This window comes from Dicentrarchus labrax, unplaced genomic scaffold, assembly GCF_905237075.1.
Source record: "Dicentrarchus labrax unplaced genomic scaffold, dlabrax2021, whole genome shotgun sequence".
Taxonomy (NCBI): domain Eukaryota; kingdom Metazoa; phylum Chordata; class Actinopteri; family Moronidae; genus Dicentrarchus; species Dicentrarchus labrax.
The window spans coordinates 13,301,379-13,423,274 of NW_026136723.1; the positions used below are offsets into that span (position 1 = coordinate 13,301,379).

General features: G+C 40.7%; 7 protein-coding genes and 2 long non-coding RNA genes across 28 annotated transcripts in view; 5 read left to right on the forward strand and 4 right to left on the reverse strand.

Annotated features, from left to right (window-relative positions):
- Window positions 1-1,886, forward strand: part of LOC127358505 (uncharacterized) — a 2,915-nt gene extending 1,029 nt beyond the window's left edge. The window contains exon 3 of the long non-coding RNA XR_007882439.1: window positions 216-1,886. This is a non-coding gene — a long non-coding RNA (uncharacterized LOC127358505). The remainder of the gene's footprint in view (window positions 1-215) is intronic.
- kcnh8 (potassium voltage-gated channel, subfamily H (eag-related), member 8) overlaps window positions 1-45,691 on the forward strand; it is a 63,930-nt gene extending 18,239 nt beyond the window's left edge. For both annotated transcript variants that reach the window (XM_051391642.1, XM_051391641.1), the window contains exons 2-16: window positions 6,925-7,158; window positions 10,914-11,045; window positions 14,272-14,399; window positions 18,105-18,342; window positions 18,470-18,627; window positions 22,588-22,792; window positions 25,721-25,930; window positions 28,154-28,353; window positions 30,237-30,486; window positions 35,008-35,222; window positions 36,457-36,495; window positions 37,692-37,969; window positions 39,047-39,162; window positions 39,439-39,518; window positions 43,481-45,691. In XM_051391642.1, the coding sequence (XP_051247602.1) occupies window positions 6,925-7,158; window positions 10,914-11,045; window positions 14,272-14,399; window positions 18,105-18,342; window positions 18,470-18,627; window positions 22,588-22,792; window positions 25,721-25,930; window positions 28,154-28,353; window positions 30,237-30,486; window positions 35,008-35,222; window positions 36,457-36,495; window positions 37,692-37,969; window positions 39,047-39,162; window positions 39,439-39,518; window positions 43,481-44,053 (3,056 nt within the window). In that variant the 3' untranslated portion in view covers window positions 44,054-45,691. The remainder of the gene's footprint in view (window positions 1-6,924; window positions 7,159-10,913; window positions 11,046-14,271; window positions 14,400-18,104; window positions 18,343-18,469; window positions 18,628-22,587; window positions 22,793-25,720; window positions 25,931-28,153; window positions 28,354-30,236; window positions 30,487-35,007; window positions 35,223-36,456; window positions 36,496-37,691; window positions 37,970-39,046; window positions 39,163-39,438; window positions 39,519-43,480) is intronic.
- An 11,921-nt stretch (window positions 45,692-57,612) lies between these two features.
- LOC127357914 (polypeptide N-acetylgalactosaminyltransferase 15) lies at window positions 57,613-67,112 on the reverse strand. 3 transcript variants are annotated; one of them, XM_051390490.1, is made up of 13 exons: window positions 67,009-67,112; window positions 65,650-65,744; window positions 64,123-64,209; window positions 62,068-63,529; window positions 61,811-61,977; window positions 61,517-61,721; window positions 60,470-60,625; window positions 59,803-59,920; window positions 59,078-59,272; window positions 58,833-58,964; window positions 58,507-58,608; window positions 58,283-58,426; window positions 57,613-58,201 (listed from the first exon to the last, which is right to left on the reverse strand). In XM_051390490.1, exons 4-13 carry the CDS (start codon window positions 62,595-62,597, stop codon window positions 58,016-58,018), a joined length of 1,935 nt encoding a protein of 644 aa, XP_051246450.1. In that variant the 5' UTR covers window positions 62,598-63,529; window positions 64,123-64,209; window positions 65,650-65,744; window positions 67,009-67,112; the 3' UTR covers window positions 57,613-58,015. The 3 variants fall into 3 exon arrangements, with proteins under 3 accessions (XP_051246450.1, XP_051246449.1, XP_051246448.1); XM_051390489.1 differs by having other exon boundaries at window positions 64,123-64,249; XM_051390488.1 differs by having other exon boundaries at window positions 64,123-64,284.
- A 29-nt stretch (window positions 67,113-67,141) lies between these two features.
- gpnmb (glycoprotein (transmembrane) nmb) lies at window positions 67,142-74,886 on the forward strand. Of its 5 annotated transcripts, none has more exons than XM_051390496.1 (12): window positions 67,142-67,437; window positions 68,924-69,076; window positions 69,157-69,318; window positions 69,805-69,981; window positions 70,074-70,235; window positions 70,365-70,688; window positions 72,047-72,106; window positions 72,214-72,432; window positions 72,863-72,968; window positions 73,451-73,671; window positions 73,836-73,926; window positions 74,145-74,886. In XM_051390496.1, the coding sequence occupies exons 1-12, from the start codon at window positions 67,368-67,370 to the stop codon at window positions 74,266-74,268; spliced, it is 1,869 nt and encodes a 622-aa protein (XP_051246456.1). In that variant the 5' UTR covers window positions 67,142-67,367; the 3' UTR covers window positions 74,269-74,886. The 5 variants fall into 5 exon arrangements, with proteins under 5 accessions (XP_051246456.1, XP_051246452.1, XP_051246453.1 ...); XM_051390492.1 differs by having other exon boundaries at window positions 67,144-67,437; window positions 74,115-74,886; XM_051390493.1 differs by having other exon boundaries at window positions 67,144-67,437; window positions 69,808-69,981; window positions 74,115-74,886.
- A 746-nt stretch (window positions 74,887-75,632) lies between these two features.
- Window positions 75,633-98,090, reverse strand: igf2bp3 (insulin-like growth factor 2 mRNA binding protein 3). Of its 9 annotated transcripts, none has more exons than XM_051390231.1 (16): window positions 97,278-98,090; window positions 96,234-96,294; window positions 90,425-90,473; window positions 86,972-87,023; window positions 86,632-86,695; window positions 85,562-85,840; window positions 83,351-83,485; window positions 82,740-82,862; window positions 82,452-82,587; window positions 81,220-81,351; window positions 80,965-81,033; window positions 79,962-80,099; window positions 79,742-79,816; window positions 79,342-79,473; window positions 79,059-79,172; window positions 75,633-78,647 (listed from the first exon to the last, which is right to left on the reverse strand). In XM_051390231.1, the coding sequence occupies exons 1-16, from the start codon at window positions 97,450-97,452 to the stop codon at window positions 78,546-78,548; spliced, it is 1,836 nt and encodes a 611-aa protein (XP_051246191.1). In that variant the 5' UTR covers window positions 97,453-98,090; the 3' UTR covers window positions 75,633-78,545. The 9 variants fall into 9 exon arrangements, with proteins under 9 accessions (XP_051246191.1, XP_051246190.1, XP_051246193.1 ...); XM_051390230.1 differs by having other exon boundaries at window positions 79,962-80,102; XM_051390233.1 differs by having other exon boundaries at window positions 79,980-80,099; window positions 97,278-98,088.
- Window positions 98,091-101,178: 3,088 nt separating this feature from the next.
- On the forward strand, window positions 101,179-102,048 carry LOC127357534 (uncharacterized). The gene is made up of 2 exons (XR_007882275.1): window positions 101,179-101,526; window positions 101,789-102,048. It is a non-coding gene; the product is annotated as an uncharacterized LOC127357534 (long non-coding RNA).
- Window positions 102,049-105,447: 3,399 nt separating this feature from the next.
- tra2a (transformer 2 alpha homolog) lies at window positions 105,448-112,214 on the reverse strand. 4 transcript variants are annotated; one of them, XM_051389781.1, is made up of 10 exons: window positions 112,049-112,212; window positions 110,868-111,184; window positions 110,374-110,507; window positions 109,942-110,179; window positions 109,661-109,726; window positions 108,286-108,474; window positions 107,670-107,785; window positions 107,195-107,359; window positions 107,041-107,111; window positions 105,448-106,825 (listed from the first exon to the last, which is right to left on the reverse strand). In XM_051389781.1, the coding sequence occupies exons 2-10, from the start codon at window positions 110,877-110,879 to the stop codon at window positions 106,815-106,817; spliced, it is 1,002 nt and encodes a 333-aa protein (XP_051245741.1). In that variant the 5' UTR covers window positions 110,880-111,184; window positions 112,049-112,212; the 3' UTR covers window positions 105,448-106,814. The 4 variants fall into 4 exon arrangements, with proteins under 4 accessions (XP_051245741.1, XP_051245740.1, XP_051245742.1 ...); XM_051389780.1 differs by lacking the exon at window positions 110,868-111,184 and having other exon boundaries at window positions 107,201-107,359; window positions 112,049-112,214; XM_051389782.1 differs by lacking the exon at window positions 110,868-111,184 and having other exon boundaries at window positions 110,014-110,179; window positions 112,049-112,213.
- Window positions 112,215-113,102: 888 nt separating this feature from the next.
- Window positions 113,103-117,880, reverse strand: ccdc126 (coiled-coil domain containing 126). 2 transcript variants are annotated; one of them, XM_051389785.1, is made up of 3 exons: window positions 117,555-117,880; window positions 114,976-115,582; window positions 113,103-114,810 (listed from the first exon to the last, which is right to left on the reverse strand). In XM_051389785.1, the coding sequence occupies exons 2-3, from the start codon at window positions 115,211-115,213 to the stop codon at window positions 114,560-114,562; spliced, it is 489 nt and encodes a 162-aa protein (XP_051245745.1). In that variant the 5' UTR covers window positions 115,214-115,582; window positions 117,555-117,880; the 3' UTR covers window positions 113,103-114,559. The 2 variants fall into 2 exon arrangements, with proteins under 2 accessions (XP_051245745.1, XP_051245746.1); XM_051389786.1 differs by having other exon boundaries at window positions 117,634-117,870.
- Window positions 117,881-118,120: 240 nt separating this feature from the next.
- fam221a (family with sequence similarity 221 member A) lies at window positions 118,121-121,427 on the forward strand. The gene is made up of 6 exons (XM_051389783.1): window positions 118,121-118,389; window positions 118,615-118,788; window positions 118,885-119,075; window positions 119,332-119,405; window positions 119,556-119,688; window positions 120,874-121,427. Exons 1-6 carry the CDS (start codon window positions 118,325-118,327, stop codon window positions 120,981-120,983), a joined length of 747 nt encoding a protein of 248 aa, XP_051245743.1. The 5' UTR covers window positions 118,121-118,324; the 3' UTR covers window positions 120,984-121,427.
- Window positions 121,428-121,896: the final 469 nt, after the last annotated feature.

Consider the following 121,896-nt stretch of genomic DNA (forward strand, 5'->3'; position numbering starts at 1 on the left):
CTCATTTACCTCTCAGTAACCTCTCATCTTTTGATTGTCCATTTTATTTAAACATTCCTTAAATAAACGTACTGTACAATCTATAATTCTCTTCAGTCAGAAAGATAATGAGTGGATGTGAATGCTCATCTGTTATAATGTTTATAATTCTCTCTTGAATAACCTTTGTTTGTTATAGAAACATGCCAAATGTCATAATCTTTGCTGTGTTCTAGAATGACTACCAAGGAAGACATCAGATTTCCAAAGAGGAGCTTGAACATGTTCTTTCACTGAAAACCACCTTTACAGAAGCGGCATCTATTCTCTCAATCTCAAGGCCAAGTTACTGCAAGACTATAATATCCCAACGTCAAAATTGAAGAGCATCAGTGATCAACAATTGGATCTTGAAGTGTCACAAATAAAAACTGAACACCCAAATGCTGGAGAAGTGATGCTTATGGGGCATCTCGGCTCCAAAAACATTGTGGTTCAAAGACAGTGTGTAAGAGATTCACTTCGAAGGATGGACCCAATTGGTGTCCTAGCCAGGAGAAGAACAGCAATAGCTCAGCGAGTATACTCTGTCCCAACTCCAAATTTCCTATGGCATGTAGACGGAAATCATAAGTTGATTAGGTGGAAATTGGTTGTTCATGGTGCCATAGACGGCTACAGTAGGATGTTGATGTTTCTTCACTGCTCCAACAATAATCGTGCTGAAACTGTGAGAGACCTCTTTACTGCAGCTGTTGGACAGTTTGGCAGACCACTGCACATCAGGACTGATCACAGAGGAGAGAACGTTCAGATTTGGGAGGACATGCATGCGAGCAGGGGGGAAGGCTCTGTCTTAACAGGAAGTTCTGTACACAACCAGAGGATCGAGCGTTTTAACCGAGACTTGAACACAAACTGCAGTCATATTTATACACCCATTTTCTATGAACTGGAATCCCTGGGTATCCTAGACATGGACAATGCAACAGACCTATTTTTTTTCCATTATGTCTTTCTACCCAGAATCAACCGCACTTTGGAGGAATTCAAAGCTGGATTTAACAATCACTCTGTCATCTGAAGGAAATGGAACACCAGTTCAGGTTTTTACTCTGGACAGGGATTTGCCTCATCTTCACAACCAAGAACTCTCAACAGCAGGGGTAGTTTTTTGTTCCTCCCCAAACTCTCAAAGAGGATTTTCCCAATTGAATGACAGGGATTTGCAAGAACTGAATGATGCCATTAACCCTCTTCAAAATGACCACAACAATGGCAAAACATTGTTTCAGAGAACACAACAGTATATTTTTGATAAACTTGTAAATGTGTGATCTTAGCATAACATGGACAACTGGGTAACATTAGCCTTATTGTACTTTCAAAAGTACACTGTGAAACAAATATTGATGTTTTGTTGTGCTTCTTGAACTGCAAGATTTAAAGCCTCTTGCCAGCATATAGATGTTTGAAAATTACATGATGGCACATAGTTGATGTCAGTGTTGAAAAAGGCTACAGATGCACTTTGGCAACTGTTACAGAGTTTTATGTCAAGTCAAAAGCAATGGTACTGTGGATAAATACAAGATGACTCCTGTTATTTGAAAGAACAGTGAAATACTTTTCGGGGCTCTACAGATGTATTGATACATAACTGTCTTCCACTACATTGCAGTATGTTGTTCCTGATTTTTAAAGTACCTAAATATGCAAAGTAAAACTTCTTAGTGAAGTAAAACGATACCTGTCAGTGTTTTATTATATCTTATAAATTACATACATAACTATGGTATCTTTATTATGTATCTCTGAGAAGATGGCTGTTCATAAGGTCAGAAAAAAAAGTTTTTAGCTTTGTGACGATGCATTTTGCAGCTAAACCAAAAGGTTTTGTAAAGAGCTTGAGGAGTAGGAATAGGAGAAGGAATTTTTTCAACACATGAACAAATACATTTAGATTTAGATTTAACATTCAGATTTAGATTTAGATTTAGATTTAGATTTAAATTTAACATTTAGATTTAGATTTAAATTTAACATTTAGATTTAGATTTAGCATTTAGATTTAACATTTAACATTTAGGTGTAACATTTAATATTTGGATTTAACTATTTAAAATATCTCTAAATTGACAAATATTGTTGTAAATGTGCAAAAAAGTGACCCTCAAAAATTTATACCAGTTTTTTAAACATTGTTTGAAGCTAAATGTGACAAAATGTTGCTGTTATTTTCAGTGTGAGCCGCTTTACAAATGGCACCCCGTAAGTCTCACCCACTTTATATCAATCAAAAAGAACAAATGCTCAAATCTCTCATGTGAAATAATAAAATATATACAATTAAATAATAAATAATTAATAATAAACTTTGTCAGAATAGTTTGTGATCATGACATTTTTAGGGCCTTTAAAATTGGCAATGGTCGTGCTGATCATCCTTAAAATTCTTGTTATTCTTTTCTTGATTGATTGATTCCTTTTGATTACTTGGGCACACAGTGAACACAGGCCCAACATGCTGTGATAATAAAATGAATTATTGTTATTGTTAACATAAAAATATTTTTCTTGCTTGTCCGTTTATGCAGTCAGCATGAATTTAAAGTGGTCCAATCTGCATCACAAAACAATATATAAGCTACCATCACCTTGCCTCTCCTCCATACACACATATATACTGTCCACACAATATACAGCATCTCTGTCAATCCTATCCTACCAAAGTAATCCACAGTCGAACACAGCATAGTGTGTATTTTTGTCACTACCATCCTCTGGTGCTCTGGGAGCTGCCACCAGACAGGCTGCAGGCCTTTGCTCCGGCTCCCTGAGAGGCCAGCAGTCCTGTCGGTCTCTCTCTTGCTTACCCCGAGCCTGAGGGGCCTCGCGTCTGACAGCCGGTCCCAACGCTGAGACCCGCTCTGACCATCTGTCTGGGCCACGCAGTCAGAGTATTACAGCTGACATGACATTCTCGTTGTGTTTTTCTCTTTGGTGAGCGGGTATCACTGTCACTGTCTATGTTCACTATGATTCCAAAAACATTGTTAAAGTGTCATTCCAATTTATACCAACTTGGGTTTGAATTTCATAGTTTGGTCCTAATCAGTACTGTTGGTAATTGTAAGATCGTACTAACCAAGTTAATTGCTAAGATGTGGGCACCAAGAGATATCACTAAAAAGGAGTCAGATAGGACAAGAAACATGAGTGGTGAGGCCAGTTTTGCCAGGTTAGCCAAGCTATTTGGAGAAGAAAGAAAATGGAGGTGAAATATAAAACAAGTAACATCCATTGGAAACATCCATCACAGTTGAACACAATTTCCCCTTGCAGTGAGTTTGTAAGAGATTATAAACATTTAATGTACGCTCACTTTCAATTTTATTTCCAAATAAAATGGTGGATAATCTGGATAAACTGGTTAAAAGGCGTTTTGTGATGTCACTATAATTACTTTGCTCTGTACAGTATATCATAACCAATGGATCTGATAATAAGACCCAAGTTGTTCTAAATTTTAATTCTCATTTAAGGGATACGTTTGGTGATATTCTATATTTTTCTTAATATGAACAAATCTAAAAACAACAAAAACAACCATAAATCTATCTTATAACAAATATTTGTTATGTAGCCAAAACTTCATAGCCATCTAGACTAGATAAAAACACATAAATAACCCACACCTTTGCAGTAGGGAACATGTTTCTTCATAACGATGAACATGGCCACTGTAGTTTATTTTGAGTCAAACACAAATACACCGTCCTGGTGCTGCAAATACTCACTAGAGAACCAAATCTGTCTCTTGAAATATGCCCAATCCCCCCAAAAAATTTGCTTTTTGATCAGTGTGTCTAACTGTTTTAGGAAATTATTCAGCATTGTATGAAGTAATAAAGGTATACATTTATGACCCAGTTTGAAAGGGTTTGGGGCTGAGAGCCACAGACAAGCTGGGGAAGACTAAGACTAATGAATTATTGGTTTCTTTCATATGGCCAGACTTGAACCCCAAGTCATTCAAACTTTCAATGCTGCTATGTTCCCAGATCTGAGCAAATACTGTGCTGGGTATAAACAACATAAATTATGAAAACAATACCCAAGCTTTAATGAACCACAGCCAACCTTTATTCACTATTACATAATCTCAGGGTGTACTCTCCCAATCAATGTTCCACAGTCCTGAAAGTGACATGAATCACAATTTTTAGCGAGTGCCAGCAAGCGTGCAGAAGCAATTGTCGCTGAATGGGATTATAAAAAGGAACATGTTGCTCATTCAGCTAGAGGGACACGTACAAGGGTTTTGTTTTCTGCCGTTGTATTCCCAGTTCAGATCTAAGGTGGTTTCCTTCAACAAAGCCTGATGTACAACATTAAACAATTAAACATTGAGGTTGGTGGAAAAAGGAATTGTTGATGCAGAAAATTGATTTTTGTAATGCAATGTAATTGAAACAAGTCGCTTTGAAGGATGTCTCAAGCAATGATTATAAACAAGCTCACGTCACTGAGTGTGTTTGTGCATATGAGTGTGTGACATAATGTGTGTGTAACTCATTTATTTACTGTAATCATACTGAAGACAGGTATTCCTGAATGTATTGGGAATAATTTGCCAATGCTACATGTTCTTTTATAATAAGTGTGTATGCATGTGCATGTTATTATGAAACTTAAGGGGCTAGTTTGAGTAGGCTTAACTGCTTCTCAAATTACAGCAAAAATACGCACCTACACCTTCTGAATTTCCTCACACACACATTATAGAATCTGCAGAACCACAGAAGTATAATGTATAATGGGCATTGTACTGTAAACTTTAGCTGTCTATCAGAACAGCTCAGCATCATTCTACGCTACACTGGCACTGTGGGTGTTTGTTTGTGTGGATGGGTGTGTGTGTTTGTGTGCCATAATAGATGGATTCAGGTATAAACAGCTGGTCCTCTTCAACCACGTATTTTGAGCTAGACACAAATAAGCTAATTAATTGTGATAGACTTCAGCCCTAATGTGATTGTGTTTTCATTCTCATCACTCCAGCACGTTCCCCACTGATTCTCCACTCTTTTCTTTATCAACATTTCTCCTTAAAACATAACCTCTCTTCGCTGCAACTCTCACTAAAAGTATTATGAATTCAGGGTCAGTTTCTTGACTCGAGGGAATGAGTTTCAAGAGTAGAATTCCATTGCTCTTCAGCTTACAGATAAATCAGTAATTTATCGAGGTAAATGACCTTCATGTTGCAGAGCCCACACAGGCCTTCATCAACATGAGCTGAGGATCCCATCAGCCTTTGTGTCTGTGTGTTAAAAGTCAAATTTTAGCTCAGGTGGCTAGTGAGAGTGATTCAGTGAAACAGTCATAGGGGCACTCCTTGACCAGTGGAATTTGGTTCCATTTTTATTATCTGAAGTTTCAAAAGTGGGTGGTGGGAGCTGAAAGGTTAAAGCAGTGGTCTCAAAACCAGAGTGTTGGCGGTACAATGTCCTAGATGAGCTGGCCACATTTCATTTGGGAACTGTAATCATAATGTCCAATTTTCATGTTGCTGAAGACATCATTAAAGCTGTTCCTATCAATATGTATAATAACAATGGATCAAATGAGTGTATTGTGCAATGTGAAAGGTGTTTCTCAACCTGACCAACCAACAGAGAATGTTATGGAGCGTTTTGGCATCTTTCAGCTCAGTGTTTTTTTTTTTTATGCCAAATGTTTGGTTCATTCTTAATGCTCTTATGCAGCTGCTTTTAGCAAAAATCGCTGATAAACCCACACTACCTGCTCAGCAATGACAAAGACAGACACAGCAAGCATTTAGCCGTTAAAAAGCCAGATATTTTTCCCAGGAGTTGGTGGAGACCAAAATAAAGCTAAAAGAAATTGAATATTGGACTTACATTTGTCGGCTGACCAGAAACACAACTCCAAATAAATGTCAATGTTGCTCATTGTCTGCTGGATGTGAACATAAGCAACTATTAGCTAAAGTGTTAGTCTTTTTCATGCAGTTCTCATGTGCTTAGTCTATTAAAATTTAAAAACACTATCTTGGTAATGTTAATTATTACTACCTGTGTTAATTAACACACATGGATGTCACAATAGAGCACCAGCATCTCAGACCAAAACAATGGGACAAAACAATTGCCACTGACAGGCTCATATTGTTTCTAATTTCTAATAATCACTGTAACTTCAAAGTGGACAGAAACAGAATAAAACTCACCAAAACAGTCTTTGTTCATCTTTCCACTGTTCTAACAATCAAACACTCTGTTTTGGTCGAAATAAATCTTTTATTCTCTGAAGTGTATAAAAAAAAAACAGCCATTTCAGCTGCTCTACTCAACTGAAGCTATGTAAACAAACCACAGAGAGGCTGCGATAGCATGACAGACAAAGAGAGTGTCAGTCTCCTCAGGACATTACGCAAATTTATATTTACACAACAAATAGTTGTTTGCTGTTGCATTAATGTTTTAAATCTCATATACATAACCATGATGATTTATTGATTTATACTTTGCTTTGCCAGACATTTGCAGTGCTATGGATCTGTTGTTGTCAAGGGATTGGTATGGGACCTCTAGGGATTCTAATAAAAAATAAATTGTTTCAAACTTTAGTTTGGTCTGTGGGAAGTTTTTGTATTTTTCCTTCTTGCCTATATAACATTTAAAAAACACATTTAATGTTTAGCATTTAGTGTGAAAATATGTTAAACAGCCTTTGGGAAAGTTTAACAGTCCTTTCTTTTAAGAGGAGCTGGTAAATGAGCTAAGCTAGGCTACTCATTATTACCTTAAGCTATGTGCAGGGACATTAAAAAGAAATGCATGAGTTTGTCTAAGTCTTGGTAAGCAGGAAAAATATTTTCTACTTGTCCTCTTACCTTGCCTCCCTTTTCTCCTGCAGACAGCAACTTCATCCTGGCCAATGCGCAGGTGTCAAAGGGCTTTCCCATCGTCTACTGCTCTGATGGCTTCTGTGAGCTTACAGGCTTCTCCCGGGCTGAGGTCATGCAGAAGAGTTGTGCCTGTAAGTTCCTGTACGGGCCAGAGACCAGCGAAACCATCATCCTCAGCATTGAGGACGCCCTGGAGGAGCGCAAAGAGTTTAAGGATGAGATCATGTTCTACAAAAAGACAGGTAAGCAGTAGAAAAGACAGTTTATGTTTTTAGTTGTGTCTGAGTTGTGTATTGTCATCTTTATTCCCATCATTTATTATTTAATTTTTCGGCTCTTTTGTGCTCATTGCTCGTCACTTTACTGTAAAACACTCTGTGCCTTCCTCTGCCATTTACCAATTAAGTGTTTTAACCAAGGCAAGTAGACAAGCACAGAAAGCCATTAGAGAGTGCACAGACAGAGCGATTACCATGTGAGACTTTGCCCTTATATTTCCATAAAAGGATGGCAATTCTCTGTGGCTATTTCTGAAGAAGTCACATTTAAATTGACATAGATGGACCCATGGGTGGATGAAGTAATGGCTGGATAAATGGATCCATAACTTTTTTTTATTTGCCCATTCCCATTAAAAGGTGATTAAACAAACCAATCAGTCACAAAAGTCCCCCAGTTATTATTTAACGCTGAGACACATTAAACTTTCATAGCTGTCAGCTAGTGACTCCTCAACCCTGTCTCCTTCGATTACACTGAGCCCAATAGCTAGCCATGGTGTGGTATGGTTTGGTGTGTGCCTTGCTGATTAGCCAGTTGGCCAGTGAACAAAATGGAGTCAAAAATAATGAGCACATCTAGGCATCAGCAGTGACATGCTTTCTGTGATGTGGAATGGTGCCATGTGCCCTTGCATGATTGTTGTAGAGTTTTCTGTACTTTTCTGCCTCACATTGTGCAGTAGATTCAGTTTTGTGTTTGGTGGTGAATTTTTCTGCAAATCAAGAGACATCAGTTATGTCAGTACTGCAAGCTTTGTCATTTTCCACACACTTGAATGGATTTTGATTGAAAGTTCATTCCTGGAAACATGTTGTTGAAAGAGTCTCACCACTACAAGGTCCATTTAGTAGCTGTTTCTGAGCTTTTGATCATTTTATCAAGTTCAGTCTTGACTTTTTGACCTTACAAGACTTGCCAGCGTGGACAAGAAATATTTCAAGTGCTCAGAAAAATGTAAATTTGAGCATTTGCAATTCCACAACATCTGGGCAAACCCCTCACCTGATACTCAAACAGAATTTCAATTCATTTTGCTTTATTCATTTAAATGTGTTTGCCCTAAACATTCATTGGTGAGTGATGTATATTCGTTTCATTGAGTTGCTAGGAGCAGTTTACTTAATGTTTTTTTCACATTGATCAAAGCTGTGTTGATTTAAGAGTTGTTGTTTTTTTCTGAAAGACAACTTAGAACAACTTGTATTGGTGCCATTTTTCTCTTTCTATTTTCATGTAATAGGTAGCTAGGTAACTCTTAATGTCTTACCTATTGAGCTCTGATGGGTCTATTGTTTCTCTAACTGTGGAAACAGCAGTCAGAATACTTTTTGAATTGCACAGTCTAAGATTTCTTTAAATCAACTTAGCAAACTTCATATGCAAAGGAAGGTTGTGTGGGTACAATCAAAAGCTCCAAAACCAAATGGAGATTGTTTTGTTAACAGCTTGTAAGGGTTGTTTATAATACTGTTTTCTCTTATAAAAAAATGACTCATGCAGGTATCATGGTATGTTCTTGTGTCAGATGTTGTTCCACTTTTCTATCATTTTTCTATGAATTATAAAGCAGATTTAGTAGATGACTCAGTACAGTTTGCTTAGACACAGCTTTGCTAATACCATCACAGATGTGACTGCCTACGCCACTCTGTCTCTTGCTTTGTTGTCTTTTCTGTCACACCCCTCTATCTCCTTTTCCCCTTCTGTTCCCTTTCACTTTCCTTTTGTTACCTTTCATCTCCTTCTGCCTCTCCTATGACAATACTATTTTCTTTTCTCCCACCTCTTTTACCATTTCCACATAGTACCGTTTTGTGCCAGTTTGTCTGACTGTTTCCCATGCTTATCTTTCTTTTTCTTTCCCTGCCTCAGCCTTTTTGTGTTGTCTCATCCCTCTCTTGCCGTCTGTCACAGCAGTGTTCTGAAAGCAAACGTAGCTGATTGACTCGGTTTGTCCTCCGTCTGTCAGCCTGAGAAAAGAGAAAGCTGCATGTTCGCAATCAGGAACGCTGTTTCTCTCACTGTGTGCTTGATAGTTCTGCCTTGTCTTGCAGGCATGCAGATATTCACACACACACACACGCAATACACATACACATACACATACACATACAGAGACAAAAACACTGTGATTGAGTCATCACCAGGCAAGGAAGACTTAGTGAGTGGGAGTGATGGGAGGGAACTCCGTGGGAAATCCCTCTTAATCATCAATTTATTTACAGACACTGAACAGAGAAAGATAAAAGGTAGCCCATGTCCTCTGCTTTGAAGACATTCATCTTGACAAAATGTGCAACAAAACTCCAAATTCTGTTTGTTTTTTGGGGGGAGTGGTGAAAAAACATCCCTTTCCATCCCTTTGATGGAAAACATGAAAACTATTAGTTGATCTTCAAATAAGGTATTAATTAAATAATCAATCTATCACAGAGGAAAACATGAAAAATACTGCTATGTCTAATAAAACTACCAGCAAAACAATATACCAGTGATACCGCCAAGCATAAGCCACAGCATGATGTGGATGAGACTAAATTTGATGTGATTAAATAATTAACATTAACAAAACTAAACCCCTGAGACGCTCAAATGCCCAACATAATTTTTGCTCTTCTCATGAAGATTCCCAAACTGAAAAGACATATCCTCTGTACGGTGGCTCATTTAGAACATCTCAGAACTTGTCAGGCAAAGCCTACGCTTAATTGTATTTTATTGTGTCCATATTCATAGTGCCTTTAGCAGAATAATATAGTGTGATAGTGTAATATGAGACTGATTAGCTTATTGGTACCCCAGCAAGTTAACTTTCATGTTAGTATTAATATATAACAAATAGTTCAGAGTCAAACCATCAACAGATTATTACCTTATTATATTGATATGGAGAACTTGAAAAAGTTGCCTATTAACTGTACACATCTAGCAGATACGGAGCAACATTAGCATTCTCTGGAGTCATGTTTCTGGCCACAAGGTGAAAGTAAGTTTAATGTTTAATCTCCTTTAAGCTCTGTTTTAGTCTCCTCTACTCCTGAGAAGAATAATTGTCTCTTTAGCCGCTAAATGCTCCACTAAGTTCACCAGCTAGTGCAAGCGACTATCTGGTGGAAACAAGGTTGATGAGAATGGTGAGACTGAACCAAAACAATGAGGTTAAAGACGCAAAAACGTTCAGTAGAGCAGGGGTTGAACTGCAATAATTATCTGTGGGTTCGTCACTATAAGCAACCACGTTCACATACAAGAGTTATTTAAAACACTGTTAACATACAGATATTTATAACAGCAGCTTTAATTATTAGACAAAAAAATAATCAGTGTCTAAAAACAGCTTTTTGATAAATCAAACCTATAATAGTGATACAGTAATCAGCGCAAGCACACTAACGCCGGTGCAGAAACACACATGCTGACCTGCAATTCCTCTGAAAAGCAATCTATTTAGCAGGAGATGGGACCTCAGAGATGGGTTCATCTCTTGCTGTGCCTGGGGAACAGCGACTTGGTCTATTTAAAGGCTCTGCTTCTCCCGAGGGACTTCCAACTGTAGATAGGCTTACTAATAAGTCTGGGAATCTGTGAAACTGTTGTTCTACACACAACCCACACACACTGGTTATACACACACATTGTAAATCCATGTATTTAGAGATTGTGTATAAAAGTGTTAATAGATAATAATCTTATTAAGAGTGTTTTTCCCTTTCAGCGGTGCTGTTTTGGTGCCTGCTGGACATTGTGCCAATTAAGAACGAGAAGGGCGACGTTGTGCTCTTTCTGGCTTCATTTAAGGACATCACTGACACTAAAGCCAAAACCATTCAAGAGGACAAGAAGGAAGGTCAGTATGCGTATGTGTGTGGGAGGTGTGTTGCTGTTGTTGAATATATTCTAATGGTTCCCAGCCAAGAGAGGGAAATATCCACTCATTATATTAAACTCTCAATGTTTACTATTTGTTCAGCATGTGGATTTAATGTTAAGGCCATTGCTAACTGCCACAAGGCAGGATATATCAATTTTACATTAGGCCAATTTGTACAAAACTTTAGACAAAACCAAACCTCAGCCTCCATTTTAACATTAAATCTGTATGGTGTGCAGTGTGTTGAGTTTTAGTTGTTTTCTCCAATAAAAAGGCGATAAAATCAGTGTATCATCACCTCATTCTACAACATTTTCTTGCTATTTATAGTGACACCTCAGTTCTGTAGGAACCAGATATTTCAGTGCAATAGGTTTGTGGCTACTTTCAAACCAACCCTGTCTCCTTGAAATTACATTTGTATAGTACTTAATTGTTTAATCAGACATACTGGGAAACGTATTTGCTGCCCGGATTATGTTGAGTGTCAACTGAGTAGAGGAAGTGCTACTTTTTAATAAGGCACACAAGTCGTAGGTACAGGGTCGGGGGGGGGGGTTTAATCAACAACTTTCCATAACCTCGACCAAGAGTTCGAAGTGTTTTGAGCGTCAGTGAGTTATGTTTAAGTGGACAACAAGTGGATGTTGGATTGATATTGTAGGAAAACATACAAACAAGCCTATACAAACATTTTCCAGATACGTTCTGTATGAACATTTTTTGACGTCCATTAAAATGATTTCCTCATTATGTTGATAAAAAAAAAAAAGTGGATGGTATTATGTCTTTGGAATAGTAGTATATATATAGTAGCATATTATATTATATTGTAATTATGGTCATGTATTCTGATCTCTTTAGGAAACCTTATGAAATCTTATATTTTAAATAGATAAACGGGGCAGCATTTTCAGAACATTTGTAAAGCTAAGCTGAGGGCTCCAATATCTTTCTTAAAACCTCACCACACAATATATCAATTATGCTCATCATTGTATATACAAAGAGCAACAGGAAACAAAGTTGCAAATTCTACCCTTAAAATCAATTCCCTCAAATTATTTTAACTTAAGGGTGACACATAAGCTAAAGCCAAAATCAATTTCCTCAAATTATTTTACCTTAAGGGTGACACATAAGCTAAAGCCAAAAGCAGCCTATAAAGCGCGAGAGAAGGTCATTGTGTGCGTGTATGTGTGCATCTGTGAAGTCGGCAAACTGACTTTTCTCATCTCAGGCCTGCCTCCCCTGGATTTGCCTAATTACTCTCATTACTGTAAATAAGGGGAGAACACGAAGCAGAAAGCAAAGTTATTTTTGCCCACATAATGAAATGCTTTTCATAGAAAAGGAAAGAGGCTGATGCAGCATGCCTTTATACAGAGACACCTCACTTTAACGGGTTTGGGTCTGACAAGTTAGTTTAAGTGAGTATATGTCAGTGAATTCTCACAAAACATTTGCATTTTGATGCCGTACTCAGTTTGGATGTAGGAAAGGATGTTTATGGACAAATATAAAATCATTAAAGATCCCCTCCAGGCGTGTATTAAGACATATACAAATAGTCTGCATGGAACATTAATGTGTGTTTGATTTCTTTTTTTCCACAAAAAAAATCCAAAAAACAATTTCCACTTTAAAATCATTAAAAAGCCCTGGTGGCTTCAAGTTTCTAAATCACACTTGTATAAGTTTCATACTGGATAAGGCTTGACTTCCAAAATATTTGTGATGTGAAAAATCATGCCTGTAGGCCCCGCCCCTTAAAATCTGATTTTTCATGAGCACAGCAAAACTTTCCAAAGATGAATGTGAAAACGTCCTTCTAGTCTCAAACATATTTTTAAGGGAGGGCTTTTGGAGGGCTTTAGCGCGCTTAAATATCCATTCTTGCTGGGGAAGCCTTTCAAGGACGTACGGACTCCTCGGATGTGACCCAGTTAGCTTTCTGTCGGAACAATGTGGACAGTGTGTACAAAAAAGGGAAACCCAGTCTCCGGCGTCAATAGTCTCCTCTCTTTTCACCCCCTGTCTCCTCTCCTCACCTTCTCTATTTTCTCCTTTTTTTCTGTCATGGGTAATATCTCTCTACTAGCTTTTTTTCTTGCTTTCCGCTGTCTTTTCCTCCTTTCCTCACCTCTCTCTCCATCACCTCTATTTCTCATATTCCAGCTGCTTTTACAGTATCTATCCATTCCCACCTCCCCTATCTGCCCTACATGCCTTTGCCCTTCCCCTTATACACAACACCCCTCCCCACCTATACCCCCCGAACCCCCCACAAGAAAGGCTATAAAAGTGGAGGGAAATTCATTAGATCTAAAAATAAGCATGTCTCTGTCTGTGTGCTCCTGCCGTGTCGCGTCCCCGAAGGCTGTGCCGCGTTATGGATGGCCCTGTCTGTTCGCCTCGTCTGGGGTCCATACACACACCCACAACACACACCACAGAACGCACACATTTTCCAAAGGACACTCAAAAGCAGTTATCACTTCTATTCTCCAGCTTTGTTATTGCCGTTATCCCCCCCTCCAGTCAATCTGGCCTTAGTCCTTTCCTGTGGTTCACAACAGTGAGAATGGAGCTCAGAAAGCCAGCAGCAATAAAGTGCCGTCTCCTATTACCCAACTCCTTCCTCTGAACACATCATTCCTGCACTATCTACTTTATCTACTTCTATACACTTGGAAGAAACACACAAGCACGCTATCGAGTGCACACACACAAACGCTCTCCAGTAGCAATCGACCACAGAAAATCTACCATACTATACGTAACTGCCTCTGCCCCAGCAGCAATTTATCAAAGCTGAAAATTGGTCTGTTTTGCTGGAGATAGTGTTAACACAATAAGACATCATCAACCAATATTTATGGCTGGATAATGTGCATCAAAACAGGTAACACATGTTCTTTGACATTTACAAAAGCAAAATGACAGTAAATAGCTTTTTTCCTCGCTTCACTCAGAAATTGTGCAATTTGCTCAGAAATGACACATTTTTCCTGTTGCATATTCATGTTTTCCTATTCAGGACAGAATATTATGTATTTCATCAAGCATAATGACTGATTCAGTCATCAGGAGTTAACCTTGGGGGGTAAAGTATTGTAGGGAGGGATGTGTACTAACTTTTGTGTGTGTTTGTGTGTGTGTGTGTTTGTGTGTGTGTGTGTGTGTGTGTGTGTGTTTACAGAGCGACGGCGCGGCAGGGTGAAAACAGGCTCTCCATTCAGCTCGGCTCGTCTGCGGAGCAGTACGGTGCTCTACCACATCTCTGGTCACCTCCACAGCAGAGAGAAGAGCAAGATTAAACTCAACAAGGTATCATCATACACTTCAAACAACGGGGCAGGATGTGACATGATGAAGGATCATTCAAAAGTGGGTGGGGGTGGACTGTTATATGGGAAGTGAGACGATTGCTGCTGTTGTTAACACAGTGGACTAAATCAAAGGGCAGGGAGCTGGGGAGAAGTATTGTGTCTAGGTGGAGAAGGGCTCTCCAGTTAACAAAACTAAACAGCATGTTGCATTGGCTGATGCTCTTTATCACAAATTACTTTAAATGAGCAAGCACGTCAGATATTTATAGAAGTTGATTTTTATCACAAGCATACTACATTGTCAAAGGTCTTGACCAGAATTAAACTAATTTTATATATTAGGAAACATTTCAAATGTAATGAAAATAATAAATAAGTGATCATAAAATTTAATGATTTAAAGACATAATAGTTGAGCTAGCTAGTGTTTAACTGTCTCTGACTCTCACTAACCTTAAGTACTAAGTGTAATGCATTAAATTTTTTGGGCCACTTGGGTGCAGTACAACAAGCTTTAACACAACTTTGGTATATTATCATCTTCTCTTAAACAGGCAGGAGTGGAAAATAAGTTGCAAAAAACAATTTAATGTTATCACTCATCTCTTTAGGCCCTAAGAAAAATATTTCCACATTCAAAATATATATATATTCAATATTTTGGATTTTATGAGTTGTATCTCCCAGGATACATTGCCCTTTTAAGGTATAAACAGAGCCCCAATGACAAACATTAATGTTCAATTTGATGAAGATAAATTATACATTGTTGTATTCCTTGGTCATTTACATTTATTTACATATACACAAAGCCTGCACCTTCCCTTGTCTGTGAAAGCTGGGAAGTGATCCACTTGATCATGGTGGACATCAACCATGGGTCTTGGGGTTGTTGGCCTTTGTATGCATCTGGTGGGGCTGTGCACATTCTCCTCCCCTCCTTTGGAAGGCCTTCCCTTCTTCTTTCCACTGTGGATAAGGGCATCTGCAACCTCCAGCCTGAATACCTTGAGCTTTTTGTGCTTTTGATTGTACATTGTTGATGGCTATATCAGCCATTTGCCAAAAGAGGCCCAGGTACCACCGGTGGGACTTTGCAGGGGTGCGGTACAAGGCCACCATCATGTCAGCAAGGTCAACTCCTCCCATGTGGACATTGTACTGTGACACAATGTTTGGACAGGGAACAGCAACTCTTCTTCTCTCCTGTCTGGAGAAACGCCTGACTTCCTTGAGAGGGCTGATTGCAGCACAGGAGCTAGCTAAGGTGACAGCTTTGTTGTCAGACCATTTTACAACAGCCACTTCTGCCTCATTATCCACCCTGTAGTCATAGCTGCCCCTTCCTTGCCTCAGCAGAGCACGGTCATCCTTAAGTGTGCATCCTTTAAGCCTATTCTTGCGGATGGTTCCCAGACTTTGCAAACCAAGGGACTCCTTCAGATGCACAATGAGTGGGAGGGAGGTGAAAAAATTGTCAAAGTAGACAACACACTCTAATGGGTTCTTGATGGTCTTGCAGAGTTGAATGACAACATTGGCTCCAACTCCAAGTTCTTTGGCTGGACCTTGGCCTGTGCCAAATGTGCTCTTTCTGGTGAATGTCAGGAAGTCAGAAACTATCCCAGAAACGCCTGCTCAAACGAAGATCTTGAAGCCCCAATGGTGAGGTTTGCTCGGGAGATACTGTCGGAGAGACCCAGCCTTTGTTCCCTTGTAAGGGACCATCATTTCATCTATTGAGAACTTGTTCTCACTCTCAATTTCCAGACACTTCTTTCTTATGTGCTCCAGCACTGGTGTCACTTTGCAGAGCCTTGGGTTGGGTCTGATGTCTGATTGTCTTGAAAGTGGATGAATCGTGAGAGGCATTTAAACCTTTTTACTGACATCTATATTGGCATAACGTGTGTCTTCTGCCCAATAATCATCCAGAGATGGCATTCTCACCACTCCCATGATTAGCTTAATGCCAACAAATGACTTGATCTCATCCACAGTGGTGTTAATGCTGGCTCCAATTAATTGACAGCTGTAGAGATTTGTCTGTTCAGCAATATGTTGGAACAGATCGCCATCAAAAAATTAGCTACGTGGAGAAGACAGCTCATCAGGTGCACTGAATTCACTGGCAGCTGCTGTTGACTGGTGCTCAAACCCTTTCTTACGCCAGCTGTAAAAAACAAACAAAAATATATACATAAATACATAACTGTGTTATGTTATTTGTACAAAGTGGTATGACTTATGTAAAGTATGGACTGAATTTAGCTGGTTAGGTCATACTACTTTCAGTAAATATCACAACCATACAGAAGGTTTGTGTTTTTTCACTTTACATCAACTATTACACACATACATTTGTATGGATTGCACATATAAGTGTCCCTAAATAAAACTACTGTCACCTGAATCCCTTGGCTTGTTTGGACTTTGTACTGCGATCCATCTCTTCATCCTCCTCATCAGAACTTTCATCCTCCTCATCAGAACTGCCTTCACTCACTGCCTCTATCTCATGCTGGCTGAAAAATACTTCCTGATCTTCATCACTGTTTGACTCAGAGTCAGAAGAACTTGCAGGGATCTCCTCTATCACTCTCATTCCTGTGTTTTCCTTTCTTTTCCCATAAAAGGACCTAGCTGAGATGCCCTGCTTGAAAATAAATAGATTTTAAGTAAAATACAGTTATACTGTTGTAATGGGCACAGCTGTGCATGATAATATGTGGTACTGCAGTAATTATTAACATGCCTTCCAGTTTGAAACAAAATTTTGAATAATGCACATTGACCAAATTTCTACCCCTAATCTGGCAACGTATCTCAGGGGATACATACATTTCAAAAGCTGCTAAGTAACACCACAAACATAGTTGGAACATTTTTTCTTCATCAGAATGTTTAGACAAATGTCCTAATTAATTTTAGGAATTAATATTGTTGTTTTATTGAAAATAAGTATGACTAATATATGATTACTTACCCCCAAGGAAGCAGGTTCTCCACCACTGGCGGCCATGATATTTTCTGATCAGGCTGACGAAACGATAAAAGATAGCCTGAACCAAATCATGTGATCTAGATGCTAATACCAGACAAGACTTTTGATAAATGCTAACTTGATTAGTGAAAACCTCCCAGCACACCTCCTACAGGATGTTAAAGAGTGTGTATCTCCTGGTGCACAGTGCCTGTTGGTGATATGGCAAAGATTTACGCTTATAGCAGACACAGAGCAAGATTAGCATTCATTTAGTCATGTTTAAGTGTTGGCCAACTCCTGAGAGAAAAATCTGGCTGTTCAGCTGCTAAATGCTCAACTTTGGTAGATAGCATTCAGAACTTTTCCACTGAAAACATCTGCTTGCTACAGCTAACAACAAGTGAGTGGTGATGGTGTATCAAACACAGTAACGTTGCGGGCCCTATAAGGTTATTGGCCAAAATAGCATTAGTTTAAATTTCTTGTAATAGCTAGGTTTACAATTGACAAGTAAATTTTCTTGCAGAAATGCTTACGTATATAAAGAAAGCTGGTTTAAGTTTTTTGATCATTTTGTTTGTTGTTATCTTTGGTGCATAGAATTTCTTCCCTGCACATATAGACTTCTTGATGGGTTGGACCATCAAAGCAAAGAAAGTGGATGTAACAAGTTGTTGCTACTGTGTCACTTCTGTTTTTCAATCCTGTCCTGTCCAGAATGTGTTCGGGGATCCTCCTGCTCTGCCAGAGTACAAGGTAGCAGACGCCAAGAAGTCCAAATTCATCTTACTTCACTACAGCACGTTCAAAGCTGGCTGGGATTGGCTGATTCTACTTGCTACATTCTATGTTGCTGTGACGGTGCCCTACAATGTGTGCTTCATCGGTGATGATGATGACCTGACCCGCAGCACAACTGTCAGTGATATCGCAGTGGAGATACTGTTCATCATAGGTTAGTTGCAGAACTGAGGAGTACACTGTCCGGTTTGTTAATACTTTAGACTTTACAGTATAATCTCCAGCATTTACAATGACCAAACCCACCACTCCATTTGTTTGTCTCTCTATTTTCCTGCCAGACATTGTTTTTAATTTTCGCACCACTTATGTCAGCAAGTCGGGCCAGGTGATCTTTGACGCTCGACAGATCTGCATCCACTACCTGACCACATGGTTCATCATCGACCTGGTGGCCGCTTTACCCTTTGACCTGCTCTATGCCTTCAAAGTCAGCGTGGTGAGTAGCCATAGGCTTGATGCTTAACATCTAGGATTTAATATAGAACATAATCACTACTGTGTGTTTTTGTTTGTCACTCATGCCATTGACTTCCAAGAACTCTTTGATTTAAAATACAACTTTCAATGATCAAATACAAACCCAAACAATATTTTATATTCAATATAATTCTCTGAAAAAGTTGAAATATCCAGTTAAAAAATGGAAGGAAGAAATAAATGATAAACAAGTAAAAATAAATTAGTAGAACATGATTTAAATACTAAAAATCTCATGACTGATGGATTTCTCTGTAGCCTCTCAGAGACCCACTTTCTAATCCTGTCAACACATTGGGGCATTGTAAAGTGCAACACCTCCAGCACATTTGACATTTCATAAGAATAGATTGCATGCAGTGTTCCCGGCACTGCTCCAGAGCCTCTTTGATTCTCCTTATTGATTCCACATACTGCAAATGCACTGAGAAAACAATCAAACGGGTATCATTAAAACCTTTTCTGTTCTCCTTGAGTCATGGACCCCTTAAAAAAAGTTGAACGGGGGAAGAAACAGAGATGTGGAGCAATTAGGTAGACGTTCTTGTCTCGCCCCTGGCTGAAAGATATCCCACAATGGAAGCATTACATTGTAGGGAGGTTTGATTGGTTGCTTTTATCATTGCGTTGTTTTTGCTCCCTGAAATGATATGTTTTGACGGTGCTTTAAGCTGCTGTCTGCTCTCACTCACCCAGTGTGATGTAAATCAAAGGGTCCAACATATGAGTGCACGTGTGAACCAAACACACAAAAATAGTTAGCTTTTAAAGAATCCCCATATAGGCAGAACAACAGGAAATCAAACTAGTTAACTGGGGCTCTTTTTAACAGGACTGAGAAAGATTATAGAATGATAAGGAAAAGAAATCAACACCAAAAAAGAGGAGTAACTCTTGTAAAGAAAGCGAGTAGAGTGAGAAAGAAACCGAGAAAGAGAAGGAGGAGTGGCCAAAAAAGTGCTGTGAAAGAAAGTGTGAGGGAAAAAAACAGAGACGTTGCCTTTTATACTATGAAGAGGAGGGGTGGGTGCAGTGGCAGGGTGCTCCAGGCGAAGGTGCCTGTTTGGTTCCAGACGCTATTAATGGAAATACCACTCGCTCCCAGTGGGTCGGGATTTGGGTGTAGGGCTACTGGGCCAGAAGTTCCCCAGCCGCCGCCGGGGAGAGAGGGAATGGCCTGTAATTGCTGAGCTTTCTGCATGATTGTCCCCTCTAAGGACAGAGCATTCAGACTGATGTCCCCTTTGAGGACAGACGCCATCTTTCACCAAAATGAGCCAAGGGGCCTCAGCAGTGTCCCTCCCTGGTGTTTTTCTTTTTTTGTTTTTGTCATAGCCCATATCTCTATCATTTCTGCTTTTTTGACATGTTTTACTGTCTGTCAAGGGATCCCATGTCACCCTGGCTTTTCGTTTCTTTTCCTTTATTGTTAGTGCAATACCTATATTGTTTTTATTTCCTTCATATTTTCCCATGATTATCCCCTCTTGAATATCACTTGTTTGTTTGTTTTCCTTTGAGGAAGTGCAAGGGTGCAGCATTTCTAAAAGAAGCAAAAAAAAAATTATTTTTAATAGCAAATTCAAAAAATGTACACTCACTGCACTTCTTATTTACTTCTAAAACCAAATTGTGCTAAACTAAACTGTCTGAATGTTCACCCATTTCATATTTTGAAGAGGTTAACATCAAAAATCATCTACACAAATTGGTCAGTAATAAGATAATGCAAGCACTAGTCTCCTCCATTGGTTATGTCTTTAGACCAGGGCCCAAAACAGCAATGTGTTATTACCTGCCATAACTGTTACAGTAATTATTAAAGCTCCTATGAATATGTCTCCTTGGCCCGGAGGCTTTGCTGGTATTGGAAACAGTGTTATGCTCGCTTATTGGCCCGATACTACTATGTCAATTAAACAAAGAAGAAGAAACATGACCAGTCACACTGTTATGATAGTGCTAAAGGTGTGGCTGCAGGGGGAGAAATAATGAGCATTTCTGTAAAGTTCTAAGCAAATACACACAACAAATATTGCCTTGAAAAAGGAGAGGGAAAATAAGCAATCAAGTAGGTAAATGTAAATTTCACACCTGATGAGCAGAGGACATGCAAATGTGAGTGGCTGGAGTGAGAAGGAAGTGGTAGAAGAAAATGTTGAAGGAGAAATTGGCAGGAGGTGTGTGTGCGTTTGTTGGGTACATTGCTTACTGCTCATGCTGCTGGAGGAGAATGGGATATGGTGCAGCAGCCTGCTCTCTCCATAGGTGGGTTGTGGGGTGGTGATAGATGGTGGAGAGGAGATCGAGCTTCTCCCCAGGGCTCGGTAGGAGGCCTCATTACCCCTCGTGCTGCACCAGTTCTCTATTTCTCACAGCAAGAGTGTGGAAAAACCGCCACAAAACATACTAGAGACACATGCAGGGGCAGCTCTGATGAGGACTGTCCACACATTTCCTCTCAGCTTTGTTCTATCGCTCTGATTGTGTAATTCTCTCTCACTCACAAACACACACACACACACACACACACACACACACACACACACACACACACACACACAACATTCTCTCTTCATCATTCCTTTACTGCCGATAACCCACACCCTCCCTCTTTATCACTCTATTTATTTTCGTTATTACATTCTACCTTTTCTATAGAATTTCTGTCCCACTCCACCCATACACACACACACACACACACACACACACACACACACACACACACACACTAGACAAATACACATGCAACATACATCCTCATAGAAAGGTTACAAATATCCTCCATGTCCTCCTTTTAAGTAAAACCTGGTGTGTATATATGTGTGTGTGTGTGTGTGTGTGTGTGTGTGTGTGTGTGTGTGTGTGTGTATACGTGTGTGTGTGTGTGTGTGTGTGTGTATGTGTGGTGGGAGGGGGTACATTTATGTCTATCTCCAATGGGGATACACGATGGCAAGGCCCTAAATGATAGACTGTTGGTAGAGATTGCCTGGGGAGCAGGTGCACAATGGCTGACATTGACATCACATCTACAGCATGTGAATGTTGGAAAGGTGTGAAAGGGAACTTGTGTGCGTAAGTCAGTAGAAGGAAGCAGGAAGCTCTTGGCAGAAGTAGTTGCCTTTGTTAAAGAGTGACAGAACAAAGCATGAGTGAGAAAAGAAAGCCGGAGTAGAGAAACGCTGTATGGCGATGAAAACAAAACAACACACACCTGTGAGCAAGCGCCTGATTGCTGTAATTGGTATTTTTATATTCAAGGATCCTTCATCAGGAAATCTTCATATAGATCATATTGTTGATGAAGCATTTGTCAAGTTCTAATTATAGAACCTGAGAGTATTTACGCAGCCTCTAATGTTGAAGAGGGCATGGAGAACGGTTAAGAGCTCATTGTCACCTGAGGCAGAGCTATGTATGCGATTGTGTATTAGTGTGTGTGTGTGTGTGTGTGTGTGTGTGTGTGTGTGTGTGTGTGTGTGTATGTATTCAGCTGGTTTATCTCTTTTCCCATGAGATTTACTATCTGTAAAAGGGCGGCTAGATGGTGGCAGGCTGCTCACTTTCATGGTTTCTGTTTCACTTTATATCTGTGTCAGTCTCTCTGACCTTGCCCACAGCAGAACACCAGAAAATATCAAGAAATGAAAAGGAGATTATGTAGTTATGGAACTTAATCACTGCATAGTAAGGAATTAAATATGTGTTGCCTTCAGGAGCTATAGTTGTGGAGAGGGAGGTGGTAATGATGCAGTGTTGATATACATGTGTGTATTTTGATTGTACATGGTGGCGAATCCAACTGTGACTCCTGCCATGTTCAGGAAATGCCCTTTATGATAATAACTGCATGAAATCAATCCATTCGCCATCTGCATCCTAAAAATAACTTCACCTTGTTTCTGTTTATCCCCAGGTGTCCGTGGTCCACCTGTTAAAAACAGTACGTCTGCTCCGTTTGCTGCGGCTGCTCCAGAAGATGGACCGTTACTCACAGCACAGCACGGTGGTCCTGACGCTGTTGATGTCCATGTTTGCCCTGCTGGCCCACTGGATGGCCTGCATCTGGTACATTATTGGCAAGATGGAGATGGAGGCCAACGCTTACAACTGGGATATTGGTGAGTGAAAGAAAATGATCCCATTTAGTAAACCCTCAAATACCCAAAACACCTCCCAGCTCAGTTTGATTTTGATGAGCTCCACAGCATCATTCCTTCCACACTGGGAGTGATATTGCCAACCCACACAGCACCGTATTTTGGATAATTTTCTTGTGCTGAACCATTTCTCTCCTGCCACAGCTCCACCGGGGGCGCTATTAGCTGTGTAAGTTTTGTTCCACATAGAAATTAATACAATTTTTAATTCAGTTCCTTTCAATTTTATTTGGATTGTGCCAAATCATAACAGAAGTTATCTCAGGGAACTTTTTTTAAATAGGGTAGGTCTAAACCGACTCCATATAAAATTCGATATATACCCAACAATTCCCACCATAAGCAGCCGACCGTGGCAAGAAAAAAACGTTCTTTTAACAGGCAGAAACCTCGAGCAGAGCTCTAGGTGGGCAATGGTCAGCCAACCAGTTGGGGTTAGAGAGAGAAAGAGGGAAAGAAGGGCGTAGTGGGGAAGAGAGAGAAATACATCTCTTATTGCCTCCACACCCACAAGACTTTCACTGGCTTATTTTGGATACACACATTTTGGTCATAAGCAATCATCATAATCTAGCCTTCATACAGAGCCATAAAACTGAACAAGATACTTATTTCTGTGCCACCCCAAAATGAGCACTGGCCTCAGCCTGGCCACTCCAATGAAAATGTCACTGGATATTGGACACTTTACCAAAACCAGGAGGTGTATCTTAAGAGACCGTTAGAGCTTAGATCAGTGTTAATGTGTAATTTCATAGGCCTGTATTCCTCCAGCATAAAGCAGCTATGATTTCCTTAACTTTAATGCTTATTGACTTTATATAAAATGTGATGTCATACCAGCATGACACTGAATCTGCTGACAAAGCATGACAAATAATATTATTGTGGAGATTCAAATTTAGTAAATAAAATACTTTGCTATTATCAGATGAGCCCTGACTATCCCAAGATATAATCCAGTTTGAATAGTGAATGAGCTGCAGTGAGTAGAAGGTAAACAATACTAATGTCTGTTTACAGAAAAATTAACTGGAAGAATCAGAGCTCACATGTGTGTGAAAAGCGATAGTTGTACAACATGTGTTCAACTAGCGAGCACAACGCTAAATCCTCATACTGCCACTACTTCCTGCAGCAAGACAAGGTCAGCTTTCATACATGATGCTGAAGGAGTGACGACCATGCATCAATCATGATGTCGCTGGGTTGGGACGGAAGGCTCTGAAAACCATCCATTAAAAATGAGAAGGGACTTGATCTCAGTTTCAGAATAGATCTGACAGTTGTGCTCTTTATGCACATGTAATTGTTTGTGTTTGTTGTACAGTATGCATGCAGTAGTGAAGCTCGATTAATTATTTTCATTTTATATTCTTCTAGCTGAGGGAGCCATTATCCAGCTTTGTCAACTACTATACTAAATCAATATAAAGGGAACACTTCCATGGGCAAAAACCTGTAAGAATAAATGGCTCATGACTTGTGGCTCAGAAAAAAAGCTATAAAGCTAAAATGTTTTTTTATTGATCATCTGGCATTAACACAAAAAATATATTTCACTTTGATCACATAAATCCCACATATATTTCATGTAGGAAACTTCTCTTTCCCCACTTTTCTACTCTTTGATTTCTTGTGCTCAGATTTAACTTCTGCTCAACTCTCACGTTATGTGTGGGGCTTGGTAAACATGTCAATACTCTGGTGCACTGCAGTTTCATTGCTCATTATTTCCAAATCAACAGTGGTTCTGAAAAGCTATTGATGCATGAAATAGTGGGGGTGAAGGTGGGGGGGTGAAGGTAGGTAGGAAATTATATTCACCCAAGGACCTGTTTTTCATCATGGACCTCTTTCCTGTGGGATTTCAAGCTATTAAGGCAAATGTTTATGTATAACCAGGATTAAAAACTATCTAGCATAATAATGCACATTACCCAAGTGTAGATGCATTGCTTGGTGTTAAAGCACTCCACTAATATGATTAATCAAAAAGACATAGATGTCGGTTTGAAACACGTAATATTAAGAGGATCCAGTGCAAACAGTGTGATTCTTCTCATAAATTCCCGCTCAGCCTCCAGGTCGTTTATATAATGAGGACCCTTGGGCTGATCTCTGGTATCGATGAGCTGCACTGCTTGCAATTACCTTGCTCTGGGGTCTTTCTAACCAGTTCCGGGTCAGCATTGACTGGGTCATGAGAACGATGCAGATTTCTCTTCACCAATTACTGCATTTCAGTGTCATAAAATAACAGGTCAGTGCATGAGGCAGGATTAATGTGTTGTATCCTAATTATGCGTTTCTGATGCTGAACTGAGTGTTGAAGTTAGGCAGCTATGAGGGGCTTCCATCCAATTACCATTCATCAGTGTCTACAGGAGACTCTCCTGGGATCAGCTGCATGTCTCCACACTGTACTGACCAAGGATCAGTTCTGGTTCCCAAGCATCTGATCTGCTTTTTCTGTTGAATCCATTGTTCTGGATGTTCACGGAGGAACGCACTGCTTACCACAGTTTACAGAATGAGGAAACAATGCTGTCAGCTTCGTTTGCATCACATGCTCCGCTGCTCTAAGCTTTGAGATGTCCACTGCAGCTCCTTGTATACAAACCAAACAGTTGCGTGAATGCAAGTTTCATAATAAGGCTCCCTTTGATTCTTTTAGTAATTGCTGTAGATACTGCTCAGAATAGTTGTGGTTTCTTGAAAATGATTCTCCCAAGTTTGCCTCTTAATGGCCATTCTCTTGTGACAGATTGAGCTGTCCAATGGTATTAGCTTGGAAAACACAATGAAAGTGTTTTAGTTGCTATCTCTAACCATCCATTTGTCCTTCTATCCATCAATATCCCCATTTTACACCATCTTAACAAACAGGATGGCTCCATGAGCTGGGGAAGCGCCTGGAGTCGCCATACTTTGCCTTAGAAGGTGTGAACGGGACCGGCAGCGGCCCCTCCATCCGCAGCGTCTACGTCGCCTCACTCTACTTCACCCTCAGCAGTCTGACCAGCGTGGGCTTCGGCAATGTGTCAGCCAACACTGACACTGAGAAGATCTTCTCTATTTGTGTCATGCTTATCGGAGGTACACATAATACACGCATCATTGATATGATTGATATGTTAAGTTTTATAAAAATCAAAGCTTTTGATGATCACATGTGGTTTGGAGGTGACTTTTGCTTGCTTTGTGTCTCACACAATTTAAACAATTTACATTCAGACATTAAATATTTACATCTACTACTAATCCATCATGTCTTTGTTTAAGGATTCAATATCAACAACATGGGGTTTTCTTCCCTCGCCTGTCACTTGTTCTATTTAAAGTAAAATATAACTGTGGCCAAACACACATTTGTGCATTTGCACATACACACAGTTTCATTATAAAGCTATGGCACGTGTTAGGTATATTAAACAGACCATTGCAGATTGCAAATCTTATCCAGTTTAAACTGAATTGTTACACTACGTTTGGGTTTTTTGGGGATGAAGAGAGTTCACTGTGACAGGGTTTTCCCTGTGGACACTCCCCACTCTCGTTCTGCTAAATGTTAAATGTCCCTGGCTGCCTGAGGGCAGAACCAGTCACAGATGCACACCACACATACGCACACCGTCCCTTGTGTGTTAACACAAAATGAAAACCAACACAAAGCACCTGTTCATATTTATGACAGAGCATAGGTCAGATGTGGTGTGTTTGTGGAAGGAATTGGATTATTGCCTCATTAGAATGAATAGCAGATCTTCTTTTATTCCACTATACAATTCAAAATATGAACATCTGTATGCCAAAAGAGGAATAATTTGATCTGAAAAAACAGTTACCTAATGCATTTTAAATGCTGTGACTTAAGAGCAGAAATTTTCAGTCACACCCTAAGCATGTGGTCTGTGTTCTGTGCTTTCATGTCCAGAGGTGTGCGACACACAACACCGTTAAAACCTAAATGAGATACTGAGAATACATTTTCTGTGGGCGTAAAAGATGGCAGGTATCTGTCATACTAATCAAATTGGCTCCCCTCAGTCCTAAAACTGATGCTCCTGTCTGAGAGGTGCAGAGTTGCAAGACAGAAATGTAAATTTAATATTTAGCTGGTTGACTAGTTTATCTGTTTATTTGATCACATAAAGATTCCAATAAGAATGATGTTTAAACATATTTACATGGCAGAAGAATATCCAGATCAGGTTTCAGAAACTAGATTTTTGCAGGGTTGGAATCTAATTAAGTACATTTACTACCTTTGTCTGATAGCTTTAGTTACTAGTTACATTTCAGATTCTCATCTGATGAGAAAATGTCCCATCTTCTCACTTGATTTTTTACTTCAGTGAACATTTTTCTAATTCAGTCAGGAAGAAAGAAAGAAATAATTAATTTCCAAATGCAGAATGTTATATTTAGCTGTATGGCTCTGTTCTGGGACCTCCTTGCCCTTCCATGTGGAGAGCAGCAGCAAAGACCCCCAGGGTACAGAACGGAGCAAGCATCAATGACAACAGAAATTACATTGATTAAATCAGATAAAAAGGGAAGAGCTGGGGTGGAGGCGGGTTGCAAAGTGTCTTGCAGAGGAAGCAACAAGGGTAGGCAGGCTAAAGCAACTTAAATAAGGCGCCCTGAATGACATTTGCCATTTGGATGCTTGAGAGGAATCAGCTGAGCCATCAGCTGTTGTGTGTTCGCAATCAGCTGCGATCAGCTGGTGTAGCTGGAATCATGAGCTGACTAATGCTGTGCTCAATTAAGTTTATGGTCTTAATCTTTAGAGTTCTTTCATACAGCATGTTATTATTTTTTTTAGAGTAAAATAGACGAGATAGCAAGGTATTGTTTGGGCCGTGGCTACTTTGGGATTGAGTCTCAGGATAGAGCTGGATAGACCAGGATAGAGGTGTAGCAATGCGTATCCTCCCCAACTCCACTCTCCAGATATGGTCATTTCTGGCAAAAAAAAAAACAAGGTGGCAGCAGTCATAATGAGAAGCTTCAAGGCAGTAGTCTACAAACCAATGGGTGACATCACAGTGGCTCTGCCCACTATTTATTGTCCTTGTCCTCTTATTACACCTTGTCACTATCTAGTTTATAGGAGCTAGACAAAAATATTTCTCTGCTGGTGCCAAGCTTCTGCCATTAAAGTAGCATCTAGCAGATTTTCCTATTTTGGTTCCCTGTGTTGACAATCCAATGCACAATTTCACTTTCACTTTCATTCATGCTTATGCTCTATTATCTCTCCCCTGTCTTACTCTCCCTTATGCCTTCCTCTGCTCCCCCTCTTTATACCCGCAGCACTGATGCATGCACTGGTGTTTGGTAATGTGACGGCCATTATCCAGAGGATGTACTCGCGCTGGTCCCAGTACCACACCAGAACCAAAGACCTCAAGGACTTCATACGTGTCCATCATCTGCCACAAAGCCTCAAGCAGCGAATGTTGGAGTATTTTCAGACAACCTGGTCGGTCAACAACGGCATCGACTGTAATGAGGTACCATAAGCACATAAACCTAGGCTGGTGTAAATCCTTATTCTCCCTTTTCAGTTAACTTGTGTTTTTGACACCCAACAAAACAGCATATAGGGATCAATAAGTCATTTGAAAGATCACATACTTCTCCCTCCTCACATATTGTCCACATTCAAACTCATCATGAGAGTGGTAATGTGATCAATATTAGACAATCCTACACAATGCAAGAGCATGATGTTTTCCTCAGCACTGACTGACAAGGAGGGGACAGAAGACAAGAATGAGAGATTGAGACATCACGTCCGTCTTACATGGTCATTTGTGGGTGACAAGATATTTTGTAACCTTAATATTCAGAGGTTTAAATCCTAGCAGAAGTGTTTTCTAAATTGCTTCTAGTCAGACTAGTCAGATGTTAAGATGTGGGGTATCTAGGTGACATGATTGCAGGACCATGTCAATGCAACTTGGAAAATATAGTATATTCACTCCAGAATTGTACTTAAGTACATTTTTGAGGTACTTGTGATTCACTTGAGTATTTATTTCCATTTAATGCTTCTCTATACTTCAATATCACTACATTTCCAAGGGAAATATTGTACATTTATTTGAGCACTTTTAGTTAAAAGTTCGATTGTAAATTGGAATATGCAAAAAACAACATTAAACTATCCAGCAGTATAGAAAGAGGTTAAAGTTAGCTCCACATTGACCTCCTTTCATAATGTGATATAATGTAATGTAACGTTATATAAAATAATATACAGTATATAGTAATATAACGTGCTAAAAGGGGACATTTGCTGGTAATACTTGGTAGTATGTTTACCTAGGTTAGTCAGGCAGTCTGCAAAATGCCAAAAACCGACATAAACAATACATATTAACATAAACTGAAAAATGGAGACATGTGGAGAACGGAGCAAGGTTTACAAACTTGGCATGAGGGCAGCTTAGAGAAAACACAAACAGAAAGGAGGGCGAGCAACACCTTTTTCTTGACAAGCCCGAAGAAACAGAGGCAACCAGTTAGCAGTCTAATGGCAGCTCGTCCCTCCAGGCTGTGAATGCCTGCGAGACAGCTGTCAGAGCTCAGACTAGCGTTTAGATGGAGTGATGATGATGAATCCCAGACAGATGAATTATAGATGGGCCTGTTGATTAAAGTCAGCCTGGCTCTGAAGACTCATTGATCGACTCTATGTGATGGTGAGCTCCAAATCTTTGTCCTGACAAGGAGACAGACAGAAAGATGATATGCAATGTTTTGACTGTAATAGGGGTTTTCCAGATTGCATTTGAGTGTTTGTGTTATGTGTGTAGCAACTGTGTATATTGTGTTGATTTACACAGTAGCATATTAGTAGTATTGGTAATTAATAGTATATTTTAATATAGAAATGTTTATTCTGAGGGTCCATTTTTAGTAGTGGATAGTTAATATCAACGTTCTAGGCTCTGACTTAAAATGCCTTGTTCTAAGATGTGTATATTTACCCTCACACAAACCAATCATGTTATTTTTGTTTATTAGGGACTGGAAATTAAAATATTCACAGAATGTCTTCGAAGAGGGAGGTTTCTGAAGGTTTTTGAAAGAGGTTTTCCTTTCTGAATCAGAGGCCTAAGGATATAGGGTGTTGTGTGTTGTGCAGATTGTAAACCCTTCTGAGGCAAACTATTGAGTTTGGGCCATGTAAATAAACTTAACTTGACTTCACACTGATGTTTACTGTAGTACAATAGCTTAGGAATCAAATCAAAGGGAACCAAGGCTGGAAATTTAATCACTGAGTTGCAGCATGGTTGTGTTTTCACAGCTGCCTTTCGTCACTCTTGCCTGCTTCCCTCTGTCTCGGCCTCATTCCCTGCCTCTCTCCCTCCCATCACCTTCACAGCTGCTGAAGGACTTCCCGGACGAGCTGCGATCTGACATCACCATGCACCTTAACAAGGAGATCCTGGAGCTGTCGCTGTTTGCCTCCGCCAGTCGTGGCTGCCTGCGCTCCCTGTCACTGCACATCAAGACCTCCTTCTGCGCTCCCGGAGAGTACCTCCTCCGGCAGGGCGACGCACTCCAGGCCATCTTCTTTGTCTGCTCGGGGTCCATGGAGGTGCTGAAGGATGGCATGGTGCTGGCCATCCTGGGTACGATGGAGGATTGGGGGGGGGGGATGGAGGAGGCGGTGTGGATAAAGGAGCATGAATCCCTCTGTGCCATCATTATAGTTTTACAAAGAAAAAACTCCCAGCAGCAAGCTTCTAACAAAGCTCTGTGCGGCTCATTGTGATAAAGCCGGGTCTGTAAATGAGCCCATTGTGTAGAAACAGGAGCATTACAGTGTCCTAAAGGCTACCACTCATTCTCAGAGCCTATTGTTATTAAACTCCCATAAAATCAACTCTAGTTAGATGCTATTTTTTCAACAATATGTTCTAGAGGTGAGAGCCAAAGAAGGATTTATCTCTCGCTTTGCAAGCAAAATGGGGGAGCTAGATTCTTAATTCACTAAAGCTTTATTTGTCAGTCAACATAACAGTGTTGATAATTACTGGCTGGTCCAGTGAAGGTAAGCAGAGCTGACAGGCAGATGTCAAATCAGACCCAGCACTACAGATTCTATATATTATATACCACTAATGTATTCAGAGAAACCCAGGATTGTCCAATTCCATACAGGTTAAGCCACTCCAATCTAGTGATGTCCAGCTGAGTATGGTCAAGTCAATGGAATAGCCTTGTAATTCAGTCCTGTCCACTTTAATCTGTGTTAGTCAGTTCAGTCCAGCCCATTTCATCAGGCCAATTCACTGGAGTCAGGTCATTTCAGTTCGATCTAGTCTAGTGCTGTCTGGTCTAGTCCATAGTTGAAATCACTCATTATATTGGTTCCCAGGGCCAAATTTGTAAGCATTTTCATTCGCGGAGTTAAATGAATATTTGACTCACTAAGGCACTTAAAATATCAGCTGTTGGCTTTGACTTATGTGCAGTTCTACAAGAGTAATATAAAACTTAAAAGGTCTATTTTATCAAAACCCTGAAATCAGAAGTTCCAACAACAACAAAAATGTAGCAATGCTAAAATAGACTCTGGCTTCTTCTCATTAATGGAGAAATGTGGTTCCAAAACATTTGCTAAAGCTGCAATTCAGCTCAAACTCAGAAATATTATTTGTATTTTTTGTCCTTATTCATACACTTATAATAGTCATCATTTTTATAGAGTGTTGTGCTGTTAATGCAGTGGGAGTTATTATGTGAAGTTCTAATGAAGAAAAAAAAGTAAAGACTGCTTGTTAAAAAAGTTTTTTTAATATATGAGACATCACAACCAGTGACAGACCACCTCAGGGATCTGACCCAGATGAAGAAACTGATCTGGCACACACTTCGACCACAGCAGGTGGACCGTGTAGATGGTTCTCATATGACTGGTGTCTCTATAGAATCCTGAGCTAATATCCAAAGTGTCTCATTAGCAGTTTGAGTCATCAATTAAAGTACAATGTCACTTTTTCTCTATTCTATCATGAACTGCTACACTTCCTGACTAAAACAAACAGAATATTTTAACTTTTATCGCATTTTTAAGTGTAAGTTGGAACAACAAGGGAAGAAATAGGGTTGTCCATTTTTATTGATTGTAATTTAGAATGATCCCACTTTTATAATGATTGACTTTATTTTATTTTATATGAAATCTGAAAATAAGAAAACGACTCAGAGGAAATTCCTTAAGACAAAATTCTCTCAAATTGGGTGTTCTGTGGACTAAGGTGCATCTACTGTGGGGGTCATTGCCATTAAAACATTTGGGAACTGATGTAGACATCCCAGTCTCAGTAGACATATGCACCAATGTCTCCTCTTGCTGGTTGTGTTGACAAATTTGACCAAAATGACCAAACTAAAACTAATGTCATTTCCTGTATATTTGATTTTGGTTCATTTTGTAAATATACAATATATAGTTTTGATTTTTTTTCTTAAGTCAAATTTCTATTTTTATTTCAGTTAACTAAATTGTTTAGTTTTAGTTAACGTAGTAGTAGATGAGAAGATTGATGCCACTCTCACGCTTGTGTGGTAAACACTACAGCCAGCAGTGGGGTGAGCATAGCAGCAGCTGTGAGGTTGGGGGAAACCGCTAACCTGGCTCTCAATTTTGCACCTGCTTTTTGAGAGGTGGAGAATCTCCCACTCAAACACGTATGCTTACAAATTGTGTAAAGGTTTAGTGCCGCAGTGAAAAGCACCACAGATATACAGATATAATACCTGTGTCTTGGTGCAGAAGGCATCTGAAAGATGATGCAAACAACCCTCAGTCTAGCTGTTAGCTGCTGTTCCCAACCGGCCATATCTGCTGTGTAACACAACCTCTTGTCCTGGCTGACCTTAATGGCTTTTGCTATCTGAGTTATAGACCAGTCTGGCACAAGTGTGTGTGTGCCAGGAAAGTGTGTGTGTGTGTGTGTGAGTGTGTGTGTGTGTGTGTGTGTGTGTGTGTGTGAGAGAGAGAATCAGCAAAAGCAACTTAAAGATCTGATTGTGAAACTCCATCTATCACTTTGTCTCGGTTGGTGTGGTACTTAGAATCTTTATCTCAGTCTCTGTTGTGTTTGTTTGAGTGTGTATCTGTCTGTGTGTGTGTGTGTGTGTGTGTGTGTACAAAGTGTGTATACCTGTTGTCTTACCAAAGTGCAAATGTTAAAAAAAAGTTTGTGTGTGTGGAGTAGGTGGAATTGTTTACTGGTGTAGAGAGTGGTGTGTGTGTGTGTGTGTGTGTGTGTGTGTGTGTGTGTGTGTGTGTGTGTGTGTGTGTGTGTTTTTGTGTTTGTGTGTGGGTGGGTGCGTGTGTGTGTGTGTGTGTGTGTGTGTGTGTGTGTGTGTGTGTGTGGTTGACAGGCAGAGAGCATTGTTTCTGTGCTTGCCTGCTGACTGTGCAGAAGGTGAGGCTGACATTGAGTGTCTGACTGAAGGAGAAAAAAGCTTTTCTCTCTCGCTCTTTCTGTTTCTCTTTTTTGTGTGTGGGTCTCTCTCTACCCCTCTCTTCGTCGTCAACATACAAGTCTGTAGCCACAGCTCAGTGCCACATAATAGAGAGTAGGGGAGAGCAAGAGAGGCCATGTTGAGAAACATGAAACAGAGACTGTGAGAGGATGAGGAGAAGGTAGGGCTGATGGAGAGAGAATGTGTGTCGTGGAATATCTGACAGAAATGAAACTAAAGTCAGGACTGGACTAAGGGAAGGCAGACGGGGTAGGGAGAGGAAAGATGGAAAATAGGGAGGAAGAAGGGCGAGAGAGAGCAAGAAAGAAGACAGGGAAGAGGTAAGATAGGGAGGAAAAAAGAAGGAAGGAAAGAGTGAAAACAGGGAGTAGGAAAGTAAGAGAAGACAGAAAACAAAGCAGGGGAGGAGGCGGAACAAAGGAAAGTAACATTTTTTCTTCAGGAAAACAGGAAGGGAGGAAAAAATGAATGACTTGGAGGAGAAAGAAGAGGCAGGAAAGAGGAAAGGAAACAACACAGAGAACAGGGAGACAGAAATGAAGAAAATAATAGAAGACAATGACAAAGGGCTTTGATATAGCAGGAGGAGGGAGAAATCTAGGAACGGAGAGAGGGAAGAAGAGGAGCAATGACTGAGGTGAGAAAGAGTGAACTGAGAGACAGTAGGAGAGGGGGGAGTAATAACAGTCACGACTGCCGCTCCATCAGCCTCGGTGTAATTGAGCAGCGTCCACAGTTCACAATGGCCATAATGAATATTTTATCACTGCTTAAGGGGCATTAACACTAACGGGGTCTTTACAGAACAGGAAACAGCTGCCAACGCTGCTTCATTCAAACACTGAAATTCACTAAAGCAGTCATTAAGTTTTAGTCTACTTAGTCCTGTTCTTATTTTGTTTTTAAGGTTGTATTTAGTGATCATGATTGACTGCTCAACAATACCTCTTGTTACTTGTCTTTTGCTAGATGACCAGTTGTGCATGTTTTAACATCATCTGACAAGCAAATGGCAACAGTTGATGAGCAACAGACATTAATGTTAACATAAACACAGAATAGAAAAGCTTGCTGTCAGCTCTGTTTATTTACAGTTTCCTTGCTGTTCTTTATTGTAATGTTTGATGAAAAGAGCTGCGAGAAGTAGATGAAGAAGAAGTAGGCAAAAGCCTTAATTACAGTGACCTTAAATGATGGTGGAATGACAGTTTTGATGCTAATTTTATTTCCTCATGTTCACCCCAATCATGTCTCCTAGTTCAAAGAAATAGGCTCAAGGCAAGAATATGGCAACAAATCAAACCAAATGTTCAGTCATAGTGATCAGCATGACACTATTTTAATATAATGTGAAAGAGCTGTAGCTCATCTGAACCATCATCCATTTCTTTAAAACATATTAACAATTACAACTGCAGACTTGGTGGATTAGAGGATTGGACTACGCGTATTGACTAGACAGGTCTAGCCTCGGTATCATGTGGGGCCAAAACCCCTGAAACACTCCAACCTGAGAGTACTTCAGAGACTCTCTACATAAATGGAAAATACAGTATGGAGCATGTTGCATCCTCAACCCCTTTTACCAGAGAATAAACACTACACTGTGACCCTTATTCTGACCTACCTTCTCCATGTCTCTCTCTGAGCAGGTAAAGGTGACCTGATAGGGGCGAACCTGTCCTTAGATGACCGAGTGATAAAAACCAATGCGGACGTGAAAGCCCTGACCTACTGTGACCTGCAGTGCGTCAACCTGAAGGGGCTGTATGAGGTGTTGGACCTCTACCCTGAATACTCACACCACTTCATCCAGGACATCCAGCAGGACCTCACATACAACTTGAGGGAGGGACATGAGACACATGTAAGTCCATCAAAGTAGTATTGTTACTGTCTCTGCAGGGTGTCATTACAGTATAGCAGATTTTCACCCAAAAACACACAGAAAAAAGAGCAGCTTAAACTAATTTGACCTTGATTTCATGTCCTAATGCACGCAAAAGTAATTGTGTTTCATGCTGCAAGAGGACAATGATGAGCTCCTCTTGTGATGTTGACCAGAAAAAAAACTTTAGAAAAGGCTAATAGAAAGTAAAGAGAAAACATAACTGAGGTGCTGAGTCTCTCAAAGAAATCCATAAAAAATAAAATCAAATGTAGTTTTTTATAATCATATTTTTCACTCAAATGTTTGTATTGTTTGTCCAATTTATACCATTGTTTAAATAAACTACATAAACCCTGATAACTCCTGATTTATTTTTGTATTAGGAGAAAAATAAAAATCAGAAATTCAGTGTTGATGAATCACTTTATACACACTTGCCAATTCCTATGTATAATGAATCAAAGGTACTATAATAATGTGTGAGAATGAGAGAGATGGTTTAGTGAGAGGAAAGAGAAGGGCAACAAGGGTGGAGTTGGGAGGGTAAGGAATGGACTTTGAGGGCAGCTGGAGAAAGCAAGAGGGGAAAAGCTTTAAAATAAAAAGTGTGTGTGTGTGTGTGTGTGTGTGTGTGTGTGTGAGAGAGAGAGAGAGAGAGAGAGAGAGAGAGAGAGAGAGAGAGAGAGAGAGAGAGAAAGAGGGGGCAAAAATAGCCGGGGCACTTGGAAGAGCTCTGCTGCTGTAATTACAGTCAGGTGTTTCTGTCTCTCCAGCCCAAACACCGCTGGCCCAATTACACACACACACATACACACACACACACACACTACCCGCTGCAGGGCTTTTAGGTGAAGCTAATGTGAAGAGGTGCAGTCCAAATCTCAGGACTGAGTATAGAGTTAGAATGAAGACAGGAGGAAGGAAGTAGCTCAGGATAGAGGATGTGTTTGTGGCTAGGAGGTTGAGATTGCTGTTTGGATATTACTGTATATGCGAACAATGTGTTTTAGGGTGAATTATTTTCTATGATTGGATCACCGCAGGCCATATAGTCATTTATTATATTCTTGTGTCTACTTTGTAAAAAAAAAATGCTGAGCACTGTGAAATAGCTCCTCTGTAATTTAAAGCTGAGAAAAGAAAGGGCAAGTCTTGATTGCTTTGTCCTGCAGTTCATTTACTGTATATTATGTCTCTGGCTCTCTTCCAGGTTAAGGCCAGACTGCCTACAACAGCTCTAGATACTCAGGTAACAGACCACAAACACTGATTGATGTTTAACTTTCTAAAAGGCAACATACCGTACTTTGAGACAGGTACCATTAACTCAAAAGATTTGTTGATACCAGCGATTTAATCAGCTCACAATCTAAAATAATGAAACTCAAATTGACGTTCAACCGCAGATCAATTTTTCTATGAAAAGTCCACAGGGCGACACGGTGTAGACCTCCAACACTGATAATGGACTCAATCACTCTTTTAGACTTAATGATTCTGATGGAGATATATATATATATATATATATATATATATATTTGGTGAGGAGGAGGAAGGGAGGAGGAAGATCAATTCTTCATAGAATGAGTTAGCAGTCATTAAATCCTGGCTGCTCCAGAATAGAGTGCGAAGAAATGCTCTATATGCTGTCAGACTGCCATTTGAATGTTGTGAATCTGAATGTGAGTCACACAAATATAATGATCTGTAGTCAGATATTTTACTAAAAAATCAATTCAGCTGTCGGAAACATTAACCTCACACTGCTGTTGGTTTCCTCCAAGAGAGCTGGGTCATATGCCGCTGATCAATAGGTTACCGTTGACCTTATTTCTGTTAATACCTGATTATATCCTCATCTCGTGGTTGATCTGTGTCCTTGCAATTTAGCCCAACTGCTGCCCCCGTGACAAAAGAGGGCTGTGTTTATTAAGACTGATGTCAGAGTTCAGAAGTGTTGCTTTCATTATTCTGCAGGTCGCAGTTTCAGTCTAAAATGTTGATCTGGGCATTTTTACTGAGCCTTGTCGCCATTAAATTCAGCTGAGTGGTCTGCCCCATGCAATTAGAAATCATTAGTACATACCTATGTATTGAAAACACATCTGTGTACTTCAGGGTCATGGTATTAACTATTCAAATGGAGTTTAGTGTATTCAACATCTCCAGAGGAAGCAGAAAAAACGAGGATGGCACAGAATATCGAGTATTGCGGTTTTTGTTAAAAGAGGCATTTAAGCAAATTTGGCACCATCTAGGCTGATGCTTCAGATGACTCAAATCCACATGAATAGATTTTGATTTCATGTCAGCTCTTTGCTTTTTCTGCAGTTATTTAATCTCCAACAAGTTGTATTTCAAAATGCCCTCAAATCAGAGGTGATTGATATTTGTCACTACTCTCAAACATTTCTTTTCATATATATATATTTTTTATATTTCCAGTCTGGGGTGGGAAGAAACGGACGAGTGGTTCAGGGCTATCCGCCCATCATCGAGGCACAGCAGGAACATGAGGAAGATGATGAGGAGGAGGATGACGAGGCCATGTCTATATCTCTGTCATCGGAGCGGAACCAGGCGGTCAACCTCAGGGACACGGGTGGGAAGTCTCCACTAAGTCGACCCAGCCAGAAGACCACAGGACAGAGTTCCAGGAGGTCTCGGAGGAAGATCCAGGAAATTACTCTCACCACTTTAGACCCTTCCAACCTGAGCCCCAGGTGAATTTGATCACCATTGATTTGTCGGCCTGTGTATGCCTGTGTCTCTGTGACTCAGTGTTATGTCTATTTTTGTCATTCTTTAGCACAGTGCATGTGGTAGAAACTAGGGATGGGCACTTTTGACAAGATGGGTAGTATAACTATGAGAGAGAGTTAAATCAGATACTTTTAAGTTAATTTGATCAGTCAAAGGTAAACTTTTGGCCAGCACCTATACAACCTTCCCTCACGTTATTTAATCAGCAGGAGGAGCAATGAATTATTTAATCAGACCACGCTCTTTTGGAAACATCCAAAGGTTTATGCCAACATCCAGGCACACACTTCTGACCTGCGACATTGCTCTACTAGCTACTACAAGCACAATCTAGCAGTCAAGTGCAGTGGTGTTAGCTAATCACCCCAATTTGGATATAGTTCAAGTTTTAAAAAAATCTATATTATTATATAATTTTATAGTAGGAGAAAAGAGAAAGATTTTGATAGAAAAGTACTCAAAATTTTGTTTCTGATGTCAATTTAGCATCACAGTGAGATACTTAAACAATCTAAACATGGACACAGAATTAGAACTTGGAAAATGTATTTTGAAATCAGTTGAAAAAAGCCAGGATACAGTTAGCCTAACATAGCATAAAGGCTGAAAACGGGAAATAAAAACTAGTGTACAGTAAAATTTAAAACATTATAAGTAAAACCCCAACTTGCTACGTTTACACTTGTATTTTTGTATGGATCCAACAAAAAAGATGTAACATGTTAATCAGTGAGCTTTAGGTCTTTTTTTGGTTTTGACAGAGCCAGGTTAGCTGTCTCCCTTTGTTTCGAGTCTTTATGCTATGCTATGCTATGCTATGCTATGCTATGCTATGCCATGCTATGCTAAACTAAGCTAAGCGGCTTCTAGCTATAGCTTCACACACTGGTATCAATAATCATCTTAGCGAGAAAGTTAATTATTTCCTGTGAAAGAACAACATTTAATCAAATTATTAATTGATAATATTCATTATCATTACATCATCAGTAACAGTCTCTACTTTCCTACACACACACACATCTGTCTCTCTGCAGGATAGTGGATGGAACTGAAGACAGTGAGGGGACGGAGAGTTCCCTGGCTTTCTCCTTCTCTACCACCCGAGGCTGTCCCATCAATGAACCAACCAGTGCCTCAGCATCTGCCACAGGTCCTCCCATCCAACAGTACCCAGCAATTTACCACTCAAATATGACCCAATACCATTTACAATCCCTTTAACTTCCCACATGCTGGCAAATGAGAAATGTTCACATCCAAATCCCTGCAGTATGGTTGTATAATGAGGGTGATTAATGTGAATTTGCACTTTCTGTCAATGCCTGCAGTATTTATCAGCTTCCCTGTTGCAATAACTGCTGGGTGTAAATTCTTAGTTCCTATTTGGCACTTGAAGTGATTTGTAACTTGGTAATTTGTGTCACAGATATGCTGCAGATCAGCACAGCAGAGCTAGCAGCTAAAGCAGAGGAGACCAGAGGACAACTGCGACACCTTGACCAGCAGGTACAGTAGGACTGTGTGTGTGTGTGTGTGTGTGTGTGTGTGTGTATGTGGTAAGAGACAGAGAGAGAGAGACAGACAGGTGGGCTCAAGTAAGCACAAGCCATATGGCTATATCAGCATGTCAGGCACAAGATGGGTGAAAGCGCTGAGAGAAATAATGAAGCAAAAAAGCTGAGACAAAAATAAATAGGCATAAAGAATGACTACTCCAGATGTGCCGTTATAGCTGGTTAATAATGAGGCCACACATAATGGTGTCATTTGTCTACCACACTCATGAGCCTTACAATAAATGTGCCATAGTCTGCTGAAGCTCAGGACCTAAAGTGTTTCTTTTGTATTTGTTTTGTGCCAGGTATTAACAGACCTACTGTGCCATGTCAGTCTCATTGTATAGTATCATTTTTGGATGTTTTATAGACTTAAGTGGTTCATTGTCCAGCTTGAAAATAATCTGTTCACACACACAGCCTCTCGTGCTGTATCCTACGGTTTTGATTGGCGGGTGGCTAAATTGACATTAGACTTTTGGCAGGTGAGGAGGAGTGTTTGCTTCCTCCTGCTAAGCCTCAGTCTGTGTCCTGGGATGTGCAGATAGAGGCAGAGAGAAAGGGAGACATGAAAAAGTGAGGGAAATGAAGAGGAAAAGGGGAAAGGGCAGATAGCTTTATGAGGAGAAACAAAAAGCAAATCAAAGAAGGATGAAAAGGGGAGCGTAAGAGACAATGCTTCAGCACTTTCACAGTTATACACATTGGCTCTGTTGTCCTTTCTGTGTCTCTGTGGGTTACCGGTGTTTGACAGGAAGTCTCTCAGCATGGTGTTGTAGGTTGTTAATCCTCACTTGGATCCATCCACACAGATCACCATAGGAGATGAAAAGGGGGTGTTGGTTTAAACCCTATCTGCTCTCTGCACAAACACAAATACAAGTGACAAATGAGGCCATTGTATGTTATGTGGCACATGCAGGATAGTTCAAAAATGTATTTATTTTTGTGTTCGGTCTGCAACATAGAAAACCAGTCCTCCCCAGTTCTGTAATTCAGTACTGTGGACATTTCCTCATCGTGTTTTTGTTGTTGCATCTCAACTGTAGGTGAAGAGCATCACAAGAAAACATTTTAACACTAGTGAAAAAACATTTTAAAAATGCATGCTAAAAAAATGCAGGCTTGCAGGGGCCTAATTTATTGGTTGACAGTTCCCATTACCTCAGTCAAAATCAAGTAGCAAGGCCCTTTTGAGACCCGTACCCACTCATGTGAATAAAAAAGCACAAACTTCCATTGTAAGGTTAATTTATTTGCTGATTCTGACGTGAACCGCACAAAGGTGGCAGCATTTTAATGAACAACAAATTGTGTGTGAACACAGTAATGAACCAGCTCTGCCTTGGCCTGTGACCTCTTAGCTTTACCCTTTAACTTTATACAACATCTACGCCACTGAAGGGTTTATTCAAGTGGGAGCTGAATAAGGCATTAGTCTTATTATATAGTTAAAGAGAGGCCTAACATGGTGACCTTTGTTCCATGTCATGGAAATCATAACAGCTGCACAGGAGAGCTGGAACAAAGAGAGCTTTGCTTGAACAATCTGAAGAGTTACACTTATAATAATAATAATAAATACAAATAAATTAGAATAGGCAAGAAACATGCAACATTGTGATACACACACATTCAGTACACCACAAATACACTTGAAAATGAAAAATGGGTACACACGCGTATAGTGACCTACTTTAGTAAAGTAGGAAACAACAACTAATACTGAAAGCTCTGAGCAAGTACAAAACAGAATTTTTAAACATTACATAAACTTAACAGCAGCAATAATGTGATGAATGTAACTCCAATATTCACTCTTCCTTTTAAATCTATTTTGGTCTCCACAGACCCAAAAGATTCTGGCTCTTCTGCCTGCTAAATACTCCTCTAGCATTTGGCAACCGGCTAATGTAATAGCTAAATTTTCTGTCTCCTGTTTAGTTCTAACCAGGTAATGTACAGCCTGATGGTGGGTTCTGGAAAAACTTTATCCAGCATCCATCAGCTTTTGTAAGTTGTGGCACCTCTCTCCTTTTCTCCAGCCACAGGCACAACAACCAAAAGCCTAGACTTTCCAGGAGAGTGCTTCAAGATCTTCCCAAGTTGGAAATTAGGCCAGGAAAACTACTTGCATGTTTATAGTAGTACAGTTAGTCCTAACTTCTCTTGGGACCGCTACTTGAAGAGTATCTTAACCATTGTCACATTCAGAGATCATATCATCTGAGCTAGCTTTGTCATTCTCACGCTCCATATTTTTCAGGAGAGCTTAATATGCACCTGAAGCTGCAGTGGTCATCCATGGCTGCCGCTTTGTCTGACCATCTCCACAGACGGTTGTCTCTGGGGTGGGAGTACTGGAATCATGTTGACAGCGTTTCAGATTGGACTGTCCTGTCGCGCTCCGCTTTTTCTATTTTTATCAGTACCAGAGTTTATCAGCCACTCCAGAGAGGGAGAGAGATGGGAGAATTGTGAAAGAGGGAGAGAGAATATTTTTTCTCTGTTAAAATTATTGTCAGGGATTCAGTATGATAGATCAGAGTTATAACAACCTCGGTTTTAAAGGATATCAAGAACGTTCAGAGTATCAACTGATATCTGAGTAAGACAATGAATTTCATCACAATATAATACATTTATGCACTCAGCCTGATCACCTCTTGACGTGTTCACATAGCGACTGGAGCGGTTCCCACCTGGAGTTGTGTGTCCTGCTGAGGGCTGATGTGCATCCAGTAGCACTGATGTGCGTGATTGGCCTGATGAATGGTCATGAGCGCTTTGACTGGCAGAAGCAGATGGCACGTTGGCAGCGCTTCACGGTCGTGCCCTCTATGGACACGCCACGTGCAGAGAGCAACTAATCACCAGCCCCCCCTCATCAGTGTAATGACCAATTATAGCAGCACGATGTTACATGCAAAATGGCAGGCAGCAGACAGAAATATTTTGACCCAAAATAAATGACTGACCTGAAAATACCAAATTCATAATGATGTGCTGTATATCCTGGGGCCTTTTGTTCCTGGTAATCTGTGAGTGTTTCCTGGAAAGTTTGTCTTTATTACATTGAAAAGTCAACTACATGGCAGCAACTTCATTTTGAGAGTTATAAGCATAGAGGCAATGAGGTTTGGATACCAGAAGTGGTGACAGAATCAAACGCCTCAAGCAATGAGAGGAATACTGGTGAGTTCATTGTGTTACTAGGAAAGCAAGTGTGCTGATACCTGTTGCTTTATTTTGATAATCTACTAGACCATTATTTATTTAAGATGTTATCCTGATTTAAGGCCTGGTTGAATTGTCAAGATGTGCGGTTTCCTCAGTATAAGCAAGTACAGTTCATTACTACAGTAAATACTTAATATGAGAGTAATTGGTGTGTCTTTTTACAGTGCAGCCAAACAAACTAAACAAGATACAAAGTATCTGTCAAAATTTAATTGCAACCACAATCCGAACAGCAGGGCATAGTGAAGTCCCTTAGTAAATGATAAATGGTAAATTAAAAATGTTTTTTTTTTAAATGCAGAAAATCCCCATGACTAGTTTTATAGATGCATTTATGATGAATGATCATAGTTAGTGCAAACTTCTTTTGCCAGTTGGATGCTTATAAGCAGTGACAGTAGGAAAGTTTGCATTGGCAGTAAATTAAAACAGCTCTTACACTGTGTGAAGAGAGCGAACAGTAAACAGTGAGGCTGTTATCAATGAGATAAAATGGTTGCCGGATTACATGCATGCATCATTTCCTGTGAATCTTTCGAGCATAGGTAAGCAAATTAAATCCAGTGCAGGAATGGCGGACTCTGCCACCACAATACACTACATATTATGCCACACCCAATCACATTTTTCTTCCTCTTTAACACTAAATATGATTTGTGTTTGTGTCTTTAGGTGAGCACCCTTGGGAGGGAAGTGGCTGACCTTGGACGAGTCATGAAGAGAATGGCCCAACTCATGGAGACCCTCATGTCATCAGTGCCACAACCTACATTAGTCTGCCCCACACACTACTCTCCAGCACACCACACATATCTGCCCCATCCTAACCCTCCTCAGTCTTACCCTTCACCATCTTCTTCTCAGACTGCCTCCATCTGGATGGACACACCCATGTCATTGCCCTCTTCTCCCCTCATTATTCCTCAGCAACCTGGTACGATATGCCACAATGACTCCCTTACACACCGACCCCAGGACCTGCAGCTGGGGTATCCTGCTATCCCCAGCTCAACTTTACCTCCAACTCCCAACTCATCTGCCCTTCAAGAGCCTCACCTGCCTTCCTCACCCCTCAGCTCACCAGAGACTTCCCACTACAAAGACGGGGTTCCTGGCTCCATCAGGTCGGGGCTACACAGTCCACCCCTGCAAGACGGGGGAGATGAGGGCCCTCATCAGAGCTCTGGGTGTTCTTCACCAACTGGACTTGGGGGAACCTACCACAGCACGACCAGGGGTTTGTAGCAGCCCTCCAGCTGAACTTTCCTGGACTCTGCAGGACTTTTTCCAGGATATTTTTTGGGATATGTTCCTGACCTACAGATCAAACTGATCAACTGGGGTCCCCCATATCACTGGAGGACGTTTGCAGGGATGCAACTCAGTTTCTTTTTGTTTTAAAGGCACGTGTTTAAAAATCATGTTGCATGAAAACAAGTACAGAAGGTTTAGGTGTGTTAGCTTTACCTTATAGAAACGTAGTGTTGTTAGACAGGATGTAGAGGTTTGGGTCAGTTGTGGAGCTGTATGATGTCAGCTCCCTGGGCACAGCTCACCCCCAACCCGCTACCCCTCCCACCTTTAGGCGGGATTGTGCCATAATGGAGGACAAGAGGGATATGGAAGAGGGAGAAAGTTCTTTTCTGTCCTCTCTTTTTTCCCCCTGGCTAGTGATAGTTTCAGGTCGGCTGGGCTGGTTGGAGGATGTGAAAGCATTGTGAGTGGTGGGCTTTGGAGACAAGGAGGGGAGGGCTGGGAGCCGTTAATGTCCTTCCCCCAACCCCCTATCTTTGCTATTTCCTCTCCTTTTAAACCTTCTTTCCTTGCTCAGTCAACCCATGCCTGATGTTCTGAATTGTGTGGACCAGTGTGTAGCTGGTTGGGGCTGGTCGCACTGGGAGCACAGAATGGTGTGAGAATAGAGAGGGGTCGTATTGTGCTCTTTGCCGCTGGCCCTCAGGGAAGGGGAGGTGGAGGATGGAGGAAGTTGGTTATGGAGGTGGTGGGGGGGTATGTTATGCCTCAGGCACCACAGCCCCTGCTGTCGTCTGTCACACTGAGCACAGGGACTCTTTCTCTCTCTCTGTTTCTCCTTTCCAGTGTTTATCTCCACACACCTACCACTCTCTCTCTCTCTCTCTCCCTCCTTCTTTCTCTTTCTCTTGCTCTCTGCATGCCTTTCCGAGCCTTTTGAGTAGTGCCTGTAGACACACATTAACATGCTGCATGTCACCCTGTGGAAATCCAGCTTGCCATTTATCTATCTATTTAAAGGAAACACAGTTCAGTCTTTTAATAGCTGAACATGGCATTTACTGATGCATATTTATTGGATGTTGGCTCAGTTTAAACAACTGGGTAATTTTAGCACAAGGTAGTCGCCCCTGTTGTGAAGTGGCCTGGAGCAAACCGCCAATACTAAATTGGTTCATGATCCACGATGTAGGCCATTGATCCCTGATTGTCACCCAGGGTTATCAGCTCTGAGATCCATTTTCTCGGCTGTTCAGAGCAAAGGCAATATTCCCACATAAAAGCACAATAAGGAAATAAAGACGCTTTTATATTTCTATGAATGTATCATTACTAAAGATGTATTTTTTTACCTCAAAGAATGCAAGAGTGTGGGATAGCAGTAAATGATGCTACTATATATGAGGTTATGGCAGTGCTGTTTGCTGGTACCAGCCAATGCAATCTTTAACCAGGAAAAAGGTCCTAACTCTCGTCCCGGCAGATCTACTGTTCTCTTTTGAATTCATGTAGGTTTGACTCTGCTTCTCTGCAAATGGAATGTACTGTAATCAAACATCTTTTTTCCCTTAACATTTTGATATTTATTAGATACAAAAAAACTGTTATGCTAATAAACGACAAATACGACTGTTATGTCCCGGCTTTTTTTTCTGGTTTTTGTTCAATGTTCACAGAAACATTTTATCAATGCTGGGAAGAGGTTATTAGAGGTCATCACAACCAGGAAATCTTCTTTTTCCCCAAAACAAATATACTTTAATACATTAATTGATGATTATGGAAGGCCTTAATGTTTAATTTTGTGTTTTGGAAGTCAGTCGATAAAGTGACATTTTAACAGTCTCATTTGTACGAGTATTATTTATTTTTTGGGAAATTACGAGAATAAAGTCATAATATTACGAGAAAAAAGTCGTAATGTTACGAGAATAAAGTCGTAATAATATGAGAATAATGTAATAATAATACAAGAAAAAAAGTTGTTTTAATGAGAAAAAAGCTTCGATAGAGTTATTGTATTGTATTGTATTACTTTATTAATCCCACAACGGGGAAATTTCCTTGTCACAGCAGCAATTACTTGAAATAAATAAATACAGATGTAAAAAACTATGATAAAAACTAAACTATGAGTATGGTGGTAATTTGAAATCTGAAAAAAAAAAGACCTTTGGAACCTCTCCTTCTTACACCGTGGGTGTAAAAGTCTGCTGCTGAAGGAGCTACTCAGGGACCCCACAGTGTCATGCAGGGGGTGAGAGGTATTGTCCATGATGGAAGTCAGCTTTAGTAACATCTTCCTTTCACCCACTTCCTCAGTGGAGTCCAGAAGACAGTCCAGGACAGAGCTTGCTCTCCTGATCAGTTTATTGAGTCTCTTCCTATCCCTGTCCGTACTGCCCCCTCTCCAGCAGACCACAGCATAGAAGATGGCTGAAGCAACCACAGAGTCATATAAAGTCTTAAGGAGAGCCCTGCTTACTCCGAAGGACCTAAGTCTCCTCAGCAGGTGGAGGCGAATCTGGCCCTTCTTGTAGAGAGCATGGGTGTTGTCAGTCCAGTCCAGTTTTTTGTTGAGGGGAACACCCAGGAATTTATAATTATCTACCACCTCAATGTCCAATCCCTGGATGTTAACCAGGGTGAAGTGGGATGTTTTCCTCTTGAAGTTAACGATCATCTCCTTCATCTTGCTAGTATTTAACTGAAGGTGGTTGAGCTCACACCAGCTGACAAAGTCCCTGATAACAGTCCTGTATTCCAGTTCGTTCCCCTCAGAAATGCATCCAACAATGGCTGTGTCATCTGAGAACTTCTGGATATGGCAGAGTGTGGAGTTGTGGGTAAAGTCTGAGGTGTAAAGGGTGAAGAGAAAGGGAGAGAGCACCGTACCCTGAGGGGCACTTGTGTTGCAGAGCACAACGTCAGACACACAATGTTGGAGCCTCACATACTGTGGTCTGTTAGTGAGATAGTCTATTGTCCATGCAGCCAGGTGTTGGTCCACTCCCACACTTTCGATCTTCACTCTGAGCAGTGACGGCTGGATAGCGTTGAAAGCACTGGAGAAGTCAAAAAACATGACCCTCACCGTGCTCCCGCTGTCCTCCAGGTGTAACAGGGATCTGTGCAGCAGGTAGATTACTGCGTCGTCTACCCCAATACCAGGCTGGTAAGCAATCTGCAGGGGGTCCAGCTGTGTGGTTAGCCTCCTTGGAACGCGGTGTCTTCGGTAACGGGACCACACAGGAGGTCTTCAACAGGGCTGGGACTTTCTCCAGACTCAGGCTCAGATTGAACAAGCGCATGATCACACCGCAGAGCTGGTCTGCACAATCTCTAAGCAGTCTTTGGCTGATGCCGTTCGGGCCCGGGGCCTTCCTTACCTTGATCTTCTTAAGTTGACACCTCACCTGATCAACTGTTAAGGCCCAGACACACCAACCTGATTATCAGCCATGGACGTCGTCGGACAGTCGGGCGAGGTCGGTGACTCGAGTTGGTTCAGTGTGTCCTGTGCAGTCGTCAGTCGGCGTCGACGTTCATTTTGGTCGATTCGACATGTAGAATCGGCCAGTGGCCGTCGGCCTCAATGACCAATCTGATTGGTGGAGTGCTAGCCCTTGACTAGTGCACAAGAAAACCGGAAGTGATGATGGTAAACATACTACGCCAACGCCAGTATCTTGTTATTATTAGCCATCGTATTATCCGTTCAGTGAATAATGACAATAACGATCCTTCTTGACTACTATCAACACTCTCTGATGAAAACAATGACTGACGACAGCGTGCTCTTTGTTTACTAGGTCTAGAGTGATCCGTCATTTCCGATTTTCTTTTTTTTTTGGGCGACAACACAGATTAGCGCCGCCTGCTGTTATGGGGACGTAGGATGCCTTGCGCACGTGCGCGAGCTCCAGTCGGCCTCGGTTTGGTTTGTTCGGAGGCACTTTTTTGACCGACTCGGGGAGACAGGAGCCGACTGGTCAGTCCGACTGCTTTTCTGCCGACGGTCGGCCGTCGGGTTGGTGTGTCCTGGCCTTTATCGAGAGGGGGGTGGGGGATGACTGGGGTGGGGGTATGGTGGGTGGTGAAAGTCTCAGGGGGAGTGAGAGGGGGGTGGTGAACTGGTGAGGGGTGGGGGGGTGGACTGGTGGAGGTCAGGTGTTGAAGTTGGCAGGCTGAGTGGCGGAGGGGCAGGGGGAGCTTGCCAGGGAAATTGTGAAGTGGGAGCAGGGTGGGTGAGGGAGGGAGAGGAGGCAGAATCAAATCTGTTAAAAAAAATATGAAGTTCATCTGCCCAGTCCTTGTCCCCACTGGTTTGGTTTCTTCCCACTCCTTTTCCATGGTCTAAGATGTTCTGCAGGCCTCTCCAAACATCCCTGGCGTTGTTTTGTTCCAGCCGCATCTCCAGTTTCCTCCTGTAGCTGTCCTTTAAGATCTGACGTGACCAGCTCAACCAAACAGCAGCCTCAGCCTGAGCCCAGCAGCCGCTGTTTGTCTCAGTCATACCGAAACAGGTAAGCTAGCGTATTGATAATTTCGTCGTTAAACAGTTTTGCTGGCTGAGCCAACAGGCTGACAGTTCTCATAAAATCACTACTTTATTCTCGTAATGTTACGACTTTATTCTCATAGACCTAATATTATGACTTTATTCTCTTAATATTATGACTTTATTCTCATAATCCACCCCCCAAAAAATAAATATTTTTTTCTCTTAGTATGGCCCTAATACTCCGTCGTACATTTGTGTAAATTTCAAAGTTAAATTAATTTCTTGATCAGCTTTATGGACCTGGCTAAAATAAAAATAGAAATGACCCGATGAATTGGCTAAAAGCCTATTTGTCCAGCAAATTTAATTTAAAAAATGTTTTACTGTATCTTGGTGACATTCTTATAAATTAATGGGTGAATGCATAATGTCCATGGATTACAGCTAAACCAGGTATAAATTATGCTATGCCACATCAAAACTTCAAAGTCTACAGCCATATTAGCAGCTCTGTGAGGCTTGTACTTAACATGCTCACAATGATTACATATACTGTCAATGATTTTAACGTGGTGATGTTTAGCAGGTAGGATGTTTGCCATGGTCACCATCTAAGTTTAGCATAATGACAGTAGTGGAAGAGATTGGGGATCTCCAGCGTCATTACAATTCATGCTGTGGGAGGTGTGAATGTGTGTGCAGAATTTTATGGAAATCCATCCAGTAGTGGTGAACTGACATACTGACATTGTCATCCCTAGAGCCATACTGCGAGTATGGTTACAAGCATACAGATCATCATCAGCATACTGGATTTTTTGGCCTGACAAAAACACACAGACATCTTTAAGCATCTAAGACTGGTTCAGTGTAAAAAAAAAGTGTCTAAAATATAGCCCCTTGTGTGGTTCATACAACCAAAAATGAATGCTGTATACTGTTGTGAATTTTGAATCATATCAGCTTGTACCATAGCATATTGAGTAACACTGTGTAAGACAAATATTCCTTTGTTTTGAATTGTTCTTGCCCTCTTCATACACCAACACCAAAATACACAAACACACAAAGTTAATAATGCCAGATCTCTGACTGTTGCTTCTCTACACTCTGTTTATAATAGTAGTGTGTATTTGTTTTGTGTATGCATGTGTGTGTCTGTCTTTTATAAGCTGCTGCTACGGTTCATCTGAGGTGAAAGCATGGCAATCGTCATGTCCCTCTGGTGACGTGGGCGGGGGTGAAAACTGAGTAAGTATGCGTGCTGAGGATCACATTGACACATCTGTCATAGGTCCAGCTGCTCTCACCTGGCGAGGGGCCGCTCCACTGTGTGTGTGTGTGTGTGTGTGTGTGTGTGTGTCTGTCTTAGGAAATGGAGTACATGGGTTCAGCAGGGATGCAATCGAGATATACTTCCTGGGTATTTATGAAGGAGGTAACATTACAACTGTGTCAAGGTGTGTGTGTGTGTGTGTGTGTGTGTGTGTGTGTGTGTGTGTGTGTGTGTGTTTATGAATGCATGATTTTAGAGAGGCCAATGATGTGAGTGGTCAAAATAGTCCCCACTTAGACAATTTCTTTCTCTGTTTTACTGAGAAGGGATGTGCAGGTGGGTGGGGTGTGTTTGCTCTGAGGCTGATTATTTGTGTATTTAGCGGTGCCTCCAGCACATCTGTGGGAATGTTGTTATTTAGCCTGGGGTCTTGAAGACCCATCCATATTTAATGGTGTGCAGACAATCCCATCCTGGCTGTTTATGCATCGTTTTATCCACCTGCTAGCAAACTCATCTTTTATTCACTGCTTCCCAAAATCTGTCATTAGCAAAACTGAGGCCCATCTGCCTTCCTCCTTTGCACTTTTACTTTCCTCTTCGCAACCACTTATAATTTTTGATTAAAGTTGCGTCTGAGTCAGAGGGATGCAGAGGATGATAGAATAGCGACGGAAATGGGTAAAGTGTCACACAAATGCTGACAGGAGAAAAGGATTGTTAAAAGAAGTGGGATTTAGACTAATGATGTATGAGTATTCATCTTTATACTTAACATACATTTGACACTGTTTATAATTCCCTCTGCTGCTTGTGTGTCTATTTTATCCACTCTTTTCACATTGTTTAATTATGGCCCTGACCCAAATACAGCAACTATTCATCCCTGTCCACTCTTTTCATCTGAACACACACAGAAATGCTGTGTGAGCATGCACACACACAGACACACACACACACACATTCACTTTTCCATTCAAATGAGCACTTTATCCCAGTGAAAAGAGCCTCTTCACTTCCCTCGCCCCAGATTTCAGTACTGAAAAACACCATCGCTGTGCAGGAGGTGAGAAATTCTCTCTCAGGTAATAAAAATCTGTCCATTTCTCTCCTTTCATCTCCACGGACATAATGGAGATATGCTGAAATCTGCCAGCTGTGGTGTGGTTCTTCCATTCAGCCCTTGCTGAGATCTGAGGCTGCCTGCTAAAGAAAGGAGGCCGAGGTGTGTGCTGAACCAAGGACACAATATGATTGTGGTTGAATGTGTGTGGTCTGACTGTGTGTGTTACTCGTTATGTATACGTCCAGATACATCGAGTACAGTGCCTGTATGCAAATATAAGAGCACACGTATATAAAATATGGAGAAAGCTCTCCACACAAGGGCTTAACATTTATCCGTTCCACTCTGAGTGAGACAGCCGCCGCTACTGCACATCCAAATGGTTATATTTGCATTGGTGTTAAGGTAGGAAGGGAGGGGGGAAGCTTGCAGGACATCTTGTGTGTTTGATAAATGAGTCTGAGCTGCTCCCCTGGGTGCTATGGTACAAGTGCTGGTGGTGGTAGTGGGAGGGGTGGCAGAACAATGCACAAGTGGAGATTAATGGTGGTTTCTTCTCTTGGAAGTCTTGCTATGCCCATCAAGAGAGGATGCTGCAAAGGCTGGTAAATTACCTCTTTTGTTGCTCACCTGTCAGAGAATAGTCTGGCATTTTAAAGCAGCAGATAGGAGGATCATCACCATGTAGAGCTCTTGCTAAATAGTTGTCTTCCATTGTGTTGATGTAACAGTGATGTAAAGGTCCCTGTTAAAAAGTCTGAACTAAAATGCTCACTCATTTATTGAAGAAGACAGTACCTTTCAGTTCTGTTGCGAGTTTTCAAGGATAACTTGCCAAAAATTGCCATTACAAAATAAACCAAAGTCCCACGGCTTTTCTTTTTATCCATCTAATCAGAGACAGGTCAAACTGCTAAATTACCTGATGATAGCAGCAGGGTGCTGTCTTTGCATGACTGTTCTTGTCTGTGAGTTCATAGTCTTCTAAGCATCTGCTTTTTCAGCTGCCTGGATGTCTAAACCTCAAATTATCTCAAGTCTTAAGTCTTTTTCATGGCTGCCTTACGCACATATATATCAATATGTGTCATATGAATGTTTGTCCAATATCAGAGACCAGGGGCAGATCTAGAAAAATATTCATGGGTTGGCAAGAGGGTGGCATAGAGACTTTAAGGTGTGACAGATGTGCTTATTTAATTGCAAACAATCACATATATCAATGTTTGTTTGGAAAAGCTCCCAAATTAAGATTTTTGCCAGTTTTTGATTGTTTTGTGTCAGGATGCTTTTTATCAAAATGAACAAGAACTTGGCACAAGAATTTTGCTTTATTAAGTTTCCTTAAGAAATACAGCTGTTTCTGTGCTTTCTTAAGCAGGGTGGAGATGTGGCACAACCATGACAGGTTTTCTGCGAGTTGATTCCCAGGAACCTTAAATTGTTCACCTGTTTTTAAAGATTTATTTTAACTATTGTGTTAAATTTGACAGCATTTGAGACCAAACTGGCAAACTGCCACCCCATGTCACCCCTTTAGATCCGCCCCTGTTAGAAACAGATCCAAATCCTGACTGTGCAACTACCCTCTGGCTTTACTGAGCTTCATAGTGGGTTTAAGCTTATTGTTTAGCTGTCTGGCCCACAACTTTACTGTGTTTTCTCAGCTGTGGTAGGCAGCCACGTTTAGAGCCAGATATTTTTCCTAGGGATTGGTGGAGACCAAAAACAGAGCTAAATACTGGACTCACCAGGTGGTCAGAAACACATTTTTCTCACCAATGATTACATACATTTTTCTGTTCTATCTTCTGTGTCTGACCCACATGCTGTGCATGTCTTTATGTTTTTGCTTTTTAACCCACCTGTGAGATAAAGAAACCATAAGAGGGCTGTATGAGTGATAGAATGTGAGACATTCAACTTTTGGTGCTTTGCCAGACATAGTATATGCTTATGTAACATTTCTATGTGTGGAAGTGAAATCTCCAAATGTTAAAGTAAAACTGTGCACATCGTGCCTGCTTGTTAAATCCAGTGTGACAATGGCTTACCTTGTCAATTAGCTGCATGATGCCAGTGAAGGGCCTCTAAACTATAGCTTGACTGCAGCACTCAGAAGGAAATCAGTTCGCTGTACACAGGTCTTGTGTATTTTGTTATACCCCTCGTGGTTTCTTTCATAACCACTGGCTGAACAAGTGTGATGCTGAAGGACAACTAATTAAAAACTTCCATGTGCAAAGCTTTATGTTGTACTATCCATTTAAGGGTTGTTGGCATTGCTTATGGTTGACGCAGGCTGACATGCTAAACAGTGGATCTCTCCATAATGCTAATGTGATAAATGACATACAGAGAGAGTGTGATAAAGACTTAAGATGTTTATCAAATCATTAATTTCTATATATACAAGTTAAATTTTAAGAGCAACTTCTTTTCTTTTCATTCATATTTTTATCACCATTACTTTTCAATTCATGATCTTGCAGATTAATCCTAATATCACCAACTGTTTATCACCCCTTATATTTGAACTCCACCCTTCTCCATGTAGGGAAATAAGTAAAGATGTATTTTTTGACCTCAAAGACGTGTTTTCAAGTATTTGATGTGTTACACAAATAAATGTATCATTAAAACACAGATTCAGAATTTAACGGGTGCGCTTATAAAGTGTTTGTGTCACCAGGAACTTTCTAAGCGAGGCATTCAAAAGCCGTTTTTGTCTCTGACCCTAATTGCTGCTGCAAGCCAAGTTTTTGTCACATTTTAATGCACTTAATCTTTGCTCAGTGTCAGCACCAGCTCCTGAGGCCCATCCACAAAGACCTAATTGCACAACAAGCACATTACGAATCACTGGAAACAACAGTGTCTGTATACAGAAGACCCAAGGCTCTTTAAGGCACGCACAGTAAGTACAGCCACCTCCGTCCTGGGTGAAATAGCCCCATGGATCTTCATAAAGAGGCCACGGCTTCCTGCACCACAGCAGCTGACATCCATCTGAGTCTCCCAGGCTCCCCCAGAAGATGTGTGTGTGTGTGTGTGTATGTGTGTGTGCTTTGGGGGGTGGCAGGGATAAGGAAAGAACAAAAAGACTGGTGAGAATGTGTCATATCCAGTGGCCATCAGCGTTTGATGTGGGTGTTCACTGTATTTATCACCTTCACCTCAGCATGGAGATGAGATGGCGGTGGGAGACAGAGGGGACGGGAGGACAGGCAAAAGGTTGCATGCAGCCTCAGACGGGGAGGACAGGAAAGGGAGGATTTGAATGCAGACAGAAGGAGATTTTTGCAGTAAAATGCGATGGAGAAATTTTGATTTTCTAGATATTTTGTCCTCTTAGTTCCCAGTTTTCCCCCATTTTATATGAAATTTCAATATCAGCTTGTTTATAACATTTATCAAAAAGTCTTAAATACATGCCTGTCTTTAATGGATGCTAATGGCTGCCACTAAATGACAGCTCTCTCAGTTGCCATATGTTATAGCCATCAAATATACATTTGTAATGTATCATATCTACCGGGACATTTTCACACATCTCTCCATACTCTGCAATACAAAGTGACATCAGAGATCCCCACAGGCTATAGGATTTAAATCACAAAACAGGCAGTAACATGAGTTTTCAACAGGGGTGTCAGGACTGCAATGTCAGATCCTTTGTCACTTTGACTTTTTTTTTCTTTTCACAGGTCCCTCTTGTTAGCATGGTGCTAACAAGGTAGCACAGGTTTTATGCACAAATCATGGGCTAGTCTACTCTCTGCAAATATGACTTTTTTTTCTCCTTTTATTCTCACCGTATTAAAACCCACAATGAAAAAAAGTATTGAAGTGGTAACCCTGTGTCAGAAACTGAGCTTGCACATCTGATGAAGGTGACTGACAATAAAGCCTTGCTACTACATCTAAAAAGGAAATATTTTGAGTTCTGAATGTTCTAATTGGCATCAAGAAATATATATACATCCCTTTTATTGGCCAAAATACCATTCACTAACAAAAAAGTGCATAAATGTTATCCTTCAGTGTGAAGTTGAAGTTGAACTTATTTTGGGGGTCAATTATAGAAATGAAAAAAGAACAATTTGTGAATTTGGAAGGTAGTTTTGCATAAAAAACTAGAGTAATCTCCAATCCACTATAGAGTATTAAGGAAATCCATTGTATTAGAAAAAGTCTAAACAGGCATTGTACATCTTGCAATCGTTTGGGCAAACATGGCTTGCTTTTCACAGTGAAATTAGCCATAGAAATCTGTGACCTTTTGCCATCCTCTGAAGACCTAAAGCAGAGAGATGTTAACAGTTTAACAGTAACAGCTCAGTAGCCTGTAGTTATGTAACTCGGACAAGACATACTGAAAACATGTTGTTTGTCAAAGTATTTGACCTATGCCTCAAAGCTGCAGACATACCATATGACTGTTTCTTATTGAAAAGGTTCAATGGGCTAAGTGCATTATGAAGAGCATTACTGTGACGGAGTATAGGGGGTTATTAGCGCTCAGTGCCTGGGGGCAAAGAGAGGGTTACTGAGGATGAGGTCAGGATCCTCCCTGCCTGCCAGTTGTCATCCTAACCTTGGGCTGTATGGCGTAAAAAACACTTTCTTCTATCAATCGGACAGTGAGTTACAGTAGATACTTGGACACAAAAACACTGTTGTCTCGGGCCTCCACTCCCATCAGTCACATGCACATCAGGACATTACTGTCACATGGTAGACTTACAGCATAATTACTTTAACTCCAACAACAGAAGGTTTATGTGAGAACATCTTCATGGGAATTCACAGTTCAAAGTAACTCTTTTGGGGAGCTTATTCATGTATAACAATTACAAAGAGATCAGTTGGGGCTTGAGAAAAGATTATGAAGGCAGATGGCTCCCTCTGCTGTTGACAGCTGATAAGATATAAATATACTTATATACAGACACTTCATATACATTGTAAAAATGATGAGTGCAAGAGTGCAATGACTCCAAACACATTAAGAAAGAATAAAACATTTTAGAATATAACATTTTTGGGGTGGTTAATTACTGACTAATCAGTGCTTAATTATTCCTGTAAAACCCTACACACTGATGGTTCTCTCACACAGGTGCTTTCACTTATTTTACTTATAATGCTTATAACCTCTTCTCAGGACTGTGTGGGTGTGTGCAGACTGATACTCTCTCCTGTTAGTTTTGTTAGGTTTTCACAGAGGACATTTTGTCAGAGTAGCAACAGCACAGGTGAAAATAATAAAATTTAAAATGGCTGCATTCTATTTTGCTGCTTCAGCTTCAGGGTCCTGGTATTGTACAAGCTGGCTCACTGCCACACTGTCATGGTTTACTTGGACACTTTAATATAACAGAACCGTTGTAAATGCTGTTAGTAATGCCTATGCTTTTCCTGCTATGAAATGTGAAAGAATAGCTCCCTGAGACTCTAATCTAATACAGTTGTTCCAAACCTTTTCTTTAAGGGACCCCTTTTCTATCACTGCATAAACTGACAACCCCTGACTAAGTGAGTATTTTATTAATAGTTCATATTAAATTTAATACACAACAATAACAGAACAGAACAACTGATAAACTGTGCAATTAAAAGAGCACAAATGAACAGATTAGCAGATTATTTCCTCATCAGAGATTAGCATTTATTGTTTACTGCATTTTTAGCAACTTTTATTACAATTCTCTGTCTATATATTATACATATTATTATGTTTTTTTTATTATTTCTAACAATCATACTTAATAGGCTTCTCTTCTCTGATTCAGTATTTGCATCTCCCTGACACGCTTGTTCTATCAGGTCTTTGGTTGTTTTAACTGTGTAGTTGTATTATGCTGAACAAGGCTGTTCAGAGAGTGAAGGCTCTGTGGATATAGGTTGTGTTCAGGTTTTCACTGTGCCCCTCATCCTGGGAGATTTAAAAAAGTAATATTCTGAACTTTAATAATAATTTAATTTCTTCACAAAAAGAATGAAATACTGAGATAGGCCTACTGTATTTTTATTCTTTAAAGTTTCTTTTTCACCCCTAAAATCAAGAAGGCCTCAGGAACCCCCGGTGAAGCTACAGCGACCCCCACGTTGGGAACCAGTTAGCTAGTCAACAGACTAGAATAGTGAATAATAGAATATATTCACTTTATACTGTATATATTCACAATAGTAGAATAATAACATCCACAACTCTTCTGGAAAGGCTTTTCACAAGATTTTGGCACCATGGGATTATTGTTTGAACAGGAATGGTTATTTCCAAATGCTGGAAGTATCATCTTGACTGTCATTGTAGTTGAGTAGCCCAAACCATGAAAAACAGACCCAGACCAAAAGAACACAAAAGTAAGAGTACACTTAGGTCCTTCCTATTATAAATGCCTTCTGGTTTATATTCATAGATTAAGCTGTAATTGTTGTATATATGTAAGTTTGTACCTGATTCCTAGCTTTTTTCTCTAATTGCATTTAATATAAAGAGAGACATTTTGTTTTAGAACAAATTCTATTTAATTGACTTATTTGACAACAATCTACCAAAGACTGGGGGTAATTTGGAGGAATTACTGACTGATTTTGGTGCTGTCTACTACTATTAATTCTCCTTAATAATTACATAATTTCCATCCAACCTGAGAGATTAATTGTTTTTTAATGTGACTCTGTATGCTGGATACTTTGACCTTTCAGGACAAAACAAATAAATTTACACATGAATTAATGAAAGCATTTTTCTGAAGTAAAAGATCATTTAATACAATTTTCTCTTTGTGCTTTTCACATTGTATATGATTAAATGTACATAAATATGATACAATACAATTATAGATTCTACTAAAAAAGCAGTTTTAGATAAAGGCAACATAATCATATGTTGTTTTTATTATTTTAGATGATCTGTTGTTTCTTATTTAACATAATAAATTGTATTTGCAATCCTTAAAACAGGAACAAATGAGCAGAGTGGCAAAGTGGAGCAAAAAACTATATATTTATGTATTTTTCTACACCATTTCACTACTGTATGCTACTATATTGGATTTACATCTCGCAAATCCAATTAACCCCTCTGTGCTTTCTGTTTCAGGCACCTTTAGGAGCAACTAGTTGCTCAAAGTGCCACTGTTGTCTGGGGTGATGGGTGCAGGGGTGCAGGAAGAGACTTCCTGTGTTGGTGTTGACTGCTGTTGGGCTGCTTTGTGGGGGCCCTCCTTCCTTTACGGCCTCCAGACACAACTGGGACTGTTGGTGAACGAGCTGACCACTCAGCTGAAGCAGAAACACACTGAGTTAGTGACCACATACATCTATTCATATATATGACAGAACAAGTTTAATTCTCTGCCTTGCCTTTATGAACTTCCACTGGAGTCCGCTAGTCGTTGGTCGGTGTGTGGGGCACGGAGATAGGACCACCCTCTCTCCCCTGGCGTCCAAACACAAAGCCCCCATGGGACCCCAGCGCACTTCAAACTCAGAGTTTAGATCGCAGTGCTGCAGTGACAAGAGAGATCATCTTTGCCACTGTATGTCACCTGTCTTTCTTCAACTTTCACAACTGTTGTCATGGTTACCTGGCTGCCCGTCCCACTGCACGGTGCTATGTTCATGGCCCCACCCTGCAGTCCTTGCCCTCGGGGGTAGTCAGCGCAGCTGCCAGTGCCGACATTGTACAGCTTCAAACAGGCACAAATGGGACACATCAGTCTGTCATGTATTTTATGTAAAGTATTTACTCACTCTGCCAGTGAGTAGTAGAAATACTGTGTGTGTGTGTGTGTGTGTGTGTGTGTGTGTGTGTGTGTGTGTGTGTGTGTGTGTGTGTGTGTGTGTGTGTGTGTGTGTGTGTGTGAGAGAGAGAGAGAGAGAGAGAGAGAGAGACAGAGAGAGAGAGAAATACCTCGCCTGACAGTGCAGGTCTGTCCTGGGGGATGTAAAGTTGTGGATAAACTGTTGTCAGATACCAGTGGAAGTTCCTACAGCCCAGACTCCTCTTCAGCCGCAGGCGCTCTGTAATATTAGGGCTCTCAGACTGCACAAAATAAAGAACAATTGTGTCCTTAGATTTGGGATTTTGGGGGGGATTTTTTTGTACACTCACCAACCACCAATCTTCTGACTAAACCCCAAACCAAACATACACACCTGCCTGATGAAATGAGCAAGTGTGTCTCTCCTATAGAAGATCTTCCTGTATGCGTCCATCCAGGTGTCTGCTATCCGGATTTTGTTCCTCTGAAGCAGCTCTTGGTCTGGGAAGCGGTAAGGCAGGTGGTGGCGCTCTAGGTGGGCCACACGGGAGCAGGGAACCACCTCCATGGAGCCGCCGCATGACCACACCTAGGATAAGCGGAAACCTTTATTGAGTATTTTGATTCTGTTTTAAATAATATTATAGTGAAGTATTATACCACATTACTGTATTGCATGTTGGTTCACACATGAACTTTTGTTATACAAGTTGCAAATTGATTTTTAGTCCTACGAACTGCACCATTTGACATTTTAATCTTTCACAAAACATGCTACAAATCAATAATATGAATTTTAATGGTCATCATAGGAAAACAAGTGGTCAAGTAACATTTTCCTCTCATGCTTATGCATTTGTCTACTGGCCCAGACATTCCCAGACCACTATTCAACCTGAGATTTCCATTTGCAAAAGGCATCATTTCCCAGCGCAACATTCCTGAGGCCCTGACAGAAGGCAGCTGAATCCCTCAGGCAAAGCATCGCTTAAAAAAGCTTACATGTCTTAAGATGAAAACAAAGACAATCTGTCATCTCACTGTTCTGTGTGAGCAGGTGCATTATTGGAGGATTTTATTTTTGGATGGAAAGTTAATCATAAAAATGTTTTGCTTTACCCTGATTGACAGCTCAATTTGCTCCTGCCCCCACAGCAGCATCCCCGGGTCGTAGGCTCCCACACTCTGGAAAAAATGTCGGTCGATGGCCACAGCTCCACCTCCTAATGCTGGACTCCTGTCACAGACAGAATCAGCATCACTTTACTCGCCAAGAACAAACACAGGAATTTGTCCTTGTGTCACTGGAGCAGACAGACAAACTTCAGAGAATTACAGTCCTAGTTAGCAAGGACAAAATGATCACAGCACACAACCAAGAGCAATGGTTCCTTACTTTTTGTCATTGATCATTTAAAACAAATCAAAGCTAACTTGCGACTTGATTTTTACGTCTTTGGGTTGTAGGTAAGAGAAAATGTCTCAAAAAATAGACACATTTTATGTTGTTATATGGCTCTTGTTTTTTTTTTTAATCTTTTCTAACTTGTTAATCATCTTGAGTCTATCTTGCAACTCCTTGACCTCAAGAAAGGAACCACTGGCCTAGAGGAAGACACCAAACAATGTGCAGTTTTTCATTTACAGTTCATACATCTCTTTTATTTTCTGCACTTTTCAAAATGCAGACTATCCGCTCTGCACCTCAACATTACTTCAAGTAAAACTCAATTTTTTTTTAGCTATAAACTCATGAAAGCCCAACTTACAGCAGCTGTAAACTCACCGCAGAGGTTGAAAAGCCTTATCTTGCACCTGAGGGTTAGATTCCCAGTGGAAGTCAAGTCTCCAGTCAAACACTCCTCTAACTGGCCACTGGGTGGCATTGTACTGAAAGGTCTGCCAGTCTATCACATCCATGATGGGGGACACCACTCTGGTCCTGCAGAGAGACACCAGATTCATCATTTTATATTAAGATGCGTCTTTTTTTCATTGAATTTCAGTCAAACTTTCAAGTAGGGTGATTCAAGTGAGACTGATGTTATGAATGAGAAGTATGCTACTGTCAAAGATTTGGAAGAACACTGACATTTAAAATTATTAACCAGACTTCCTTGGCTACATTTTCACCCCATGCTGCTGGAAAAATGTATGTCTGTTCCTGAGTGTGTTTCAAGCTCATGTCACAGAGGCCAAGTTTAGAGACACGCACTGTCCTTTGTTGGGGTCTGTTCTGGTTCACATATGTTATTTGAAATATTTCTGCCAAGAGGCCAAGTGTGATGTGATGCTCAGGGGAAATGGAACGAAGAGATTAAAGTGGAGAGAAAGAGAGTAAGAAATAGGAGAAGGGTCAAACATGTGGCTGAGAAAGTTGAGTGGTTGCAGATTCCAGGTCTGGGAGTTCAGCCTAATTACCTAGTCTAATTAGAGCCACGCTGCAGGCAGCCTGAGACACAAGACTAGAGCCAGATCATGAGAGTTGAGCTTTGGATACACACACAGCGCATGTATCTCCTGCCTTACTAATGAGTGAGGACAACTGATAACTCTGAACCCCCTATCTTCTCACTTCTCTCAAGTGGTTCTGTCAAACAGCAGAACCCAATAGAGAAACAAGCAAACAGACAGTTTTGGGCACAGCTGCTGGTCTGGGTTTTCTTCCAGACTAAACATTCATATAGAACTGAATCCTTATTCATTACAAAACTCTGGCCACCTGACCTTATATATTTTTGGACTCAGCTAACAGAGTGTAGAGGAAGGGTGCAATGGAATAACAAGGATTTTGCACTGTTGTTCATTATTCTTGTAGATAATTAAATAGTACCTGTCCTGGGCCACTCTCTCCAGCAATGGTTCCAGCCAGCCCTTCTGGCATTCACAGTGAGAGTCCATGAACACCAGCACTTCCCCTGCAGCTCTGGCAGCACCCAGAGCTCGGCACCCTCCGACGCCCAGGCGCCTAGTGCTGCGAATCAAGCGCACCCCGTCCAGATGAGACATATACTCACTCAACACACTCTTCAGGTGACCTGTGAAGTAAACAGAGAGAGAGAGAGAGAGACTGTGGCCATGCACAGGTCTAGTGGAAAGATGGATGTCGACAGATAGAGAGACTCACCGTGCTGGCTCAGGTCGTCCACCAGCAGAACCTCCTGCAGGTACTGTCTTGGTGCAGTATCCAGCACGCTGTGCACGGTGCGCAAGAGCGTGGACCAGGCCTCGTCATGGAAACAGATTACAACACTGGCCGACGGCAGCGATTCGCTGTACTGCTCCTTCAAACACCTGTTATGTGGGGAAAGAAGTTCGCATTGTTAAAGTCACAACTTGAACGTCTTTAAATGCCACAGTGGGGTGTCAGTCGTGCGCACTCACTCAGGATGGCGCGCCTCGGGCAGCCTGCGATGCAGTGAAATCTTCTCACTGACCACCTCGTTGAAACCGTACTTCTGCACCGCAGAAAGCTCCATGTCCCTCTCTGTTCCCGCCAAGTGTAGACGCACTGCTTTGCCCATTTCCCCGTGCGTCGGAGGCGCAGTGACGCGGGTGTCCTTATTTGCTCCGGGCAGCAGCACCTTGTAACTCCCTTTCTTCTGCGGTGGGTTCTTGGTGCCCTGCGTCGATGGCACGAATAAAAGCTGGTCTTCTTGCAAAGATTTTAGGGGGGCGAGATCGATGCCGAGCTCCAACGCAGGGTCGCGGTAGTCCACGATGACCTCCAGGTCCGGTGCGCTGGGAATCCGCTGGAGGGGGCGTCGTGGAGGGCCAGGTTTCTGATGACTTTGGTCCCGGTCCCGGTTAAAAAGGTCCGAGAGAGCCAGAGTAAGCAGGGCGAACCCAAGGACCAGCAGCCAGAGGCAGAGCATCCTTGTCCGGACAGCTGTAGCTCTGCCCCACAGCCTCATGATGAAGAGTTGTTCGGCCGCTCAGAAGTTAGCCCAGCGGTGTCTTGACTTCCCCATATCTGAGCTTTGACTCAACTTTGAAGTCGCTTGCATTTCACCAAAGTGATAATGAGACTCTACGGGGATAATCCAAAAAGTCGAAAAAGTAAAATATATGGCCCATCAGTCTTCTGAAGTGTAGCGCTGCATCCATGGAGCACCAGACTTGGGATACGAGTGACACACAAGGCAGGTTCAAGACAAACCCACAACTTCTACACGGTGGAGGTGCGCAGACTTTGCACTTCATCCAGCTCATCCCGCGGTCCTAAAGCCCGAGTAAATCCGAGCTCACATATAACGGCTTGAAGATGCATGTCATACATCCACCTGCGCCTACACCTGTTCAGTGAGCTGAGTCTCAAAGCAATCTCAAGATGATAACAGGGATCAGAACACCTTTTTAGACAGACCCTTATGGGAAAAAGCAAACATCTCAGAGCAGAGTATTCAAACAGTCAGAGTACATTTTATTACGATGTTTTTCAATGTACTCACTAGAATATGTCTATTTAGGGATTCGGATGTCTGTGGGACATTTAATATCACATGATGCCAATATTCCTGTCATGACTCTGAAAAGTTATTGCAATCGTTTTTAATGATGGTAATATATCTGCGGTTTCCACCACAAACAACAGTACGTTATAAATAAGCTCACATTGCAGTGGAATGAGACAGTGTTTTTATATTTCCTCCAGTTTGAGTGTGTGAGTCGCCTGGTGCAGGCGTCTCCCCGGTGCGTCACACATCAAAGATGCTCTCTCCGGCCAGCTGGCGGCGGGCCCCGCCGTCCCATGACCGTCTGTCGGTGCCGGGAAGCTGGGCGGTCGCAGCTTTCGATCTCCCCAGTTCTCCGAGGAGATCTTGGCTGCCCCCACAGCTGTTTTCAACTGAATGGAGACAAAGACTTTCGTCAGTCCCAGTTTAAGGCTGTTGGTTTTTTCTTTCTTTTTAGAAGTGGAATATTACATAGTTTTGTTTTGTCATAAACTTGTTTTTCCTACTGTATCACACTGCAATCAATTTAGCACAGCCTGCATAGCAAGTGGCACCAAAATTAGATCATAAAAAATAAGGTCAAGGGAAAATGCCCGAAAGTCCTGTAAGGATTTAAATGGAAAATACCTAATCATTTCCTAATACATTTTTCCAAAGTGACCTCAGGACTACATTTCCTTTATGGTGATGGCCAACAGGAGGTCAGGCTGTACCCAATTTTTCTTCACCACATCACTAGAAATGAAGACCTTCTGCGTCAGCTGCTTCACTAGTTCTGTTCTGCGTGACTGGAGCTGTGAAAGGCCACTGCATGCAACTTGGCAGCACAGCCAGTGGAGCTCGGAAGCCTGTTTGCCTGCAGTCAGGAAACCAGTTACCCCGTCCTGGTGGTGGTGATGACTGCCTGGCTGCCCTTGTGTTTGAGTGAATTGGTGGGATTAGCAACCTTCCTCATCTTCCTCCCATTATACACAAAGACACTCACCTCCCCTCTGCCCAGGATGACAGGGCAGAATGGCTTCTGATGGTTATGATTACAGTATACAGAGGTGGGAGCGGAGTGGGGGCACACCTGGAGAGACAGATTGAGAAGTTGAAAGCGCAAAGGAGGACTTCAGAGGACAAGAGGAGCAACAAGATGAGGGTGCTGCAAAGAGGGTGGAAATGAAAGAGAGGGCAGATCAGAGAGAGAGAGAGAGAGAGAGAGAGAGAGAGAGAGAGAGAGAGAGTTAGAAGTGACTGGCTCCTGACTCCTGTGTTCTTGTGGGAATATGTTTATAAGCCTCCAGATTGAAAAGGAAAGACAGTCTTCATGTATTTCCAGTGCAGCACAGTGAACACTCCCATGTGTTTCCATCCTGCAGCCAAAACACACACTCTGAAATTGAGTTTCCACTGCCAGCACATTTGCAGACACGCACATAAACACCAAAAGAACATGGACACATACACACACACATATATGCACATCACACACACACACACACACACACACACACACACACACACACACACACACACACACACACACACACACACACTAAAGGTCCAGGTCCAGAGCCCAGTCCACATTCTCTGGAATGTTCCTGCATTCCACCATCCAACTAGAAGCCAGAGTTGTAAATGAGAAGGCACGACAAGTACTCACATGCGTCCTCCCCTCACACACAGAAACAAAGGGAGAGAGAGAGAGAGAGGAGAGAGAGAGAGAGAGAGAGAGAGAGAGAGAGAGAGAGAATAACAGTGACTTTTGGCTTCATGCAGACATTTCTGACTTGTTGTTCATTCATTTTTCTGTTTTTCAACCAAGGATGTCTGGAGTCTTTTTTTCTAGGCTGAAAGAAAAGAAGATTAATCTTTTAGCTGATTAATCTTGAAGTCAACTGACAAACAATGTTCTGACAGTTGATTCATTGTTCAATTCTTTTTTTGTTAAGTAAAGATGCCAATAATTAATAACTGGTTCCAGCTCCTCAGCTGTGAATATTTACAGGTTTTGTATGATCTTCTATGATTTGCACTATTTCTGAAATATTATAGACCAGAAGAAGAAAATTTGATGGAATGAATTGTGGAAATAATCAGCAGGTTATCAATAATGAAAATAAAAGTTAGTTGCAGTCATATATGTGTTTTAAAGTTGTACTAATTAAAGTAGGCCTATCTGATGATCTTGTTATGGTTTGTCAGTTTTATTTTGTTACCTTGAAAAAGTATTATTCAGTAATATGTAATTGAGCTTTGTCAAAAATGTAACATCATAATTAAAGCTGAGAGAGAGAGAGAGAGAGAGAGAGAGAGAGAGAGAGAGAGAGAGAGAGAGAGAGAGAGAGAGAGAGAGAGAGAGAGTGTTTATATCTCGGAAGGGCCCCAATAACTTATCCTGGTTCACAACATGAGAAGCAGCGGAGTGGTGCTGCCCTCTACTGGAGGAGGAGCAGCATTGACGTTCACTGACGCTTATTCTAAATATCATGTACTTTTCAATCAAACAACCAAACAAAAAAATTACCTTAAGACTGCCTCTGGAGCTTTCGGTCACATCTCGTGGACTTCATCAGTGGCTGGTGTTTGTGGCCCGGTTGTCATGGAGATGGAATGAATGAACTGGAAGAAGATGCTTCAAGCTCAACATTTGATATTTCACGTTCAAGTTTCCCAGTTATTACAATTCTACTAATAACATTGGGTCACATATGAAAACAATGTAGTAACTTGTGTGTTTTGCTCCAGTGTGACTGACTTTTTCAGCCCTATAATAAAACTCAAATGTCACTGAAATGCCAACAATAAAGCCTTGATCGCTGTTTGATAACTGCAATGTGATTGTACAGCTTAGCTTTTAAGAATTAGATTTCCCAACAGTTGGGCCGATTACACTTTATAGCTTTTTCTCTGTGAATATGAATATGGAGGATTTTTAGTTCTTTATTATTCTTTAAAACAAACAAAATAAATTGAATTTAATTTATTCTGCATTAGAATTGATTCTGTGAGCTACTGTATATTAAGTTGTTTCCTGTCTGAAAGTTTGTGTCTCTTTGGATTTAATATCTTAAATCAATAACTAGATAATTGCTTGCATCTATGTTAGCCTCGGCATTTAGTGAAATGTCAACTTAAATGAATTACTTAAATCAAATATCCTGATATGTTTTCAGAAATTTAAGTTTAAACAAGATTTCCGAGTTTTCTCTGTGCGTTGCAGGATTGATAAAAACTACTCCCCTTGACTTCTGAGAAGGAATTTAACTTTGGGAAAGATGACAGTTTGTACTGGGCGCCCTTTGCTGCACTTTCCAAACCCTCCTTGTGACAGCAGAAGAGCCACTAGTAAAACCCTGATGTCTATCACATGGACTGTGTTGAAAAACGAACAACGACTCTGGTGCACATCACACGCTTTCCTTCTGCTTTTGTGGGCGCAGCGGTGGCGCAACCTGCTCGGACCTCACATCTCACCATGACACAGCTGGATGAGACAAAGTAATGCAGTCATGTGCTGAGCGGTCACACGTGGGCATTGAAGGTTATTAGGCATTCAACGAAAAAACATAGCTCATAATCAAAATATATTGATTTATCCTTTTGGCACGCTGCCGACCCCTTTTATTAAACATCTGTCTCTATCCAGGATGAGATATTGATCCAACTGAGATGCGTTTCGTGTAAAATTGTTTGTAATTACAGATTTAAATGAAACAATATGCCTATATTTTTTTAGGACAAAGATGAGTGAGAAAATGTGTCGTCGACGTACTGCCCTACCAAGTACTGTTTATAAAATACATTATTTACAATCACATTGTCAGAATAAGAACAAAATTAATCAGTAAACATATAAACAGGTAAACACAAGAGGTGATCATACCGTTTATGTTATGTGGTACACATCGCAAGAACTCCTTCGAATTAAAAGCCTCATGAATTTCTGATCAGGGCAGAGGGGAAAGGGCGTGCGCACCTCATCTCTCATGAGTTTCCTGCGTCCAGAAGACTAATGAGGGATGAGATGCGTCTTGTTAGGAAACATCACATGTTTGTGCGCCCAGCGGCCCCCAGATTAAATTACTGAACATCAGGACAAGCAGGGGAAAGTACTGGACGAGCAGAGAGAGGGACAAGCTCTGTCGGCGAAGAAACAAACTATTTTGGGGAGGTGGATTGGCTATTTTGTTTGAAAATATATTGACCAGTATTTTTATTTTTTTTTGCTGCTCAATAGTGGAAATGGAAGCCTTGCCATACGTTTTCCTCCTGGTGTGTGCCTGCTTTGTTTATCAAGCTGATGGACGCAAAAGTAAGTGCTGCTGCTTTAAAGTTAGACAATCAGCTGATCTGACAGAAATGAATGATACAATATTTTAAACTGACCAGATCTGATGTAGAAATATTAACTATAGAGTAAATGTCCGACATAAAATTAAATATGCACATCGAAATAACAGGAATGATTTAATCTTATGGGTCTCGAATTAAAAACGGTTGTGGCGCACTAGTTTTTTAGTCTTAAATAGACTTCTGATACTCGGTATTTGTCTCACAGTTTCGGTAATACGCTACCTGTCCTGCTATCAGCTGTCTGCACTCATAGTCCCATGAGCTTAATTAAGGCGTGTGCCCTGGCTGACGGTCTCTGCTCAGATTGAAACTTATCCACACAAAGGAAAAATATTTTACATCCACAAAAGTAGAATAAATCTTAACGTTCAAACTTAAAAAACAATTTATTTAAGTCCATTTATGTCCAGCTGGGGGTCACAGAGAAGTCCAAAGCCTCAAACAATTCAAAAACATATTTTATTACAAGTTATCCAAATGAAAACAACAAAAATAACTAAAACTACATTCCGGTATTTATTTTAAAATGTCTATGTTTGTCATGAGTTGATTATCTGCACAGCTCTCTGCTTACACAAAGACAGATATCTGGATCCTTTAATCAAATCACATTGAAGGAATGTGTTGTTTTCGTTTGGCATCCATGTTTGACCATGAAATATGTGAGTCGCTAAAGTCCAAATTAAGACAGAAACCAGAAAGAAAGGCAATATAATTAACAATTAAAAGACAGTTGATATATATGGTCAGATAAATTCCCTCAAGATAATAATGCATGTGTAAGAATAGGGCCAGATACTGTATCAAAATGATTATCACCTCCCTCACAGAACAGATCTGCTTGGATTAAAAGTTTATTCCAAATTTTCTACACTTTTTTTCAGTGATTCAGTCAGAGGGAGCTTTTACTAAAAAGTCTGATTTAAAACTAACATCTGGAGATAACCTGATCTCATCATTATTATTAATGAATAAGATCCTCAGAAGAATTTCCACAGCATTGTAAATTTCTCTATTTAAGGAATTAAAATGTATTTATTTTTTAGATGGGTGTTCTTTTTTTACATTGCATGTCAAGTGACACCACAGAACATTTCCATGTCATGATACATAAAAAGTTTAATTACAAAATGAGAATTATTAAACCAAGCACTTAAACCTCAACATTGAATTTCAGTGAAGGTGAAAATGACTTTGAATTGGAGTAATTAAGAGATTTTCTGTAACTTGTTCCAAAAGAAAGGGAAGGATACATGCCTCTAAATGTGTATGATTTACTAATAAAACAAAATAGTTTTAATTTTTGGACAATCAGTTTTCCTTCACTTTTTAAGGGGCTTCAAATGTGTTTTGCTCTCTCTGTCTCTCTCTCTGTCTCTCTCTCTCTCTCTCTCTCTCTCTCTCTCTCTCTCTCTCTCTCTCTCTCTCTCTCTCTCTCTCTCCAGCATTGGGTGACATGTTCCCCCACAAGCATGCAGTAGGAAAGTTTCCATTTCCAATTCCACCAATCCCTGGCTGGGATCCTGACACCAATCCATGGGATGATTACCTCTACCCTCCTCTAAACCCAAAGCCAAAAGAGCTCATGCACCACAGAGGTGAGTAAGGTTTTTGTTTTTCTCTGAATTCTTCCTACTATGTTTGGAGTTTTTCACCTGGAACATCCACATTTCTGCAGGTAAACCCAAGGTTCGTCTGACCAGCGACAGTCCAGCTCTCAATGGCTCTTGCATCTCCTTCACTGCGAAGCTGGAGTACCCTCCATGCCAGAAGGAGGATGCCAATGGAGACCTTGTATGGGATGAGCACTGCGAGGACGGTACGGAGCTGGAGGCCTCAGGTGCTGTCAAAAAGCCCGGCCAGGCCACGCCCCCAAACACATTACACTATCATGCGCCACAAAACCCCACGGCATTGTATTAGACAGACTCTCTCACAGGACCATGATAATAATAAATGGTTCGATTGAAGTAGTAATTCATTTTTGTGGCCACTTGGGGGCAGTGTAACAAACTGTAAACACCTCATAGAGTTGGTGACAGTCCAGCCATACAGATGAAAGATCATTTGCTTTAAACTGCCTGCAGCTGCTAGAAAGATGGGTGGAGAGTCTGAATCAAAACCAACAAAACAATTTGCTGAAAGAGGCTAAAATGGTCCTTAGAGCTGCAGCGAACTGCAATGTTAAAAGATGGTCGTCACCACAAGTGACTCCTTTCACATTCCAAGTAGTTGTTTGACCTATTGTCTATATAAATGTTAATTAGTGCAGCTTTATTTTTTTTTAAATAACGCAAACTTTTGCTTCACTCTCTACTCTTCTCAGCAGCCAATGGACAGCTCCGATCAGGCTATGTGTACAACTGGACTTCCTGGTTGGATGACTATGGCTTTGGAAAGTGTACAGACCTGAAGAAATGCAACGTGTTCCCTGATGGAAAGCCCTTCCCTCAGAGCAATGACTGGAAACGCAAGAGCTATGTCTACGTGTGGCACACGATGGGTGAGTACACATAGGTTGACAGGTTTGCACGCATGCACAAGCAAAAACAAAATAAGCAACGTCTCTCTGTTCGTCTTCTCTGTTTGTTCCAGGCCAGTACATCGAGACATGTGACGGTTCCTCCTCCAGTGTGACCATCAACACCACCAACATCCCTCTGGGTGCAGAGGTCATGGAGGTTATGGTCTACAGGAAACGTGAGCGCAGGAAGTACAGCCCCCTCACCACTGACAACACCGTCTTCTATGTCACAGGTGGAGACAAACTCACATATTCAGCTTGTACAACTTTTTCTGTCAGCATGTTTCAGCCAAACAGATACAAACACAAGGAAAAACCTGGGGAATTAATTATTTATGTCTCCCCTACACACTCTCTCTTAGATAAGATCCCAGTGGCAGTCAACATCTCCCAGAAGGCTGCGGCCAACCAGTCTCAGAATGTTTTCTTTAGTGGTGAGGACGTGGTCTTCAAAGTCCAGCTCCATGACCCCAGCGGCTACCTCAAAACTGCCGCCGCCATCGACTACATCTGGGACTTCAGAGATGGCAACCAGCTGGTAACACACCGCGACGTGACCACACACACCTACAGCAGGCTGGGGACCATGAGTGTGAAGCTGGTGGTGGAGGCAGCGTTCCCTATTGAGTGTCCACCCACTGCTGCCACCCCGACTCAGAAGAGCTCCACGTTACGTCCTCCCACAGGTCAGATACGGCTCCAGTGGGCAAAGTTGAAAACATGTTGTGAGATATTTTCCTTTAAGCTGCTATATGCAGGGTTTTCAAGCAATTATAGTCATTGTGATGCTAAGTGGTGCAGTCTGAGGCCCTTTAACTGAGGTTCAAATTTAGAGACCTTAAAGGAGTACTCCAGTGATGTAGTATTCAGCTGAGATCTGGATCTTACAATTCCTTCAATGAAACTTATAGATTTGTTATGTCTTTAAAACTGCCCCCAGTTTGTAATGCAGGTTTTCTGTAAGAAAGTAGACATTATAGTTTAATATCAGGATGGTCGTGTAGGTATGTTGTCCTTATAATAATAATAATAATAATAATAATAATAATAATAATAATAAACCTTTACTATTAACTATTATTATTTTCTTAACAATTTTACAAAGTTCTGTACAAGGCAAAAAAAGCAAGCAGGGCAGATAAAATGACAGTCAGGAACATGAGCACCGAAGTAATAAAACAATGGAATGAATAAGAACAAATAAATAAGAATAAAAACATTACAAATAAAAATATATCAGATATTCCCAAAAGCTTGCACGAAGAGAAAAGTTTTAAGAAGAGATTTAAAAGAACCAAGGGATGTAGTGTGTGTTCACTAGGCAGTCAGTTCCAAAGTGGGGGGGGCTCTAATGGCAGATCGCCTTTTGTCACACAGCATGACCTGGGAATAACCAGCAGTGTGTGGGAGCAAGTCCGTTTAAAGCTTTAAAAGTTAGTAATACAATTTTAAAATCAATTCGAAATGTGACAGGGAGCCAATGTAGGGAGGCCAGCATTGAGGTGATATGTTCAAATTTCCTGTCCCAGTAGCAAGTCGAGCAGCAGTGTTCTGTGACAGCTGGAGACAGTGGAGGGAACCCTGTGTGATACCTGAGTAAAGGGTCACTTCATCCAAATCATTAAAAAAATATTTTTTTCATACACTGCAATCTAATCATTCAGATTTGATATGGTTCTGATATATCAGGGGCTATTTTTTATTCAAAAGTATCCAATCAACTACTCTCTATAAACTGCAACATTGCCTCTGACAATACAAACTGCTTTTGAATTTTTAAATGTAATGCCTTAATGTCTGCAGGATACCTCCCACCAGAAGTAAGTAAGAAAATGTGTTTTTCTTTGTTATTTGGATGAACTGACCACAGAAAGCATTAACCCTGCTAACCTCGGGCGCTGGATTACTGCTGTTACACAACTGGTCCTGCAATCTGACCTTGATGGAAAAGACAAAGCTAGACGTTCCCTGCACAGATTATTCAATTGTTACCTCATAAAACTATATGTGTCATAACTGTATTCCCGTTTCTTTTTTTCTCCAGAGGCTCCCACACTTCCACCCGGCACTCATGCTGGTACTGTCAAGATGGAGACCACACAGGGTGAGTTTGTGTTTAATTATGTTTGTTTAAGGGAGACAGACGGAGAAAGGCAGTGCATGTTACATACACACTTTCTCATCCATATCTTGAAACTTCTCCTGTTTCAGCGCCACGCAGCACCCGCCTCCCCCTCCCCTCCTCTACCTCCTCACCAGTTGCCATGACATCAGGTGCGCCCACCACAGAGCCCCTTCCCCCTATTCATGCCAGTGCAACCCCAGAGTCCAACCCCACCACCCTGGCCTTGCTCCGAACCAGGCGTCTCAATAACAACCAGTGCTTCCGCTACGCCCATGGGACCTTCATGGGCAACATCACCATTATTGGTAAGTGTGAGGCTGCAGTTTCCTTTTCACTCACAGTCTGATGATATAGTTATAATTTAAGTGGACGGCATAGAGTAGATAAGAGACACTGCTGTCCAGCTGTTACAGAGTGGACAGAACAGAGCTCCAGTCACACACTCAGCAGTCTGTGTCGTATGAAACTGGCCATTTTTGTCAAATAAAGAAACAAATCCAATTACATATTTAAAAAAAAATTTGTGATGGAAGGATTATAATTTTATATCAAAATTGTTAATCCTTACTGTTATGGTTCTGTTTTTGTCCCCTTAAAACCTGCCTTCGTGGTGCACACCAACAGACACACACGCACACACTCACACCACCCTCCACTAAAAACCTTTGAGCTTCATCATTTTAATGTTATGAGAAGATGATTCTAAAACCAACTGCATTAATCTGTTCTCTGCAGAGCCCAAGCAAGCACTGTACAGTCAGCCGAACAGTCGCATTGTGGACGTGTCGGCCTCTAGAGTGACCAACACTGACATCAGTTTCCTGGTGAAGTGTCTGGGCAAGTGGGTATTATTTTATTATCAATTTTAAATTAATGTTAAAATGTTTTGTGCTTTTCTTGACTGCTGTAAGTGAAATCCAAAATTGTATCTCCAGAAGACAGCTTTTACTCTCACTAACAGCATGTAGCATATGTTTTAACACACGTTCACTAAAATTGGAATTAAAATGTGTACATTTTAAAATCTTTGGCATAACGGTGATAGCAAATCACAGTCTAAGTTTCATAATCATGATAAGTAAACTAGGAAATTAGATAATTATAAAATAATCTAATCCAGTCAAAACATAATTTAAAGTACTGTAATGGTATTACTATGTTGTCATTGGCATTTTGGCAAACAAAATGTCTTGCATCTCTAGTGGCTTATTTGTAAAGCTGTGGTCTATTTATTAAGAGTGTAAAATAGTTGAAAGAGAAGGAAAAAAGATAAAGGTTTAGTCATTTTATTCAATCCTTCATCTTTCCGTCCCTCATCCTCAGCATCCCCACTTCAGCCTGCACCATCGTGTCAGACCCCAGCTGTACTCAGGTGAGTAACATTATGTGCGATGATGTGCCGCCATCGTCAGAGTGTGAAGTGCATCTCAGGCGAACATTTTTGGAGCCTGGCACCTACTGTGTCAACATCACCCTGGAGGACTCCAGCAGCCTGGCCCTAACCAGCACCACGGTCACCATCAACAAGTCCCAGGATAAACCTGGTCAGTCAAACAAAGATATTAATTCTCATATCCTACACGTTCACTCATAATTCATTTAACTTTTTGAAATGTGACCTTATTATACGTCCATTCTCTTTAGCTTCAGCTTGATAAAAAGTGGACAGATTGATGTTCTCTGTCTTTGCTTGTGTCTGTCCATGTAGCATCCAAGACTTCTCACTCTGCTGAGGTGGTGCTCTCTTCTACTGCTGTGCTGGTGGCTGTCTTTGCATTCATTGCCTATCTGGTCTGCAGGTAAGTCATCAGAAACATGTACAGTAGGCTACATACTGTCTCATGGGGACATGAACATATGACCAGTCGTCATAAAATGTCCAAATATCTGTTCTTTCTTTACACAATGTTATTTTGAACATCCTCCACCAAACATTGCCCTCCCGTCCATCCTCCTATCCCTTATCTGACTTTTCCCTCTCTCCCAGACGTTACAAGGTGTATCGTCCCATTCGTAGGTCACTGGTGGAGGATGCCTGCGGCCACGCTGGGGTCGGAGGTCGCATGGTGCGTCTGAGGGAGGCACTCTTCCCCTCCAGTGAGGAGAGCCATCACCTGCTGACTGAGAGACGCCCCCTGTAGGCTTTATAGGGCTACACCCAATTATTTCTGCCCTTCATGGCAAGAAGCCTGAAGGAAAATCACAATTGACATGCGCAAATCTAAGCATAAGTCATATAATTAAGAAGTCCAGATAGCAGAAATACAGTCATGTCTGTAGAGAAATATTAGTAAATAATAATACTGTCTTGTTTGTGTCTTAATATAGTTGTTAAAAGAGTGTTGGCTACAGCAAATGGCTAATGCTACAGCAGTATATGATTGGTAAGATGATTTACTAAAGAGGCTGTTAAATGTTTGATTGAGGCATTGCTCCTTTTGATCTTGTTCTGGTTCAACATTAGATGAAGTAGTTGCTCAGAGATGAATTGGGTTCAAGTCATGTCTGTTTTTTGATGAAAAACGCTTTTGTGCAATTTGTGTGCCAAGTACTGCTTTTAAATACTTTGCCATATACTGCAATAATCAAATCCTTGACATGGTCTTCCAATATAAAGTTTATACTACCTGTGACATGTGCATGCTCTTCTGCAGTTGAGTGAATTAAAAGTACATTTTTAAACTGTTATACCTAAAAACTAATCCAAGGAATTCACTAGAAACTTGAAATTAGGACTCTAATAAAGGTAGTGAACTAACCATTTGTCTTGTTTTTATCAATTCTTTTATGAATTGAAGGTTGGGTGTTAATCTGGCAGAAGTCAGTTTTTACCGGTCACTTCAATAATTTTTTTTTTTTTAATCAACTTTGAAGCTATTGAATGTGAGAGATGTAATGTGTTCACACTGAAAACCAGACAAAATAAATACTGATGTAGAGAGCTCTTAAACAATGCAATGCATAAAAGGAAATTAAACTTACTGCAGATGGAGGTCAAACAGCTCCTGGAACTGTTCAGATGACAAATTCACTTTGAAACATATTGGATTCCATTCATATGAAGTATGGGGTTTTTGGGTAGCTATTGACTGAAGAATACCTCCACAGTATTAATGCTCAAGATACTGATAGCAAGTTCTAACAAGAAGACGATCATTGAATCTCAAAATCAGCAACTTCCCATCCCAGCGTCCTTTATGGTGGAAAGTTCAACATGTAAGATTCATCCCAACTAAATTTAATCCAATTGATGTCTCACTTGTTAGACCTGAGAATATAAAACATGCCAATCTTAGCATTTTGAAGTTAGTGTATCTACAAAACGTAAGCATGTGTAGATAAAGTTTTGTCCTGCTCTGGCTCTACAGAATTACCATTTAACAGCATTTTGCAGCGTTCAAGACCAACTTGTGATATCAATTTGGTTGCCTTTGGTTACATACACGCAATGAGAACAACCTTCAAAATACAGATACCAAATACAGTTTAAAAAAAACAAACACAATTTAATTATTTTTTTTTTTATTCAGAGGCATTTGACAAGTGGAGCTGTGTGTGAAGGGGAAGTGAAGGGGCACAAGCATGGTTGCAGAGAGGGGGAGGAGGGAATATCATGCTGAAGTTAGATCACTTTTCCAAAAAAAAAAAAAACTCAGAGACCCAGTCCCTCATATCTGTCTCATACCAAGAGGATGTTCCACATTACACAGCCAAGAAATGCTAACAGAAGAAAATAGCTACCAAATCAGCAAGTGAGTGTAGCATCTGTGAAAGACAAAAAGGGAAAAAAAAAAAAAAAAAAAAGACAGGACTTGTATCTATTTTGAAGTCTTACAAATCAGAAACAAAAAGGCAGGCCCTTTTTTTGAAAAAGAAAACAAAAACAAAACTGTATTTTCTCATTTAACTATTGAATGCAAAATCAAACACGTGATTTGACCTTTTTCACAAAAAACCCAAGCAAAGTTCAAATACATGTAAGCCACACCACCAAAATTAGAAAGCGGAAAGAACTAACCATCGGTTTGAGGATTTCAATTAAGCAAAAAAAATAAAAAAAAATAAAAAAAGTATATAAACACTGGCAAAAGAAAATATTTTTGATCACTTTCGATTATTCTCTCAATTCTAAGTACATGATTTTTAGTTTTCATTCATATCTGGGGAAGCATGGGGAGGCATAAAGGGGGAGGGGCTAAATTCTAACAAATAGAGAATGCCTCTACTTCAAATACGTGTCTAAAGAGGTAGATCAAAACAAACGGGAGGAGGGGAAAGGGGTGGGGAGGGTGGTTTGGCAGGAAGGAGGCAGGGAATCAGGAGGTGTCTGGGATAATTTTAAGTATCACTTGTGCCCCTCAGTTAAAGCGCGGTGTTAGGATGGCGCGCCCATGTAGAAAGAAGTGTTCTGGGGGACTGAGGTATCAGTGCGCGCTGGCGCTCAGTGGGGGCAGGCTGGGGTGCCTAGTGCCACAACAACCCCCCACCCCCTCAGCTGAGGTAGACGGCGTTCTACTGTGGAAGCATGGATACACTCGAGCACTTTTACCACAATCAACATATTTACATTCGGCATGAAGAGAAATCAAATAAATTGTATATTTTAAGTTTTGGATTCCTTTCCTCTTTTCTTACTCCCAGTCAGGGTTCATTCAGTATTTTGTCCCTGTAAGAACAAATTGAAACATCAAGTTACATTTGTGGGTTACAGAGAATGTCTTGTCGTTTAAATTATTTTCCTATAGCGTAAAAAGAAAAATCATTTAAAAATGCGTCTATCAGTGTGACTCCCCCTACCCTCACCATGCAGTGAACGACGTTAACATTGACTTGATGGCCTGGCTACAAGAGCCACTCCGAACTGACAAAGCTTGCTCTATGAAAATAAACCTAGTCGGGCTTGGACCTTGCTATGACACCATCGTCAAGAAGGTGGCAGATGGCCTGGGAACAGACCAGACAAAAAACAGACACTCTGCTGACTCTATGGCAGCTAGAGAGAGGACTGTTACAGTCCACACTGCACTGTCCTGACGACAGCCCTCCAAAGAAGGCAAAAAGGATTTTTTTTGACAAATTAAAGTACCATTACCAATAACAATGTCAATCCCAAAACTAAATGGCATTGCTATAATTATGTACGGTTGGCATTATTTGCGTGTCTTAGTTGTTTTGTACTTTTTTTTTTATGGTGGACCCTCAGGGGAAAAACTGAGGCGATTTTCTCTCGATACTCCTGTCAGCCGCCAGCTGAGGGGGCGCCAACTCTTGCTCCGGGGCTGCTATGTACAAATAGACTTTATGTACAGGGTCATCTTAAGTCACACATACACATGAACAATGCCACCTAAAGCACCAGAGTTGAAGGCAAGGTCAGTTGGCAGCTGACCAAATTTTAAATTTTCTTAAAAAAATAAAAATGTTCAAAGACTATCAGCTTTATAAAGTATACAAAATACCACAAAAGCAAAATAAAAAAAGAAAGGAACATTTTTTCATATATATATATAATCATTTTCTTTTCTCTTCTGAGGTACTAGATCCTGAGGTAGTTAAGTAAAATGCATATTAAATTGGTTTTCCTGGGCAGCAGCAGTTCGGCACCATTTCCCTAAGTGTCAGTCATGGCGCTGCCCTCACCTCTAAATATATATTCATCTATGTATATAGGTCTATCTATAAAATGCATCCAAATTTATAAAATGCCACTATCATTACAAGGGCAGGACACCCAATATAATCCACCCTTTCAGGGGTCCCGTCCTGAAACAAGAATCTTTCCCCTAAACATGGCCCACCCAATCTGAGCCAACCCTCCCCCAAAATAAACCTCTCTGTTGGTCCAACCAGGACCTTGATAGCAATGCCTTTTCCTTTCCACAGAAAACTCATGAGAAAGCTTAGTCAACCAATTAAACACTAAAAAAAAAAAATTTCAACTAAATCTGAAGTCAACCAAAACATTTTGTCAGGTTTGAAGTACCACACCAAGGAGGTGATAGGAGGGGGATCCTTATTTCTTCTTTGTGTTTCTAGTGTAAAAAGATGACCAAAAATAAAAAATAAAAAAAATCTAACACACCCGTGGCAGGGAGGAGGAGAGCGGTCGAGGGGTGTGTACATGTGAGGGCAGGTGACGACGTTGGGAGCCCTCAGAAGTACATTCTCACAGAGATGCAGAGAGGTGAGGTGGGTGGAGGTTTAGGAGGCGTAGGGTCTCTTTATTAGCCACACTTGAAAGCTAATCAAGTAAGACAAGGAGGGGTAGATGTTTGGTTGGGTTCTGATAACCTTTGACCCCTGAGATGAGCATTACAACCCCTTGTTGTCTTGTTCTCCCCACGGACTCTGCTGCATCGGTCCATCTGTCGAGTCTTCTGGCAGATTCGGTCACCATTCCTCCAGGTCCGCTGGATCTTTACTTCCTGCGGGGCAGTGGAGGTTGGGCTCCAGATGTGGGCTTAGGCTGCTGCTGTCTCCTCACCTGGGCCAGGATCTCCTGAATCTTCCTCTGGGCCAGCTAGATGACATGAGAAAATGCAATGATCAGATCACAGCACAAAGTAATCAAATTAAGGAATTCAGAATGACATCCTGAATTCAGAATGACATCCTGAATTCAGAATGACATCCTGAATTGATGCCTTATGGTCAGTCCATGCTCTTCTCAGCACTGTCCAGTATAACAGCTGACACTAAAATGTTGGCCATCATGAAGGTCTTGGGTAAATATTGGTTTATGGCTCACTCTGCATAAGCTCTGCCTTTTAGTCATACAATCGCTCATTAGCCATTTCTAACAGCGAGACCAGGTGGCAAGTACCTTACAGCAAAATGACCTTTATTCAGTTCCACAGAGATTAAGGATTCCTTAGAGGGCTTTTGTCTTCCTGAGGTACAGTACATCTTTATTTCCTTTAAAGAAACCCACCTGGCATGCAAAGAAGTGTCCGCTGATCTTAACTATAACCTGGTCGTTCTCATCGGGCGTCTGGTCCCTGGGCACCACCACTTCTGCACAGGTCAGGTTCTGCAGCTCATTTACCTGCAGCCACAACAAAGAGGACAAAATGAAACAACGTAGAGAGTTGGGGTAAGAACAACACTTTAAAGCTTTGTTTTTAATTCGTTGGAACAAACTTAATGTAAGTGAAGCTTGAAATATTCTGTGTTTTGTTTCTTCAGCTAGCGTAATGATTAATAAATCAGTTTACCGTTTTTCCACCCTTCCCAATGACTCGTCCAGCAGCAAAGGAGGGAACCTTGATGTGAGCCTCCAACTTCACCTCTTCCTTGGGTCCGAAGAAATTCTCTTCCTTTAGTTTGCCAAAGATGCGACACTGAGCCTGCAGCCGGACAAGATGGAGAACCAATTACTCATGCTGCACTTCAGAAACAGGACATTTTTCCAGAATTCTTTTTTTTTTTTTTAAAGACTAAGAAAAACATTTCTGTACTGGCAGTAAAGAGTCATCAACATAATAAAAAAAACTGCAAAAAAAATCCAAGAGCTACCCAACAGCTGTTACCATTAAATCTGACTATGTGCCTCCATTCTTTTATTTCTACCAACAGTGTTTTATGTGTTTATATGGCCGTGAAAAGGTACAACACCTTAAACTGAGCCTCTGGCGGCCCAACGATGATGACCATCCTCTGTTTGGCATCCATTCCTTCTGCAGGGGCAATCTGAAACAGGGCAAACAGCCAGCATTAAAAAAAATAAATAAATAAACCTCAGCAACCTTCACTTATGCTTCCACTTCCTATCACTCAAGTGGCAACAGGTAGACAGCCGGCATCGACACGTTATCATTGAGATTCAGAACTTCACCTCCTGTCCGTCACTCACCTTGATTGAGGCTCCGGCGAAGTGTGACAACTGTTTGATGTGTTGACCCTGTTTTCCAATGATAGCTCCCACTGCAAGCGCTGGGATGAACAGGTGAACTGTCTCCGACTCTGGGTGTCCCTGCTGGGTATAAAACACGTTAGTGCTACTGTGACCAGGAGATCACATGACAGTAAATGCAGACCACTTGCTCAAGTTCAGCCACCAATGCACAAGTGCAGACAGTGGATCCAGCAAAAGCAGTTCAGTTCTTTAAGCTACGTTGGCGCTCATGCCCGCCACTTGAATGCACCAGCTGGTCAGAAGAGACATATTGGTCCTGCAGTAACACAAACGCAGATGCTACGGTCATTATGTCCAGGAGGAATTTTTCTATGTCGACTGATGAAAAGAGCATGCTTTATGTTCTTAACGTCAGAGTTTTTGGTCTGTTTTACTGCTCAATACAGTGTTAAAACTAATATTTTAATTGAATCGCCGTTTCAAAAAGCTACAATCTGATTTTGCCACATGCATCAGTTTAGTAATTCCATCAGGTAGAAAGTGGTATCTGGATTTTCTTTCCATTACACTCCATAATGGAGGAGTGCCTTAGAGAGGACTGTACTTACAGATACCTTGTTGCAAACGCATCACTTTAAAGAGTGCGATATACTTGGGGAGGTGGTTGCATCATCAGAGAGTAGTAGCACTGTTGATTTTGAGGTTTTACTCGCCATACGAAAAACACCCCCCTAAAAAACTGCAAATGCGGCATATTTGGCAGAAATTACACTGTAAAACGAAGCTTATCAAAAATATGACTAGTAGCCAAGCTACTGTTCTACTCCAGGACTTATGTCTCCCCATCCACCAGGTTACCAACTGCACACAGATTAGGCCTAAAAAAGGTCAAAGATCAAGGGGCAGTTGAGAAGAACCCCCCCCCCAATCCCGCAGCGAGCAGCCACAAGCCGTGCAAACCACTTTGGGACGGGTGACTTACAGCAAGGGGCTGGCTGCTCGCCGACAGCATTGAAGCCCAAAATGGCCCCTCACCCCCATAAGGACTGCACTAAAGGAAAAAAGAAATATAAAACTGAGTTGCTAAAGACCAAGTGTCTGCTTTTGTTTGAATTGTAGTTTTCGCTAGCCTGACCCAAGAGTTGCAGCATGTCTAGATTTAAAAAAAAAAAAAAACAGCCAGTCCTGTAATGGTAGTGACCACTGTACTGGATGTGAAAAGGAGACTGTCACTTACTCCAAACGATGAGCATCCACCATGGGCTCCAGGAGGTGGGACACTGGACATGGAAGGACCCATGCCTGGTGCGCCACTGGGGAACAAACCCAAAGCGTTCAGATTCAAGCCTGGAATCAGGTTGGACTGGAGCTGGAAAGAAATAAGAACATTTCTATAACACAATATGTGTCACAGGATGTACACTTTGCTCATCAACAACATTAATCATATTTACTAAGAATCACTCTCAGCTCAGGAAGTGAGAAAAACCAAATGCAAATTATATAGTTTGACATTTTTAAAGTTAATACAAACAGTTGTACCTGAGGTTATAATGTGATGCATATGACTGTTTGCAACTTTATTATACAGAATAGCTAGGTGACTTCTGAACAGCATTTCTTTATCCATATCCCTGGCCAGAAGACATAAAAACACCTCACAATTTTTAAACAGGGAAGGATGGGGGGAGAAAGTAAGTTATACTTATTACACTTATGTGTACAATAGGCCTCTCCTGGTGACACTACAGTGAACATTTTGGACAGCCAGGGGCAGGAAAACCTCCCAGAAGATTTGTATCAAACCTAACATGTAAGTGAAGACAGAAACTAAAAAAAATAAGATAAATTAACCAATCTCAGAACAACTTCTCAAACAGCTTGATTTGTGTTTGTAAACTCAGACATTCAAAATATATCAAAATGCCAGATTCTTTGATACATTTTCTGTGGAATTTCTTATACATTTATTATGTATAAACACACACACACACACACACACACCCCCCAAGTGTAAGCTTTATTTTCCAGGTGCCATCCCCTGCATTGAAAGCAGTAAGCTCACAGTTGAGGAACTGCGGTCACTGAATTTAGTCTGAACACTCGTTTTGGATTCTCAAATATATTTTCTAGACAAATGGAAATCTTTAAGGCTTAAGGCATTAGGAAAAACTTTAACAATATAATCCTGCTGGAAAAGCATTGTTTCTGAAAGGTTTGAGTGTGTGAATTTGTACATGACAACGATTCAGGATATGAAAGTGCTGCTATGGCAGATCACTGTTGGGCATGGTAGCACTTCCTAAAAAATGTTTTTTGGTTTCTTGTTTTCATTTTTTAAGTCACAGTAATTATCTATGGTGAACGTCACTTTTAAAGCAATTGGTCAGTGGAAACTTTCCATAATTTATACTTCCCATTTGAAGGAATTCTTTTTTTCCTCCCCTTGTTGAATAAAAAAATGCTTACATTCATAGCAGCCATGTCACTTTCGTACGATTCCCTGATCTTCTTCATCACTTCTTCCTCTGCTCTTGAGCACGCCTCAATGGAGCCCTTCACTGTGATGGTCCGCTCTGGGTTGTATAGGGTCAAATCCTGGAGACTGGACAATGGAGGGAGGTAAACAAAGAGACATGAGAACAATCGCAATAGAGTATAAATTCTGACACCAAAGCAAATACTACAACATTAAATATGCATGCCATGCTAAGTAGCACTTATTAGGCTGCAAGAAAGAATTCAAAAAGGTCTTACGGTGAAATTGTGATCTTGGTCCCCGTATCCTGCTCAATTTTCTTCAGGTTGCGTCCTTCCTTCCCAATTAATCTTCCTACAAAGTTATTGTGTGCGAGTATCTTCAGTGGAATCTCCTCAGTACTGCACGAGACAGAAATCAACAGTAACTAAACATTCAAGATCAGACCACTACCAATGTCTATTTTGTTCACATGTTGTGAATCGTTAGTATTTAAAAAAAAAAAAAAAAAATTTATATATATATATATATATATATATATATATATATATATATATATATATATATATATATATAAAATATATATATATATATATATTTTTTTTTTTCCCCTGGCCAGTAAAGTTTCCTTCTCCCCCCCCACAGGCATTTATCTTCAACCACAAACTTCTGCCAATTATAAACACGGCTGTGCATCACAACAAATTACTGATAACATTAAGAGGGCTTAGGGAAAACAGCTACATCACTGGAAATCTGATTAGGCCATGGGTGTGTACAGCAAAATGACCACTTCTTCTCTTTCACAAGTTTGTAGGTGGCACATAAAACTGTCAGAACCAAGCTGAACTAGGGCAAATACTCAGATTTCGTTTGGGCACAAACTCACAACTTTGTGTCGACAGCTTCTTTCTGCATGATCTCCATGATGGTTGTACAAGCGTTCGAACAACCTTCAGGGGTGGAGTGAATTGTGATGGGCTTCTCTGCTGCACCTGCATTTTCTTTCCTATGAATGTCGATCCTGGTGTAAAGGCAAGGCAGAATTTATTTGTATAGCACCTTACAGCACTAAGGCAATTCAGAGCGCTTTGCATAAGACAGACATTAATACATGTAAAGAAAATTTAAAAAAAAAAGACAGTTAAAAAGAAGCTTTAATTAAGCTTAACTAGAATATAGACTAAAAAGAATACAGAGTGCAGCTACAGTGCAATGCGAGATATGATTAAATAGTCCCAGATTTAACTTGAGTCAGTTAAATCAGGGCTTTAGACTTTTGAGTCTGAGTAGACCAAGAAAAAAAAACAAAAGCTGCTTCTTCATGTTTAGTTATGACTCTGGGAAAAGTAAGCAGATCTGTCCCAGGTGGTCTTGAAGGGTCTGCACAGTTCATAACACCAGCAGATCAGAAATAAAGTTTGGCCCTGAACCATTCAGGGCTTTAAAAAATTATAAAAAATAGAATTTGACTAGAATCAAGTCAATTCTTTGGATCACATCAGCTCTGTTCTTTGCACTGGTTTCCACTTGCCTGGTCTTTTTTATTATTATTATTATTATTATTATTATTATTATTATTATTATTATTATGCAGCTGTCTGATAGACTTTTTAGCAAGACTTGTGAAAACAGCGCTACAGTAGTCGAGCCTGCTGAAGATAAGAGCATGGACAAGTTTTTCTAAAGTCTGCTAAGCTCCCTTTAGTCCCTTAACTCTTTCTATGTTCTTAGGGCGATAAGAGCCGTGGTCTTTAACGTTAGCAAGTGAAGCTACGCACTGACTTTTAATCAATCTGATTTGTTAAATTATACTACTCAAACATTTTCTTCAACAATGATCTTATGTGCAATTCTTGTATAGGACCATAGACACCCAGTGGTATAGTTATATATAAATCTGTGCGTCATCTGCATAATTATAAGATCTTGTTTTCTAATGTACAGTATCATATAACTGTTTGAAAGGTGCTTTATAAATAAAGTTTATTATCACTGTTATTATCAGTGCTGGTCAGAGCAGGATGATGTTGAACAGATGAGGCCTTAGAATGATAAACTGCAAGGTCAGATGTGTAATTACCAAATCGACAAAATAGTTCTGGTCCTCGAAATAGGATTCAGACCAGTTTAGCCCTGTGCCAGACCCAGTTTTCAAACCTGTCTAGTAATATGTTGTAGCTGACCATGTCGAATGCAGCCCTGAGATCCAATTATCCTAACATGTAAACTTTTCCACCGCCTGTGTTTAATTGGATGTCATTCAAGAAATCAAGAAGAACCGTCTCTGTACTGGGTGTAGTTGGACTCCTGAGTGGAATACATCTAAATAACTGTTTAGGGCCAAGAGGGTGTTAAACTGTTGAAAAACTAAATTTTCAACAATTTTACAAAGTGATGATTGATATGGGCATGTAATTGATCATTAGAGTGTTGTTTAGATTGTTCTTTTTTAAGAGTGGCTCGATAATAGCATTTTTCAGAGCACGAGTACAGAGTAGAGAAGTGTTGACTATTTGCAGAAAATCTAATGCCATGCAGTTAAAAACCATTTGAGGCAAGACCACAATTGGAAGATTTAAAAGGTTGCACAATTTCCTCTGAAGTTACATGGTTGATAGGTTCAAATTGTATCATGCCAAGTGAACTGGTTTTACATGGATGCACCCTATACCTGATATGGGGAGACAGAGGTAGTATCACTTTCTGAAATTTGTCAGTGAAGCAGGAGACAAATTCTTTGTATGTTTTAGAGCATAAAAGTTCAGGGGCTACTGACACAGGAGGGGTTTTCAGCCTGTCAAAAGTAGCAAAGGCAGCACAAGTTTCATCATTTTTTTGTCAGTTATGTCACAGAAGCAGTGCCTTGCATTTCTCAGGTCCACATTATAACTGCAAAGTCTTACTTCATAGATTTGTTTTTCACCTCAGCTCAATTTTTCTGAATTTTATCAGCGTTGCATTTGTCCATAGTACTTTATTGATGAAAGCTGATTTAAAAATCTGCTTATTTTAATGCTAGAAGTTGAAGGAACAGAAAAAGGACAGGACACAGGTTACCGGCAGTGTTCAGTACAATTTCGGACCTCTGTGTACGTACTTTGAGTGGGTCTGTTTGGTGATGTTGCGGATAGTGGCACCCTCCTTGCCGATAATTGCCCCTACAAACTGTGTGGGAACCAGCATGCGTAGTGGGATGTCTGACTGCACTTTGGGCCGGGCACCCAAACCTGGAGAGCCAGATCGAGGAGGTCCACGGGCGTTAAAGCCTCTTCTGCCTCCCGCTGAAGGACCCTCTGGTGCAGCTGTTTCATCTGGGATATAGGACACTTTCAAGGCATAGTTCTCCATCATAGATCCATTCAGCTTCTCCATTGCCCTGGGGAGCATAAAGAGAAGTCAGTCTCTAAAACTCTTGATTGCCCTGAGTGGGTTTGATTTAAAAGCAGAGAAAGGCTTGGAGTGAAATGCTCTGAGTAGATCAACTGCCAAACAAATTTCTGTTGAGGCACACAACGTTTCACATCTGATTTCTGTACCATCTACTTATCAATGGAAGAATCCAAGGAGGGGGAACATTGAAACATAATCAAGAGGTTTTGTTACAAATTGATATGGTTTATGTCTCAAATAATGGGCATAAGGGACGAGGAAGAAAGACCTCCTTTACAAGCCCAACATCCTGAAGGGCAGTGGTCACTCACCACTTCTCGTGAGCTACGGAAAATTCCCTCTGACCTCAAGACAGCATTCACACCTAATACACATCTGCCCTGTCAGTCCCAAGGATTTATTTTTGTAGTGAAACAATCAATTATGCCTGGAGACTTCTACAACCACTCGTGCAGAGCGCAACACTGCAGTATTATTCATGTCCACCAGGGGGCACCAGATGGCTAATTTAACCCCCCCCTCCTCCCTCTCCAACACACACAGACTCCCACCCCCTCCTCTCCGTAATCATTGCATGTCAAATTAAACTAGACTGGGTTTTGGAAGGAGGAAATCAGGTGCACTGTAAGACCACTAGACAGAGGAAGTTAATGTAATTTCCAATACAGAATGTTGGGTAAAGTGTAAACCTTCAACACATCCACGTCAAAGACGAGATAGATGAGCTGGAGATAAATGATGTTAATAGAACGTGTGTGTGCATGTGTGTATACTCACAGCCTGGCCTGGTCCTTGGCTGCATATCGAACATTGACTACTGCAGTCTCTGTGTCAGTGTTTACTGTGGGGGAGCAGACAGCAGAGTCAAATCACACACAGTGACACAATTCACCACCATGGGCTACTTTTACTTCAACAATTATAAATAAACTACTTTGTAAAGTTTGCAATGATGTACTTTTATTTTGCATAATAAAAGACGAATAAAAAAAGATTGTAGGGTTGTAATATAAAAGGTGACACTAACTGAATGCAGTATAAGGGTGCATGTTGGGGCAAGGTGATGGAATTATGTTTCAAACAAAATGCGACAAAGCTTAAACAAGTGTGTATTTACCTTGTTCACAGCTCTCTACTGCACCATATTGAGCAAGCATACCATCCAAAACCTGGGAGAAAGAAAGAAAAGCCATGATTACTCAGACGTTGGAGGTTTTGACCAGAACCTGTTAGTGAGCAGGAGCTATCTATGGGAACCAGCTCAGCTTGCTGCAAGGACACATTACATTAATTCTGAACCCCAGAGTTCAATGTCTCTCAAATTATGACACCCCCCCCTTAGGGCACTTGCATGGAGCTCCAGGTACTGAATGTATTTTATAACATTCAACACAAAAAGTCTTTATTTCAAAAGTACGTATTCATTCACTGTAAAATAATTAGAAAATAAAGGTGAGATTTACAAACAGCCCACTATTCATCTAACATACATGGATTTAAAAAAATAAAAATCTTAAGCTATCCAAAAATAATCCATAAAGCTATAGCTGCTTTAAATTGTTAGTTTTATTAATATGTTGGCAAAATTAAATACATTTTCAAATGCCAGTATGCTAAATCATACAAAAAGGCAAATAGCAAATTGTTGCTTTATTAGAAAATGCATCCAAAACAAAGTAACACTACGCTGGCCACCTGCCCAAATCTGGAGACCACAGGATTTCAATTCATAGATGTGATCAAATGTGGGCGAGAGGGGGAGCGAGGGTTCTAAGCTAAGCTAAGACATCCGACCATGCTCAGTCTAACACAAGGCCACACCCCCAAGAGCTCAACCCCACTTTCTAGCCAACAAGAATGAGTCCCTGCCCCCCCCACTCCACCAACCCACCAACCAAGCAACCTCCCGCCCCCCTGCCATCTCCACTCCCTCATCATTGGCTGCTCCAGCTCTGATATGAGTTCCCTGAAGCCAAGAGTTGCTGGCTACTGGCTGGATGAGCTGCCTGTCCATCTACAAAGCCTGGCCAATGGGAATCCAGGCCATTCAGGAAAGGGTGGGGTACATTCCAGCAGGAAGCAGTGGCTGGGGGAGGGGTGCGAGTTCATGCTACACATTCTGTGAATCGGCACACATGGAAGGGAAGGGGAAACAGCCTAGGCCCACCCACCCACTACAGCTTATGAACACGCCACTACTCTCACCACTATTCTCTCGCTGTAGGGCTATACACCCTATGACCCATTGTCTTATCTACCTGATAAGATACATACAAGGCCTTTGCATCAAAAGATCCCTTTCTATTCTGTTCCTCCATTCTTCTAACCCCTCCCCCCTCCGGCAGAGAGAGAAACCTTCATGTCACCTTATGAGAAAGCAAACAGCTCACTCGCTACATGCTAGGAACATGGCTGGATCTGGAGCTGCAGTTGAGGGACATGCGTAGGCAAAGCGAGCCCACCATTACAAAACACTGAGTCCGTCCGTAGCCATTTGATCACCGTGAGTGAATCAGGCTGAAATCTAAAGCCATGTATTAAACTTTACAATCTTACAATTTGGAAAATGCTTAATTGTGCAATATAACAAAACAATTCTGATTAGGCTTAGTCTTTATGGAGCAGAAAATTTAATTCAACACTACAAGCACATGCTATAACAGCTTAACCTCTGCAATGGGGGAAAACAAAAAAAAAGTCACGTAAAGCTGTGCTTACTGGCACATGGGAATCCGCATGGAAGTTAAAAGTAGGATCTTGAGTTTGACAAATGATCTCTGAATAAAAGCTTTAGTGAAATTTGTCACACAACTTTAAAGTGTTGAAATTAAAGTACAGACAAATGTACGTGTGCCTAGCAGATCAGTATGTAATCAAAGCAGAATGTGGAGCCAACAATGAATACCAGAGAGTTTTAAATTAAATGCTTATCACATGCAGGGAAAGAAAGACATGCACGGACACACCACACACACACACGACTGTTGCTCAACACTTTTTTCACTAATCAGGCAGTGGCCATGACCATGTTACAGCTCACCATTTCTATTGATATTTATCATTTTTACATGACATCTTTTTGCCCTTTAACCCCATAGGGAAAACAAAAAAGGTTGCTTATATTTGAGATTTATATAAAAAAAAAAAAACCCTGAGCATCAGTTTTACTGCTTCAACTTTATATCCTATGTAGAAACCTAACCTTAAACATCTAAAGAACTTGTCCATGTTTCACTTATACAACCAAGGACAGTTTTGCATGATCAATTCTAACAAGGTTTTGTGAATAATTTGTCACAGAAAGAGTGTGTGTGTGTGTGTGTGTGTGTGTGTGTGTGTGTGTGTGTGTGTAATATCAAAAGGTTCACTTGCAGGTTTAACACAAGATCTAAAGTCAAATAATTCATGCAGTTTAAAAGTCACGTGTGTTGGAATAGTTGTGTGTACAACCCTTATTCTGAAGAAGATTTACAGCAAGGCATGAATTTGTATTTTGAATTTCTTCTTATAGTAAACATAATTGTAATCTGAAATTAAGTTTGTCAAATGTGTTATTTTTATTACAAATTAACCACTAAATGCTATATAATACGTTTCTCGGACACCACAAACTATATCCTTAAATTAAGATACAGTTTAATCTTACACATTTAAAACCTAATAGATTCATAGATTGTGTTTCACGCATGGCCACTGTATTGGATTGCATTAAATTGTACAGGTGCAGATTTTATTTTCTCAACCCACTGCATGTCAAGGAAACACTGACATATCACTTAAGTCCTGAACAACTAAATTGACATTCTAAAAATAAATATCCCATTAACCATATAAGGATATAAGATTTGCACACTCGAGTTGGCTAGGGGGCCACATAAAAGCCCTGCCACATGAATGTTTTACAAGCCTTCAGACAATACACTTAGTTTATTTTTATTTCATTTACACATTAGTTTTTTTTTTGCAAGAAAACGTGACGTGAAAAGGCATTCACTTTCAATCCAGCACATGTGATCAGTGTTGAAAGACACCATGACAGAACAATTAACTCATTTCCCATTTCTCCACATCAGCTCCTGTGTAGCCCAGGAATCAATTCAAACCAAACAAAGCTTTTTTCAATTGCTTTAAAAACATGCCTAGTAGGTAGCTGACCCATGTAGCAATATAATGCTGAAAAAATATCATGCAACTGCTTAAAAGTTCTTGTGTGACCCAGCCACATCACCTGGAAATCCGACTTTTGTGAAAGACTGAATCTTAAAGTCTTTAAAATGTCTTTAAGTTTTACAAATTCAACATTACAATCTTCATTATCACAATTCCAGTGGTACTTGCAATCATTTTGCTCCACCAATCACAGTTCCACCCACTGGTTGGTGCATTACACTAGCTTGAGCTGTGGCCTTGTTCAAACTAATCATCAAGCGCTTGCTCAATTGAAACCCCCCCCAAAAAAATAAAATAAAAATGGAGGCAAGGTGACTCCAGAGGCCACTATATGGGAGCCCAGTTAGGCTGCCCGATGGTGCCCCACCCTGGAAGCAGTTAGCAGCCTGTTAGCACTCACCTCCCACTGCATATGAGGGGGGATGTTCCTGATCTGTAGCTTACAGCTCCTGGAGAGAGAACAAGGAAGGAAGAGGGTGGGGGATGGATAAAGGAGGAGGGAGATAACAGAAATTGATGAAGGTAGATGGGAAGAGAGATGGAGAGAAGGGGGAGAAAGACAGTTAGTAGCTGACAATATCAAGGGCACAATGATACAAAAGGCAAAACAGACTAACAAAATAAAATAAAATATAAGCAGGTCTTTATTCCCTCCGCCATCTAGTGAGACAGACCAGGGTGGAGAAGCTGTGGATATGACTGTAGACTTCTGCTTTAATTCCATTCCCAACCCAGCAGGTGTATGGAGATACCCTGGATAAACATGGGAGGAAGTGATGGAGTAAAAGTGGGCAACAAGGGGGTGATTTGGAAAACAGCACTGGGTGGCCTAAATTAAGTTGAGGGTGCTTAAAATTAAAATTAAGCCAAAACACACCACGCCCTTTGTCCCAAATCATCAATTGTGTCACAGAGTGCGAAGAACAGAGTGGAAGAGAAACAGGACAAGTGAAGCGGCAGAAAGGAGTAGTAAGAGAGCGGAGGAAAAAAAAACAAGATACGCTATATCAGAATGTCTTGTCTATACTCTTTTGAGTCAAGCATGTGCCCTGTAGCATTGCATCATGAGGATTCAACTACTACAAGACTCAGCCCACTCTTTTCAACCAAAATAGACACTTATCCAGGAGCATCCAGCTGTTGTATTAAAAGGGGGGGGGGGGGGTGCAGGTGCCAGACAGAAACCAAAGGGAATCTCCGCTAGCAGCGTCACACTAAATGGGAAGAACCAAAATTGCATGCTTGTTCGTAAAGAACAGAAGCAAGTGAAGACTAGCAGTTACAATGGTGCTGCTGTGCTCCGTCACTAGAAACAACCAGGACAGACATCCCCGATTCATCCTTAAAGCTTGAAGGTTCGCCAATTTAGTTACAGTTTGTGTACAGCAGTACGAGTATACTGGCTATGTGTGGAGGTCATGTAGACAATGGAACTTGTGGATCAATGAGTCACAGAGTTTCACAAGTGTCCGCCTGCATGTGGATGTTTTATAAAAATGTGAGAAGAGTGCAGGCCACTCCAAAGTCCCCTGCCTGTTGACACGCACAAACCTAAAGGAACAAAATGTACATATGGCTGGGAGCTGAAGCATGAACACTCAGACAGCGTGGAAACAAACCCTGACCTCGACCCATTTCCACACTAGCCTTACACTCACTCTGCACATACCTGATACATGTGCAGCTAATTGTTTTATATAGTTTGTAAAAAATATATTCTGACGTCTGTAAAAACTTTACCCTAAAAAGTGTACCCACACACACACACACACACACACACCTCTCTCGTTCTTTTCCTCAAGCTTCACTGAGCTGTTAAATAACGTCTAAAATGCAGCTCATCTACTTGCTCCACTGCTAATGGCTGTTTTGTAATCTGCTGTGTAGAAGATAACACCTTACAACATGCAGCATTTATATACACTCTTTACACCATGAACTCAAATTTAAGGGGAAAAAGTGTGCAACAAAATATTTATTTTTTTTTATTTTTTTTTTTTTTTTTTTTAAATAGCACACAAGCACATCTACGTAGTAAAACATACTGCACATGTGCAATAAGGGCCACAGTAGTTTAAATTCCTCAGCTTTCCCACTACAACCATAATCAAGCCAACAGCAGTACAACAACATACTTAATTTGAGACATTGGGAAACTACTTAATTCTAAATGGGCAAATTTTAAAGAAAATTCCCAAATAACTTCCAAGAGGAATTCCAGCCCTTTCCGGCCCACTGTGCCATTCCTGGCTGATCCGGCCCCCCTCTCCCCTCACATTCTGTATGCTCTGCATTGCGGTGGGAAGGCCAAGCGAAATGTGCAAATGCACCAAGCACTTCCAGTCGGATTAACCTATAGCTCCACACACAGAAGAAGTCAGCCAGGGTATGGGATGGTGGGGGTTGGGGGGGGAGTGGTATACATTCCCTAGCCCCAGCCTTTGATTTTGGGAGGGGGGGAGGTGTGTGTGAGTGGGGTGTGGCGTATGGGGGGGAACTAGGGGACTAGCCCTGTTTCAGGCAAGGGTAACAAGGGCCCTCTCTGCCCTGTGGGGGTGGGGCCCTGTTGCCATGGACACGACCAAGTCCACTGACAGGAACATGTAGAGCAGGGTTAAAAGTGGGAGGGGGAGGGAAGGGCCAGGAGTGACTGGTTTGCTTGTCATGTGATGGCCAGGAGGAGGCCGGGCTCCTTATCTACTTTTAAAATGGACAAATATTCTACATGTTCTTTCGCCGCTCAACTCAGACCTATGGGCTTGCACCGTGGAGACACAAGTGGGTGTACAGACACTTATAGATGCAAGCATACACATGCATCTATAAAAAAATTAAAATAAAAAAAACCAGGATTTGCAAGTTAGCACCATGAGACTGGACCACACCTGTATTCATCTCCATTTCTTAATTGTTCACCCTGAAGCACTCTATGCCAACACCATCAGGGACAGTGTGGGACACACGAGCCTATCTACAGCCATTGACTATTCAGTATGCAGAGGTTCTGAATGACTGAACTCTACGCAGTCTGGTTTCCGCTGCCCTCTCACAGGCCTTATATGCACACTGTGCACCCAATAAATGACATTCAGCACTTGCGTTTGGATAGATTGGGTTTGGAATTCCTTCAGAGAATTCCAATGAGTTGAATATCAACAGTTAGAAATGACTCAACTTCTACAAAGACTATTATACATTCATGTCTACCTCCCCACCACACAGAAAATATGTTACATATGTTTACATACACACACACACAAAAACACAATAAGATTCTGATTTGAGCCTAGGAGGAGGGAGAGTTAAGGAACCATTGCCTGCAGTCTGGGTAAAACAAGGGGCCACATTCATAATTCTCTGGCACCCCAAGTCTCCGTCCCAAATCCCCGCTTTTGCAGGTGGGGCCCCACAGTGACCCCATGACCCAGAATTCTTGTAATAAGAGCCAGGAGCCATTTCTACTAACAGCACTGATACGATCTACACTATTGTCTGAATTTATAGAAGTTCTTTTAATGCTTTGGTTTAAAAAAATAAAATAACAAAAACACGAAGACAAAGGCAAGGAGGCTGAAACTTGACACCATTCACTGAGAACATTTGCTACGCTACATATGTCGTAAAATAAGTCAAAGTTATACCCTCTCGTTCTCTCACGCGCACACACACACAGTTGGGACCACCTTTCCTATAGCCATGCCATTTTTTCTCTCTCTCTCTCTCTCTCTCTCTCTAATATGTGACTAAGCAGCTCTGTGCATGTGGGGATGGGCATGCTACGTTTAATGTGTTTAATATTTTCAACAAGAGGAGCATAGCCTGACCCCGGAAGTCAATTCAGAGTGTACACAATAACGACACCGCTGCAACTCAGTTTGCCTTATAATTAAAGGGTGAAATTGAATATTTTGAATGAAAAAAAAAAAAAAAAAAAAAAAAAAGCCAAAACAGCTCAATTAGTAACTTTGCAAAAACTACAATTTATGCAGCCCCATTTGCACTAACAAGCAATTCACGCTGGGTCAAAAGAGAAAATATGAAAGCTATTTTAAACAGTTACGTCAATTGTGGAAAATAAGGCTGTTTTACTAAAATGTAAATACACCTGTAAGATTCTGATTAATACCTGATTTCCTATTGTACAATTTACATGCTTTGAGAATAAAAAAATATAAGAGTGTAAGACATCATCAAGGAAGTGTGGGTGTCATCTTTAAATGCCAGGGAAAAAAAAAAGCCAAGAACAAAACATTTTCAGAGTGAAAAAAAAAAGTGATGTAAATACCCATAAGGTGGCTGAAAGGTCCAGTAACTATGTGAAAAATACAATGTACCTGTGCACATTTTGTTTTCAATTAAGTGAATTATGTTGTGTTGTGTTGTACACAATACATTTTCAGGAGTCACAATTGAACTCAATGTTTTGATAATGCACTGGAGATAATTTTAGTGGGCTACTGGCCACAACTGTGACAAATTCAGAGGAATGTACTTCAAAATATTTGATTACATGATGTATTTTGGCCAATGCGAAACACCACACTCCATAGCACGTCTCCACACAATGTTTTATCGTTATGAGCCCCAAACTGCAGCCACCCCACCTTGATCTGTGTCTGCTACAGCACTTCCCCTTCCTGACGGGGTTCAAAGGTTAAGCCATGGTGATTGGCCGAGCCCCCAGTTGATATTTGCAGGTTGGAATGCAAAGAGGGGCCCCCAGTGTACAAGTGTGTGTTGTGTGGCTGTACTCAGAATACTGTTCCCATTGACTACTGCTATGTTCCATGTTGTAAAGGGAGGGCACGTTTTTTACTTTTTTGAAGTGTGGCTGAAACTCGACTCTGTTTGCTGCCATAGCCAACACAGCAGGCTGCACCAAGAGACAGAGCAACGTCACCAGTTTTTCGTGATCTGGGAAAAAATTGGAGGAAGGTCTGAGGATATTGAAGCAACATTCCCACATAGCTCACCTGGATTATTTATCCAAGCTACAATTTTAGACCACCAGCCTACCAGCTGCAGGGGAACGCTTGTATGACCTTCAGCTGGAAAATACATTTCACGTCAAGATGTCAAAAAAAAAATTCCACGCTTGATCCACATTCACGTCTAAGCACTTTCTAAAAATCAATTCACGCCACGTACAATAGTTTTAAAATGCCTACGTTTCACCTCGACTTTTATTTAAAAATGTGGGTTGTTACTTTGCGTAGAAAACAGCACATCATTCAATCAAACTTTGAAGAGACCAAACCATGCATATTACGTGTAATGCCTCATAGAAACCCTTACAACAATTACCAAGCAAGAGCCATTTTAAAATTCAATTCAAGAAAAAAAAAAAAAAAGGATTAATTATGACCGAAATGCGTCACCACCAAAAAATAACGCACACACTGCAAGAAAAGCCCCAGTATTTTACGTCCTCAGCACATGTCACGTAGACCCTTACAGAAAATATTTATGGTACACTTTATGGAAATCATCCACTGAAACACGACAGCCCAGTATGGCTACGGGGGTCGAACTCTAAAACTAAGGTTTTCCGTGACTTGGGCCCCAAACCTCCCATTCTACTCGCGTTTGGGAGTCCATCTCATGCAACAGCAGCACAATGTGCAGAGGAGGGCGGAAGCGCAGGGCAGGCAGGGAGAATGACGGGCAGATCCTTCTCAAATGGACGACTCCACAAGGCCTGCACGCCTCAAATCCAGCCTGCACTCACTCTTTTTGCACACATTTCAGCCAGAGCACACACACACACACCATGGCTTTGACTAATCGCCCTGAGGTTGGAGCTCACATAATATCATGTACTGTACGTACACAAAAAAAAAAAAAAATACTAGTGGAAAATACAAGGCATGTGCTGGTTAAACCCGAATGCACGACGGTTTTTTAAGGAGCACCCCACAGTCATGGCGAGAGGAGGGAGTACACCACCATACGCCCCTTTCATTTGACCCCAGAGCATTCAGGAGAAAAAAAATAGACACCTAATTTACATAGTATGCTCATTTAACCAAAATGAAAATAGTCAAACCACTGAATTAATACTCAACAGTAAAATAAACGCATATTCCCGGCAGATATCACTTGCTAAAATAAAATAAAAAGGGCTTCTTGTAGAAGACAGCTAGAGGAATTAAAAAAAAAAGGAGCTCCCACGAGTTGAACCAAGCACTATATTATAAAACTCGACCTACCTTTGACGTTTAGGGACCGAGTGCTCCACTTCGAGAACTTTCCCATGAAGTTCAACTTTACCTAAAAAAAAAAATAAAAAAAATACGTAACTATTAATTTCATTTATCCTTTGACCTCCTGAAACAGGCCCCCCCTTTCTTGCTTTTGGACGTGTGTTCAGAGTTTACTGCTCATTTTATACAGTGGACTGAAATCTAAACAGGCATTATGTAGCCTACACATGGCATCGCCCTGGATATTTTTCCAGCATATAGTGTGACATTAGCTACACAAAATGCTTAAAGTGTGCGAGCCACTAATAGCACGAGGACACAAATGAGCCAGACGTGAGCACAATTCGTAAAAAATTACACGAGTTTAGCTACATTGTTACGTGTCCGGCGTGAGCAGGGCTAACTTGTATTTAATAACAAACCAGGAGACGAAGTGAATAATGTACTAAAGCAAATGGTCGTGTGGTTGTTAGTTGGCCTACATTTGACCAACACAATTAAACCACCTGGTGTGTCAGCATGGACGAAATGGCTTCACAATGTAGCGAGTTGTTGCCAGTGGAGAAGGCCTACAGTTTGAAACCTGGATAAGAGTGCAAGTTCAAATTGAAACTGTTTTTTAAAAAAAAGCAAGCAACACACTAAGGCCTCTGCTCCTTATCGTGCCAAAGTGGTCTGTGTGATAGAGCCCACAATAAGGTTCACTTCACGGCGTCCACAGCCCCGGCTGCCTATGCGCCCCACTACCCTGAACGCTACACAACCTGCTTTAGGAAAGCCTCAGTGTTTTCACATCCCTCTGGTTGTGTTTACTCGACCGTTTTATCAAGCTACACTTAGTGATATTACAAGAGCAGTATTTCACTCAAACCCTGGGCATCTATTTGCCTGAGCCCACGGTGTCAAAAGGCCAAGTAAAGGTTGTGTGAGAGAAAGAAATGCTTGGATACACCCCCACCCTACCGGGCTCAAGTAAAGGCAACCTTCACACAATTGCAGCAGTTGGTGCGCCTTTCCAAATACCACTTTTTTTGCCCCAGAATTTCTCACCTGAAAGAACATCGATGGCCTTCATCGCAGCCTTCTCGTCCGGGCAATCCACAAACGCATAGCCAGTTTTGACAAGAAATGGACCACTGTGCGGAATCTTCCACTGCTCAAAGATAGTTTCGAAGTCCTCCTCGCTCGCCTCAGCGCTCACGTTGCCAATGTATAGCTTATTCATGTTCTGCGCCGAAAAGGGACAATCTTTACGCTGAGGGAGAGATAGTTATTTGCGCTCACGGATGTGCAGTGTTTGGAGTAGCCTAAATCGCCTTTACTACTACGGAGTGGCTGTGGCGTGCTTCCCGGTCGTTCAAGCCACAGATAGATTTAACGTTAAACTGGCAGCCTCACAGTGCGTTTGCTCTCCCTCGCCCCTCTGTCTCTATCGCGCAATAAATAAATGCTCAATTATTAATCTCGTGTCTCCAAACGATGGCGGGCTGGGTGAAAAGGAGGAGAAACTACTTTGTGTCTTCCTCCAAACCCCTTGGCAAAGAGACAGAGAATGTCACACACGGTAAGGCTGGCGCCCGCCTCTAAGTCTAGAGCCTAGAATAAGAAGAAGAAGAAGAAGAAGGGGGAGAAAAAAATCCTCTGCTATTCCGGCTTTTTTGAATGAGCCACGTGTTCAAACTACAAATCAGCCCACACGTGAGGAATCCCAATTGCTCAATTAAGTGTTTGGGATTGGGGAAAATTGCACGGGAATCTGGGGTGGGGACAGCAGAGGGGAGTGGAGAAAAAAGGAGGGGAAGAGTGGATTGGCGTTGGGAAAAAAAAAACTGGCGAGCTATGTGCGTAAAGGGATTCCGTGAGAACCCAGTGTATCTTTACTAGAATCACATTCGTGTGCCTTTCTCTGCAAAGCCTCGATTCTCATTGGCCGGCTGCGTAATAGTAAAAACGGCAGTGCGCTCGCGCACGCCCATAGCAGGGAGACGCTGATATTGCGGGGGCTTGTGCGCACGGCTGTGCTAAGTGCGCTGTACTGATGACACAGTAGGAGGAAAAGGGGGAGGGGCCATTCATAAATGATGTTGAACTATATTGTTAAATTGCATACTGGACACATTTAACTTGAAGAATCTTGACTAGGGAGGGCCCAGAGCAGCCCATTGGGCCCTCGTGCAATATGGGAATGACACGTACTACTATCCGCATGACGGCATCCATCTTCTCCAACTAGAGTGGTGCCATGCCCTTGCTGATCCACAATTCAAAGTCCAACAGCAGGCCCGACTCGTCCGTGGACTCACAAATTGACAATGAGGGGGTATTTGGGGGAGGAGAGAGTCGCCACGCCACTTGTTTTTACCAACTTTCAGACCGTTTGGCACACTGGGAAAAGCCTTGGCCATGTGGAGCGAATGCACATGGCGAATCCTCTCTGCTATACCTCCGGCATGGACTTGCATGTATTCAAAGAGGGAGGGGTCTCCTACACTAAAGTGCCCCTAGCGTCCTATGTAACGCACAGCTCAGTTCAATCACGTGTGGAATACATGTCTAAAATATTACACAACGGTCAATAAGAAGATTTGTAAATCATAGGCGAAGGCCGATAGTTTAGGTTGTGGGTCACTCTGCAGAGAATGGTCGTGTTTACAGGACCGACGGGTGGTTGAATCTATACCTGTTGATGGCACAAAGGTCGCTATACCACTGTCAGCAGAGCTTGTTTGAGTTTTTCAACAAGGATCCTAAAGTCAAAATGTACACACAGTGTCATTAGATCAGATCTGACAGTTGATTTGTGAAACTAATACATACATTAATACATTTTACACTATCTATCTATCTATTATATTAGACTGCAATAGTTTAGTGTCACAAACAGTAACACTTAAACATCCACTTACTTCCATTGTGGATTATATTTTTACAGTTTAAAGCGCACGCCATTTTTAACGTAGCCTACATATCAGCATGCATTGTCGCTGTCAGTATAAATCCTACACGCTGTATATACTGTATACAGACATGTTTACATGCATTTGCATATGAACTAGAGTCAGTGGTAGTACAGTTCCTTGTAGACTATTTGGCTAATGAAGCTAATTCTAATTTTGAATTCTTTACACAATTTGTATTGTTTACAATTTACAAAAACCCTTGATTTGTATAAAGACATGTTATTTTATATTGTGATCATTTGTGCTTTATATATGTATATGTATAGAACATTTTAATTTTCATTGTGTAGGCTACATAATAGCCATGTCTACTATTTGTTTAGCTTTGCTGTCCATGTTCTTAGCTGCTACATATATTTCTGTGTAAGTACATTGAGAGCAATGGAAAAACCGGAGTCAAATTCCTTGCGTGCATATGCACTCGGCCAATAAGGCTGATTCTGATTAGTTTTAGATATGTGTACTTAAAAAACTAACTTGGTGTACCTCTTTATACTTTGCATAGTCATAATATTCAAAGTTCAACTTAAATCTCAACTTCCTGAGACAATCCTGAGGATTCAGGCTACACACATGTTTACATTATGCTCAATACACAGCACATTTGATAGTATAATTTGAGGTATGAGATATGTGCCAGACAGTTTTACCTGGATCATGTGGGCATACATAAGGGCATCATTTAATTCCTTTAATTATGTTATATGAGTTGTTCAATATGATTTATGTGTGAAAAAATGTAAAACTAAAATTGAATTAACAATGTAATAGTTACAATGTAAAGTTACATAATAGCATTACCTTAACTTTCAATGTCCCTGTAACTGTCTGTTTTTCATTGAACTTATATCATTTGTCATTTAGCCTTTAAACATTTGAATGTTCTAAAGTTGGTCAAACTGTATTTCACCAGGGGAAAAAGTGTTGGAAAAGTTTAGGTGGGTGTAACCTCCACTGCAGCCCTGCAATTGCCAGTGCAAAGAGCCATGCTTTGAGCTGAAATGATAGCACTGTGTTCCTGCAGTGTTTGCTAATGAATAGGCCTAGGTGTGCATGCTCATGTATAGCAGATTACAAAGGGAGTGTTGGTTTAGTGGGCCCTTCAGCCACTGGCTCAGACTGGGGCCATGGCTGTCTCAGTGGGTTTACTCCTCTGCTGCTGAGCAAACACACAAAGCTCTCTGATTGGTCGGGAGCGCCGTCCAATCAGGGCACCGCAGAGCCGCTCCGTACTACTGCTGCTGGCTCGGCCTCAACGCGCTCATTCATTGGCTCCTCGGCTCGACTATTCTATATGAATCAGCGCGCCAATTATGCATTTCTCCCCATGTTTCCTCTGCTGGGCTTTGTCATAAGCTATAAAGATGTAACGAAACACGAGGCTGTGGCCAGATCCGCGGCACTTTTTCACGACTGTTCTCAACTTTTCAGGAACTTTAGGCTGTGTTTACATTCATGGAGCACTCATTTAAACAGGTTAAATGAAAAGAGAATAAAAGAGAGCGTTTAAAATTCGCTTTTAGTGAACGTCCTGCTAACTTTTAATCGTCTTATAATTTGTTTCAAGTTTCAACTCCCCAAAAGTTTCTTAATAACTTTCCCCTGAGTGGTTAGATGCATATATTCCTTCTGTATGGACCAATATAAGGGATTTATTAAACCTGGGCGCTTTTCGCTGGCCTAGTTAGGCTCATACAATTTTTTATAACCTAGTTTATTTGGCTTTAATGATTTCCACTGCAAATGAAATAACGAAACGCACACGCAGGAACTCAGTGTGAATGTGCCCTGCCTGCAGGAGACCGCCTTACAGATGCTATATTTGCGGACTAAACGTATGGAGAAGGCAGTCATGTGAGCGCTCGCCGCTTTTTTTGTCAGTTTAAATGAACTGATGCATGGCTGCAGCCTGTCTGCGTGTGTGGCTGCAGGCTCTGCAGGAGGAGTAGTGAATGTATCGCTGAGGAATGTACAGAAAGTCTCCCCGCCCCCAGTTTCAGGACTCCTCGGCTATGGACAAATTCCATAGGGGGCAAACTGACATAAAGTTTCAGACTAGACTGCATCCTATGTGGGAAGATTTGCTGCGGTTAATGTCAGTGCAGGAAAAAGAACTGACAAAATCGATCTGGTTAAACATAGTCTGGGATATTTCTAGAGAGAGAGAGAGAGAAAGGGAGAGGAGAGGGGAGGTAGATTGTTTAAGTAAAACGCAGCTTATAGCCCAACTTTGAGCTGCTGGCCTCACTCCAAGGTGTAGATAGTCTACGTCGCAAAGCGCAAGGCTCTTTTTACAAACCCCTTTAGGCTACACTGAATCAAGGGATTCTGTTTTCCGGGTGAGATTGCTTTATTTTTTTATTTGTTGTAAGGCGATTCAAATCTTTTAACAATGTTTTCTTTCCACTTGAGTTGTAACCATTAAATCCACTGGCTGACCGCTTCGGACAGAGTCAGGGAACACTGTGCTGAACGCCATGTTGAGGAGAATCTAGAGCCTCACAGTAACATTAACTGATGGGAACAATATCCTTATCGATGTTAATGCAAGTCTTTTTTTTTTTTTCTTAATCCAGACATATGTTTTCTGTTTACATCAAGGGGTTACATGCAGGCTCCACAAACCCCCCAAAATGATGTGTTTTCTCCACTGATTCTCCTGTGCTGTGACACCTTTCATCTCATTAGAAAATGGCGGTTTGTGCCCCCTTCAAAACACATCATGCCAAGGAACATTTTCTTTTTTAACAGTAAATAACGAGTTAATGCTCACTGGTAAAATGTGGAAATGGTAAATATATTCAAGCTTATATCTGTGTTATTTTTAAAAGAATAATAGCATTAAAGAAACATGTGGCTTTTCTCGTTTTCTCGTCACTTTCATTTTTTTTTTTTCAAACAAAAGCCAAATCCTGGAAATTAGTATGTAAAAGTGAACTCAATCTGCACCAACAGTTACACTAAAGATTCTATAAATGTGAGTGTATTTTTTTAAGCAAATAATTGGTTATCTTGTTTTGTTAAAAACAACTGAAAAAGCTCTTTATAGCAGCCAAACATAGCTACCGTCATACTATTGTTTTGTTTCACAAGTGGCAATAACTATCTCTACGTTTTTAATGAAATATTTGTTTGATAGCAGGTCATTTGGTTGAAATTCTGCACACACTGCCTTTCAATGTCTGCATAGCGTGTGACAGAAATAGCTTGAAATTCTTATTTCTTTTTCTTTTTCATTATTTCAACAAAACTATAGATTTTTTGTAATAAACATCTGTTGATTGTTGTATTTTTTGTGAACTTAAGATCTGTGCTTTTCTTTGTTGTTGCTGAGCATTTGATCAGATTAACACCACATGTTCATCCAGCACAAAAGCCTGATGAAAGTGGGTGTTTTCACGCACAGGCACATGCATATTTGCAGAGTTTGTCACACATTGCTAGCTATACTGTATGGCCAGGCTTTGGCATGTAGCTTTGTCTCTCTTATAGGAATACATCCCTTCTGGCTGCTGTTGTTTACTGGTTTCAGCACCCTGATTGATTAGTTGCACTGTGATTTGGTGTTGAGAAAATCTCTTTGAAACCACTCAAAAGCAATCAATTTCTTCAATATCTTCTTGTCTAAAAGAAGAGAGACACATGTTGGGCTTCAAGTTTTCACACTTGTAATTTTACATTAGATTATGTTCATTGCAAAATAAAGTGCATGGTTTGTTGAATGTGGAATATAATACACTGTATATTCTCTCAGGTGGCAAAGCAAATTCTTGTTTAAAAATATAGTTGTTATTTACTGTATGTTAATATTGACTTGAGGTAAAAGTATTGGAGGTAATCATCCACCCCCTTGATGATTTTGGTAATTAATTTCAGTATAGAAATATACAATATTTGGTGCGGTTTTAACAGGGTTTGTGAACCACAAACATTTTCAAATACATAATAGTTTCAACTTTTCCACTGTCCAATTGTCACTTGTATTAAAATCTGAGGTGAGCATATATGCAAACCATTGATCCCAAGTTTTAAACAGTTTTAAATTGATAATGAAATATTTTATTATGTTGATATAAACTAGCCTACAGTTGGAAAAGAAAAACAATACAAACACATTTATGGCACCGTAAAGAACTGTTTGTTAGTTGAATTTGGACACATTTATTTAAGATATAAACAGATAAATGCATTCAACCCCTAAAAATGTCATTTCCAGAAAACATCTTCCACTGAGCAAGATCAAAAACTTTAGATAAACCTTAAAATAAAATGATAAAAAAGGGTCAGATTATATTTCTTTTGGACATCTGTATCATCAATGTCCCTGACTGATAAGTAAGATAATCAGCATGTTCTGGTGGAATAGCAAACAGTTGTTAATGTTTGTTGTTCCAAGTTGAGCCTCATGTTAACTGCTCAGACGTGAAGAACTCAAAAGGTGGGGAACTGAAGCTTTCACCCCCCACCAGCCATCCTGTGTTCAAACCATATAGAAAACATGAACATGCTGTTGCCTGTTAACCTTCAGACATAATCCTGTACGTTAGGAGTGCTCAGTTTTATTCTGTATCACAAATACATTATGTAAAAGCTACATGTTTGGTTCTGTATTATTAAACCTCTATAGTACAACTTCATGATAAAGCTGATGGAAAACTGAGAACATTTGTAGTAGTATTATATATTATATAGAATCAGAATGCACTGTGTGTGTCTGGAGTGCCACATTGATTTCATCTTTTCTTTTTCGTGAAATAGGCGTGGACTGCTTCTTCCAAGCAAATAGTTTAAATTACTCTTAATATTCTCCTCTCTCTGAACCAGAAACTATATATATATGCCTATCTTTTATGAATATTTGTGCTGAGGTTCTATAGGTGAGAGGTGGCTGCATTGAATCCTATTATTGTGAAACTACCCATCTAACCATTCTGTCCCCTACTGGTCAACCTGTTGGTAGATGTCTCCCTGCCATGACACCTGTGAAATTGTACAATTTCAGTGAAGAAAAATAAATTCATATATCACCACACAACCTCCCGTGTAACCATAAAATCAAGTGAACTGTCTGCATTTTCTTTAATCTGCACCTCTTCTCTACCATGTAAAACTGCTAAGATGATGCTGCACTAGACTATGAATTAGTAGGCAATAAATATTCTTTTGATTTACTTATTTTATTACACAAACCTACGCAAGAAAACTGTGAAGGAAAAGCAGCGACTATAGTTCACTCACTGCTAAAATCTAAGGTGAAAATTAGCACAAACGTATACAATAGACATGTGACTATGGCTTTGAGTGCTGAATCTTTATTGAGAAAGACTTCATACTTTGACCCTTGTAGCCTTCCAGTTGGTGGTTACCTTGGAACCTTCAGAATTAACTTTGAGTCAGTGTGAATGAACGCAGAGCTCTGAGGGGCCCCATGACATGTCAGCAGTGATTATTAACCCCATTTGAATGAAATGTCTTATTGAGGCTAAGGTCTACAGATAAAGAGCCCTCCATTCTTTCCGGTTTACTTTTATGATTAGCCACTCGGTTTCAAGATGTTGTTCGTCCCAGCCAAGTCAAATGTCTAAACCTGTATCTTACTTGGGAATCATGTTGTGTTGATGCAATTTGTTTTCTTTAATGCAGGAAAATGTGATTGATTGATTTTATGCAGAACACAGTTTGCCATCTTCTATCATTGTTTTATAATGTAAAGCGGACATTTGGTTACTTTAAGTAAGAAAATGTAATATAGTTAAGATGAGGTAGGTCAGTCACATGAAAGTGAAGATGTTACTGCATTTTCATGTGCACCATAGTAACTCATTTTGAGTACCCCTTTTGTTGTAACTGAATGTTCTGACCAACATGTCTCTGAACAGTGTACAGTCACAGAATACTCTGAATAATAGTCTGTTTTCTCACATGTGAACTTTGTATCTTATGTAATGAAAGCCACCCAATAAAAGTTTGGTAAAAGTCCTTCTTTGCATGTTTTCATTGGTGTAACCTGAATGAGAGAAAAACTAAACTATTGGAGAATCTATTGTGGTTTCAAAGAGTGGCTCCAGATCAACTACTTTAAATTTGTGTGAACATAAAACTTGTCAGGCACAACATCTTGGCACTGGTCTCATTCTGTGAAACTCTCCCAGCTTGATTTCCCACCTCACCCACTCAACTTAAAGTATTAACTCCCACCTATACAACTAAAACTCAACTTTAATTTCATGCACATTAAGTCAGAAAAACACATTACAAACTTTGGAGTTTTCATATATTTGTATTTCGATACAAAGAAACAACAATAAAAAATGTAATACATGATAATAAAACTCTCTGGAGAAACTCAAATGATGACTCCCTTGACTAAAAAAAAACCCCAAAACCAAACAAAAAAAGACAAGAGGCCCTGTTTACACCTGGCATTAACATGTGCCCTGGGTCATCCAATCACAAGTGGACACCTAAGTACAGGTGTGAATGCACCCAAGACACATTGAGGACACATTAAGATTCAGCCACACACCCAGACCACATTTGGAGGTGGTCTGGACTGCCTATGGCCACATTTTTATTTTAGCAATACGTACATAAATGTTTCCTGGGCTACATTGCAGGACTGTCTACTGAACTGACATTCTCTGCGTAAGAGGAAGTACATATTCATTCGCATGCCAATGGCGTCATATTAGAGTGAGAAACGAGAAGCCACAACAGGCAAAATGGATTCTTGTGGACGGAGTACACATAAAACACACTGTCTGATTAACATTAGGGCCGAAGAGTCAGTACAAAGAACAAAACAAGTCTTGGCAAACTTCCTGCAGACCAGGCACAGGAAGTGCATTACTGCCTCCCACTGGCTGAAACAACGCATTTCATTATTGCAAACTCAAATGATGTACGCGTTTATTTACATATAGAGCGGGAAAGGGAGATCCGATCACAAGTGGTCCCTCAAGACGTATTTGTAAAGCCAGGAGTGAACTGGCGTACTTGGAGCTGTCCACTTGTGATTAGATCACCCAAGATGCATGTTAATGCCAGGTGTCAATAGGGCCTGAATGTGAGCAGAGAGCCAACCACTGATTGCTGGGAACACTTCTTTTTACAGCCCAATTTACCTGCTACTTACCAATAAACTCAGTAAGTGCAAGGTAACATTGAGATTAATCTGTTATCTTTACTGTACAACCAGAGAGTGTATTCCTATGTATGTAATACAGGTTGTAAAATTAAGTGTCATCATCATTTACTAAAACCCAGTTCTTTCCCCAAGATTACAAGGGTCATGTTTACATTGATCAGTGCAATAAATTTCATAAACCATCACTTAATAGGAAAAAAGGTATCAATGCTGCAGAAAATGAAGAGGAAAGGAAGGTAGTCCAAGAATGAGAAACAGTGACCAACAGCTGAGTTCTCTGCTCACACTCAACATCTGCAACACAGATGCATTAAAACGTCTAAAAATTAAGACATCTATTGCATGTAAACAGGAACTATCTCAAACTTAAGAGTTCTGTTGATATAGTCATGCTAATTCAAAATGTTCCCCTCAGAAACACCTCGATGAATCACACACCCATCAATTATTGGAGGGAAGCTGAACGTCGGAAGAAACAACTTAGTATCGCCCTGCAAAATGAAAATGACATTTCTGTTAGTCCAGTTATTACATTACATTGAAGTTAGTAAATTACTAATTAAACAAATCTGCTTTCACCAGTGATCAAGATACACAAATATGTTCAAATATGCATTTTAACAGCAGTCTGATTTCATGTCTGAAGATGATACAATAGATACAGTTAGGCAATCTTTTTATTGTATGCATTTCTCTTCACACTTACGTGGGCTGTAGGAGCGAGACCGTGAGCGAGACCTGTATCGACTGTAGTACGGTGATGGAGAGCGCCTGCGACTGCAAAGAGACAAAGAAAATTGAATACATTTTCTCCCATGTAACAGTGTAACATTGGCTTGTTCTCACAAATTATTACTCACCTGTACCTATAGTCATACTCGTCATATCTGTCATAGCGGTCATAGCCACCACGGTCATAGTATGAGTCTCTCCCCCTCCTGCTGCTACCACTGCCACCTCCGCCACTACCGCCGCCGCCGCCGCCACCACCGCCGCCACCACCACCGCCACCCCCACCTCCATTGCTGTTGAAATAAGAAAAACAAGGCCATGACCTCCAGATGTCTTATCTCTTGAAAAACATAGCACCATGTCAAAACTGATATAAATTGTTACAAATCATGAATGCAATTCAAGAAAGATGGTTTTAGACACCAAAATTATATGAGCAAGCTCTGACATGAGAACATTATTGCCATCCCAATTTTTGCTACTCACGTTGGCTCAAATGTGCATTTGTGCTTCTTAGGGACTTCAACCATGTATGAATATCCAATGTCAGACAACAGGTTAAGGTAACTGATATGCAGGATTTTACATTTGTGTTGATCTTACTGAGTTGGTCGTCCCATGTAGATTCCTGGTGTGGGGGTATGGGGACGTTTGGTAATGGAGTAATCCACTCTGATGCGCCTCCCATCCAGCTCCATGCCATTGGCTCGCTCCATTGCCTAGGAAACACAAGAGGCAGGAGAAGACAAAAGATTTTATCAGACAAATGTAAGTCACAAATGGCCCACCTACATAACATACTGTGAACCATGACAATGTGAGAGAATTTTTGGCAAGGCCGACACCTAGTGGCATATTTATGTCATCACACCTAAATAAAAAACATGAGTGGTTTTGTCTTAAGGAAAATACCTTTGAACCTGCGTATACTACTATGAAAACAAAGTGCCAGACAATTTGTGGTTGCTAATGACCATACAGTACATAGAGGTAGAATTATAGTTTTAAAAATGACACTTTATTACACTACTCTTTACTCCTAGAATCTACAGCCATGCCAATTTTCATATTCATCTAATTAGTCAGTATTTTACACCTTAAACACCAGATGAATGGAATTAACTACATCAAACGACAGAAAACAGATGAGTCCCTGGGACCAGAAGATAAGATCATCGGCTTTCTGACCAATTAACAAAACCACAAACATTTCCCATACCTCTTTGGAATCCTCAATTCTCTCGAAGTAAACAAAGGCAAAGCCACGGGAACGACCCGTGCGCTGGTCGTACACCACATTGACCCCTGCCAGAGGACCATAGCGTGAAAACACCTCCCTCAGGTCACGTTCTGTGGTGTACAGGCTCAAGCCAAACACGCCCAGACATGTGCTGGGATCAGGGTTCGCCTAGAAGGGTTAATAATAAGGGTTAGAGTTTATCCATCTTACACTTCGCATACAAAATCCATTTACTGGATTTATTATGCTTCTTCATACTCATGAAAGCATTGTGTTTGTTAAATTCACTGGGCACAAATCTGTGCCAAAAATATCATGAATTAATTTAGTTTTGATTGTTGTTAATTAACTTTAAAAAAAACTATTACTAGCTGCTGTTTATGGAGGAGGTACTACTCCAACTACAGTGGATACTTTCTCTTACATTACTAGCTTACAACTAAGGCAGTTGCTACTAAAAGATAAGAATCTATGTAAATTTTTACAGGGTAACAAAACCATTCTCTTCAAGCATCTCCAGTTGTACCAATCCAACAGTAAATGCTCAGTGGGTAAACTTTGACAGCTTTAATAACCCCTTAAAGAGCTTTCAAAAATGATGCCCCTGGGACAATTACATGTAGTACAAAACCCATTTCATTTGCCTCCTTTGCTCTTTCTCACATAATTCCTGCTTTGCATGATCACATGGACCGCTTAAAGCAGCAGTGTACTATAAACACTATTGACATTACACAAACTAAAGTCTAACATGGTGCTGAAAGAAAAACAGATCTAAAAGTACCTGCCCTGATTTATGACTAAACATCAATGTCTCCCCATATAAAATGCACGCTTTATTTAGCATTTTCCATTAGCCATTTGATCAAAAACATTCACGGCTCCCTTGCTTAGATCACATTGTTACAGTAAAGTTCAAGAATGCATTAAGAAGTATACATATATATTACTTTAACTATACATATTTTTCTAGTTGTTATAATAAAACAGAGATATATCACATTATAACTAAGAATGCTGACAAACACCTGAAATCATGCAGATATTATATTTAAGTGATAAAATTACCATGTTAAGTTGGCCAATGCCCACTTTGAACCAGTGTTACAAAATATACTTTAATTCAGAAGGTGATCCTATGCACATTGCAGACATCAGATATCACTGTAATATGCCATTTTGGTTGCAAACAAGCCCCACTGTCTAAATATACTGTGCAAAGTTCTATTTGATTTCCTCTAAGTTATATTTACCCTTTATCTCAAATCAAGTACTACACTGGGAGCAGCACCTTTGACCCACATACAAACAGTACATTTCTCTTGCCCAAAATATGTTAAAAAGGTCCACATACCCTAACATCGGCATCACCACCACCACCACCACCATGACTGTATGCTTCTTTTGTCAAGTCATGGCTCTGTTGATATAATGGAAGGAGGGGAAGGTTAATAAAAAGGGGTTATTAAATGTCAGTTTAAAGTGGTTTCCCACAGCATTAACCACAAACATCAGAAAAATTACACTTCCTCAGAAATAAGAATAAGAAATTCACTTGCTCCTGACTTTAAAGGAGAAATTCTAAATGTGTTCAAAATTTCAGTACTATCACCATATCAATGTGTGCGTGCATACACAAAGTGTCTTCTGGTTCTCCTTCTGTTGCCTGCTGTACTTTGCCCCATCTTCAGATCTCATCAGACTCACCCTGCTGCCAGTGTTACGGCGCCGGTTTGACATAGGGGAAGCACTCTGGCTCCTCCTGCGGCGGTATTCAGGGCTGTAGGAACGAGAGCGGGACTTCCTCCGGTGGGAATAGGACCGAGAGCGTGAACGGCTATGGCGGCGGTTTGAGTGCCGCCTAGAACGAGACCTGAAAAGGATACAGGAGAAAAAAAGAGGCAATAAATTCACTGGTACACAACAAATGAAAAGTTAGAGATGATAGTGACAGAAAAGGAAGGCTTCAAATCACTGAGTGACACATTTCAGCCCCTAATGAGCGTTTATTTGTTCGTGATATGATCACAATATCACAAAGGCTATTATAAAATGGCAACAACATACCTAGATTTTGACCGAGAACGGGATCTGGACTCGGAGCGTTTGGAGGCCCGGGATGGGCTCGGGGTGCCGGACCTGCTCTCCGACTTGACCCGAGCTGGACTCTCACGATCCGATTTAGATGGGGAGCGTGACCCCTATTGCCACAGCAGCATGTTAACAACTTTCTCATGGACAAATACATTTATTTCTTTATACAGAAACACAATCAATAGTGAGATGTGGTAGAGTATGTTGGACACATACAGTACACCTGTCTAAAATGCACAGCTTATGTACTGTGGAGGAAAGGGTTAGTAATCTTATAATTTCAATAAGTTAATCTTTGGTTTTGTCCTATTATTAACCATGTAAATCAAATGTATATAACAGGTCTATTTCCATGTCCACCTGGGCCATCAGGGGGAAAAAAATGAAACATGCATTTTCATGTTACATAAAAGGAGCATGGTATAGAAAGACATTTGTGACACAAACAGTATATTTACTTAACCTACGGACACATTCATTCTTCCAGATTCTTTACACGCTACTCCCTTCTCTCAGGATTTCTATCGTTCTTCATTCTTCTTTTTTCAGTTTTCTCATTTTCTGATTCCGGGTCTGTTTTTCCTCTCTTCACCCAAACTGAAACCAGTTTCATTTTAGCCATTACACTGCAAGCGCTTCTATCTGACACCATTCTTCCGTCACATTTCCTCCCTTTCCACTTCTATGTTCTGCTCTGTACATGTTTTCATTAGCCTTCTTTTATCTTGAAAATTTTCTTCAGCATTCTTGGATAAAACTCTTCAAATCCTTCACGATCAATAACCTTAATGAAAAAAGAACATTTAATAAAATTAAGATCATAGGTTTTAAAAAAAAAAAAAAAAAAAGAATATTTTATATGAAATGAAAAGGAACACTGAATGCAGTACAATTACATTGTTGCTACATAAAGTTTTAATATTCCAAAAAAAATTACGTGAATGAGCAGAGTTACAATTTAAGCTACATGGTACAAGTAAAGAAATTAAGTATAAGTTGTAGCAATGTTTCAATTTGCAAAATAAGAGCGTGAAAGCAGGGAAGGAAGAGAGGCTTAGGACTTAAGTTACCTTAAAGCTAAATCAGGAAAAACAAAAGGTTGTCAAAGTGCAACAATGGCTGCAGCACTAACCGTGATATCCGCACAAAAGAACGATATACAAACGTGGGAGATAGCTCGTTATTAATTGAGTGAGTGACTCGGGTGTAATGCATTCAACTGATAACGCAAAAAAAAATAGCACAAATTGCAAATATTACGGTCTGTGGCGGGTGGTTTTCTTAAGCTAACGTAGGTTGCCGTTAAGAGGAGTTTGGTTGAGGCAGACTCGCTAGCAGAGCGGGAAACATTCGTGCACCAAATACTTTGAAGAACATTGTTGGGTTGAGGCAAAACCAAAAAACAAAACAACAAACAAAAAACAAAAAACACACTTCTCTGCCTTTCTAACACAGGTAACGTTACACAACAAAGCATTAGCCAACGTCGTCGTTTAGCTTTTAATTTAGCGTTGGCTCAAATGTAGCTGTTCACGTTACAGTCGCTGGCGTTAGCGGTGAATTCGCCTACGGTGTACTCTATCGGCAGACACACGGAAGGAAAAGAAAGAAAGGGAGATATTTAATTTCATTCAGTCTAACTACTTACCCGTCGGTCGTAATTTCCATCCTCAATGTCACTCATTGTTCAGTATAGCTAGTACGACAGAGTATTTTTTTGTCAAAAATAAACTGCACTAAGGTTTTACTGTGCGTTATTCTGGCCGGCTACTAGCTAGAAGATGGCGCGTGAGGTGGTGGGTGGTATCTGGTATGTTTACGTACTGCAGAATCTGATGTCATATCCGGTCTCGTCTCCCTCGCCCCTTTAATGCAAAAACTTTGCGTACTTGAACGTCTCATTAAACACCCTGAAAACTTCTGAAGCGGAAGGAAGAAAATGTTGATCTTTTAAGTAGAAAAAACAATACCACGGCATACAAATCACCCCATTACAAGTAAATGTTCTGCATTAAAAATCTTAAAAGGTAAAACTATTGTACACATTATGGATAATGCCTGCATTCATTGTTATAGTTACCATAATCATGCATGTTATTGAAATAATCATTTGAATGTTAAAGCTGGTTGAGATGGAGCTTATTTTACTTTACATACTGTCTGGTAGCTCAGTCTGCAGTAATGGATTATATTTTATAAGCTGCCAATTTTTAATGTAATGTAATGTAAAATCCTTACCTCTTGCCAGCTGTCAAGTAAATGTATTGGAGTAGGATTAGAAAATAGCATAAAATGGAAATACAAATACACAGACATAAGTACCTCGAAATTGTACTTAAACACAGTGCTTGAACAGACTCTTACTTTCCACCTCTGTCCACAGTAAGACGGAATTTTCTTATAACCACTGACAGTATGTTTATAACATGAAGTACTTCAGGGTTTTGCAGTGGGGTCAGTAAAACCTGAACAAATCGAAAACTGGTCTTACATTCACTTATGCATACTCAATCACCCCTCATGGAGGATACAATCTATGGCTGAATATATGATTAGAAGCAAATACAACTGGATTTCCGTTTTGTGAGACACATGATGTAAACTCTCCTAAATGACACTAGGCATGTTTTATTAAACACATTTAATGTGTAGGAATTAAGTGGTGGATCTGATATAAAATGGATTTAAAATGGGGGGGAGAATCATTTTTCCATGAGGTCAATTTATTAGTAAAGCTATCTCACAGCACCTGACTGGCTCACAATCTTTTCTACTTTAGCATTATGAAGCAAAGTACATTTATGGCATCACTCAGTGTTGACACACTCGAACCACAGTTAAATCATTCAATCTGGTGGCCTTCACCCACAGTTAAGCTTGTAATGTGCAACATTATGAAGCAGTTTTTTTCCTCATATTTTAATATGCCACCCACAGTTACTTTGTCTCATACAATCCCAGTATTGCCTTTCTTTCTTGCAGCACAAAGTCACAATGTTAATGAGCATCATGATGAGCAAATTAAAGATCTTCTTCCTCTGGACGGCCCAGGGTGAGGTGTTTGAGTTGCTCAGTATTATAGAAACCACACTCAGGGCCAGCAGAAAGGCTGGAAGAATGAAAATTACAGGACATGATGTCCACCCTTCTAAGATATTCGTACAGCCAAGGTAGGGTGAGTCCAGTATTTTTAGAAAATCTCTATAGAGTCACAGTGCAACATGAACCCTGAACATGTGTAAGCAGTATGTCAGTCATCTCAACAGCAATGCAGGGCTGAAGCCTGACTACACGGTACATTCAATCTGCTCCACAACTATATTAAAACATTTCTCAACTCCAGGTGAAGGAGGAACCATTGGATTTCAACAGAGACAAAGCACACACACGCTCCTGTTTACGGTTGCAATTAGGCATCATCCAATCATATTCTGCATAAAACTCACTGTCTTGCAGCAATTGGGAATACACATGTATACTCCCTTCAGATGGAGTGCAAATAACATTCTTTGGATTATCTCTAACAGGTGAACTATACAGTTTAATTATCCTTAAAACTGTATGTGTAAGCTAAACGTAGAATCTTCTTCAGTACAGTATTCCAGCTAAAAACTGAAATGTAGCTATCCCTAAATATCAGCTACTACTGTTTAGTTCAGCATTTTGATATGTTGAAGCAGTATTGTAAAATTGTTTACAATGTAGATAGATGAGCATTTTAAGCCATTTTTAAGATAAAGCGTATGAGAATCAGGTTCAGTTTCAAGAGTGTTTATACCTCTTTGCATCTGTTTTAACAGTCACAAGATTCAAATATGGCATTATAAAAAAAAGAAGCTAAAATTTAAACCAAATAAAATCAGCAATGCAAATATTTAAAAAAAAAAAAGGTTCTGGATAGTCTTGGTAAAAAATAAATAAATATCAGCATATGATAGGACAGAGCATAAAGAAGTCCCTCTTCTTCCCTCTGAGTTGGCTGAACATTTCTGAGAAAGCATCCATCTGAGAAGTTTCAGTTTCTGGATGTCCATATGTCTCACTATTGCTTTTCACGTTTCTGATGTTGTTACATCAGTGATAAATGCTGGAAAGTGTGATGTGCTGAAAAGCAAAAAAACAAAACAAAAAAACCCAACAACCAATACTTCTATCAAGACTATGCTCCTTGATGTGGCCGAGGCCTATTAGGGATGTGTGGGTGAAGGCGTGACGTCCCTGGGTGGCTGCCAGGTGTCTCCTGCTTTGAGGATTTCTGTAGGGCAGCGGGAGCAGAAGCAAGATCGCCCCCTGCTGTGTGGGAGGTGTTAGTGGAGGAGGCATTGACCACCAACTCGATTTTCCCCTCCAGTTTGACCAGCCGTGTCAGAATATCATCCAGTAACACAGCTATAGTCCTCTTCAGATCAGCTGTGTGTAAATGAGAGAGAGTGGAGAGAGATGACAAATCAATGCTTGAGTATGTTTTTTTTTTTTTACAACTATAAAACACACACGTTCATACAGGAGTAAGCAAGTCATTTGATGTGTGCAGTAGTGAATAGTATCATTCCTGACTTCTTCTTAAATGCTTACCGTAACCAGCCATGGAGGTTCCTTGTGGCCCACCTGGTGCATTCTGGTTCTCCTCTGTTAGGACCTTGACGTATCGCCGGCTGAGCTCCAGAATCTGCTCACGTAGCTCGGCGCTGCTCTGATGGCGAGGCTGCTGCACAGTGTAGCGCAGCAGCATAAGCCCCCACGCCAGGCCGAATACCAGCAGCAGCACACTCAGCTTCTGGGACATGTTCCTCCGCAGGAGTGTACCCAGCATGGTACTTGGGGTGGCAAGGGGGAGGGGCAGCTGGAGAGGCCCTGTCTGAGGCTGAAGGTCTTTTCTTGGGTGTGGATATACCAGTAACTTAATATACTGATTTTCCCCCTGATTTCTACAGGGAAATTCTCTTTTCCGGTGTCTTTATCCAGAGGTTGCTACAAAGCATTCCTAGAGTTAGAGTATGGTTGATCAACAGCAAAGGCCAGGAAGAGGAACTCGAAGGCAGCTGTGTTCCACAGACACCGGCAGTCAGGGTGTTTCAGAGAGGTGTTTTGGTTGTAAGATGTCTAACCTCAAATCATCAATGCAGACTGGGCATTCAGGCAGGGGATCCGCAGACATTGTTGAATATGCTGGAGAAGTATACTGAGAAAAGATAGAAGAGATAACACAGATAAAATTAACAAAATGAAAGAAACACAATGGAAACATTTCTTATTGTTAGCACTTAGAGATTATTTTATTATGCTATCATTTTCATATTGTGGTGCTGCAATTTCATAACTCATTCTACTGTGTACCAAAAAATACTTTAATGGTAGTTTCTGTAGCCAACTGTATGTTAATACAAATTGAGCTCAGAGCCCTGCTGAGTATTGTGGTTTTTATTCATTTCTGGTGGATGAATGCACAAAGATTTTCCAACAGACACAAACAAGACTGCATGTGCTGGACAAAGAACAAAATCCACATCATTATTGGCAAGGACCTGGTGGCTACATCGACTATTTAACTATTATTAAAAACAGGCTTTGGGTCAGGGTGCACAATAACCCAGTCATCAACAAATGTTTTTCAGCTCTCTTGAACCAGAAACCTGATTACCCGTTTAGATTTCATGGGACCCACTTTGCAGCTCCAAATAGGAGGCACAGCAACAGACTGGAAGCATTGAGGGTATTCATTCTCTAATCCCACCTCTACAAAAGGTTATTTCACTGACAAACAGCCTGTGAGTGTACGGTGTGCATGCAAGGGAAATTAGGTGATCATTTCTCAGTTTTCACAATTTTGTCACCAAGTTCATTCTCTGAGACTTCTCTTTTGAGCCTGGGAGTGTCACTTCCTGTTGAGGTCAGAGTGGGGACAGTGACTGAGAGAATAAATTATGAAAAGAAAGGTAACAGAATCCGTTTAGCTATGCTTTCCAGCCCCTATCCACACCACACACACACACACACACACACACACACACACACACACACACATCCTTCCTCTGACCCAGGTACTACTATGCTATCTAGAAAAAGAGGGGAAAGTGAAAGCAAGGTGCAACGATGTCATGAAAGTAACAGTTGAAAAACATCTGCAACACCAGACAAAGCTCTACCACGCACTTTAAGTATTGCTACTTTTAGCTTCTAGTCTCAATAAGCAGCTAAAAAATACATTTTGCATCTAATTCTGAACTTGAAATGTGTAAAATCATGTCATATTAGGTCTTCTATTTCATTATAAAATTACAGTAGTCACCATAACTTCATATATAAAGCCAAGATTAAAAGATTAAAGTGCTGTACATTTAAAAGAAAAACTGCCAAACTAAACCAAACAGATCTGCCTTCCATATATCAGTCAAAACATCATATCTATCTTATATCCATCTTACTTAATCAAAGAGTTGACACTTGATGACAAGCAGATGAATCTGGTATTCAAACACATGTCATGTCTGGCTATTCACCTGGCCTGAGCATTGTTCCATGGAAAGGCACACCATTTAGGCCAAGGCTTCAGACAATGATTGTTCCACTTGTTTAGAGGACGGTTTAAATATAGTGTACCTAATGGGATGATTGACAGTGATAAGGCACATGGTATCAGGCAAAATACCTCATCTAGAGGTTATATATTGACCACAACAGCTGGAACCTGTGAATGAGCAGCAGGTTGGCTCAGCAGCCGATTGAATCAGCTGATATGTAGAGTATAAATTGAAAGCTAAAAGGTCAACAATGTTAGGGTGGAGGACGTATGTAAGATAAGATATACAATCTTATGTTATTGTGTATATGACCCAGCCTAGACAGCCACCGAGTCCTAGTAACAAACCACAGATCAATAACTTAGCAAACATGTTGACTCGCTTAACTCATTTGTTACACAATGTGCACATGTAGCTACATGAAAAGTAAACTAACCAACCCTTTGTTTTAGAAAAAAAAAGACACATGAAAGGCCTACTAATTTCGGATAGTTGGTTTAAAGACTTTTACACCTAAAATTGTTTAAAAAAAAAAAAAATTGTTAGCAGCTACTAAAAAAATATTACACGCAAACGTAGCAAATCTCATCAAACACAGATAAATGACCCCCAGTGTGTTGTATGTGAAGCTACCTTGAGGTTGAAGCATGGATTTATAGGCTCCAGAGAAGCAGAGACGAGCTCGGCTGAGAGCTCCAGCTGCTAATGTTACCTCTGGCTGACACTGAATGATGCTTCTTGTTTGGCAACCCACGGCTGTCGTTGCTGTCGTTGCTGTCGCTGGTTCAAATATCTCGACCAGCCGGCTGTCTGCGCTACAAATGTTAGCTGCCGAGCTTCATGTTGCGGTGTCTCTTCACTCTGGTAGTCATTTCGGCTTTCTTCCTCCACGGACTCAGAAGGCAAAAGTCGGTAGCTAAAATTCCAAGCATGCAATTGTGCTGACTGTCATGGTTCCCCTGAACGTCTACTGCGTGCGTCATTACCACGGCATTATGGGAAATGTATTTTACTTAACGTACAGGCGATAAAAAAAATAAAATGAGTAGTAAAATTGCCTTAAATGCCGGTAAACCGTTAAGTTTCACTGTAGCGTGTGTACTGCGGTAAAAAAAAACATAGGCTCGTAAAGTTTGTGGAAACACGATGCACAGGGGGTTTGCTAAGCTAGCATCGGTGCTAATGTTAATATAGCCGTTGGCCGTTACCAAGTTTTCTAATGTTGCTCCCCCCTGTGTGTGCGCGTGCGTGTGAGTGTGTTTGTAGTTCACTTTGGGACCGTTAGAGGGACGTGTGAACCATTTCCATGACAACTGTAAAGCTGGCGGTAAACAGTGGTTAGTTGTTTACCGTGTAAGACAAAAAAGCCCACAGCTATCAATTTGGGGATTTAAAAAAAAAAAATGGAGACAGTGTGTCTCGATAACTCAGCTTTAAAGGCAGTGGATGACTACTGTGAGTACAGAAGGTCAGTCTCAACGTTAGACGTAACGTTATGTATGCTTCTGTCTCATGACTTTAGTTAATCTAATCTAAGTTACAGGGTTCTCGCAAGTCACCAGCAGCATGTGACAACCAGCTAATGCTAACTGCAGAGGGATTGATGTAACAGCTAAATTACAATACAAATAACAGTTTTATCAGCTCATTGTATATGTAACTTATGTTAACAATGATGGTTTGACTTTTCAAGGATTGTAGGTGATGATGATGGAGGAAAACTGTTCACTCCAGAGCAATATGAGGAGTACAAGAGGAAGGTCCTCCCCCTACGACTGAACAACAGGCTGTATGTGAGCTATGGGGTACCAGGGGGTATCGACTGCAAACTCATTGGCCCTGAGACACAGTGCTTCTGTACTCATAGGTAGTACATGACACCAGGCATCCCTCTCCACCGCACTCCACCACACACATAGACGTACATAAACAAACACATTTTGAGTAATGTAATTTTGTCCAGGTACAAGCAGCACAAGACTGACTTTGAAGTGGTTCCCTCTGAGCGACCCCTCGCTCTACCATGCCAGGTCAGAGGATGTCATTGTCCTGCCTACCAGTTTATTCCCCAAATTGGCCCGAACCCTGTCCGCTGCAGGTGTAAACACTTACCTCAGGAACACAGTGAAGCTACTGGCCACTTGTGCAAAAAGTGTGAGTATGAAATCACCCTAGCCCAAAGTAACTCTAGCATTTTATCCAGATTTTTATTTTTTCCTAGGATGGTGACAGAATCATCCAATCATAGCAAACCTTTTAACAACCACCCCGTGCCCCTAACCCTAATCTTCTTGGGTTTGACGTCAAGAACATTTGTTCGCTGTGATTGGATGAACAATGTAACATTTCTATCACAATCCTAGGGGGAAAAAATTTTATACAGTTAAATATTATTTTCTCTTCTCTTCAGGCACTTTCTGTTCTGGGTTCCAAAGCTCCTACGCCTGTGGGTGTGGCCAGCCCAGCTCTGTCCACCAGACCCTGGTGAGTCAAACATCAAACACAAGTCCTTGGAGTAAAAAAAAAAAAACTAACTAATAATTACTAATACTAAATATAGATTTGCAATATTGCTACCATTTAAAGTTGCAGACTTCATTAGTTGATTTGAACTCAGAATCATTTTCTTGGCAGGTTGAGACAAAGCTAGAGAGGGAGGCACGTGGTCGGCCCATAGGCAGGGATGTCCCTTATGCGGCCATGGGGGGGCTGACGGGGTTCAGCTCCTTGTTGGATGGTTACCTCGCTTTGGAAGCCGGTGGATCAGGTGAGCACTATATATATGTGAGGCCTATGTGTGACAATTTAATCCCCGTCTGTAATGGAAAGCTGCAGCAGCAGGATCCATTTTAAACGTGTGTATGTGCATACATGTGTGCTATGGGAGAGGTGCCCTACTCTGTGTCTGGAACATTCATTGAACTTGTAGAGTCACATGGAGCAACATCATCTCCCAGCAAAAACGAATACAAGCCATTTTTCAGCTCAGACATTCTTTCATGGAGTCTGCCTTTGTTTGGATATGTGGCACGCGTTGCACTAAAGATGAGGAAAAGTTCCTTTAAGAGGCATGTGAGGGCAGCAAAGAGCAGCACAGCATCAGTGATCATTAAACATGTCTGCACAGTAGGGATTTGTACATGTTCATCAACATATTGATTTCCCATCTAGACTACATTTGTAGTAGATCTGTGGGAGAAAAAACACATATTTTATATTGTTGAAAGATTCATTGAGATTAATTTCTTTTAAGATTCATCTTCAGTATGTTGGATGACTACAGTGATCACACAGAGGTCTTGAATTGACATATATCATAACTTGTGACGCTTACATACACATGTAAGGAGAACATTTTGTTATAATGTTACTGTATAATGGATATGTTTGGAAACACTGAAATGGTTGAAGAAAAATTTTTCAGTGTGCCACGTTAAGTTTGCAAATTTTATCAGACCAATCACTGCAGTAATTTTCACCTCTTCTGAAATCCCTGGAAATTGAATTAATGATTGAATGTGCCACATTAATTCATTTTTAAATCAGTTTATGTGTAGTTAATTATTTATGATTTAATAAGCTGTTGACTGATTACTCCACAATTTAGCATGTACTTTGCACATACAGTACTGAGTTAAGAGTTTCACGTTCGAATGTCACACACTCTTCTAAATACTCAAATTGTATGTAGCCATCATAACTTCTATTTTAAAGTATATATCATAGTATATGATTATATGATAAACACATTTAATGTTAACAAGTGACTCCAGATAAATGCATTCTGTAGAATATAAGCCTTTTGTTTTAACACCATTTGTATTTCACATCCTGGTATAGTTAATGCACACAACATAGGTTTGATTTAAGTTCCACACCTGTGAGGTATAGAAGATCCACTGCTGGTACCTGTCACGTTTGATTTTCATAATCTCTGCTGCATCTTTTTCAGATCAAGACAGAGAAGATGGCTGCCAGCAGAGATGCTCAGCGTCAAGGATCAAAGAAGCCTCTACTAAAACAGCTCTTATTCACTGTAAGAGAGAGACCAACAAACAGTGAAATACAACATTCTTCTTGTTCATCTGTCAAACCATCCATTAAATATTGGACAATTCAGATTTATCTAATAAATCATACAAATCTTTTGATCTGTAACCTTTAATCTTATCCAAAGCTTAAGAGTATTTTCATTGTTTCACAGCTAAACTTTTTTTCAGTGAAGTGGCTGTCTTTGTCAGAGTCGTGACACTGTGGTATAATCAACTGTCAGCAACAGTAGTGATTAATCCCACCAAACAACAGAACCATTAACTGACAATATATTGATCCAATCAGAGGTTTGAGTGTGGGGAGCCATTGGCAACATTACTATGTTGATCCAGATTACCAAATTTGATGCAGTTTATTTGTCTTTTAAGACATAACCTGAACCAATCACAGTTTGACAGACCCTGAATACACTTAAATACATACTCAAGATTAAAAATGGTGTATTTAACACATCTCATCTGTGTTATTTTCTGTATTGTTTCTGGCTTCTATGTTAGCTGCGAAAATACTCTGCATAAGTCAATCAACCTATATTTTTATTCACCGCAGTTTCTAGCAATGCCTAATATTTATCTCTTGATACATGTTCCATAAACTGGTCAGTTTACACATCTCAGGTTTGTATGATTGATGTTCTCTTATTGAAAGAAAGCCACCCACTCAACATGCCACCAAAATAACACCAGAACCATGGAGCTCTGTGTTCAGTGATGAGCGCCTTTTTTAATTTGCAGATAGATGTACTGTCTCCGATTGATTAATCCCATTCCTCACGGCAGATCAGCAGTGATGAGAGCTGATTTAATCCACACAGTGAATGGAGATTGAAGCAGGTCATGTTTTTTCCATTGGCAGCCCACTTTCCAGTGTCTTTAACTGAAAAATAAAATTAACAGGGATCTAAATGAGGATTCACTCCCAC

What these genes read in the sequence shown, in the direction of transcription:
- LOC127357914 (XM_051390490.1), bottom strand. Translation starts at nt 62,597, where the DNA reads ATGAGGCTGTGGGGCAGAGCTACAGCTGTCCGGACAAGGATGCTCTGC. An exon ending in AAATTGAGCTGTCAATCAGG is followed by an intron (nt 59,273 to 59,802) that starts GTAAAGCAAAAC and finishes CGCTTATCCTAG; the next exon opens with GTGTGGTCATGCGGCGGCTC. An exon ending in TCCAGTGGAAGTTCATAAAG is followed by an intron (nt 58,202 to 58,282) that starts GCAAGGCAGAGA and finishes TTTCTGCTTCAG; the next exon opens with CTGAGTGGTCAGCTCGTTCA.
- gpnmb (XM_051390492.1), top strand. Translation starts at nt 67,368, where the DNA reads ATGGAAGCCTTGCCATACGTTTTCCTCCTGGTGTGTGCCTGCTTTGTT. An exon ending in CAAGATGGAGACCACACAGG is followed by an intron (nt 72,107 to 72,213) that starts GTGAGTTTGTGT and finishes CTCCTGTTTCAG; the next exon opens with CGCCACGCAGCACCCGCCTC. An exon ending in CTGGTGAAGTGTCTGGGCAA is followed by an intron (nt 72,969 to 73,450) that starts GTGGGTATTATT and finishes CCTCATCCTCAG; the next exon opens with CATCCCCACTTCAGCCTGCA.
- fam221a (XM_051389783.1), top strand. Translation starts at nt 118,325, where the DNA reads ATGGAGACAGTGTGTCTCGATAACTCAGCTTTAAAGGCAGTGGATGAC. An exon ending in GACTACTGTGAGTACAGAAG is followed by an intron (nt 118,390 to 118,614) that starts GTCAGTCTCAAC and finishes TGACTTTTCAAG; the next exon opens with GATTGTAGGTGATGATGATG. An exon ending in CAGTGCTTCTGTACTCATAG is followed by an intron (nt 118,789 to 118,884) that starts GTAGTACATGAC and finishes AATTTTGTCCAG; the next exon opens with GTACAAGCAGCACAAGACTG.
- igf2bp3 (XM_051390230.1), bottom strand. Translation starts at nt 97,452, where the DNA reads ATGAATAAGCTATACATTGGCAACGTGAGCGCTGAGGCGAGCGAGGAG. An exon ending in GTGACATGGCTGCTATGAAT is followed by an intron (nt 81,352 to 82,451) that starts GTAAGCATTTTT and finishes ATTTCTTTCCAG; the next exon opens with CTCCAGTCCAACCTGATTCC. An exon ending in CGAGCAGCCAGCCCCTTGCT is followed by an intron (nt 80,103 to 80,964) that starts GTAAGTCACCCG and finishes TTTTATACCCAG; the next exon opens with CAGGGACACCCAGAGTCGGA.
- tra2a (XM_051389779.1), bottom strand. Translation starts at nt 112,084, where the DNA reads ATGAGTGACATTGAGGATGGAAATTACGACCGACGG. An exon ending in CGTTCTCGGTCAAAATCTAG is followed by an intron (nt 110,180 to 110,373) that starts GTATGTTGTTGC and finishes TATCCTTTTCAG; the next exon opens with GTCTCGTTCTAGGCGGCACT. An exon ending in AGAACCAGAAGACACTTTGT is followed by an intron (nt 109,727 to 109,941) that starts GTATGCACGCAC and finishes TTATATCAACAG; the next exon opens with AGCCATGACTTGACAAAAGA.
- ccdc126 (XM_051389785.1), bottom strand. Translation starts at nt 115,213, where the DNA reads ATGCTGGGTACACTCCTGCGGAGGAACATGTCCCAGAAGCTGAGTGTG. An exon ending in AACCTCCATGGCTGGTTACG is followed by an intron (nt 114,811 to 114,975) that starts GTAAGCATTTAA and finishes ATTTACACACAG; the next exon opens with CTGATCTGAAGAGGACTATA.